This window comes from Amborella trichopoda, chromosome 8 (genome assembly GCF_054954075.1).
Source record: "Amborella trichopoda isolate Santa Cruz 75 chromosome 8, AtrichopodaSantaCruz75HAP2 v2.0, whole genome shotgun sequence".
Taxonomy (NCBI): Eukaryota; Viridiplantae; Streptophyta; class Magnoliopsida; order Amborellales; family Amborellaceae; genus Amborella; species Amborella trichopoda.
In genome coordinates, this window is record NC_142343.1 from 1,914,872 (window position 1) to 2,039,638 (window position 124,767).

Below are 124,767 nucleotides of genomic sequence, written 5' to 3' on the forward strand. Positions count from 1 at the left end.
GCTGAAACTAGATTCAACAACTTCTCCTCAGGGTTTAAAGCTGCATCAAAAAGATGAGGGACCAAGGAAGTCCTAGATGTTTGGCGCTCATTTTCGAAATTTAGTGTTTCAAGAACTATGAGCAAATAAATGTTTTTCTCTCTAACATTGATGTCAAGGGCCATGGTATTTGTCAGTAGTGCCAAATAGGTGAGAATGGTACCAACAATGCTGGAAAACTACCCCTCTGCAGTCCCACTTGGGAAGAAACAAATTACCAAAGGAGAAACATTAGTAAGTGTTTCCTTGGTTCGAGTTTAAAACTTGTATGCAAACAGAAACAGCCTTAAGCTAAAGGAGCTGTATTTCTGGCGCATTCCAATTGTCTAAAATTCCCTTTGAAAGAAAGCACTAAGTTACTTGGTTTTTGCATAATTGAGCTTTCGGATTATTTTGTGCTTCTTAAAAATGATTGAAATTCTACAACTTGTTTGTATCTTCGTCTTCTCATGTGAACACATAGTAGTTAGCTGCATGCCCTGTTCCCCCATACATGTTTCTCTGTTTTCAAGTCATGTCATACCCCTCCACGCTGCTACGACACCATGTCTATCTTGGCAGAAGAGAATATATTCACTTTTTGCATAATCACAACAAAGTAGAATTCTAAAGTACCCAGATCGCTTTGTTCTGATTAGATTCGCTTTAGAGTAGCTGTAAGTCAATAAAATTAAGAATAAGCAATGAGTCAAGGAATAAAAGAAAACTTTGGTATGCTTGATCTAACCGTTGGTTAGATAATAGATGTAAGTTGTAAAGTAAACTCAAGAGAATGATAGTAAGAACATTGGTCTGATTAAAGGTATCCATAAGATTAGATGCATGTTCCTAAATAAGAAGTTCTCTCATGCTGCTTTCCCTATTGGATTTGTAGGTTGAAAGAAGTATCTGGATTCTAGTATATTTGCTGTACTTTTATGAGTGCTATTACTAATATAACCAAGCCAAAGTTACTCTTACTCTTGGTTTTCCCTTAGTCCACAATTTTGATATAAATCATTCTTTTGGCACAGGTAACAAACATGGACTAAGAAGCACGTCATGGATAATGCGGTCAGTTAAAACCTTTGATATAATCACTGAGTGCATTTCAATAGAAAATTAGGGTTTTACTTTCACATGTTTTCAGTTCAACAGTGGATCCGAACTGAACATGAAAACCAGTTTTTTATACAGTTCAGCATTCATCTCCCGCATCATTGCTTGTAGTAATCACCTTGGGATCAGTATACTGCGTCCACTCACTGTTCTATATTTTCCAGAGAGGCTTCTATGTATTTCAAGATATCAAAATCTTGTTTATAAAAATATATGCTTTCCTGGTGCTGTGGGAACAAGTCCAATTGTTACCATCATGGTTTTCTTCATTGTGATGCACGTGTTTGGCGACATTATTCAAGGGAGCAGAGCCTAAGTTCCTTGTATCATATACGTTCCGGGGATTGTGAGAATGTAAAGCCCAGGGAATATGTTTCTTTTGAGTTGCTACTGTGGATTATAGGTGAAGCTTTTGTTTCTTGTGTTGTTGTGGAGCTGCAAAAACCCCTAATATTTGGGGTTCACATGAAGCGGTTTCTCTATGTTGGACTTGATGTATTCTTAGTGTTTCCGAGGCAGGGTTATTTTCGGAATTCAGGTCACTATGTTCAAAATGTGGCTCTTTTGGGATGATCTCTATCAGTATTGTGATATGACAGATGCACCTGAGTATTCAACGGGGATGAGAAGAGACCTGGAGTCTTCCAAGGCAGCTCAATTGAAGAAAAGGGGGTGGATTCTTCTGAAGTGCTTTGGCTCGGTTGTAGAGAGAGAGAGAGAGAGAGAGATTTCTGTAAGAAATTCTGAACTAATATCTGTGTATTTTCTGTAACACTTTCGTGTTTGCTTTTGTTGCTGAACTGTTGAGATGTGTAGGCAACGGGGATCTGGCTTGTTCATGATTTCCTCCGCGGTTTATGTGTCCTTTGTAAATAATAGTGGAGTTTACCTTCTCTCCTTTTTCCCTTTCTTTCCCTCCTTTTTTTGGCATTTATTTGTATTGTGTGTTTGGGTGCATAATGGTTGTCTTCGAAAGATATCAGAGCTGAAAGGCCATTCTCAGCTAGGGTTCAGACCATCAGGTCAGAATCTTGGGTATTGAGGTCTCTGTTTCTTTTGAGATTTTCGTGCTTAATTGCTTAACTACTTGATTAATTACTGTATATTTCATTCATTGGAGGGGGATATTTGGTGTTGATATTTTGCTGGTTTGAGATGCCAACCTAAATTAGTTTAAAAAAAAGAGAGAATTCAAACCTAACCTAAACCTTTCTAGAGAAAAATGGAGGTGGTGTTATATTCTTTTGGCATTTAGATTCCAAATTTCATACCCAGCTCCAAATGGGGGGAAAAAGATTTGGTGTTGGGATTGTATTGCCATTTACCAACCTCAACCATGAAGCAACTTGCACTCCACCTTGGTTGATCCCAAGCTGGCCATGATGGTCCTAAGAGGGTTTTATTAGATCGGTAGACAACATAAATTTTTTAATACATCTATTTTTTGAATCCTCATCTATTGTTATTTGTTCATACTATGAATTTTTCTATAAATGAGAGTATAGTTCTTGATAGAGCAGAATAACATAACATTATTTGTGCAGTTAATATCAAATAGTTGGCATAAGACTCGGATTAAAATGATGGTGATGATGAATTATGAACCATTTTGTATGTGTGTGAGAGAGAGATTGATTGGGTGTTGGTGTGGTGTCCGGTGTTTAGCCAGACCCTGCATGAGCTTTTTGTATTTTACCATATTGGAAATAAAGTGCAATCTATTTTTTTAAAATTGAAATTAATACTTTTCTTTTTCCAGATTTTTTAAGGACGCGGTTTTGATTATCAATTTGTTAAGACTTTTAAGTCGAAAAAATATTTCTCTAACATGAGATTTGGAAAGAGTATGCAGTTAATTCTTTCATTTAAAGTGCTTATTATAGTGTACTTTATAGGAGGCATTCATATTCTCAATCCCTGGGGCAAAATAGATGCTCAGGACTACTTTCTAAAATTTTACAATCCATTATAACATCACCGGATAGGCATTTAGAAAGGTTTTGAACACTTATATTTGACTCTCCCAAAGGAGAATCAAATCTTTTGGCTTCTGTGTTGTTTTTTGGTTATGGAAAAATTTTATATAAGTAAGGTGTAGGGGTGGCACTGGACTCGGACCCCGGGCCTGATTTATACTTGCTGGGTATACCTGACACAGGTCTGGGTATGGGTCCAAGTTTTGGACCTGCGGGTTGGGACCGGGTCCAATAAAGGATATCCGGATAGTTTTAGGTCTGGGTACGAATCCTACTATACGTGACCATACGAGTATCCGGACCCTAATTTTTAGTTTACCCAAAGACCAATGTCCCAACCCTAGAATCATTTCAATACTTTTTGTCTTTCCCTAATTCCCCAATTGGCTAAATCCCATCGCCATCCTTTCTTGGAGACATAACTTCTCTCAAATCGCCCACCCCTCGAACTTTAGTTCTCTGTGTTATTCACCATTGTAGGCAAGAAAAAAGGACCCTCAAAGTGAGGGTGGCAATAGATCCGACCAGACTCGAGACCCGATGGGTATAGGTATGGGTCCAACTTTTGGACCCGACGGGTTGGGTTTGGGTTCAAACCTGAACTTGAATACATTTGGGTCTAGGTCTAGCTGGACCCGACTCATTGCCACCCCTAGTAAGGTGTAAAAATCCTCTATAAGAGGTGTTCAAATGTTATCATCTCAACCCCGAGACGTGTGGATATGAAAAAAGAAAGAATTTTAAGTCCTAAAAATATTGCATCTTGTAACATGTTATCTAGATTGGCTATTTTCAAGATTTTCAAGTATTTATAGATCTGATCGATTTATATTTTTTAAAAAAATTAAAATTTATAAATTAGAGATAAAAATAGATGTTCAATCTATTACGAGTTTCCGACATCGGAACCACATCCTAGAGCAAATTTTGGATGTGCACTTTACTTATACGCTGTAAGAAGGGTGCCTTGTACAAATCTCACTCTTTTATTTCTAATCCCGTGCTAGAATTTCTGTGGTGAAAGCAAGTTGTTTACCTGAAGTTTAGAAAAGTTTGTCGGAAAGAGAGATCGTTTGTTTAGCTGGTACGATGAGTGTAAAAAAAGGGCAAAAAAAAAACACATTTCAAAAAGAAAAATAGAAAAACAGGAGAATTAGGAAAATTAGTAAAAATCTAGATTAATTAGGAAAATAGAACACATGCCAATACTAGAAAAGAAATAGAAATGGAGACGCATGCCTCTCCATGTGGTACTAAAATTTAGGGTTGGGGTTTGGGGGAAGCTTGGTGCTAAAATTTAAGTTTATGGATTGCGGGGAGGGTGGATAGAGGGAGGGAGATTAGATGCAATGCACCTTTTAGTTTAAGAGTTTGTAACATGTCAATATATATCGTTAGGAAGATGCTACAAAACGCTTAGCTAAAGAATATGTCTTTTTTTTTTTTCCAAGTAAAAGTGTAAAATTAGGTGAAATAGGGCAAAAAAATAAATAATATTCCATTTTTTTGTTCTCATCTACCGATATTCCTCATCAAATCTTCAATGTGAGACTAAAATCCACTACTTTCGCTTGCAATATTATTAAAAACTTTAGAAAAACCACATTAAAACTTACATTATTTTGTCCTAAAGCCGTGTATCACGGATACTTTTTAAATCACAAATTTTGAGGATGTAAGAATAATCTCAATAGAAAATTTCCCAAATAAACTCTCTGTGTATTAGAAAAAACCAATGCCTCAAGATTGAATAGATACGGTCCAATTTTTTAAGGGCTATTGATCTAAGTGTCACAAAGCTCAAAATTCATTTTTTTTTACTTTTGCAAATAATCATCTAGTAATTCTTATATGGTTCCCAAAATTTCACATTAAATTTCATAAGTAGGCATTTTGAGCAAAGTAAGAGATGCACATTATGCTCCCACAAGAGCATAGTATGGGTGGTCAAAACTCAATTAGGACCATGTCTAGTACTTAAATTTGGGATGTAATCTCTTCAGCCCAAAGACTAACAGGCCTATTAAAAAGTTTTCACGTTGGTCTCACTCAAAATATACTCAAAATATTGATTATGCACCATTTTATTTTTGAAGGGTGAGATTGAAGTGTCCAAAACATCAAAATCTATCTTTTATTTTTTCCTTTTAAATTATCATCTAGTGATTTTTAGATGAATCCCAAATTTTAGAATAACCTCCCAATTAGTTCTTTTATATAAGAAAGTAAGTGTACAATACGTTCCTGTAAGAGCACTAAATACTCTTCCATCCAAATCTTTCTATACGGGAATACCCTTTCTACCCCTTATCTCAGCCTAGAGCGGAGAATTTTTCAGATCGAGTTCAGATTCAATCCATTTCAGATTCAAATCTAATCGGATCTAAAATATTTGGATCTAAATCTAAATCTAAAACTATCCATAAGATCTGGATCCGGAACCGGATCCTAATTAATTGCATTCTTTGGCTAATCTCGCTATCATCAGCAAAAAATTCGGGTCTTCAAAGCCCATATAGTTAGTTTTGCGAGTTGGATTTCAACAGTCCAACACCGATTTAAAGGTTATTGTGCGGACTTCGAAAATCCAAATCCGCTTTAGAAGCCCAACTCACAAAAAAAGACCCGGGAAAAGAAACATAGTGTCTATTTTTCTCATCCCTAATCCTTAAATCAATTTCTATATCACTAGGTCAAACTAAAAATAAGTTTCACGGCATCAAACAACTGAAAATAAGGTCTACTGCATCAAACCAAACATAAGGTTTCGTCAAGACACTTCCACTTCCTCCACTGGGCATCAACACCTATTGAGAGAAGAGATGGATGTTTCAACAAGAATCATAAAAAATTAAAATAAAAAATAAAAAAAAAATTCGCAAAACAACTAACAAAAACAACCGTTGCATGAAAAAACTCCACACATAAAAACTCATCAAAAGAGCGTGAAAATCTAGAAGATCTTCAACAATAATAATAAATAAACAAAAATAATAACAAAAAAATGAGAGAGATACGTTGATTTTGGCAGATTTTACAGCTTCTTCAGAGGTCCCTTTGTTAAGCCATTAAAATGCTCGAATTTGAGCAAGAAAACAAAAAAATAAATTTAGGGTTTTTATAGGGGATTCGAAGAGCTTCAATCAAAGTAAAAAATCAAAAAAAAAGAAAAAAATAGAGACGAAATCTAGTTTTCTTTTGCTCACAAGAACCCTAGAGAGGAAACCAGAGATCAGAGATAAAGATGAGAGAGATACAGATACAGATCTGAGTCACAGTCGCAGAGAGAAGAACCGAGAAAAACGCAAAGATTAGAGAGAAAGATGAGAGAGATGGTTTCAATAGAGAGTGCAAAATGGGTTTACCGTTTAGAGAGAAGAACCTAGAGAGAAACCCCAATTACCTAACTTATTATTTCTACCTAGAGAGAAGCGATGGATTCGGAGGAGCGATGGATTTGAACGTTGAGGATTACGTTTTCGTAAGGTGGATTAGGTCTTCAAAGTTAAAAAATAGTATATATATCATAATATAAATTAAAAAATATATTATATATTATTTTAATAACCGGATTAGATCCATCCGTACTTTGATCCAAATAGTATTCCAATCTGAGATATGGATCCAAGACAATTTTCAATCCATATCATAGATCCATATCCAAATCCGAATAAGATCCAAAATTCGGATTTCGGATTAGGCCGAGGGAGCACGCTGCACAGTTACTCCCTTGGGTAAAAAGCAGGCTTTTGATCTGAATTTGAGATCCATTTAGACCCACCAGAGTATTTTCCAAAAAATAAAAGACTTAAAGAAAGAAGAAGAAGAGGACCTTGAGTTTTAGAACTAATCATCAAAAATTTGGATTGTCTTCTTTCCATCTCAAGAACCAGTTCACCTTGCGAATTTTTTTTTTTTTTTTTCCTTCTTATTTCTTGTTAGTTTTTTAAGATTCGTTGCTAGGTTAAGGATTTAGTTGCCTAAAATTTTGGGTCCTACCATAATCCTAGACAGGGTTTACATTTGAGCAAAGTTATTAAAATCGGATCGAACCGGTGGCCTGATGTGTAGAACTAGGATTTGAACCTTCTCTAGTCTAATGAAAGCCTTAAACTGGGACTTGCACAAAACTAGCCAAAACTAGCATTTGACCGATTGAACCGGTTCGATCAGCCATTTTGCTAGTTCTATTGGACCATCCGGTTTTGCAAAGGTTGAATTCAATTCTATTTTTTTAAATTTTCTTACTGATTTTTTATATGATTTTATTATTTCTTTCCATGTTTTCATTTTGATTATGTGGAAACTTTTTATTGCTTGATATTGTACCAAATAATTGGCATAAAAAAGAAGGGCAAGCTTTCTATGCTTTCCCATGTTGCATAAGAGTTATATACTTTCCCATATCCAACCGTTCATTCTGAATGCACGGCTGAGATGGCCTCAATCACAATGTCATGTCTCTACACTATTTTAATTTTTAATTTTTTATGAAAATTATTTGACCACCAAATTTTGGCTTCCACTTCCCTCTGTAACTTGTAGTTGTAAAAAATATTAAAAATATTCTCAATAAAATAAAATGATTAAAATACCTCTGAATGTTTCAAATGGTATTTACATTCTATCGACAAATCTTTTCGATATTTTTCTGTAGGTGCACCCTATTGAGAAGATGACACCTACAAAATTTCATATTCATACAATTTGTAGAAAAAAAAGAAAAAAATATAATACTTTGAGATGTTGGATCTCGATCAAACAGTAAGTAGTTCCCTTGATCTAAATTGGATTGCTAGATGAGAGGGAAACATATATCTTTTATACTATAGAGAAAGTATAGAAACCTTTCCCACAAAAAAACCTATTTCTTGCTTCTTATTTTTTTTTTATTGAAAATTCAACTGTGTCAAAGTTTTTTCCTTTACTGTGATTTTTTATATCTTTTGTTTTGACATCTCATTGAAATTTGAGTAAGATCTATTTCTTTTGTCGTGACGATTTATTAAATCTTTTCCCATAATTTTTGAACCAAAATTTATTTTGAACATAACGTCTTTCTGTAATATTTATTGAAAATGGAGTAAAATCTATTCCTTTTTATGTTGATGTTTAAAACTTTGGCCAAAAAGCTAATGAGAGTTAGTTAGCATGACTAAAATTTTGATTGGTTTTACCCAATGGTTTAAAAACCGGATCGGTGACCCTGATCGGGCTTTCCAAAAACCGATCCGGATCGGCGAATCGGCGATCCGGATCAGAATCGGGTGAATCGGTCAGAATAAAGCTTCAAAAAAATCCGAAAAAATTATTAAAATTCATTATAAATATTGTTTTTTAGGAATTCAATAAAAAATGAGGGTACTCCATTAAGAATTTTCATGTTTTTGAATGAATATGCGAATATTGATATGTTCTTCCCCTGCATGAACCGCCATTCAACATTTAATTTACATCACACAAAAAGATAAACATAGAATTATCATGGAATAAGTATATCAACATACATGGACTACAATAAAGCATAAAATTAGTAACATACGATCTAAAAATAAAATGATAGACGACGTTGTTGTTCTTCTTGGTCACGCTGGTGCCATTGATTGAATTCGTTTGACAATTCATTGATTCGATCTAAAAACGAATCATCGATATTAGCGGGCGTCTGACTATTTTCAAATCCCTGAGTGTTAGTGTTTTGTTGTGTTCCCAATCCAAAATCCCGAAGCTTGTCATAAATTTTCTAAAAATTCGATCATGGATTAAAAAAAAATTCGATCATGGATTACAAAAAATTCGCTCATGGATTACATAAAATTCGATCATGGATTACATAAAATTCGATCATGGATTACAAAAAAAAAAAAAAACATAAAAAAACAAAAAATTCGATCGTGGATTACAAGAACAGAAAAAAACAATTCGATCATGGATTACAAAAAATTCAATCATGGGTTACAAAAAAAAAAAAAACACAAAAAATTCGATCATGGATTACAAGTAAAAAAAACAAACATTTCGATCATGGATTACAAAAAAGTCGATCATGGATTACAGAAAATTCTGTCATGGATTACAAAAAATTCGAACATGGATTACATAAAATTCGATCATGGATTACAAAAAAGTCGATCATGGATTACAGAAAATTCTATCATGGATTACAAAAAATTCGTTCATGGATTACATAAAATTCGATCATGCATTACAAAAAAAAAAAACAAAAAAAAACAAAAAATTCGATCGTGGATTACAAAAAAAGAAAAAAACAATTACATCATGGATAACAAAAAATTCAATCATAGATTACAAAAAACTCTATCATGGGTTACATAAAAAACAAAAAACAAAAAATTCGATCATGGATTACAAAAAAAAACAAACATTTCGATCATGGATTACAAAACATTCGATCATGGATTACAAAAAATTCTATCATGGGTTACAAAAATAAAAAATAAAAAATAAAATTCGATCATGGATTACAAGAAAAAAAAACAAACATTTTGATCATGGATTACAAAAAATTCGATCATAGATTACAAAAAATTCTATCATGGGCTACAAAAAAAAAAAAAAAAAAAAAAAAAAAAAAAATTTGTTCTTCACAGAGTCGTTTTACATAAGCGATTTTAACTAAAAAATTCACCTCCAAGTGAATAAATTACATCCAATTGACTATATTTTCTGATAAACAACAATATAAGGAATCAAAAACCTAAATTTTTAACACATTATTTCAAATATATCATGAAAACAAAATCAAAAGGCGGAAAAAAAAAAAAAACAGCGGAATTTGGTTCCGCAGACATCTCACTGTTCATATCAAATTTCTTGCTGTAATTGATCAGATTACGTAAAATTGAAAATTTTAAATCATACTAGACACAATAAAGATTAAAAATCCTAATTATTGAACTCATTTTGTTCAAAATATGCCGTGAAATAAATCAAATGGCGGAAAAAAAAAAAAAACCCAAAGTTCTTACCTGTTTTTGTGAACCGAAGCCTTCAATCTCCAAAAAACTCTGTTTTTCTCAACGATTATCACAAATTAGTAACAAAAGCTTTTGATTCACAACTTTAAGATCAATATGCCTACAAATTTTGAAAGATTCATGCCCTATTTGGCATGAAATTTCAGAAATGGCGGAAACCCTAAACCCCGAATTTTTCTTGATCAAAAAACAACCAATTTTTCCACCATTTAATCCTTGAAAAAGCTGAATAAAGCTGTTTACAGCCTGCAAAACAGATCACATGCTGAAAAAAACAAAAAAAATGATCAAAAAATGACAAATTTGAAAAAATCCGTGAAGAACACTGTGCAACCCGTGTTCTTCACGGACTCGCCGATTCCGCACAGTGAATCGGCGAGTCACTGTGCGGAAACGTCCGGTTCTCTCTAGAACCGGATGATTCCCGGTTTTTGAACCGATCCGGTACCTTTTTCGTGAATTTCGAGTCGAACCGGGCGAGTCCGGTTCGACTCGGCGATTTTTAAACGCTGGTTTTACCTATCGTATTCAACTAACATTGGGAATGCCAAAGTCTTTTATGAGCATCTTATTGGGAAGATTACGCGTTATAGTTTGCGTTATTACAAAACTATTGAATAATTTCTGTTATTATCTATATGCCCGTTTTTTATGTTATAATAAAAAAAATTTTAAAAATAAATTTTACTTTTTTTCGTTTGTTCAACTACCGAATTCAATGGATTTTTCAACAACCAAAAGTCCTTTGCGTATTCTCTCTATGTGGACTAATCAATATTTTTTAAATTCAATTTTTGAACAATCGAATTCTCTCTACAGTTGTATTTTCCCGTTAAACTCATCCCAATATTTATCCATTCTCTCTCTATACTTTACATTGGGTGAAATTTTTAAAAATAAAATTTTACCTTTTTTCGTTTGTTCAACAACCGAATTCAATGGATTTTTCAACTACCAAAAGTCCTTTGCGTATTCTCTTTATGAGGACCAATCAATTTTTATAAAATTTAATTTTTGAACAATCAAATTCTTTGTGCAACTGTATTTTCCCTTTAAACTCATCCCTATATTTATTCATTCTCTCTCTATACTTTACATTGGGTGGGTTTAAACTCTTCTCTATGTGTTGTCCATTATATGTAAAGAGAAAATGCATAAACATAGGAAGTAGTTTAAACCCACCCAATGTAATGTGCAGAGAGAGAAAAACATAAGGAAGAGTTCAAAGGGAAAAGATGGGTAAAGTGTGGGTGAAGAAGGGTATAGAGAGATTGCGGATGCTCTAACTAAAAGGGATCTCGCTTACTTCTAGTAACAAAAGAAAGTTTGTAAGACCTCGCCACTGTAAATTTGTCCTATCAATATATATATATATGTTTTGTCTGTCACATCTCAGAAATAACAGTATTGTAAATTCTTGGGGTGTGACACTTCTCGTATTATTTTTAGGGAAAACATCTCATTATCCCTTATTTTTAATCATCTTATGAGACTAAAGAATTGAAAATATTATTTGTAAGCAAAATGTTGTCATCTTTTCTATCTTACAATCACTGAATCCTTTGACCATAAATTTTTTACCCAAACAAGCATTTAAATGACACCCTCTTCAAACTCCATTTCTCTCTCTTCATTTCTCATTGAGTTTACCACTCAAAGTGTTTAGCTTGAGCTCGAACACGAGCACACTTTCGTATGTGTGAGAGAGAGATGGAGTTTGAGTTTTAGAGAGAAAGATGGAGTTTTGAGAGAGAGAGACGATGATGTGAGAGTAGGAGACGGAGTTTGGGTTTTAGAGTGAGATGAATTTTTGAGAGAGAGAAGCGATGATGTGAGAGATAGATGGAACTTTAGAGAGAGTGGTAGAGTCATTTCATAAGTTGTTGAGGTCACTAATACATGGTCAAAAGGATTTAGGGGTTATAAGATAGAAAAGATAGAGTCTTCTTTCTTACAAGTAATATTTTCAATTATTGGGTTTAATGAGATATAGAAGTTAAAAATAGGGGATAATAAGATATTTTTCCTTGTTTGTAATAATGTTTTTTTTTTTTAAGTACTTATGGAAATTTCGAATCTTGGTCAAAAGAAAAACAAGAAGGGTATAGAGAGAGAATTAAGTTATTCAAAAATTGAATTTAAAAAATTTTGATTAATCTATAGAGAGAGAATATGCAAAGGACCTACCAAACAGAAAAAAAATTTGGTTTTTTGAAGAACCGAAAAATTAAAATTTTAGGTTTCTGAATAACCGAAAATTTTGAATTTTCGGTTTTTCAAAAGGAAAAATCGGCCTTTGGGTTATTGCAACCGAAAATCCATTCAATTCAGTTGTTCAACAACTGAAAAAGGGTAAAATTATATTTATTAAATTTTTTTTGTTATGACATGAAAAAAATGGACAAATAAGCAATAATAGAAACTATTCGGTAGTTTCGTAATAACGCAAACTATAATGGATATATACGTAATTTTTCACTGGTTTTACGTAGGGCCAGAAGCAGTTCAACCGGCCTAATTTGTAAACTGGTTGATTCAACCATTCTAACTGGACAAGTTCCGGGAGGCCAACAAATTATTGAAAAAAAAAAAAAATATGAAAAACATATAAAGAATGATTAAAACAAAACACATCCAAATGAAGTTGAAAATTAATGAAAAATGGATTTTAAAAATAAGTATTAATGACCAAATATTAAAATATATTACAAATCAAATTCCTTATTTTTTAGATTTTATAGACATGTTTTTGAATTTTTATTTTTAAAGTACCAACCAATCACCAAAACCGCCGGAAACTGGAACTGACAAGCAATCAGTTCTGATCTAACCGAGCGGTTACCAATTAGATCGGGCCATTTTTAAAACAATAGTTTTACGTAATGTATTTCTATTTTTATCTTGATAAACTAAATCATCATGTGATCATTTGTTTTTAGCAAAAATTAAAAATAAAAATAAAACCCATACTAAAGGATCTCCCAGCCCTTTGATCTAAATATGTGGCAACTATAGATCTTGATCAGATGGTTTATAGTTAAAATTTCTTCTTTACATCTTATGGGCATATTAGCAGCGGTATTTTAATCATTTTAATGTCGGAAATATTTTTTTGATTTTTTTTATGTGTGCCCTGGTGAGAGGATATGCCTAAATTTGACGTTCATATGAGTTGTAAAGAAAATAAAGCATAAAATAGTAGTTCCGACCATCCATTAAGATCAAACGGCTCAAAGAAGGGGTGCATATATAAGGTTCCGCTAACACAGGGAAAGGATCTCCTTCAAAGAAACACTCTTTAGACTATAGTATATGTTTCCAGGGTGCTTATGCTATGCTCCACCTGGATGGCTGGTCCCACGCCGGTCATGCTGGTCCCACGCCGGTTCATAAATCTTGATGCAATGTTATAAATTCGTGCTAGGGTATTTCCATGTCTGATTGATGGTGTGGTTCTTGATAAAGCAGAAAGGCAGAATAATGATGGTTGTGTTGGCTTGGCTGCAAGCACTAATTATTTGCCGCATCTATTTCATGGATTCTAATGCAACGTTATCTGCATGCTAGGTGTTTTTTGATCTAATTGAAGATATGTCTCTTGATAGAGTGGAATAGCATGACCTGATTCATGCAACCAACTCGAAATAGGTGAAAAAAGGCTAAAACCACACTCGAAATAGTTAGAAAAATGCTAAAACCCCAAATCGTTAAAAAAAAACTGGGGTATAGCTTAGATGATGATCATGTTGCTATGCTCCCCGAAGAGCAATATCCTACACCTACTCTCTTCAACAAAAATACCTTATTGGGAGACTTTTTACTTTGAAAATTTGAGAACCACTAGAGAATGAGTATTATTTTCAATAGATAAAATTTGAATTATAAATTTTGTACCGATAGCTCTTAGAAATTTTTTAAATTTACAGCTTTCAAATTCTTAGATCTCACCCTAAAAAAAAAATTGACATTCTATGTTCTATTTTGATACATTAACTTTTGAGTGCATAGAGAGTCCAATTTGGACCTTTTTTTTTTGTTGAGAAATGTTATTTAAGGAAAACATTTATACATTTATATAAAGTTGAGGTTCTAAACAATGAATTTAGAGCGCACCTAAAAAATTCACTAAAAGAGGTTGCTTTGAAACCCAAATATCCTCAAATTGATCACCTCGACCTCAAGATGCATAGATATGAGAAAAAATAGACTTCAAGTTTTGGAAATAGTGCTTATTGTAATCCATTTTTGGATCGTCCATTTTCAAGTTTTCATAAATATGCTCAATGGACACTTCTTTTGAAGCTTTAAATTTTATAATTAAAAATAAAAATATATTTTAAGGCTGTCACACAGATTTCCAGTATTGAAACCACAAATTGCACCCATTAGTTAAAGAGATCAGGTAATGAAAATGTGTAGTCCAAGAATTACTCTTAGATTGGTTTTTTAGCAAGGAAATAAACAGACAAGTGTGTTCGAATGGGAGCATAAATTCTTAGAAAAATAACAGAAACCTATCAAAAGGAGACTTATTAAACAACCCACCCCCAGCAAAGTCTTTTTAACAATTTTTACCCTAAATTAAACTTTTCTAGCAAATACCTCCCAATCTAAAAAGTCATATATATATATATACATGTGTGTGTGTGGAAAATACTACGCAACGCCTGTAGGCGAAAATAAACAGTGATTTCACCTACTTCCATCACTGTCCAAAGTTCATCGCATGGTCACGATTGTTCGTCAGTGTTTTATTTGTTATTTTTTATTTACAAATCGGAATGACTTGAAATTTTGAGCGTGTATTCATTAAAAATAGAGAAATCTTCAAAAAATATAAAAAAATATTTTACATGAAAACAATTGATCAAAATACTCCCTAAACTTTTTGGGGTACTTTGGTTAATTTGTTTTTTCATGGATAATTTTTTTTTATATATTTTTATTAGATACACCTCAGTAAGATGTACATACGCTCTAAATTTCAGGTCATTTCGATTTATAAAAAAATAATGAAAAATTAAATACTACCAGACAATCGTGACCGTGCGATAAAACTTGGACGATGATGAGAGTAGGCGAAATCACTATTCACTTTTGCTTAAAGGCGTTAGGAAGACTTTATATATATATATATATATATATATATATATATATATATATATATATATATATATATATATATATATATATATATATATATTTATTTATTTATTTATTTATTTAATTCTTTTTTTTTTTTGACGAAAATGGCCGGACATGCCCCTATTTTGAGTTGAACCGTCACCTTTTTGTGCCGGATCACATGCTTTTGCGAAGCCCAAAGTGTCGAACTGCCTCCATTTTATGCCAGATCGCATGCTTTCTAGAGGGTAAAATTATAAAAAAAAAACCAAAAAACACACTTTCTATGCAATTTACCCCCAACCTAACATTTTTTTCCTCAAAACAAACTGTATGTAAATACCCCCAAGGGAAAAAATTCAATTTTTATAAACATAAATGTCATTCTTGTACATAAAAATCATTTGGGCTAGATTTGACGTTGACTTTCAAACCCCAGTAGCACATTGTCAGCATGCACCATCGCATTGTCGGATCCATAATTTCATAAACATAAGTGCTGGACAAAGACAACTACCAGACCGAATTTAAGTACTCCCGGACTGCCATTTACATAGTATCGGAGCCCTGGAATCTAATAACATATGCTGCCGAACCAACCTTTGCAACTGCCGGATCGCTGTAACTCTAGAATTTTTATTGCCAGATCGCACTTACACAGTGTTGGAGCCATGTAACTCCAGAAGTATTTACTGTCGGACCGCCCTTTGCAACTTCTGCAGCCCTGTGACTTGAGAAGTTTTATTGCTGAACCACATTTATACAGTGCCGGAGCACTGTGACTCCAAATTGTTCTAGTATTGAGCCCTACTTACACAGTCGGGAGCCCTATTTTGGTGGGATAGAGGAGAGAAAAGTTAGGTTGGGGATAAGTTTTAGAGAAACTATATACTCTTAGGGGTTTTTGTAACTTTTGCTTTTATCTATTTTTGAATGGGGGAATTTGGAAAATTAGATTTAGAGTAAAAAGTGCTGAAAAAAAACTTGATTGGAGGCGTTATTAAGATATATGATTTTGAGAGATTTTTGTAATTTTTTCTTTTGGCATATTTAGACCTAGAGTTTACCCCTCCACTTACTTTCCTTGAAACCATTCTTTCCCTTTTTTTTTTTTTTGAAGTTAAATCTGTGACCTGGTTTTAGTCTTCTTTAGCGTCTTCTCAGTCCCCTTCAACCTCTTCCTCTTGGTTAGAGAGAGAAGCTCCAAAGCTCTCTCCTCTTGGTTAGAGAGAGAAGCTCCAAAGCTTGCTGTAACTTCATCTGAAAACCTCTTCCAAAGCTTGCTGTAACTTCATCTGAAAACATCTTCCTCTTCGTTAGGGAGAGAAGCTCCAAGGTTGCTCCTCTTGGTTAGAGAGAGAAGCTCCAAAGCTTGCCATAACTTCATCTGAAGTAACAGAGAGAGAGGTGGAGAATGGGATCTCTCTCTTCGGTCCTTCCTGACAATGTGATGATCAAGATCCTGGCACCATTGCCGGCGGAAGCCTTATACAGGCTGAAGATGGTGTCATCATCGTGGGAGGAGCTTATATCCTCCTCATTTTTTGGCCGAATCCATTCCCTCACCCTCCATTCGCCTGTGGCTCTGTTTGTTCCCTATAGCCGTGCTTCAATCCCTGATAAACTTGCTTCTCACATGTACTTGGTATGCGATGTCGATTTCGCCGATCCTTTCAGCTACAGAATCGCAGAATTTCAGCCAGAAAAAAACTCACGGATATCCTCAAGCAATGGAATCCTGTGCTACCATTACTGCAATACCGCCGACTTTGTCCTCGGGAACCCTCTACTTCGAAAAAAAATGGCCACTATACCAGATCCTATTGCAGGTCCTATTGCTGGTCTATCTCAATTGTCTAATGTTTTTGGGTTCCACTTCGACCCCTCGGAATTTCAAGATCTTGGCATGTTTCTCGGAATTTCAAGATCTTGGCATGTTTCTATAGCATAAGATACGCTTCGTTCGCTTCTATGGTTTTGTTCAATTCGACGACGTGGAGTTGGAGAACACTTCGAAAGCAGCCACCTGTTCGGTGTGTTAGAGGAATGAAGAGTATCGGCTCAACCTGCTGTATACTTTCAGTTTCAGGTAATGGTTTATAAAAGCGGATCGATGACCCGGATCGGGCATTCAAAAAAACGATTTGGATCGACGAATCGTCAATTCGGATCGGAAATCGGGTGATTCGATCATAATAAAGCTTCAAAAAAATTCGAAAAAATTATTAAAATTCATTATAAATATTGTTTTTTAAGAATTCAATAAGAAATGAGGGTAATCCATTAAAAATTTTCATGTTTTTGCATGAATATACGAATATTGATATGTTCTTTTCCTGCATGAATTACTATTCAGCATTTAATTTACACCACACAAAAGGATAAACATAGAATTATCATGGAATAAGTATATCAACATACATGGACAACAATAAAGCATAAAATTAGTAATATACGATCTAAAAATAAAATGATAGACGACGTTGTTGTTCTTCTTGGTTACGCTGGTGCCATTGATTGAATTCGTTTGACAATTCATTGATTCGATCTAAAAACGAATCATCGATATTAGCAGGCGTCTGACTATTCCCAAATCCCTGAGTGTTAGTATTTTGTTGTATTCTCAATTCAAAATCCCCGAAGCTTGTCTATCCTTCATGCTCACCTGCGTTGTCGTGCTCATCCCTACACTGTTGCTGTTGGGACTCGATATGTGAATAATATGGCTGGGATAGGGTGGCCTCAGAATCATCATCTCCCTCATTTTCTCTTAGACCCCCTTCCCACTCTCCCTCATTAGGTGCAATATAATCGACATCTCCGACGAATTGTGGATATGTTGGCTGGCTGCTTCCTCTTTCATGCTGCTCATCACTTTCTTCAAGATCTTCATCACCGATTCAAGGAACGCTCTCTTGTGCAACACTGGCTCCTCCTCTTCTACTACCCATTGGTCTGCTGTATCTGTGACAAATATTGTGTCTAAGTCTATTGGCCCATGGTCTTCAAGCTTCCTTCTTATTTGTCGCTCTCGGAGGTTTAAATTATAATGAACGTAGATTAGTTTATGAAGCTTCTCAGAAGCGAGTCGATTCCTCTTAGTAGTGTGCAACCATTGGAACGTACTCCAGTTGCGCTCACAGCCAATAACAGAACATGTCTGGAAGAGCACCTTGATTGCTATCCTCTTTAGGTGAGGTGCATCAGTACCATATATCTCCCATCATTCAGCTGGATTAAAATGCAAAAAACATTGTAAGGGTAAAAACAATTCACAAGATTAAATATATGAATGAACAAAATATTAGCGAGGGGATAACCTGGATCCATCGAGAATTCCTGACAAGTCTAGTTCCGAAGGATCCTATAGCATCCCTATACATAGCAAGCTAAAACAAATATATTACATTTTAGTGCATTATTCCTCACAAATATAACAACTCAATGAAGTTCTTACCCAAACATTAAATAATACCTTTTGTATTGCTGCTACTTGGTTTCGATGGCTTCTCTCCAACCTTGCAATAATGTATCTGACCCCTTCCATAATCTTGTGGGGATGTTCAGGTGTCAAATAGAAAAATTTTGGGTTGAAGTAGTAACCTACAAAATATATAGGTAGAAAAATGTCATTTACAATTTCATAAAAAAATGATTTAAAATAAAACATTGTAATTATATAAATATATATTTATCAACATAATGAATTGGACGTCAAAATTTGGTGTTTCACCTCCTTTCTATAATCACGATCACTTTACTGGCAAAATTACACTTCTCCCCAATAGCTGATTTCGCCTCCTCAATACCTTTATAAAGGATACCCATGGTAGCTTTCTTGTCAGCATCCACCATTCTTAACACTGTGACCAAAGGGGCAGTGGCCTCTACAACACTGGAACATCGAGACCAGAACCGCCTATTTGAGACTATGTTGTCCACTTTTATACCGGTACTGGACTTCGTGAGGCGATCATTTAACCACTCTTCACAGGTAAACAATCTCTTTAATGCGCCTTTAGATTCTCGAATGGAGTCCACAGCTAAGTAATCGATCGCAAAGCGGGTTATGGCAGGCCTGATTATCTCTTTTTTCTTAGAGTGTTCTCTAAACAGAAATAAAATTTTAGAGTGGTTGTATATAAATCTCGACACCAACCTTCCTTCCTCTAGAGTCTCCGTCACAATTTTGATCTCACCGATCTCCTCTAACATAAGATCGATGCTGTGTGCAGCATACGGGGTCCATACTAGATGCTTCCTCTTATCCATCAACTTGCTGTCCGTAGAAACACATGCACGCGCATTGTCCATAATAAATTGGGCTACATGCTTATCTCCTACCTCCTCCACTATCTGATCATATAGTTGTACGTAGAAGTTTACATCCTTTTTCGTCCCTGATACGTCTTTGCTAGACAAAAAAGCTGTACCTTTTGGGGAATAGGCAAAGAAGTTTAAAAACTCCTTTTTGCTAACTTTATTCAACCAACCATCACTCATGAGAGTAATGCCTGTCCTTGGCCAACTCTGTTTATATTATTCAGGGAATCCCTTTATCGTAGAACCATTTACCAACATATCTCCCCAACCTGTTTCTTGTACCTTTAACCATACCTTTTAAGGTCATCTGTTGTGACTTAGGCTTTGAGAGAAATGAGTCTTTAATACTATGACCTGCAATACTGGCACTCCTAGGTAACCTAGAAACAATTTCTTCAACATCTGATTCTTCTTGATACATATTGCTACCAACCCCTCCATACATATTTGAGTTGGGCCCACTATACATGCTCGAGCTGGGCCCGCCATGCATATCTGAGCTAGGCCCACCATGCATGTCTGAACTAGACCCACCGGGTATTCTAAACCCACGTTCCCTCTGATATTGTTCATGTAAACTCAATCTTGTGGCCATGTCCAGCTCATTATTATATTGCTCTTCTGTATCATTCCTGCTTGATGGCGTATATAAACTAGTTATCTCCTCATTCATCCTATGTTTGGCAATTTTTTTACCTTTGTTAGCATTAAGAATTGCTGCCATCTGTTTTTTTACATTACTAGGGACACTAGTGCATGTAGAAACTTCTCCCTTAACCCCTGTCAAGTGTTGCTTGAACCTATGTACCCCACTACTTATCACTCTTTGACAGTAATTACAAATAATTTTATCTTTTTTGTTGGGATCAAGTCTAACCCCATGTTGCCATGTAGGGTCTTCTGTAGATCTTGACATGATTCAACTGTTTTAAGATGTAAAAAGTATAAAATTAACCTGACAGTTCAACAAGAAAAATAATCACCATGTGTAGTGATAATATGTTGGGGTAGTTCATGTAATCATATTTGCTGTTATTTGTTATTGCAAAATACCTCTATTGACAATAATATTTTCGTACATATCAATTACAAACATTCAGGATAATATAATACAAAATGCAAGCTCCAAACATGGCTACAACTCAATTATCAAGAACATATATTTTTTGCATTAAAAAATTAATAATAAAAATAATTCTTCACAGAGCCAGCTAACATCAGTCATTCCAACTAAAAAATGCATTAACAATAGATAAAAAAAATACAATTTTGCATTAAAAATATAATAACATGCATTTTTTTGCATAAATAATCTATCAACATACAATGTTTTCAACAAAAACTTTAACAATAAAAATTTAAATTATGGTTTAATACCTCATGATAATTAAAACCTTGTCACGATTTTCACATCTTTTCAGAAAATAATCATTTTTCAAAAAATTCGATCATGGAAAAAAAAAAAAAAAAAAAAAGTACAGCAAACTCAAATAATAAAAATTAAAAATTGGGTTTAATACATCATGATAATCAAAACACTATCACGATTTTCACATCTTTTCGAAAAATCATCATTTTTCAAAAAATTCGATCATGGATAAAAAGAAATAAAAAAAAAGTTATAGCAAATTTTCAAAAAATGCGATCATGGATTACAAAAAAAATTCGATCATGGATTAAAAAAAAAAATTAACAAATTTTCAAAAAATTCGATCATGGATTAAAAAAAAAAATCACAAATTTTCAAAAAATTCAATCATGGATTACAAAAAAAAATTCAATCATGGATTAAAAAAAAAAATCACAAATTTTCAAAAATTCAATCATGGATTACAAAAAATTCGATCATGGATTACAAAAAATTCGATCATGGATTACAAAAAATTCGATCATGAATTACATAAAATGCGATCATGGATTACAAAAAAAAAAAAACAAAAAAAAACAAAAAATTTGATCGTGGATTACAAAAAAAGAAAAAAACAATTCGATCATGGATTACAAAAAATTCAATCATGGATTACAAAAAACTCTATCATGGGTTACAAAAAAAACAAAAAGCAAAAAATTTGATCATGGATTACAAAAAAAAAAAACAAACATTTCGATCATGGATTACAAAAAAAAAAAAAACATTTCGATAATGGATTACAAAACATTCGATCATGGATTACAAAAAATTCTATCATGGGTTACAAAAAAAAAACAAAAAAAACAAAAAATTCGATCATGGATTACAAGAAAAAAAAACAAACATTTCGATCATGGATTACAAAAAATTCGATCATGGATTACAAAACATTCTATCATGGGTTACAAAAAAAAAAAAAAAACAAAGAATTCAATCATTGATTACAAAAAAAAAAAAAAAACAATTCGATCATGGATTACAAAAAAATCGATCAAGTATTAAAAAAAATTCGATCATGGATTACAAAAAAAAAAAAAAAAAAAAAAAATTCTGCTCTTCACAGAGCCATCTTACATAAGCCATTTTAACTAAAAAATCCACCTCTAAGCGAATAAATTACATCCAATTGAGTACATTTTCTGATAAACAACAATATAAGGAATCAAAACCCTAAATTTTGAACACATTATTTTTAATATATCATGAACAAAAAATCAAAAGGCGGAAAAAAAAAAAAACAGCAGAAATTTGGTTCCACAGACATCTTTGTGTTCATCTAAAAATTTATGCTGTAATTGACCAAATTATATAAAATTGAATATGTTAAATCATAATAGACACAATAAAGATTAAAAACTCTACAAATTGAACTCATTATCTTGAAAATATGTAGTGAAATTAATCATATGGCGGAAAAAAAAAAAACCCAAACTTCTTACCTGGTTTTGTGAACCGGAGCATTCCATCTCGAAAAAACTCTGTTTTTCTCAACGATTATCACAAATTAGTAACAAAAGGTTTTGATGAACAACTTTACGATCAAAATGCTTACAAATTTTGAAAGATTCGTGCCCTATTTGGCATGAAACACAAGGAAAGGCGGAAACCCTAAAAATGCAAGTTTCGTGATAAAAAACACAAAATTTCTCGACCATTTAATCCTTGTAAAAGCTGAATAAAGCTGTTTAAAGCCTGCAAATTAGATCACATGCCAAAAAAAAGAAAGAAAATGATAAAAAAATGACAAATTTCGAAGAATCCCATGAAGAACACTGTGCAGCCCATGTTCTTTACGGGACTCGCCAATTCTGTATAGTGAATCGGCGAGTCACTGTGCAGAATCGTCTGGTTTTCTCTAGAACCGGACAATTCCCGATTTTTTTAGCGGTTCGAGCCGTCTATGGTGATTCCCTAGTCGAACCGGGCGAGTTCGGTTCGACTCGACATTTTTTTAAACACTGCTTTAAGGGGAAACCGGATTGAGCCTTCACACGCTGAACATGGAGGATGAAGAATGGGAAAATATTTCTCTTCCGAGCAACTCTTTTATGATCGAAGCATTGGATGGCCGGCTTGCGATTGCGGAGATAAGCAAAGATTTTCAAGCAGTAATTTGGGTTCTTGGTGAAGAGAAGACGTGCTTGGAAATGATGATTTGAAGCCCTTGAAGCTCAAGGTACGCTATTTGATTCCACCAATTGGTTTAAAAAACGGATCGGTGACCCGGATCGGGCACCCAAAAAACCGATCCGGATCGGCGATCCAAATCGAGAATCGGGTGAATCGGTTAGAATAAAGCTTAAAAAAAATCCGAAAAAATTATTAAAATTCATTATAAATATTGTTCTTTAAGAATTCAATAAGAAATGAGGGTACTCCATTAAGAATTTTCATGTTTTTGAATGAATATGCGAATATTGATATGTTCTTTCCCTGCATGAACCGCCATTCAGCATTTAATTTACAAAAGAATAAACATATAATTATCATGGAATAAGTATATCAACATACATGGACTACAATAAGCATAAAATTAGTAACATACGATCTAAAAATAAAATGATAGACGACGTTGTTGTTCTTCTTGGTCACGCTGGTGCCATTGATTGAATTCGTTTGACAATTCATTGATTCGATCTAAAAACGAAACATCGATATTAGCAGGCATCTGACTATTCCCAAATCCCTGAGTGTTAGTGTTTTGTTGTGTTCCCAATCCAAAATCCCCGAAGCTTGTCCATCATTCATGCTCACCTGCACTGTCGTGCTCATCCCTACACTGTTGTTGTTGGGACTCAATATGTGAATAGTATGGTTGGGTGGCCTTAGAATCATCATCTCTCTCATTTTCTCTTAGACCCCCTTCCCACTCTCCCTCATTAGGTGCAATATCACCGACATCTTCGACGAATTGTGGATACGTTGGCTGGCTGCTTCCTCTTTCATGCTGCTCATCACTTTCTTCAAGATCTTCATCACGGATAGCCTCAATGAACACTCTCTTGTGCAACACTGGCTCCTCCTCTTCTACTATCCATTGGTCTGCTGTGTCTGTGACAAATATTGTGTCTAAGTCTATCGGCCCATAGTCTTCAAGCTTCCTTCTTATTTGTCGCTCTCGGAGGTTTAAATTATAATGAACATAGACTAGTTTATGAAGCTTCTCAGAAGCGAGTCGATTCCTCCTAGTAGTGTGCAACCATTGGAACGTACTCCAATTGCGCTCACAGCCAGTAGCAGAACATGTCTGGGAGAGCACCTTGATTGCTATCCTCTTTAGGTGAGGTGCATCAGTACCATATATCTCCCATCATTCAGCTGGATTAAAATGTAAAAAGCATTGTAAGGGCAAAAACAATTCATAAGACTAAATATATGAATGAACAAAATATTAGCGAGGGGATAACCTGGATCCATCGAGAATTCCTGACAAATCTAGTTCCGAAGGATCCTATAACATCCTTATACATAGCAAGCTAAAACAAATATATTTCGTTTTAGTGCATTATTCCTCACAAATATAACAATTCAATGAAGTTCTTGCCCAAACATTAAATAATACCTCTTATATTGCTGCTACTTGGTTTCGATGGCTTCTCTCCAACATTGCAATTTATGTATCTGACCCCTTCCATAATCTTGTGGGGTTATTCATGTGTCAAATAAAAAAATTTTGGGTTGAAGCAGTAACCGACAAAATATATAGGTAGAAAAATGTCATTTACAATTTTATAAAAAAATGATTTAAAATGAAACATTGTAATGATATAAATATATATTTACCAGCATAATGAATTGGACGTCCAAATTTGGTGTTCCACCTCCTTTCTATAATCTCGATCACTTTGCTAGCAAAATTACACTTCTCCCCAATAGCTTATTTCACCCTCTCAATACCTTCATAAAGGATACCCATGGTAGCTTTCTTGTCAGCATCCACCATTCTTAACACCGTGACCAAAGGGGCAGTGACCTCTACAACATTGGAACACCGAGACCAGAACCGCCTATTTGAGACTATGTTGTCCACTTTTATACCGGTAGGCGGCCATTTAACAGATCATCATCTTAATTATCAGGGTAGGTTTTTGAAGTACCAGTCCATGCTCCTGTCTTATAGACAGAGTGGATGAATACAGAGAGGATGAATACAGATAATTTTCATGGCTTTTACTAAACAATTTTTCCTATCTTAATCTATTTCTCTCTTTTCTGAGACTCCCTTCTCTACCTCTGTAGTAGTACGCTACTGTAGATGGCTGTGTAAACTTAATCTCTACCCACCCTTCCCTCTTATTCTCTCTTTTTTCTCGGTGAGCATCTCGGCCCTAAGCTTTGAGGTAACAGAAGAAGCTTTCACTTCACAAGCAAACGGGGACAGGCCAACTTTCTTATTTTCCCAACCTTCCCCAGCAGCTTCACTTAATGGTCGTCTGTCTCACCTTCGAGAGGTCTGGGGAACAAATATGAAGATCGAAAGGCAATACTCACTGCATAGGAACAGTTGGTACATAGCTCATGGTTCGCACAATGTAAACTTCGTTGAAAACTCCATCGTCCACCTGGTGTTTCTTGCCTTACCCTCACACCTACCGGAGCTTTCCTTTCTTGCTCTGAGCCAGGATATTTGGTCTTTTGCAGTAACCCCAGTCTTTTGTAGTACCCCCAGTCTTTTGTAGTACCCCCAAGTCTAATTTGTAATGTTTTCATTTGTTCTTGTATGAGCACATGTTTTCATTTGTTCTTGTATGAGCACCCAACTTGTGGGCTGCCGTTTTTGTAGATATAGCTTTTGTAATTCTCCACTTTAGTTATATAGATCAACATATTCCTCAAAAAAGACATACAAGGGCCTCTTGCAAGAATACATCTCATATTGAGACATTTTGGAATGTTTTTTATATCACTTTTTTATGATCAAAGAGTTCAATGTGCTGCTGATTTTATATCAGTGTCACACACAGTCAAATAACTGGTCATGGAGTTGCAGGTAGATTACTGATTCAGTTTCAAGGAGTCTCTAAAGAGATCGGTTCTTTTTGAGAAGTTCTTATTTGGACTTCATGTATTTTTTAGCATTTAGATGTGTTTGGTGATTGAAGAGCATATATAAAGAGCAACAACTGGTTTACTCAGGAGTGAATTACGGTTTTGTGAGGCTCAAGAGACTTGGAGTTGTTTGAAGTGATCAACTCTGGTTTCTATCATCCAATAGAGAAATTGGAAACTGTATTCTTTGAGAATTGTTTTGTATGACGTTCCAGGATGCCAGATTCATAAATGAATCTGCTTGAAGCCGTCACTTCTGATTTCAAAGTCAATTATACAACCTACGGGTTCATTAGCATTTGTTTCCAATAAAAATTTGACTTTTATTTACTATCTGGAACGGTTTCACACGATAAAACATTGAAAGTCTGAGAGTTATTGGACTCATAGAATAGCCTCAATTTTCCAAAAGTTTCAGGTGATAAGGTTGGAAGTTTCAGGTAATTAGGGCTGGGTTTGGGTCTGATTCTTGAGCTAGAGAACAAGAAGAATCATCATAGAGATGCAAGATCGAGGCCTCACCCGATCAATTATCTTTGCAATCCCTGATGTGGCCCTGGAATGTGTCATGATCTATCTGGACGATCCTCGAGATAGAAGCGCTGTGTCTCTGGTTTGTAAAAGATGGCACTATATCGATTATTTGACTCGAAAGCTACTCCATTAGTCCTTCTCATCTAAAGAACAGGTTCCCTCGGCTTGAGTCCCTGAAACTTAAAGCAAAGGCTTGAGCTTCGATGTTCAATCTGATACCGGAGGAGTGGGGAGGTTCTGCAGGGCCATGGATCAGTGAAATCTCTGAGACTGTTAACCGCTTAAAGTCTCTCCATTTTCGTCGCATGGTTGTGACTGATAAGGATCTTGCTATTCTTGTTCGAGGGCGTGGCCATATGCTTAATGTTTTCTCAAGCTAGACAAGTGCTCGGGGTTTTCTACCAATGACCTTTTACATGTTACCTGGAATCGCAGGTGCTTATTCTCTCAACTGTTGCACACTGGTTCTAGAACTTTTCTTACTGGATGGACATTTGCTTATCTTTAATAGTCAATTATGTGTTGCTCCCATACTTAGTATGAAGAATGGGATCTCTATGATGTTATCAGCTTTTGAATCATGGAGTTTTTATTTGGCAAATTAGAGAAATGAGTATGGGATCCTCTTTTTTTGTTGTTGTTGGGCTTGTGCATTTTCTATGCCTAAAAGTGGGAAGAGTTGGAGGGGGAGTCTTCTTTGGAAAAAATTGAAGAAATGCTTTTTGCCTTGCCTGAAATTTTGTTTGATCGGTTAGAATGGGATATCATTTTGGCAGTCTCATATAATTGAAGATTACTTGGCATCCTTTTTTTTCTTACTGACTCTGTTGCTTAGAAACACCTGAGTCTGGTTTTTTGTCTAATACCATGCAAAAAAACGCCTTCTGCCCATCTATAACCCAGAAGAATAATATTCACAAAATTCCCTAATTCTGAAATTCTAATATTTCTCAGAATTCTAGTGTTCAACTCTTCGCTGCTTTTTTTTTCCCCTGTTTTGAAACATTACTAGTTAGTTTTCAAATATGTTCTTCACTGTTCTGGAAGAAGGTTGCTTATCATTAGGCAGACTTTAGACTTCTTTTATCCACTTTTCATGGTTTTAGAATAAATTCTTTCAATCGGTGCATCTATGCATCCGCACACCACTACTTCCGCAGTTATACTTCCATTAATACATTCAACTATGAGTATAAATGTGCAGTTGTGACTAAAGAATATGTGACATAGTATGCATTGATGTGGGGAGAAGTAATTTGGAAACATAGTGATATTTTGATATGCATTTGAATATGGACAGATGTATATCTCTATAATAATCTACATGTATAAGTATAGAAAGTAGTGATACATTACATGTACATACCTAGATACAAATATCTACATTTGCATATGCCTGTTAATTTTAGCTATATGTCATGCGCATAACTTGTTTGAGGTAGAGCTTGATCATGCAGAGTTTGTTAAGGTCTCAGTGACTGATGTAATTATTTATGCCACTGTGTCACAAATCATTCAAATGGTGCGTTGGATTCCTTGTTTATCAATCCTGTTTGAATGGCGAATGGTGTCACAAGTGGAGCCGCAGTTGTTAAACAAGGAACCCAAAGCACATATCTTGTTAGGCTTCCAATGACCATGAGATTTGTGTCACAAGTGGAGCTGCTCTTCATCCCCACTTGAATGTGTGTCTTCAAACCACCTTGGTTATTAATTGAGGTCTTCACTAATCTATTATAATTGATCTATATAAATTTTTGCCCAGTGCTAGTTCATTTACTTTATGTTATCTTTACAAATGCTTTTCTAAGCCATGGAAATTCCATGAGGTTTCTCTAACCTCCATCTTGATTGGTCTTCTGACCAGATCCTCTGATGGTCTACCATCTCTGCATGAAGAAAGTCTGTTACCCCTTGGGCCATGATTACATCATATTCCTCTCAATTTTTATAATGTTATGCTGTGCTGTTTGATCACTTTGACATCACTTCATTTTCAGTTCTTACACTAATTTTTGGGTAGTTATCATCCGTGAAGATTTATAAAAGTTTTGGGCTGTTTGCTCTGAATTTGTTGTATTGTCTCATCATGCCATTTACTTTGACTGAAGATGGGAAATTTAATGACTGTGGTGGACTTGAATTCTATCCTGTATTTTTTCAGATCTAGGCCCGTTTGGATAGGAGGAAATTAGGAATCTTAGATATTTGAAATCCAAAGAAATCTATGGATTTTCAATATAAGGATTTTTCTCATGGATTCCTCAAATCTCTTGTTTGGATAAACTATACAAAATTCATGGATTCCTTGCAATCATTTCCATGTCCATTGTTTAGTAACAAAACTTGATACAGTATCTCTCTCAAAAAGTTTAATATACTTTCTCTCTCTAAAACTCAAAATTTGGGATAGTGTGTCTATAAAAATTTTGAGATAGTTTCTCTCTTTAAAATTTGATATGGTTTCTCTCTCTAAAATTTAATATACTTTCTATCCAAAACTTAAAATTTAAAATTGTTTCTTTAAAAATTTTGAAATAGTTTCTCTCTCTAAAATTTTTAGGTGCTTTCTCTCTCTAAAATTTAATATAGTTTCTCTTTCTAAACTTTTAAGATGCTCGCTCTGTAAAACTTAAAACTCGAGATCGTTCCCCTCTTCAATAATTTTGGTATAGTTTCTCTATCTATACATTTTTAAGTAGTTTCTCTCTAAAATATGACAGTTTTTTTTTCAAATTTTAAGATACTTTCTTTCTCTAAAAGTTAAAATTTGAGATAATTTCATTCAAAAAAATTATGCGATAGTTTCTCTTTCTAAGGTTTTTTATGAACTTTCTCTCTCTAAAATTTGATATAGTTACTCTCTTAAATTTTAAGATGCTTTCTCTCTCTAAAACTTCAAGTTTGAGATAGTTTATCTCTTTAAAATTTGATACAGTGCCTCTCTAAAATTTGATATACTTTCTCTCTCTAAAGTTTAAATTTTGAGATATTCTCTCTCCAAAACTTAAATTTTGAGAGTTTCTCTCTCTAAAAATTTCATGTACTTTCTCCATCTAAAATTTGATATAGTTTATCTTTCTAAAATTTTAAGATACTTTCTCTCTCTAAAACATAAATTTTGCGATAGTTTCTCTCTTCAAAATTTTTGAGATAGTTTCTTTCTCTAAAAATTTTTAGGTAGTTTCTCTCTCTAAAATTTGACATAATTTCTATCTCTAAAATTTTAATATCTTTTCTCTCTAACACTCAAAATTTGATATAGTTTATCTCTAAAACTCAAAAGTCGATATAGTTTCTCGCTAAAAAACTTGAGATATTTCTCTATCTAATTTTTTTCGGCAGTTTCTCTTTTTAAAATTTATAATAGTTTCTCGCGCAAAGTTTAAAAATACTTTTTCTCCCTACAACTTTAAAAATACTTTTTCTCTCTAAAATTTAAGATTTTATATGGTTTCTCTCTCTAAAACTTTTGAGATAGTTTCTATGTCTAAAATTTTTTGGTACTCTCTCCAAAATTTGATATAGTTTCTCTCCCTAAAAATTAAAATTTGAGATTGTTTCTATCTAAATTTTTTGAAATAGTCTCTCTCTAAAAATTTGAGATAGTTTTTTTCTATAAAATATGATAGTTTTTCTAAAACTTAAAATTTGAGATAGTTTCTCTCTGAGATAGATTATCTCTCTAAAAATTTTTAGTATTTTCTCTCTCTAAATTTTTTAACATACTTTTCTCTAAAACTTAAAATTTGAGATAGTTTCTCTCTCTAAAAATTTTGAGATAGTTTCTCTCTTTTAAAAAAAATGAGGTACTTTCTCTCTCTAAAATTTTCATACCTACAAAATGTTCCCTATGTTTGGGGTTGAGGGAGCCAATGAGTGAAATCTATGGGCTTTGGAAATTAAAAAAAGGTGTTGGTATGGAAATAAAATCGTGAAAAAGTAAGTCTTATTTATATGATTTTCATTTTCTTAATTTTAAGTATCCTAGTCATTAACCAATCCAAACGGCGGATTTTTGCAATATCCAAGATCTTAGAAATCCATGTACCCGAACAGGCCCTACATACTTTGTTTTTAGAAGAAAGCTCTTTTGAGGAGGAGGATGGTGAATCGCTTCATGAGCTTGCTTTAAATAATATTGTTCTAGAAGTTTTAAATTTTTATGCAACAGAGGTGAAAAAAATAAACATTGAAGACCTTGAGCTGTTAGCTAGGAATTGTAGCAATTTAATTTCTTTGAAGATAAGCGACTGTGAAATCTTGGACCTAGTTGGTGTGTTTCGAAGAGCAAACGCGTTAGAAGAATTTGGGGGAGGTTATGTCAGTGAGCCATTGCCAGGAGAGGTGAATAAATATGAAAACTTGTACTTTCTGCCAAGGTTAGCCCGCCATGGTCTTAGCTACATGAGTGAAAACGAGATGCCTATGATTTTCCCTTTTGCTGCTTCACTCAAGAAGCTAGACTTGCAGTACACATTACTAAACACCGAGGATCATGTCCAGCTGATTCGGCGCTGCCCCAATCTTGAAGTTCTTGAGGTAGTGTTCCAGTAAAGATTTTCTCATTATAATTTTTTGAGCGAAAAGTTTTCTGTAATCCAGTGGGATGCGGAAAACTTTGTCCTTCGGGTCATTATATGAAATGATGGACGAATTTAAGATAGTGGGACCTACCATTGGATGTCATGTCTCGTTCTAGTGGATCCCAATATTTCGCCATTATCGTCTGTCATTTCATTGAATGCTAATGATCTATGGATTTCCATGGGCCATTCAACCCTCAATTCCCAAATTTTAGTTTTCTTGAAGAGAGGAACTTTACTTATTTGCTCCTTCATTTTGCCGGTGAGGAATGTGATAAGTGACAGACGACTAGAGGTTGTTGCTCAACATTGTAAAACATTATGCAGGCTTTGAATTGAGCCTGGGGATGATGAGCAGGGCTGGGAGGATGAACAGGGAATGGTTTCTCGGAGAGGAGTATCTGCCCTAGCTGAAGGTTGCGCCGAACTAGAATATCTGGCTGTGTATGTATCTGATATTGCTAATGCAGCTTTGAATCGGTTGCCACTTTTTGGACAAAGCTCTGTGACTTTCGCGTGCTTTTACTTGAAAGAGAAGAAAGAATAACTGATTTACCTCTCGACAATGGGGTTCGAGCTCTATTAAGAGGCTGCCAGAAACTAAGAAGTTTTGCTTTCTATGCTGGGATTTTGGAATTCTCAAGAGGCTGCCCCGTTCTTCAGAAATTGGAGCTACGACATTGTTGTTTCAGTGAAAGTGCATTGGCTGAGGCAATTATAAATTTAGCATCTCTTAGATATCTATGGGTGCAGGGCTATAGAACATCGCCAACTGGTAGGGCTCTTTTAAGGATGACTCTTCCATTTTGGAACATAGAGATCATTCCTCCGACGATTGAGAATGGTATGCCTGATGAAGTTGGGGATTTTGAGCTGCCAGCTCAGATTCTAGCGTATTATTCACTGGCTGGAAGAAGAGATGATCATCATGGAACAGTCATTCCTTTATCCCCATTATCCTCATGATCTCATAGGTGCATGCCCGCTTTTTCTCATTGTTTAACTGCGTTGAACATTCTTCCATGGCGAAGTATAATATGCTCTTAATGGACTTAGGAAAGTGTACTCCATTGGGGTCAGCACTGCCTATAAAATGTGCAGAGATGGAGATAGACTGGAACTCTGGGACAATATTGTTTAAGAGGGTTTTGCTGTCTCTCCGTGACCATTCATCAGTTCGTCCAGTTGTGATGAACACATTTGACCATGGTTTTCTATAGTTCCATAATAACATATTATTCCTTTGATACGTTTGCCCCATTGCTTATGCTTTATATGGTACTCCCTTGCTTTCATTACGTATCTGTGCTTCTAGGCGTTACATGCTAAGGTTTCTTTCTGTTCTGCTTCTGTAACCTTTGATTGACGGACTGCTCAACCAGCCTATCTTGGTGCAGGGTTTGTTGTTAAAGATAGCAAATTTTTTTTTTTTTTTTAATGAAGTTAACAGTAACATTAACAAAAAGAAAAGTACAAGTGTTTGGGGGTAGCTAACCCTTACACAAAAATGGGTGCTACCCAGCCCCCCACAGGCGGGGAGTTTCCTTTACAGATAAAAACCCAAAAATTACAACCCAAAATTACCAAAGGCAACAAGAGAGAGAAAACTCGTGACAACCGAGAGTTGGCTAAGCAAAAAAGAAAGGGTTTATAACTACACCTTTTTAACAAAAAGAGAATAAAGCAAGAGAAGGGACAGCAACGAGCTTAAGAGGGTCCCTGGTTGTCCAAAAGATCTGCTTCATCATTGGCCAAAAGATCTACGAGAGCATTGCACGTCCTGAATGTATGCATCCATGAGATGCTGATATCCCTGCATAAGCATTCTATTTCATCAAAAATGGGCAGGAGGTACCAAGGTGGTGTAGACTTTCTGGAAACCCAGGCAATAATGTTGTTTGAGTCCCCTTCAACAATCGGGTTAGATCCCCATGACAGGTCAAAGTGCTTGATCCCAATCAGAAGTGCCTTGGCTTCGGCTTGTTGGGAGTCTGTTGAGCTCAGTGGTTCAGCAAACCTGAAGAGGATTTTCCTTTGGTAGTCTCTGAACCCCCCCCCCCCCCCCCGCCCTAGATGGCCCAGGGTTGCCCCTTAAGCACCCTTCGAAGTTCAGTTTGATGACTCCTCTTGGAGGTGGTTGCCAATTGCTTGGTTTAACTGGTTTCTTGGGCTTATGAAAAAAGAATATTCTCCCAATGGCTAAGATAGGAGTTTGAGGGTATTCTGGCAAACACTTTTGGATGGTCGCCCAAAATATAGTCATAGTCTTGATCTTGTGAAAAAGGGCAGTCAGCAGTTGGTGATGTCCCTGGAAGATCTTGTGGTTCCTTTCATTCCATATTACCCATATGCAAGCAGCACTGGCAGCCTCCCAGAGGATTTTACCTGCTTTAGGCCAAGGCATGGCGAAGTCTGTGGACAGTAGAGAGGGCACCAATGGTGGACTAGCCCATTGAAAGCCAAATAGGCATAGAAGTCTCCGCCCTAGGTGTCTCGCCTGCTCGCAAAGAAGGAAAAAATGGGCGTTGGTCTCCTCCTCTCTTAGGCACAAAATGCACCTGTTAGGGATTGAGATACCCCTCTATTGCAATTGGTCCACAGTTAATGCTCTCTGTGAGCGAGCTATCCAGTTAAAGGTCTGAACCCTTGGGGGTGCTATGGAGGACCAAGCTTTGACAACTAGCGAGGGAAGGTTGAAAGGCCAGGTAGGAGATTGGATGAGTCTTTTGTAGAATGAGGCAATTGTGAAGCAACCAGAGGGGGATAGCGTCCACAACAAAGAGTCACTTCCACTTAAAGGACTATAGGTTTCATGGAGGGCTGCTAAAAGTTGGTTAAAAGATAGAATTTCAGCGTCAGAGAGGTTCCTCCTAAAGGATGGAGTCCACGCTCTTCGCCCTCCTATTTGGACCATTTCTTCCACTACTGTTGAGTGCGGGTGTGAAGCTAAGGAATAAAGGGAGGGATATAAATCTTTGAGGGAGGAATAGCCAAACCAAAGATCAGACCAAATTTAACTTTGGACTCTTCTCTGGCATAAACTCTAATGAAGTTCTTGAAATGGGCTAGGGATTGAGCAATGGAATTCCATACTCCTAACACAATATCTTCGTCTCATTTGCACCCAGGAGGAGTCACTGATTTTGTATTTGTGACGAATGACTTGAGCCCAGAGGGCATCTGGTTGTGGGTAGCTTTTTGGCATAGCATTATAGCTAAATTATAACTTTGATGATGATAGAGATTTCTTAATGAGTATAAATCTCTTTTTGTGATAGATCTTTCTTAAGAAAATGTAATTCTTAGTTTCATTTTGTGGGTAGCTTTTTATCTGGAAAGGTTCAAGTCAAGACGTGGTTGATTTGTTGTGTACAATATTTGAAATATCCACCAGAATTCAAGAAACTAAAAAATATTCAAATCTTGCATACCAGAGGCAACTGAGCTGAAACTAGATTCAACTTCTCCTCAGGGTTTAAAGATACATCAAAAAGATGAGGGACCGTCCTTGGTCCTAGATGTGTGGAGCTCATATCCTAAATTTCGTGTTTCAAAAACTATGAGCAAATAAATGTTTTTCTCTCTAACATTGATGTCAAGGGCCATGGTATTTGTCAGTAGTGCCAAGTAGGTGAGAATGGCACAAACAATGCTGGAAAACTACCCCTCTGCAGTCCCACTTGGGAAGAAAAAAAATTACCCAAGGAGAAACATGAGTTAAGTGTTTCCTTGGTTTGAGTTTAAAACTTGTATGCAAACAAAAACAGCCTTTGTATTTTTTGGTCCATTCCAATTGTCTAAAATTCCCTTTGAAAGAAAGCACTGAGGTATTAGGTTTCTGCAGAATTGAGCTCTTGTATTGTTTTGTGCTTCTTAGAAATGATTGAAATTCTACAACTTGTTTGCATCTTCGTCTTCTCACGTGAACACATACTAGTCAGCTGCATGCCCTGTTCCCCCATACATGTTTTCTCTGTTTTCAAGTCCTGTCATTCCCCTCCTTGCCGCTACGACACCATGTCTATCTTGGCAGAAGAGAATATATTCACTTTTTGCATAATCACTACAAAGTAGAATTCTAAAGTGCTCAGACCGCTTTGTTCTGATTAGATTCACTTTAGAGTAGCTGTAAGTCAATAAAATTAAGAATAAGCAATGAGTCAAAGAATAAAAAAAACCTTTGATATGCTTGATCTACCCGTTGGTTGGATAATATATGTAAGTTGTAAAGTAAACTCAAGAGAGTGATAGTAAGAATATTGGTCTGATTGAAGGTACCCATAAGATTAGATGCATGTTCCTGAATAAGAAGTTTGATCATGCTGCTTTCCTTATTGGATTTGTAGGTTGAAAGAAGTATCTGGATTCAAGTATATTTGCTGTACTTTTATCAGTTCTATACCAATATAGCCAAGCCAAAGTTACTCTTACTCTAGGTTTTCCCTTTATCCACCAATTTTGATTTAAATCCTTCTTTTGGTAGGTAACAAACATGGACTAAGAAGCATATCATGGATAATGGGATCAGTTAAAACCTTTGGAATAATCACTGATTGCATTTCAATAGAAAATTAGGGTTTTACTTTCACATGTTTTCAATTCAACAGTGGACCCGAACTGAACATCAAAACCAGCTATTGATACAGTTCAGCATTCATCTCCCACATCATTAAGCTTGTAGTAATCACCTTGGGATCAGTATAATGGGTCCACTCACTGTCCTATATTTTCCAGCAAGGCTTTTACGTATTTCAAGATGTTAAAATCTTGTGTATAAAAATATATACTTTCCTGGTGTTTGTGGCAACAAGTCCAATTGTTACCATCATGGTTTTCTTAATTGTGATGCATGTACTTGGCGATATTATTCAAGGGGGACAGAGCCTAAGTTCCTTGTATCATATACATTCCAGGGATTGTGAGAATGTAAAAAGCCCAGGGAATATGTTTCTTTTGAGTAGCTACTGTGGATTATAGGTGAAGCTTTTGTTTCTTGTGTTCTTGTGGAGCTGCAAAAACTCCTAATATTTGGGGTTCACATGGAGCAGTTTGTCTATGTTGGACTTGATGTATTCTTAGTGTTTCCGAGGCAGGGGTATTTTGGGAATTCAGGCCACTACATTCAAAATGTGGCTGTTTTGGGATGATCTGTATCAGAGTTGTGAAATGGCAGATGCACCTAAGTATTCAAGGGGGATGAGAGTGCCTGGAGTCTCCCAAGGAGGCTCAATTGAAGAAAAGGAAGTGGATTCTTCTAAAGTGCTTTCGCTCGGTTGTAGAGAGAGACAGATTTCTGTAAGAAATTCTGAACTAATATCTGTGTATTTTCTGTAATAATTTTCTGTTTGCTTTTGTTGCTGAACTATTGATATGTGTAGGCAAGGGGGATCTGGCTTGTTCATGATTTCCCCTGGTTTAACGTGTCCTTTGTAAATAATAGAGGAGTTTACCTTCTCTCCTTTTTCCTTTTTCTTTCCCTTCTATTTTTCGGTATTTATTTATATTTTGTGTGTTTGGGTGCGTAATGGTCGTCTTTGAAAGTGATCAGAGTTGAAAGGCCATTCCCAGCGAGGTTTCAGACCATCAGGTCGGAATCTTGGGTATTGAGATTTCTGTTTCTTTTAGTTAAATAGGTGGCAACTATAGATGTTGAATTTGAATTTTTTTTGTCTACAAGTCATATGGGCATGTTAGGAGAGGTATTTTGGTCGTTTTATTGTGTAAGAAATGTTTTTTCATTTCTTTTTTTAGGTGAACACTTGTGAAGAGGATATGCCCAAATTTGATGTCCATATCAGATGTAAAGAAAATTAAAAAGAAAAAAAGTAGTTAGACGTGACGTGTGATTGGATGCTATTCCGGCCATCCATTAAGATCAAACGGCTTGAAGAAGGGTTGCACATATAAGGTTCTGCTTACACATAGAAAGGGTTTTCATTAAAGAAATATTGTTTACAATAGGAAAAAATTTATATAAGTGCGAGCCTCTAAACAATCAAATTAAGGTTCACTTCAGAAATTTCATTTGAAGAGGTTGTTTTGATGCCCAAATGTCCTCAAATCGATCATCTCGACATCAAGATGCCTGGACATGAAAAAACAATGGATTTCAAGTTTTGAAGATAGTGCATCTTGTAATGCATTTTTTGACCGTCAATTTTCAAGATTTTCAAGTTTTATAGATCAGATCTATACTGTTTTTGAAGCTTTAAATTTTATAATAGAGAAGAAAAATATATTTTAAAGTTATCACAAAGATTTATAGTATTGAGACTACATTTCGCAACACTATTTGAAGGTGCACTTTACTTTGATTGTTTAGAGCCTCGGCTTTATACAAACAGCATCCTTTATAGTATATATATTTATAAAGTGTTTATGCTATGCTCCAGCAGGATGACTTATCCCAAGCCTGGAAAAAAGAGGAGGGTTGTGTTAGAATGGCAACAAGCATAATTTTTTGCTTCATTGTGTTAGGTTGGAAGAAGGCATAAATTTTTTTTTCCCATATCTAATTTGTGGATCCTGCAATGTTATATGCTCATTATAGGATGTTCTTTGGTATGGCTCTTGATGTAGCGGATGATGGAATATTGTTTTTTTTTTTTTAACGTGAAATTGTATAATATGGTTCATACAACCAACCCCAATTAGTTAGGATAAGGCTAGGACCTCAAATAGTTGGATAAGGTATGGCTTGGATGATTATTTTTACTTCGAAATTTTGGAAACCACTAAAGAATTAGTATTATTTTGAAAAGAAAAAATTTGAATTTTGAATTTTCTAATACTTAGTTCTCACCTTTTATTTTCAAAAGAGAAAATTTGAAGTTTAAGTTTTCAAACTTGAAGATCTCACCCTCAAAAAATTGGACATTAGCTTTTGAATGCATAGAAGAGTCCAATTTGATTTTTTTGGAGAATGGTCTTTAAGTTAAAGAGATTACATATCAAAAAGTTATAGTCCAAGAATTACTCTTAGATTGGTTTTTTAGGAAGGAAGTAAATAGACGGTATGCTCTAATGGGAGCATAAAATCTTTTGGCCTATTCAAACGTAGAGTTTACCCTATCTATGTCTAGTAATAGAAAACATTCCGTTCTCCTCGCCTTCCTTGCAACCATTCTTTCCCTTCTTCTTCCTTCTCTTCTTCTTCTTCTATTTATTTATTTATTTATTTTCTTCTAAGTTTAATGGTTGGGAAAGGGCTCTTTTTGGAAAAGGTTTCTATACTTTCTTACTATAAAAGATATGTACTTCCCTCATCCAGCCATCCAATTTAAATCAAGTGCGTTAGACCGTTTGATCTAGGTTCGACACCACAAAGTATTTCATTTTTAATTTTTCTACCAATTATATGAATATGAAATTTGGTATATACTATCATCTTAATTGGGTGTACCAAAAAAAATACTAAAAATATATTTTTGATAAAATACAATGATTAAAAAGGGGTGTGGTTTCTATAAGGTTGCAACTTTAAGTAATCCAATTAAGGCATACCTCCAAATTTTATCATGACATGTAATTTTGGTGTAAAAAATTCTTAGAATTATCTAAAAATCTATTTTTATATCTAATTATAAAATTTTAAACTCTAAAATGGTTAAAATCAAGTAGATCCATCTGAAAATCTTGAAAATGGACGGTCTAGATAATGTGTTGCAAAATGTACTATTTTTGGGACTCATCTTTTCCTTTTCATATTTATACATCTTGATCTTGAGATGATCTATTTGAGGGTTTTTTAATATTAAAACAACATTTTTCAATAGATTTTTGAGGTGCATCTGTAATTCTACATTTTAAGGTTGTAACCTTATATAAACATTTTCCATCTAATAATTTGATTTGAATAGGGAAACTAGTGTAATTTTTGAGCAAATAGGAGTAACATTTTGAGAATTAAAAGAAAAAAGAAAAAAGAAAAAAAAGAATAGACTTTGGGTCTCTGAACACTTAGATCTAATCATCCAAAAATTGGATTGTCCTTTTTTGATCTCAAGAGTTTTTCAGGCACATTATGAAGGCGTATTATTTTTCTTATTATTTTATTGAGATTAGTCCCTAGGCATAGGATTTCATGTCTACCAAAATCCTAGATGGAATTTACACCCGGGGGAGCACATACCCAGCTGGAGGATTTAATCTTTTGGCTAAAAATAAGGCGTAATATACCCTTCGGAACAGATGTTGCCGATAAATCATTTGACCTATCAACATAATCAATTTAATAATATCTCCTGTCCTATCGATCATGATAAACTTAAATTATGTGTGAATCAAATTATCAGTTGACAATTTATGTGAATCAAAACTAAAACCCATGTCAAAATAAACTAGTGATTAAAAGAACGCTCGGTCGACACGAAATTGGTAGTTCGATCCAAGAATCAGTCACGAAATTGGTAGTTTGATCCAAAAATCAGTCACCCCGTTCCAGTTCTATATATATATCACGCCGATTTTAGAAAAGAGCCGACAACAATTTTTTACAATAAAGCGATGATCCCGACTGCCGATTCACAAATCTTGATTGGTTTTGGCCGATTCAATGTTTTTTCACGTGCTTTTTCATTGGTTCACTGTTTTTTTTCACAGTAAAATAGAGATTCGGAATGCCGATTCATTGATCCGGACTAGTTTTTAAGGAGCCCGATTCAGGTCACTAATCTGTTTTTTTAAATCACTAAAATAAACCATGGTCCACATGAAAAATTAACTAGAAAATATGAGTTTTAAACAAGGGCAACCTTTCAGCACGCTACTTGGTACATAAAACTTACACATGCCACTCCTCTCCCCGATATTAATAAATGGTTGGGATAGCTTAATATAACGTCATAAATGGGTCTTTATCTATATGATCTTGATTAGACAACTCAAAATATTTTATATTTATTTTTTTATAAAATTTATTAATATGAAATTTGGGTTGTGGCATAATCTTTTACAAGAACCTAAATAAACATAAAATAATATTTTTGACAAAACAAAAATTAAAGGGATATTTAGAATTTTTATTATAAATTTTTTATTATTATTTTTGATATGTCTTAAAAAAAACACACTTTAAATTTTATATCCATGTGATTTATAAAAGAGAAATGATCCTATTGGACCTTCTCCCACCTATAAGATTGAAGTTATCATATATAGGATTGAAGTTATCCTAATTCCCTCTCCCACTTGAAGTAAGAAACTAGTGCAATATCATGATTGAAGTTATCCTAATTCCTAAACGAGTCATTCAGATAGGATGATTAGTACAGTCATTGTATATTCCCAAAAAAGGGTGAGGTTTGTATAGATAAAGGGTGAGGTTTGTATAGATCCGACACTCTAAACAATCAAAGCCCACCTTCAAATAGTTTTGAAAAATGTTGTTTCATTACTAAAAATCTATCGTTGTAATCGTATTAAAATATATTTTTATTTTTAATTATAACATTTAAAGCTGTAAAAATAGCGTATATTGAGCATATCTATAAAAATCTTGAAAATTAACGGTCCAAAATGTGTTGCAAAATGCACTATTTCCAAAACTTGAAATCCATTTTTTTTTTTCCATGTTCATGCATCTTGATATGGAGATGGTCAATTTGAGGATATTTGGGCATCATAACAACCTCTTCTAGTAAAATTTTTGAGGTGGGCTCAAATTTGATTGTTTAGAGCATCGACTCTACCTAAAGTTTTTCCTTCCAAAAAAGGTTTCCCTTTGAATAAATAAAACGTTGGACAAATATGTTTAGTAGAGGAAAATTTTCCTAGAATTTAGGGCTGTCTCATCAATTTTTTTTGAAGACCACACTTTCTATGCAAATACCCCCACTTTTTTTCTCTCAATTTTTTTCCCAAAACAAACTTTTTATGGAAATACCCCAAGGAAAAAATTCATTTTTAGACTGAAATACCCTTCCAATGTACAAAAAATATTTTGGCAAAAATATTTTAGCACATTGCCGGAGCGCATCACATTGCCAGAGCGCCCAAGTGCCAGACTACCCTAAGACAACTACCAAACCGAAATTGAGTACTACCACACTGCCCCGACCCGAACATCATCACATTGCCATAGCGCCCAAGTGCCGGACCACCCTAAGACAACTACTAAACCGAAATTGAGTACTACCACACTGCCCTGACCCTGATATCATCACATTGCCATAGCGCCCAAGTGTCGGACCACCCTAAGACAACTACCAAACCGAAATTGATTACTACCACACTGCCCCGACCCTGACATCCAGTAACACATCTAAGACTGCCTTTACATGGTGCCGGAGCTGTGGTATCCAGTAATACATCTACTATCCGACTGCCTTTGCAACCGAATTGTACTTCGCGGGAGCCCTATTACTGGATGACACTTTACACAATACCAGTGTCCGCCTTTGCAACAGAACCGTACTTTGACAGACCTTTATTGCTGGATGGCACTTTACACAATGTCGGAGCCCTACTGCCGGACCATACTTTACACATTACCAAAGCCCTAACTACACTTACATAGTGTCAAAGCTTCTATTTTAGTGGGATAGAGGAGCGAGAGTCGTGGGTAAGGTAGAAGTAAAAGAGAGTAGTTTACTTTTTTTTTTTTTCTTTAATTTGGTGGGGATAGAGGAGAAAGAGGCGTGGGTAAAGTAAAAAGTAAGAGAAAGTAGTTTAGACATTTTATTTTATTTTTTATTTGATTGGGGTATTTGCATAGAAGTGTATTTTGAGAAAAAATATGCGAAAAAAACTTACGTTGGGTAAATTGCATAGAAAGTGTGTGATCTTAGGTTTGTTTTAATGTAATTTTTTTTTTTTTTTTTTCACCACTAATCTAGGGCTCCCTCATCACTTTCCCTATTTTTTCCACCACTTTGGATTATCTTTCGGGCAAGCTTTCTAAGTTTTCCCTGACGCATAGAAGTTCTATCCTGGTCCATTCGGAATGGAGGGCTAAGATTGCTCCAATCATGTCTCTATACTATTTTATTTTTAATTTTTTTTATTAAACTATTTTTACGCCAAATTTTGGACGTCCATTCCTCTATTAAACTTGTACTAGCAAAAAATATAAAAAAAAATATTTTCAATAAAATAAAATGACCAAAATACTTTTGAAAGTTTTAAGGGATATTTTGGTCTATATTTTATCGAAAAATTATTTTTAATATTTTTTATAGGTGTGCCCCCAATGAAAAAATGACACGGACCAAATTTTTTATTCATAAATTTGTATAAAAAAAAACTAAAAATAAAATACTTTAGAATGTCAGATTTAAGATCAAACAGTAAGTGGCCGTCTTGATCAAAATTAGACGGCTGGATGTAGGGGGATAAAAAAGGGGAAGCATAGAAAGCTTTCCCTTAATCACCACGTTGGATTATCTGCAACTAGAGAGAGAAACTCTGCGTCTTTTAAGCCTTCTTCAACCTCTCCCACATCTGGTTAGAGAGAGAAGTTCCAAGCCCTTCATCAGAGAAGCTCCAAAGTTTGATAAGATGATAATGCGATCTCAGTTCTTCCTCTTTGGTAGAGAGGCTCTAAAGCTTAATGAGATGATAATGGGTTCTCAGTTAGAGAGAGAGGTGGATCATGGGATCTCTCTCATCGGTAATTACCAACGATGTGATGATCAAGATACTGGCACTGTTGCCCGCAGAAGCCTTATACAGGCTGAAGATGGTGTCATGGTCGTGGGAGGTCCATGTTTTTTGGACGAACACATTCCTGCTCCAACCCCTCGCTGCCTTCAAAGCATCTGGCTCTCTTCATCCCTCATAACCATGATCTCATGTACTTCGCCTGCGATCTCGACTTTGTTGACCCTTTCACTTACAGAAACACAAACTTTGAGCCAAAAAGGAACTCAGAAATTTCCTCGAGCAACGGCATTGTGTGCTGCCATAGAAACGCCCATGCCACCCACTTTGTACTTGGAAACCCTTTACTCCCAAGAACAATGGCCACTATACCAGATCCTACTCCAGGTCCTTGTTATCCATCTATAGCTTTTGGGTTCCACTTCAACCCCATTACTCGAAATTGAAATTTCGATGGGCTTTTCCAACCTTCGAAGAGAATCATCCTTGATTTTCAAACCACCCGAAGAGTTTTGGATGTTCGAATGTTCGGTGTGGAGTTGGAAAATATTTCCAAATCCTCCTATTCGTTGTGGTTGTGTTGGCAGAATAGAGAGTACCGGCTCCGCCTTCTATTTAATTTCTTTGCCGGAAGGAGAATTGAGGCTTCAGGCCCTATACATGGAGATTGAAGAATGGGAAATTATTACTCTTCCGAGCAATTCCTGTATTCTCCAGGAGCCGGCTTGCCATTACAGAGGTAAAAAGAGATCTTCGAGCACAGGTTTGGGTTCTGAATGAAGAGAAGAAGTGGGTGGAAGCGATCAAAGTTGATTTGAAGCCATCACCTCTCATTCTGCCATATCTGATACCGCCACTCTTGGCAGCCGACACGTTGATTGCGAACTCGCTCAATACAATTATCATGATCGGTATAAAGAGCGGGATCGTAAAAGTTGTATCAGACTGCAATGGTAAATATCAGGGAAGGTTTTTGAAGTATCAACCCACTCTTCTCTCTTGCAGGCAGAGAGGATGAAAACACATATGATTTTTTTTAGGCTTTTACTGAACTATTTTTCTCTGTCTCAAGGTTTATTCGTCTAAATATGAGTTAGGGCAGTCCAGATTCCATATCTCTTCAATGGCTTTTTTTTTTTTTTTTTTTTAATACAGAAGCAGAATGGTGAGGACCGTGCCGCGGATCTGAAAAAAACTTTCGAGGATGATGATGATGTGCAATCAATTTATATTTATTTGCTGATTTTGTGATTTTCTTCACTATTTATATTAATGGTTCTCTTTTTACACTCCACACATGGTTCTTTTCAACCAATATTCTCTTGCTCTCATTCCATATATATCTCTAGCTAATAAAGATAAAATTAAATTTTATTTTTTCATAATTTAAGTAGCTCTGTCTAACTACATTTCCTCTACATTCTTGACTCCTCTCTCATGAATATATTTGATCTCCTGCATAGTCTGCCATCTTAGTAAAGAAAGGAAATAATTATATATCATCTTATACATTTAAATATGAAAAAATGTAGATTAATGGTGGATCCCTATTTAATCACATCAAAATTTTAAAGCAATGGTTGATCATGGATACATGATGATGATTCAATTATTTTGGATAATCTAGTATCCCTAGGGGTTTTAATGGTGGGACCATTTAATGCAAGGCCCTGACCACACTCCAAAGTGTGGTCATGGTCAAGTGCACTGTTCGAACTACTAGATGAGATGTGTAGGTTATTTCTTATATTATTTAAAATTTTCAAAATAAATCTCCCTTTCTCTTGGAACATATACCATCTTTTTTTTTTTCTTGTTTTTTTTTTTTTTTTGCGAATTTTTCCTTTGTATTGGCTATGTGCTGCACTTTATTTTATCACTAGTAAATAGTAAAACAATGTTCATAAAAATCAATATTAAGGTTTTTTGCGACTTTTTCCTTTTTATTGGCTATAGGCTGCACTTTATGTTTTCACTAGTAAATAGTAAAACAATATTCATAAAAATCAATATTAAGGTTTGGATTGGTCGGGGCTTCAACCGATTATAATTATGTAATTTTGAACAACGAGCTTAGAATCTCCTTTAGCCTCTAGATGTTAAATATAGTGATTGGGATTGTGTTATTAGTCGGGCTCAAAGTCAAAAAGAAAATTTGATTCGAAACAAGGAGCTTGAATTCTCCTTTCATCGGTAGATGTTAAATGGAGAGACTAATACTATGCTATTAGTTAGGCTCAAAGTTAAAATAAAAATAAATTAACCTTCTTCGTACCAATTATGCGGTGCTTAAATAAATGTTTTAAGAGGCACAATGAGTTAAAAGATTGTTGGGGTAAGTCACTAGTCTTGGTATGAGGGTATCTCAAAAGTTTTAACTAAATTGCTCACATTTTCTGGAGCCTAACAACCATGTATTTAATTTTGTTTTGCTTCCATATGCATTGTGGTAGAATTGGTGTGCAAACGAAAAGAAGCCAAACAACAAATATTATGATTTCCCTTCATCAAAGCAAATACATAAAACATTTTATAAAATTTCCATTTACTCTCTTGGGTAGAACTCAATTTAGGAGAACATTTAGGATAGGAAATTATGGGAATGTAACCTATAAAATAACCTCAAAAAGTAAGAAGTGTAAATTGTAATTTAATATCAATGTTATCAAGTTCGCTCCTCTTCGGCCGAAGTCTTTCGATTTTCCTCCTAGACCAAAATCCAAAGAAACCCGGTACAGCCGCTTAAGTTAGCTTCGGGCTGCATCGGCTCAAACTCTGGCCTTTTCGGCCCAACAAAGAAATTTTTTTATTTTTTATTTTTTAATATTTTCATATATAAATATATGTTTTTTCAATGTTAGAAAATTTAAAAAATGTCTCAAATCTTCCACTAAATTGGTTGAAGCGCTGAGTTGCTTCATTATTTTTATGACTAAACTGACGAAGGCTTCAATGCAAATCTTCTCTGCCCAACACACTCGGTGAAAATAATGTCTCAAGAATGAATTGAGACTATCCAATTTTTTGAGGGTGAGATTCAAGTGTTAGAATCAGCGTTTAAAAAATCGCCGAGTCGAACCGGACTCGCCCGGTTCGACTCGGAATTCACGAAAAAGGTACCGGATCGGTTCAAAAAACCGGGAATCGTCCGGTTCTAGAGAGAACCGGACGATTCCGCACAGTGACTCGCCGATTCACTGTGCGGAATCGGCGAGTCCGTGAAGAACACGGGTTGCACAGTGTTCTTCATGGATTTTTTCAAATTTGTCATTTTTTTATCATTTTTTTTGTTTTTTTCGGCATGTGATCTGTTTTGCAGGCTGTAAACAGCTTTATTCAGCTTTTTCAAGGATTAAATGGTGGAAAAATTGGTTGTTTTTGGATCAAGAAAAATTCGGGGTTTAGGGTTTCCGCCATTTCTGAACTTTCATGCCAAATAGGGCATGAATCTTTCAAAATTTGTAGGCATATTGATCTTAAAGCTGTGAATCAAAAGCTTTTGTTACTAATTTGTGATAATCGTTGAGAAAAACAGAGTTTTTTGGAGATTGAAGGCTTCGGTTCACAAAAACAGGTAAGAACTTTGGGTTTTTTTTCTTTTTCCGCCATTTGATTTATTTCACGGCATATTTTGAACAAAATGAGTTCAATAATTAGGGTTTTTAATCTTTATTGTGTCTAGTATGATTTAAAATTTTCAATTTTACGTAATCTGATCAATTACAGCAAGAAATTTGATATGAACAGTGAGATGTCTGCGGAACCAAATTCCGCTGTTTTTTTTTTTTTTTTTCCGCCTTTTGATTTTGTTTTCATGATATATTTGAAATAATGTGTTACAAATTTAGGTTTTTGATTCCTTATATTGTTGTTTATCAGAAAATATAGTCAATTGGATGTAATTTATTCACTTGGAGGTGAATTTTTGAGTTAAAATCGCTTAGGTAAAACGACTCTGTGAAGAACAAATTTTTTTTTTTTTTTTTTTTTTTTTTGTGTAGCCCATGATAGAATTTTTTGTAATCTATGATCGAATTTTTTGTAATCCATGATCAAAATGTTTGTTTTTTTTTCTTGTAATCCATGCTCGAATTTTATTTTTTATTTTTTATTTTTGTAACCCATGATAGAATTTTTTGTAATCCATGATCGAATGTTTTGTAATCCATGATCGAAATGTTTGTTTTTTTTTGTAATCCATGATCGATTTTTTTGTTTTTTGTTTTTTATGTAACCCATGATAGAGTTTTTTGTAATCTATGATTGAATTTTTTGTTATCCATGATGTACTTGTTTTTTTCTTTTTTTGTAATCCAAGTTCGAATTTTTTGTTTTTTTTTGTTTTTTTTTTTTGTAATGCATGATCGAATTTTATGTAATCCATGAACGAATTTTTTGTAATCCATGATAGAATTTTCTGTAATCCATGATCGACTTTTTTGTAATCCATGATCGAATTTTATGTAATCCATGATCGAATTTTTTGTAATCCATGATAGAATTTTCTGTAATCCATGATCGACTTTTTTGTAATCCATGATCGAAATGTTTGTTTTTTTTACTTGTAATCCATGATCGAATTTTTTGTGTTTTTTTTTTTTTTGTAACCCATGATTGAATTTTTTGTAATCCATGATCGAATTGTTTTTTTCTGTTCTTGTAATCCACGTTCGAATTTTTTGTTTTTTTATGTTTTTTTTTTTTTTTTGTAATCCATGATCGAATTTTATGTAATCCATGATCGAATTTTATGTAATCCATGAGCGAATTTTATGTAATCCATGATCGAATTTTTTGTAATCCATGATCGAATTTTTAGAAAATTTATGATTTTTTTTTTTTAATCCATGATCGAACTTTTTGAAAATTTGTTATTTTTTTTTTTTAATCTATGATCGAATTTTTTGAAAATTTGCTGTACTTTTTTTTTTTATTTCTTTTTATCCATGATCGAATTTTTTGAAAAATGATGATTTTTCGAAAAGATGTGAAAATCGTGATAAAGTTTTGATTATCATGATGTATTAAACATTTAAACCCAATTTTTAATTTTTATTGTTTGAGTTTGCTGTAAATTTTTTTTTTTTTTTTTCAAGATCGAATTTTTTGAAAATTGATGATTTTCCGAAAAGATGTGAAAATCGTGACAAGGTTTTAATTATCATGAGGTATTAAACCATATTTTAAATTTTTATTGTTAAAGTTTTTGTTGAAAAAATTGTATGTTGATGGATTATTTATGCAAAAAAATGTATGTTATTATATTTTCAATACAAAACTGTATTTTTTTTATCTGTTGTTCATGAATTTTTTAGTTGGAAATTTGGAATGACTGATGTTAGCCGGCTCTTTGAAGAATTGTTTTTATTATTAATTTTTTAATGCAAAAAATGTATGTTTTTGATAATTGAGTTGTAGCCATGTTTGGAGCTTGCATTTTGTATTATTCTAAATGTTTGTAATTGATATGTACAAAAATATTATTGTCCTTTTGCAATAACAAATAACAACGAATATGACTACATGAACTACCGCAACATATTATCACTACATATGGTGATTATTTTTCTTTTTGAACTGTCAGGTTAATTTAAACTTTTTACATCTTAATTTAGATCGTATGTTACTAATTTTATGCTTTATTGTAGTCCATGTATGTTGATATACTTATTCCATGATAATTCTATGTTTATCCTTTTGTGTGATGTAAATTAAATGTTGAATGGCGGTTCATGCAGGGGAAGAACATATCAATATTCGCATATTCATTCAAAAACATGAAAATTCTTAATGGAGTACCCTCATTTTTTATTGAATTCCTAAAAAACAATATTTATAATGAATTTTAATAATTTTTTCGGATTTTTTTGAAGCTTTATTCTGACCGATTCACCCGATTTCGATCCGGATCGCCGATTCGCCGATCCGGATCGCCGATTCGCCGATCCGGATAGGTTTTTGAAAAGCCCGATCCGGGTCACCGATCCGGTTTTTAAACCTTTGGTTCAGCGTTTAAAAAATCGCCGACTCGCCCGGTTCGACTCGGAATTCACGAAAAAGGTACCGGATCGGTTAAAAAACCGGGAATCGTCCGGTTCTAGAGAGAACCGGACGATTCCGCACAGTGACTCGCCGATTCACTGTGCGGAATCGGCGAGTCCGTGAAGAACACGGGTTGCACAGTGTTCTTCACGGATTTTTTCAAATTTGTCATTTTTTTATCATTTTTTTTGTTTTTTTCGGCATGTGATCTGTTTTTCAGGCTGTAAACAGCTTTATTCAGATTTTTCAAGGATTAAATGGTGGAAAAATTGGTTGTTTTTTTATCAAGAAAAATTCGGGGTTTAGGGTTTCCGCCATTTCTGAAATTTCATGGCAAATAGGGCATGAATCTTTCAAAATTTGTAGGCATATTGATCTTACAGCTGTGAATCAAAAGATTTTGTTACTAATTTGTGATAATCGTTGAGAAAAACAGAGTTTTTTGGATATTGAAGGCTTCAGTTCACAAAAACAGGTAAGAACTTTGAGTTTTTTTTTTTTTCCGCCATTTGATTTATTTCACGGCATATTTTGAACAAAATGAGTTCAATAATTAGGGTTTTTAATCTTTATTGTGTCTAGTATGATTTAAAATTTTCAATTTTACGTAATCTGATCAATTACAGCAAGAAATTTGATATGAACAGTGAGATGCCTGCGGAACCAAATTCCGCTGTTTTTTTTTTTTTTTTCGGCCTTTTGATTTTGTTTTCATGATATATTTGAAATAATGTGTTACAAATTTAGGTTTTTGATTCCTTATATTGTTGTTTATCAGAAAATATAGTCAATTGGATGTAATTTATTCACTTGGAGGTGAATTTTTGAGTTAAAATCGCTTATGTAAAACGACTCTGTGAAGAACAATTTTTTTTTTTTTTTGTGTGTAGCCCATGATAGAATTTTTTGTAATCTATGATCGAATTTTTTGTAATCCATGATCAAAATGTTTGTTTTTTTTTCTTGTAATCCATGCTCGAATTTTATTTTTTATTTTTTATTTTTGTAACCCATGATAGAATTTTTTGTAATCCATGATCGAATGTTTTGTAATCCATGATCGAAATGTTTGTTTTTTTTTGTAATCCATGATCGAATTTTTTGTTTTTTGTTTTTTGTTTTTTATGTAACCCATGATAGAGTTTTTTGTAATCAATGATTGAATTTTTTGTTATCCATGATGTAATTGTTTTTTTCTTTTTTTGTAATCCACGATCGAATTTTTTGTTTTTTTTTTTTGTAATGCATGATCGAATTTTATGTAATCCATGAACGAATTTTTTGTAATCCATGATAGAATTTTCTGTAATCCATGATCGACTTTTTTGTAATCCATGATCGAATTTTATGTAATCCATGATCGAATTTTTTGTAATCCATGATAGAATTTTCTGTAATCCATGATCGAGTTTTTTGTAATCCATGATCGAAATGTTTGTGTTTTTTACTTGTAATCCATGATCGAATTTTTTGTGTTTTTTTTTTTTTTGTAACCCATGATTGAATTTTTTGTAATATGATCGAATTGTTTTTTTCTGTTCTTGTAATCCACGATCGAATTTTTTGTTTTTTTATGTTTTTTTTTTTTTTGTAATCCATGATCGAATTTTATGTAATCCATGATCGAATTTTATGTAATCCATGAGCGAATTTTTTGTAATCCATGATCGAATTTTTTGTAATCCATGATCGAATTTTTAGAAAGTTTATGATTTTTTTTTTTTAATCCATGATCGAACTTTTTAAAAATTTGTTAATTTTTTTTTTTAATCTATGATCGAATTTTTTGAAAATTTGCTGTACTTTTTTTTTTTATTTCTTTTTATCCATGATCGAATTTTTTGAAAAATGATGATTTTTCGAAAAGATGTGAAAATCATGATAAAGTTTTGATTATCATGATGTATTAAACATTTAAACCCAATTTTTAATTTTTATTGTTTGAGTTTGCTGTAAATTTTTTTTTTTTTTTTCCATGATCGAATTTTTTGAAAAATGATGATTTTCCGAAAAGATGTGAAAATCGTGACAAGGTTTTAATTATCATGAGGTATTAAACCATATTTTAAATTTTTATTGTTAAAGTTTTTGTTGAAAAAATTGTATGTTGATGGATTATTTATGCAAAAAAATGCATGTTATTATATTTTCAATACAAAACTGTATTTTTTTTATCTGTTGTTCATGGATTTTTTAGTTGGAATGACTGATGTTAGCCGGCTCTTTGAAGAATTGTTTTTATTATTAATTTTTTAATGCAAAAAATGTATGTTCTTGATAATTGAGTTGTAGCCATGTTTGGAGCTTGCATTTTGTATTATTCTAAATGTTTGTAATTGATATGTACAAAAATATTATTGTCCTTTTGCAATAACAAATAACAACGAACATGACTACATGAACTACCGCAACATATTATCATTACATATGGTGATTATTTTTCTTTTTGAACTGTCAGGTTAATTTAAACTTTTTACATCTTAATTTAGATCGTATATTACTAATTTTATGCTTTATTGTAGTCCATGTATGCTGATATACTTATTCCATGATAATTCTATGTTTATCCTTTTGTGTGATGTAAATTAAATGTTGAATGGCGGTTCATGCAGGGGAAGAACATATCAATATTCGCATATTCATTCAAAAACATGAAAATTCTTAATGGAGTACCCTCATTTTTTATTGAATTCCTAAAAAACAATATTTATAATGAATTTTAATAATTTTTTCGGATTTTTTTGAAGCTTTATTCTGACCGATTCACCCGATTTCGATCGGGATCGCCGATTCGCCGATCCGGATCGGTTTTTGAAAAGCCCGATTCGAGTCACCGATCCGGTTTTTAAACCATTGCTTTGGTTAGAATCAATGGTTTAAAAAACGGATCGGTGACCCGGATCGGGCTTCAAAAAAACCGATCCGGATCGCCGATTCGCCGATCCGGATCGAGAATCGGGTGAATCGGTCAGAATAAATCTTAAAAAAAATTCGAAAAAATTATTAAAATTCATTATAAATATTGTTTTTTAGGAATTGAATAAAAAATGAGGGTACTCCATTAAAAATTTTCATGTTTTTGAATGAATATGCGAATATTGATATGTTATTTCCCTGCATGAACCGCCATTCAACATTTAATTTACAGTATTTTGTGCTCATCCATACACTGTTGCTGTTGGGACTCGATATGTGAATAATATGGCTGGGATAGGGTGGCCTCAGAATCATCATCTCTCTCATTTTCTCTTTGAATAATATGGATTAAAAAAAAAAAAAACAAATTTTCAAAAAAATCGATCATGGATTAAAAAAAAAATCACAAAATTTCAAAAAATTCTATCATGGATTACAAAAAAAAATTCGATCATGGATTAAAAAAAAAAATCACAAATTTTCAAAAAATTCAATCATGGATTACATAAAATTCGATCATGGATTACATAAAATTCGATCATGGATTACAAAAAAAAACAAACAAAAAAAAACAAAAAATTCAATCGTGGATTACAAAAAAAGAAAAAAACAGTTCGATCATGGATTACAAAAAATTCAATCATGGATTACAAAAAACTCTATCATGGGTTACAAAAAAAGCAAAAAACAAAAAATTCAATCATGGATTACAAAAAAAAAAACAAACACTTCGATCATGGATTACAAAAAAAAAACAAACATTTCGATCATGTATTACAAAAACATTCGATCATGGATTACAAAAAATTCTATCATGGGTTACAAAAAAAAAAAAAAAAACAAAAAAATCGATCATGGATTACAAGAAAAGAAAACAAAAATTTCGATCATGGATTACAAAAAATTCTATTATGGGTTACAAAAAATCAAAAAATTCGATCATGGATTACAAAAAAACAAAAACAATTCGATCATGGATTACAAAAAAATCGATCAAGTATTACAAAAAAATCTATCATGGATTACAACAAAAAAAAAAAAAAATCCGTACAGGACTCGCCGATTCACTGTTCGGACTCGCCGATTCCTTACAGTGAATCGGCGATTCACTGTACAGAATCGTCCGGTTCTCTCTAGAACCGGACGATTTCCGATTTTTTAGGCGATCCTGTCCCCTTTTCACGATTTCCGAGTCGAACCGGGCGAGTCCGATTCGACTCGGTGTTTTTTAAAACACTGTTTAGAATACTTGAAATTCAAAATTTATCTTTTGAGAAGGTAGTTTATATAAGGTTGCAACTTTATAATGAAGAGCTACAGATGCACCTCAAAAATCCGTCGAAAAATGTAGTTTTAATATTGAAAGACCATTTGATTGATCATCTTGACATCGATATGTATGATCATGAAAGATAAAAAGATTTTAAGTTTTAAAAATAGTGTATTTTACAACATATTATCTACACCGTCCATTTTCAAGATTTTAATATGCTTATAGATCTACTTGATTTTAACCATTTTTAAAATTTAAAATTTTATAATTAGATATAAAAATAGATTTTGAGATAATCCTAAAAATATTTTATAGCAAAACTATATACCATGATAAAATTTGAAGACACACCTTATCTCTACCGCTACGATGCATCCGTATGCCAACTTTACCCTTTGAAAAATAATCAAAACCTCCATGATTGGTCCGTATGCCAACGGTATCATTTGAAAAATAATCAAAATCCCTAGGATTGGTCATCTCGACATCGAGATGTATGTCTATGAAAAATAAAAAGATTTTAAATCTTATAATTACAACATATTATCTACACCGTCCAAATAGGCTTTATGCGGGAGGGAGTGGATGGACTCACAAGATCCTTAGGGAGTAGATGAACAATATATGCTCCCGGGCAAGAAAAGATTTCGTCCTCCCTCTCTCTACTGGTATGGAGTCTGACACTGAAGCCTCTCTCCTCTCTCTCTCTAAAATGGTATGAGCACATCGGGTGCAACATCTATGTACAGTGGCCGCAGTTCTCCTCTATCTGAAGCACGGTTTCTCTTTCTCTCTCAAACTAAAGCCCTGTAAGCAGACCTCTTTCTCCATCTAAAACACATTCTCTCTCTAAAGCACTGGGAGAAAGAATGGCGGAAAAGCCCATTTACAAAGATCCACAGCAAGCAATAGAAGAGAGAGTGAAAGATCTATTGTTACGGATGACCATTGCTGAGAAAGTGGGGCAGATGACCCAGATCGAACGCTCAGTAGTCACCCTCGACGCCATGAAGAACCAATTCATTGGTACTATTTACCCACCTCTCTCTCTCTCTCTCTCTCTAATTCCATTTGTAGGTGGGATTACTTCTTTCTTCTAAATTTGGTGTGGGTTCTCAGCACTAAATGCATAATGCCATGAAGTTCGGCTGAATTTAGTTTTTGGTTTTGTTTTACTCTGGTTATTTCTTAGGTCTAAATTTGCTTAAAACATCAGTTATTAATGGTTTCACCTTAATTTCAGTTGTTTTTTCCTTTACTTGCTTGAAATCGAGGTTGAATTTTAATTTCATTGCCAATTCCATCGACAATCCAAATCATTGGCGGAATTCGGGCTGGGTTTTGATTTTGATGATTATAGTTTGGACAAGTTTGATGTTTGAAATTAACGTGAACTTCAGCCAATCAAGCACATTTGGATTTTGATCCAGTTTTCTTTGAATTATGTCTATTGTTCATATGAAATCTTGGATTTTGGGTCATTGTTTTCGGAAAGTTTTACTGGTATCTGAAAAATATTTTGAATGTTAATGAAAACTAAACTGAGATTCTGAACCGTTTCTTATGTTTGAGTATTGCCTTCCAATTGATATTTCATGTTGGGAACAAGTTGAATGAGGCATACGGTTTTTTTTTTTTTTTTCCCTTTTTGTATTTATTTATATTTCTTATTTTTAAATGAAGAATATTTGGACTATTTCTCTATCTATTTTGGCTCTGATTTTTAGCTTTTATTTTTCTTAGCAGTAATTCTGGATTGAAATTTGAAAAAATAGTTCCTTTCTCCACTCTATAAATCATTTTTATTTTCTTTCAGTTTTTTAACTGTCTGGTTTTCCAGTTCCTTAACTGGGAATGTTTCCTGAAATATTGACAATGGTTCTGATTGACCACTATCTGAGCCCTAATTGGAATTTTTTTTACCAAATTTCATTTCAAATTGGTTTAGGTTTGATTCAATTTTCTAAATAAATTGGGAATTGCTAACTGATCTACCCAACCTTTTTGGGAATCTTGGACTATGAGTTTGTGCTTTAAACAATAAAGACATAAGACTTACCTGATTTTGCCAATCGTATAGAAAATGATTCTCCCTTTATATATATATATAATATGTGCTAGGTTTTTTAGTTGGGTACTACTAACTGATCTATTCTTGATGTCACTGAAACCCTTTTGAAATATTGGACTGAGTTTTGGAGAACCTCTTGTAATTTGGAAGGGAGCATTCTTAATGCTGGAGGCAGTACCCCAAGATCAGGGGCCTCAGCTGAAGAATGGGCAGACATGGTAGATGGTTTCCAAAGATGGGCACTTGAATCTCGGCTCTCCATACCGGTCCTCTATGGTACTGATGCGGTCCATGGCCATAATAACTGTTATGGAGCCACCATCTTTCCCCATAACATTGGCCTTGGAGCCACAAGGTCCCTCATCCCTCTCTCTCTCTCTCTCTCTCTCTCTATCTCTCTTTCTCTCTTTCTGCCGTTGTTGTTGTTGTTAGTGGAAAGCTCCATCATAGATTGATCTTTACCATTATGGTACTTTATCAAACGTAAATATGAGATCAATTACTAGAATTTAGAAAGAAGCAACCTTAGGATATCTTTGATATAATATTCTAGGGGTCTTTACATTAATTTGAGTTTTGAAGTAAATGTTTGTTGTTCGTAATGACCCTTTTCCAACAAATTAATATAAATGCTCTACTTTTCGAGCAACAAATAGGGGCATTAAGATTCGATTTCTTGGGGGAATGGAAATTGTCGTCATTGCCAATGAAGAATACCTTTATATACAATTCATAAGAAACAAAATAAGGAAAATATGTATCATTCAGGGTTATGGATAAAAAGAACGAGGCTCTCTGATGCTTTTCTTTGAGTTCTTTCTTAGGATATATGTTTCTCCTTTTTGAGATGCTACCTTGTAAGCTCATCATTTCCTTGTCTTATATTTCTTTTGATTGGTAATATATTTGATTTTGTTGCTCATTGAGAGGGACATACCGAGACTGCTTTGAGTTTCACAGTCTTCTTCTCCTCCCTTATAACTTTGCTGTAATGTTAGTGGGTTTATTTATGGTGTTATTGCAGAGATCCAAATCTAGTTCAAAAAATTGGGGAAGCAACTGCCATTGAAGTTCGTGCTACAGGGATCCCCTATACATTTGCTCCATGTGTTGCTGTATGTGCCTATTAGCCCTTGATACTCATGACCTAACGTTTTCTAATATGAGACCTTGCACATTTGTTGTTGGCTGCAAAACTAAAAAGATAATCTATGACAATAATCATCAAGATGACCCCTTTGACTGGAGGGGCACAAAGGAAAGTGGTATTTTAGTACACTTTACCTCTTGGTATGCCCAAGAAAAACATATCTTGTTCGGACATGCAAAAGCAAGCAACTCTTCATTCGTGGGACCTCACTTCTATGTTTCAAAAGCTTGCTTATGTTTACCTAGGAACATCTCTTTAGTTTTTGATGAGTACCTGGAGAGGTTCCTCTCTCTTTCTCTCTCTTCCCGGTATTGACTCAGCCAGATCTGCCCGTGTGTGCATTCACGCTTGCATGCTTGTTTGGGCGATCCTGTGTGAGAGTTTTTGTTTTGGGGATGGTTCAGGTTAACGATTGGAATAAGTGCATCAACTTTTTGGAGGAGAGATGCATTAAAGTAATATAGAGTTCCATAATTATTTTTGTGTTAAATAGATTCTAGAGTTCCATAATTATTTTTGTGTTAAATAGATTCTACAGTTCCATAATTATTTTTGTGTTAAATAGATTCTAGCTATTTTTTTGCCCCCCTGGTCATATTTTGAGCCCAAAATTTATCATAATGCAACCTTGATTGGAGCAGGTTTCCAGAGATCCAAGATGGGGAAGATGCTATGAGAGTTACAGTGAAGACACTGAAACAGTGAGGAAGATGACCACCATTGTTCAAGGGTTGCAAGGATCACCACCCCAAAGCCACCCTAAAGGCTATCCTTTTCTTGCAAGCAGGTGAACCAAGAGCCCATTCTTCTTGTTGTTTTCCTATTATAGCTGCAATCGATATTTCTTCATAATTCTATGCTATTTTTTTCTTCGATTTGAAAAATATAGGTGAAGGATCTTCCTTTTATCTTTTTGATGTTCTTTATCTAAATGTATTATACATTCATTACTGATAGTAAACAAAAGTATGGAGAAGCTTTTATTTGATGATGAAGACAAACTTCCTTGATCTTTTTGGATGAAAGAGTATATTCCACTAAAATTTCCAGCTCTGCTATAGAATTTTCAAAAGTTTTTGGATGAAAAGCACATTATTGCTCTAATTCTTGACTCTTAGGCAATGTTCCTTTTTTAAAACTATTCATTGTTTTCTTTATATGGAGAGTAGTAATTTGGCATCCTTCTCAAAATTGATAGTTTTTCTTAAGAAATATTTTATCTTTACCAATGTCTTAAAAAACGGTCCGTCTGGGCGGCCTAGACCAAAAATCCGCATGCCTATACCCAGGCAGCCCTACACGGGCGGATGTACCTGGGTGGGCGCCTAGGCAAGCACCCAGGGCCGTAAGGCCTTTTTTGTTTTTTAAAATCGCCGGGTCATTTTGACCCCCAAGGTTGTATAAAAACATTATGGGGGTTTATTTTTAACCCCAAAGTGAAAAAAAAAAAAAAAAAACCTCAATATATGAAAACCCTCCAAGTGAAAAAAACTACAGGGCGCCCGCCTAGGCGCTCACCTGGGCATTGGGTGCCAAGAAGGCCGCCTAGCTTTTTTTGAAACCTTGATCTTTACTTCTTTTCCATTTTTTTGTGGTTTACTGAGTTTAATATTATCCTAAGTGGTTGATTGTTCTTTATTAAAAGTGTGGTTCTCATAGATACCATCAAAACCAGAAATTTAAATCTGTAAAATCAATTGATTGCAGAAAAAATGTGATCGCTTGCATGAAGCATTTTATAGGGGATGGAGGGACAAAAGGAGGAATCAATGAAGGCAACACCGTAGGAAGCTTTGATGAGCTTCACAGTGTTCACTTGAAGCCTTTTCTAGATTGCCTGGATCAGGGGGTCTGCACTGCAATGGCCTCTTATTCAAGCTGGAACTCCATGATGCTGCATTCTCACCATTTTCTCCTCACCCAAGTTCTGAAACATCAATTGGGTTTCAAGGTAAACTTTCCACTTATCATGGATTCCATTGAATGCTAAAGTACGGTGTTTGACACAGATACAAGTCTCATAAACTCCAAGTACAATTCTTGATGTGTAAGCTTCTAACATATTGATATGTGTGTACTGATGGTTGCAACTTGATGTGTAAGCTTCTAACATATTTTACCTTTCAAATATAAAAAGAAGTTAATTTATGGGATCTTCAGGGTCATAGAACAAGTTCTCACCTTCAATTTACCACTCCTGAAATGGTTAAAGAAATTGAGCTGTTTTGTTTCAGGGCTTTGTGATCTCGGATTGGGAAGGTATTGACAGGTTATGTCAACCTCAAGGCTCAGACTATCGCTTCTGCATATCAGCATCCATAAATGCTGGAATAGATATGGTTGGTGCCAAACAACTTCACTCTCTCTCTCTCTCTCTCTCTCTCTTTCTCTCTCTCTCTCTCTCTCTCTCACACACACACACACACACACACAACTCCTTTAACTTCTGCTTTCAGGTTATGGTGCCGCATGATTTCCAGAAATTCATAGGCGACTTGACATTTCTAGTGGAATCAGGGGAGATTTCGATGACCAGAATTGATGATGCAGTAGAGAGAATTCTTCGGGTTAAATTTGTTGGAGGACTATTTGAGCACCCCTTTACAGATAGATCCCTGCTAAATTTAGTGGGATGCAAGGTTTGATAATCAAAACTGTTCTTAGTTATTATATTTTGGGAAAGTATATAACGAGACGATTTACCTTTGGTATAAGGTGGTCACAATTAATCTTGACCATTGGATGTAAAATTGGGTGGGCTGCATTTATTTCATTGACCAGGCTCAAAGTTCAAAATAAATTTTTTAGAACTTTGTGACACCCAAACTATCGAAGTTCACATCGGATGATTGTAAGTAATTGTGACGTCCCTATACCAAAGGTAAATGGTCTCATTGTATACAATCCCTTATATTTTAATGGTCTCATTGTATAAGAATGAAGATGACCATCTTTATTAGCATTTGAAGAAGCATGTTAACCTGCTCTAGAAAATTTGTAATTTCAATCAGAGATGAATAATGGCCTCTGTGGTCTTGAACATAGGGGTATAACTCTGTTATTTCTCTACTGATTTGTGTGTTTGTATCTCCTGCTTTTATGATAACTTGTGCATATTGTCTAGTGTTCGTCACATATTCTTGACTCCCTTGTATGCTTTTTCACTGATAGTAGATAAGCTTTTTCTTTTTTTTTGATGAGACCAATAATTGATGTCTGAGTTATTGATTTTTACACAGATGCATAGAGAATTGGCCCGAGAAGCTGTTAGAAAATCTCTTGTTCTTCTGAAGAATGGGAAGAACCCAAATAAGCCTTTTCTTCCTCTCTCTAAGAACGGTGGAAGAATTTTAGTTGGTGGTGAACATGCTCACAATCTCGGGTATCAATGCGGAGGATGGACTATCACATGGTATGGAATTGGCGGCCAAATTACACAAGGTATTCATTAGAAAATGCAGGACTTTTTTTTTTTCTTTTTTGAGAGAGAGATTTCTCTCTGAATATACCAATGCCAATTCAAATGCAGGGACCACCATCTTGGAAGCCATTAAAGCAGCAGTTGGGATGAACACAGCGGTAATATATGAAGAGAACCCAACTGAAACCTCATTCAAAACCCAAGAGTTCTCATCAGCAATTGTGGTCGTAGGTGAGAAACCCTATGCGGAATTCTTGGGTGATGACCCGAAGCTTGAACTCTCACCCAAAGCTATAGAAACGATAGAGCTCGTGTGTTCAAAAGTCCCCACGCTTGTGATTCTTTTATCAGGTAGGCCTCTCATCGTGGAGCCATTAATCGAGAAAATGGAGGCTTTTGTAGCTGCCTGGTTGCCTGGTAGTGAGGGTGCTGGAGTTGCTGATGTCATATTTGGAGGTTATGAGTTTCATGGCTGCTTGCCAAGAACATGGTTCAAGAGAGTGGATCAACTTCCCATGAATGTGGGGGACTCAAATTATGATCCTTTATTTCCCTTTGGGTTTGGGCTCAAAATGAATCTGAAAAACCAATAGTTGATATTGGGGTATGACAAGCAATAATCATCTCTCTCTCTCTCTCTCTCTCTCTCTGTTTTTGTCTATCTATGTGTACATTTGGTCTCAAAATGAAAAAGTGTACTTGATGTTGGGTTGCGACAAACCGTGCAATGCACGGGCAAAGTCTCTCTCTCTCTCATATGGGCAATGTCTCTTTCTCTCTGCAGGTCTGTGTGTGCAATGAATGTGCAATCTCTCTCTCTCTGCAGGTCTGTGTGTGCAATGAATGGGCAATCTCTCTCTCTCTGCAGTTCTGTGTGTGCAATGAATGGGCAATTTTTTTCTCTCTCTGCACGTCTGTATGCTATGAATGGCCAATTTCTCTCTCTCTCTCTCTCTCTCCCCCCCCTCCGCAATGCACGGGAAAGTCACTTTCACAGCTTCCACATCTCTTACTTTCTCTCTCCCTTTCTCTCTCTCAAACACACACTACGATCCTTTTTTTTTTTTGGCTTGTGATTGTACTGAATTTACCTAAAAACGTAATAACCAAGGTTGGGTGCCAAGAAATGCACTGACAGTCTCTGCGTATGTGTGTGTTGTTTGGGTGGGAGACGTACATGAAGGTTCTTTTTACTGAAATACTGGTTTGAAGAATTCTGTATCCTTCTATATGATAATAATTTATCTGTTAATGAGTGTAATCATGCTGCATAACTAACAATATAGAAACACGGCTCCTTTACTTAACCGATTGTTGCTTCCAAATGTTACATAAATGCCACAAGGAGAGATTTCCTCTGAGAGAGAGTTTCCGAGCAGCTGCTAGTGCAGAGAGAGAGAGGGAGGGAGAGTTTCTCAGAGAGGTTTCAGAGCAACTGTCAGAGTAGAGAGAGAGAGAGAGAGAGAGAGAGTTCCTCATAGATTTTGGCACCTGTGAGTGTGGGGAGAGAGGTCCCTCTTTTTTGTTGGGAGTTGTGGGGGTGGGTTCAGCACACCTGCCAGTGTTATCATATATAATATAGGAAATGTGTCTTCATATTAGCAAAAAAATGACTGTTACCATATTCTATGCAGGAAAAGTAGTGATTTTTGACCGAGGAAAGCAGAGTTTTGAGTTTTACTAATCCAAAAGAAAGGGAAGAAGCCTCTCTATCTCTATCTCTCTCTCTCTTTCTCTGTGTGTGTGGAAATCATATTATATGTAAGTTTATCGGAAAGTGGTCACTCAGAAGTGCAAAAGCAGAGAGCTTATCGACAGGAAAGAAACAAAAGTATTTCTCGGAAGCATTAAAACCCTCAATCTCTGCTTCTTCGCGTTCTATGTAGTCGTATGTCACCTAGCAGCGCTCATTTACAGTGGCCTCTCTCTCTTTCTCTCTCTCTCTCTCCACTCTCATTCCTAAACAGAAGTGGTGTCTCTCACTCTAAACTGCAACAGAATGTCTACTGCAGCCATGTACAGGGACCCCAATCAACCGATAGAAGAGAGGGTGAAAGATCTCATGGCACGCATGACTCTAACAGAGAAAGCAGCTCAGATGGCCCAGATCGAACGGTCAGTAGCCACTTCTGAAGCCATCAAGCACCTATCCATAGGTACAGATATATCCACCTTCCCAGAAGTTCATGGATGGATTTCTTATTTTAGTTTTATATTCACTCTCTTATCTTTTATATATGGTGAATGTTTGAAACGGAGATTATAAATGGAAATTAGCAATCGATGTCTGTGCGTGTGTATGTATAAAATACTATATAAACACATGGGCTTATGTTGTAGCATAAGCCCACTTATTTGTGTGTGGGGTTTGTGATTCTTGCATTAAGATTTTTTTCCGGGACTCGTGTAATGCAAAAGGAAGCATTCTTAGTACACCTGGACCCAGTGTCTCAGCTCAAGAATGGGTGGAAATGGTGGACGGTTTCCAGAGATTCGCACTCGAATCACGACTCTCCATACCCATAATCTATGGCACTGATGCTGTTCATGGCCACAACAACTGCTATGGAGCAGCTATCTTTCCCCATAACATTGGCCTTGGGGCCACAAGGTCAGTTTTTCTCACACCATTCCGCCCTTATTCCAATGTAATGTATCTTTTCATCAATAGTTTTTCCATGATCAATTTCAACTTTATTTGTACAATGTTTAACTTCTTAATGGAACAAAGAAGAGCATAGAGCATATGCACAAGTAGAGAGTACATTTATACGCAGTATTGTATTGTTAACAAGTGTGAGTTTGTATATAACCATACATGATACAATTAACATCTTCAAAAAATAAAAAACAATACAATATGCCCATGACAATGTCAAATATTGCATATGAGCACCAAATAAACAAATATCATCATCGGCAAAGCCTTTTTCCAACTAGTTGGAGTCAGCTACATGATGGTCCGTCATTCTGCTCTATCAAAGGCCATATACTCAGTGAGGCCATAAGTCTCTATATCGTTTCTCACTACTTCCAACCATGTCCTCTTGGGCCTACCAAATAATCAAATTTGACAAATATAAATGTCTTATTAAAAGTTTATCTATGCACATCATGTCCTTGATATGCCCCCTCAGAATCAACAAGTATAGGGAACAACTTGTCTATATCTCTGCTTGGTGAGCCATTCTGTAAAAATGTCTGCCACCTGTTCATTGGTCTCTTTGTCTTCAATTTTCTCTCTCACAAAGTGTTGATCTATATTATTACGTTTGTTCTTTCCACGAAATACTGGATTCACGAAAAATGGCTATTATACTTTTGCCACTCTCTTTTGTATTTTCTACACCAGGATACCAAGTTGTTCCCCATTAAAACACAATACACATGACTGATTTTCTGGTACTTGGGTCCCAGTTGAGTTTGTGTTTGAAAAGGCTATAATCCTTATGGAATTCATATCCGTAGGGTCAATTTCAAATCAAAGCAGCCATTATTTGTAGAGGCCCCTAATGTTCCTCAATGTCCTCTGGTAGCCTGTAAATGATCCCTTCTTGGATTATGAATGTATTTACTTACCTGATAAACTGCATAAGATATATCAGGTCTTGTAAAAATAGGTTACTCTGAAGATAAACTCTATTTCTGTATTCTTCTGGATTTGAAATAAGTTCCTCAAAACGTTCATTATCTCACAATCTTCTATTCAAAACTGCAGGTGTAAGGGGTGGCTTTGCATCTAACATTCTTGTCCCTTTTAAAATGTCCAAAGCATATTTGTGCTGCCTAAGTACCATCATGTATTTCTTCATTTCAACTTCTGTGCCTAGGAAATATTTTAAATCCCTAGACCCTACATGTGGAATGCACCAAAAGGAACTTCTTTAATATAATTCACCTCTGAGCTACCCACAAGTATAATATCATCGACATAACTTAGTAGAATGGTGATATTTGTTCCATGATGCTGTATAAACAAAGAGTGGTCCACTTGAGTTATCTGAAATCCATACTCTTTACTACCTTACAAAAGCTATTGAATGATGCTTCGGTGCCTGCTTTAAACCGTATACTTCTTTTAGGTCCCCATGTAGAAATGCATTTTTAACATCCATCTGCAAAATTTGCCAATCATGTGTTAATGCAAGGGATAAAATAATTCTAACAAGAAAACTTGATGTCGATAGAAAGAGAGTCGTACTCGATGGAAAGAGAGTCGTACCTTTGTATTGGATGCCAGGTTTGCACTGATTTTCTGAGTTAATTTTTATCCCCAACATCCATGGACTGTGTTAATTTTGATCACCAACATTCATGGACTGTGAGATACTAGATTTGATCATTCTTGAGTGTCAAGGGACATGCCGGGCTCTTGCTCATTAGTCTCTACTTCTTGATGCACAAATGCCATTCTTGATATATCTTTCTTGGGCTGCTCAATTTCTTTCTTCTTTGACAGAGTATCATCTCTGTCACAGCTTTCATGGGTTGTACTTTGATCTTCCTCAAATGAGCAACTTCTACTAGCTACTAGTTCATCATGTAACAAGCTCAAACGACATTTGTTAGCAGTAGTACATGAGGAAGAACCAATTTTAGGTTCTTCAGTCGCAACCTGAGTGTCTCCTCATTCAAGTTTTGTAAGTTTTGGAGGATAGTACATTTATGTCTCATCAAAGGTCACATTTAGTGAACACAAAATTTTCGTGGTTCTTCGGTAATAACTATGATATCCTTTGAGCATATGCTGTACCCCATGAATATGCACATTTAAGTTTTCGGCGTCAATTTATTTATTTGACTTCCGTCCATCTGAATATAGCAGTGGCATCCAAAAACTCATAGCATGCTATAAGCCAGTGTCTTCCATGAAAAATGAAGTATGACGACATTCTACCAGCATTCATGGAAGCCAACCGATTAAAACATGCACCACAATGTGAAATGTTCACTCCATGTTGATTTCAGTACACTATTAGCATGTATCATCCATGGGGCTTCCTCTCGATATGTCTATGCTTTCTGTTACACTAGTTTGTTATTTGTTTGAGGACAGGAAAACCGTTGCTTAATTCAGCTGTTGGAAAGGAAGTCTCTAAATTTATCAGGCGTATTCTCCCCTCCTCCATTACCTCAGAATCGAGTAATCCAGCATGGGAAATTTTACTAAAACAAAGGATCGAAATCCGACAAAGACATCAAAAACATCATATTTTTGCTTTAACAAGATCCATGTGAATCTATTATAATGATTAATGAATAAAAAATAGTATTTAGAATGAGATTTAGATTCCATAGAAGGGTCCCAAACATCATAATGTATTTTTTTTTTGGTAACTATTGTATTGATTGAAGAAGGAGATACAAGGATCAACAAGAGGACCCACAGGCCAGGCCTCTCGGCAAAAAGTGGGCTAACCCAAAAGGGCCCTATACAAAAAATGGGTAGGGCGTATAAAATTGCCCATTACATAGGATGTTCAAAAAAACCAGAAAGTCCAAATTAAGATAAATACGAAAAGTGCCAAAAAGTCCTGAAGCAGTTTAAGCATCCACTGCGCTCGCTCCAGCCCCTTCCTTGGCTAGATGGTCCTCCAGGTCATTTGATTCCCGCCAAGTATGCATCCATAAGACAACTGTATCCCTACAAATGTACATAATCTTGTCATAAATCGAAGTAAGGTACCATGGGGGAGGCGTGTTCCCAGACGCCCAAATGATTATGTTTTTGGCATCTCCTTCAACCAACAAGGGTTGTCGCCATGCAGGGTCAAACAACTTAAGTCCAACAAGAAGAGCCATGGATTCAGCCAACTGAGAGTCGGCGTGGCCTATATTCTTGGAAAATGAGGCCAAGATATTGCCTTGGTGATCTCTAAAGACCCCACCCACCTCTGTTGAATCAGGATTACCGAGGGAGCACCCATCAAAATTGAGTTTCGTGAGGCCAGGTGGAGGAGGTGACCGGTTGTTTGCACGAGGGCTCTGTGGGGGTTGAAAGAGGAGGACTTCTTTCCAATTTTGAAAGAATATCACGGCCGGGATGCCTTTGAAAGCCCTTGTGATTGGAGGCCCAGAAAATGACAAGTGGCCAAAGTTTTGTGGAAGAGAGCTGAAGCTTCACTCTTGGCTCCTCAGAAAATTCTTGAATTTCGTTCAGTCCAGATCATCCAAATCTTTGCTGCTATGGAGGCCTTTCCATAACAACCTGCCCACCTTAGGCTATGGAGAGTCCAACGAAAGTTTGAAGAGCTCTGGGAGGTAGGCGGGTGTGACCCAGGTGAGGCCAAAAAGGCAACGTAGTTGACTCCAAAGGCTATGGGCAAGTTCAAAGTGTAAAAAGAGGCGAGGGTTGCTCTCTTCATCACTGAGGCACATGACACAAAGGTTGGGGGATGGGAATACCCCTCCGTTGGAGTTGGTCGGCAGTGGGAGCTTGTTCTGAACGTGTTATCCAATTGAAGGCTTGCACCTTTGGTGGGGCTATAGACGGCCACACATTGGATACATCAGATTTTTCTTGATCAAAGCTTCATGTTGCAGTAAGAGGCTTCATGTTGCAATAAGAGAGGGGTAAGTTCATTGAAACCAGGTGTTGGTGATCTAGGCATGCCCGTTGCGGCGAATGTGTCATATTCTTCACCTAGTTCTCCAAGCAGGTAGAGTACATTATCATTGCTAATGTCATGAGCATTGACAGCTAGTTAATCACAAAGTCTTTCACTTTATTATGGTGCTCAATAATAGAAGAGTTCTCTCTCACACTGCTGGTGTTGTCTGCAAATATGCGTCAAGCTTCCCTTAGATGATTGAGCGTAAAACTCATGAAGGATATCCCACAATTCTATGACCAACAAACACCTCTTATTTGATATGTCTTGGGAAAGAGTGGAACTTATTCAGCCTGATGATAATCTATGGCAACATGACTCCTTCTCAATGAGTTTTGAGGGGAAGATAAGGTTCTGTTGACATATCCCACCAACCTTAACCCATGCAAAATTTAGGGGTGGCAATGGGTCGGGTATGGGTCAGGCAGGTCCAGCTATAACTGGACATGGACCCGGACCCGAACCCCTAACCCGATAGTTCTAAATTAAATATACTCAGACCCGTACCCGACAGGCAACTAAGGACCCAAGACCTAGACCCGTACCCGACACTAGCCAATAACAGAGTTAGAAATAGGCTGTGTGTCATTGTCTCAAACACCCCAATGCCCCTATATTTATAGATCTCACCCTACTTAATTCTTCCTACTCCCATTGATGTGGGACTGATAAACCACAGCCTCTCTCCTTCTACTTTGTACATACTTCTATTTTGTACATACTTCTTTCCTTCTTGGAAAAGACCACATTTGCATGTGGACAATGCCTGCCGTATGCCCTTCTTGGAAAGGTCCACTCACCACATGGATTTACTTTTTGTTCAAGGCCTGCCTTCCCCTTCCCTTGCTTAAAAGGATTCCCCATACAAATCACGTATACCCTTCTTGGAAAGATCCATCCTTTATTGTTGGTTTAAATTATTGAGTGGTAGGTGGGAGGGGTTAGAGAGAGAGAGAGACTTGAAAATAATCCCACATCCAAAGATTTAGAAAGGTAATATGAGGGGGTATCCTATAAAAATGAAGGGTGGGTTCCTAAACATGTGGGAAGCTGCGGTCCCGGGTCGGGTATGGGGCAGGTCCACCAGTACCTGACCCGTACCAGAAAATATTCGGATCCAATATATGGGATTTGGACCCTACCCGTGGGTCCAAGGTTTGGACCCATACCCCGACCCATGTCGGGTATACCCAACGGATATGGGTCGGGTTTGGGTCCATTGCCAGCCCTAGTAAAATTCAAATATTTTCACTCTTCCAGATTATGAGGTTGGTAGAGTCCAATTTAACAAAGGCCACATATAAGAGCATGTTAGGAGTCAAAGGAAAATTTGTAAATGAGGATGTCATATTTGTGGTAGCGAAAGGAGGTGAGGAATACTAGTTTTTTTCTTTTTTGTCCCGTAATTGGGGTTTGAATTCAAATTCGTCTTTGAATTTAAATTGGGGTCTAAGGCAAAAGGAGGAGAGGAATCTTACGAAGTAATGGATCGTCCAAAGCTGAATCTACAATTGATCGTCCAAGCCAACCTAATTCATCTTGGACATATTTATTTTTAACCAATGTTTTGAGACCCGGATTGGCTAGGTGAACCGGCTATCAAGTCTGGACTGGTGAATTGCCAATCCAGATCAGTGAATCAAACCGATTCTCCAGTGTGAATCAGTTTCTAGGAAAAAAAAAAGAAAAAAAGGAAAAAAAAAATGTTATATGTGGGGATTGGGGGGCCCAGCCAGTATGGATCGCCTGGTTCCCTGATGGAACTGAGGGAGTCCAAAGAAACTAGATCGATTCGAGGTTTCGACAAGGAACCAGGTCGGCTTGGACTGATTCCTGATATAGATCGGCAATTCCCCATTAGGATTGTGAGTTTTTAAAACAATGCTCTTAACAATATAATATGCCTATGGCAATATGAATATTTTATGAGTACAAAATAAACAAATATGGGAAAAATAAATGTCTTATTTACAAGCTTGGACTGATTCCTGATATAGATCGGCAATTCCCCATCAGGATTGTGAGTTTTTAAAACAATGCTCTTAACAATATAATATGCCTATGGAAATATGAATATTTTATGAGTACAAAATAAACAAATATGGCAAAATTAAATGTCGTATTTACAAGTCTGTCCTGGCATACAAATCTTAATTCCTACTACATCCTGAGAAGTCTAGTTGTGGTAGGGGTGGCTGCGGTTGTATGAGTACTAGTTTTTACTTGTTGTAGCAGTGTAGTAATAGTACTACTACTAGTCATAGTAGTCACAGTAATAGTTGTTGTTAATGGAGTATTGTACTAGTAGTAGGGGTTGTTGCTGTTTTTTTCTTTTTTTTTTGTTGCAGTGGGCTAGTGGTAGTGCAGGTAGTAGTTATTGCTGTTGTTGTTTCTTTCAGTTCTAGTAGACTAGTAGCTCATGTTTCTTTCTGTCGTAGTAAAAGCACAAGCAGCAAGAGCAGTAGTAGTAGTTGTTCTAGTGGAAGCAATAGAGTCGTCGTCGTAGTAATAGTAGTAGCAGTGCCAGTAGCAGCAGCGGTAATTATTCTATTACAATAGATATTATAATAATTTAATGGGTAAATTGGTTTTACGCAGAAACCCGTTGTCACTAAATTGCCAGCCCATAAATGGGTCACATAGTAAATATGCAATAGATTGAAGGCTCTAAAAGAGCGCCATATGGTGTGACTTTATCGGAGTTGTCCTATTTACACAGGCTACAAGATTATCTGATTCATTCAATAAATAGCATAAGGACCATTTATAAGGAAAAAAAAACATCAAGATATTTTATCAATAATTGTGCTGCTAAATGTACAAGGCAAAGTCCATATATGAGAACCAGTTAAACTGTGAATCAATTTTTAGAAATAAAGCTGACAGTTACAGTGTCCTGGCAAGCGATTGGATTTTGTTTTTGTTTTTTAAAAGGAGTTTAATTTAAACTCTTGATCTGTTAAACTCTACTCTTTTTTATTGAAACTTGTGATCAACTTTTGTTGTTATTTTGCTTTAACTTCTTTTTTTATGTCTTTAACTCACATTTACCAAAACAAAAAGAAAAAGAAAGAAAAACTTAACATATATATGCATCTTTTGAAACACTGATGTCTTGAGTTACTTTGATATTAAGTGTTTTGAGTATGGACTGGCTCCTGACTGGATCCTTTTCTGTAGTCAAAATTCCTTTCCCAATGGCATTCCATCACTCAAAACTAACTCAGTTACCAAAGCAGGTTACTTATGAGGGCCTCATTTTTTCTAGCTAAAACTGATAAATGTCTTATTATTGCTCTCAATCAAAAGGGTTATAATAGTATTCTCCATTAATGAGTTTCTCTCTGGGTTTATTGTAGAGACCCAGATTTAGCTCGGAGAATTGGGGAAGCAACTGCAACTGAACTTCGTGCCACAGGGATCCACTTTACATTTGCTCCATGTGTTGATGTACGTGCTGATCTCCCCCTTATGGTTTGATAATAATGTAAACTAATTTCGTATTGTTGAAAAGAACGGAAACCAGGATGAAATAGAAAATGAATTTTGTAATCACTACAGTAACATCATTTGTTCCTATATGATCCAGAGAGAACACACACACAAACACCCACACTCTCTATCTCTCTCTCTTTATGTGTGTGTGTGTATATACATGTATATATACACACACAGACATTGCCAGGTTTACTATGGTGCTTCTCTATATCTTAGGGGGGGTTGCTCTAATTACTTATTTAGTTGTCATTAGCCAAATACAATGAGTAGAATTGCCCAGTTATATGTGACATGAAGAAGCTCACGATGCTTTTCATTAAATTTATTTATAGTTTTCATAATCAATGTTTTCTGTATGTTGGATGTCCACTATATTGTGAGGCCCCTGTTTATAGTTTTAGATGGAGACTTGACATAATTTAACCTTAATTGATATAGGTTTGCAGAGATCCAAAATGGGGAAGATGCTATGAGAGTTATGGTGAAGACACAGAAATAGTGAGTAGCTTGACCAGCATAGTCTGGGGCTTGCAAGGATCACCAGCCCCTGATCACACTAAGGGCCACCCTTATATTGCTGGAAGGTGTAATAAAACCAATCATTGTTATTTAATTTGCTTTCTTTTCCTATTTCACCTGAAACTAAAATCTTCTCCGCAATGCCATCGGACCTTTCTTATGAATTGAAATATGGGCGATTGAGATCTCTCTCTCTTTGTACTGCTGTTAGTTGAAGGCATTTAAAATGCCCACAATGTGTACAAAACCTTACAGGACTACCTTTCATTGTTCTATTAGTTGGGACCTTTCTCTTTTGAACTATGGGTGATTGAGGATTGAGTGGGGCTTTGGCTTGAGTGGTTAATGTATTGAGGATTGCACCACTAGTTCCCAAGTTTGAATCCTTCTGCTGAACCATCCAAAAAAGATTAGAGAACAAAAAAAAAAAAAAAAAAAAATTTATTTATTTGAAGTGCTATTAGCTGAAGACCTTAGAAAATGATCACCTCATCTACATCACAATACAAGACTACCTAAGTATTTTCAAATAATGACGAACCCCCTTGATTTACTCGACTCCACTTACAAAATTTGCTTATATCACAATTCCACTTCCAAAAAAAAAAAAGGAAAAAGAAAAAGAATGAGAAAATGAAGGATGAAGATGGATTGATCATTCTTCAATAATTATTACTCCTGAAGCATCAGAAAATGATCACCTCGTCTACATCACAATTCAAGATTACCTCAGTATCTTCAAATAATGACTAACCCCTTGATTTACTCGACTCTACTTACAAAATTTTCTTATATCACCATACCACTTCCAAAAAAAAGGAAAAAGAAAGAGTAAGTGAAGATGAAGAAGGATTGATCATTCTTCAATAATCATTACTCCAGAAGCATCTTTTGGAGAGAATTTGTAGTAGTGTTGCTGCTCTGCAGCTTGTTCATTAATGTTTTTTGTAGTCTTCTTTGAGAACTTATTGTATGTGAAGCTTTCACATATGGAAAGCATGTGAAGGCTGATCATCCCTCTGTTGATCTAAAAATTTGTACTGTTAGTTAAGCTGTAACCAGGGTTACCTCGACCTTATCAATCAAGGTTGATGGGTGGTGGAGATCAATCACCTTTGTTTTTTTTGAATGAGAGAGCTTCTCATAGAATACACTACTTCTACATTTTTGTCTATTTTTAGGATCTTAGGAAACTGGATATAAAATTCATGGATACAACTGATTGCAGGAAAAATGTCATTGCTTGCATGAAACATTTTGTTGGAAATGGAGGCTCAGAAGGAGTCAATGAGGGAAACACAGTGTTAAGCATTGAAGAACTAAAGAGTGTTCATATGAAACCTTTCATAGACTGCCTTGATCGTGGGATTTGCACAGTCATGGCCTCTTATACATGCTGGAACTCTGTGAAGATGCATTCTAACCATTTTCTCCTCACCCAAGTTCTCAAAGAGCAATTGGGTTTCAAGGTAAATGCAACTGTCATTTTTTATGAAAGATCTTAAGGGTCTTTCATTTACTTATATTTCATCCTCTCTTTTACAACAATGCTCTTCACGTATTTAGGAAGGGTCCTCATTGGGGGGACTCAAGAGAACGATCATTATGCCTTTGGGTTTACTTTGTTTTATAATTTATTACAGGGGTTCTTGATCTCAGACTGGGAAGGTATAGATGAGCTTTGTGAGCCTTATGGCTCAGACTACCGCTTATGCATTAAGACATCAATCAATGCTGGGATAGACATGGTTGGTGCGAATTTCAGATCTGTTTATCTCTCTCTCTCTCTCTCTCTCTCTTTATATATATATATATATATATATATATATATATATAAGAAAACTCTTAAAAATACCTATAAGCGAAATTGAAGAGTGTTTCGCCCCACTACGGACATGCTATGTCCATCGCGGTTTTGCCTTAAAAACCGCCACGGATCTACCGGAGCCATGGCGTTGCCTATGTTTTTTTGAGTAAAAAAATACCGCAACGGACCTACTATATCTGTTGTTGTCTTTTAATCCATGTCGTCCGAAAAAATCGGGTGGCGCTGAGCCTATGGGTGAAAATACTATTCATATTTGCCCATAGGCGTTGCGTAGTGGCTTCCATATATATATATATATATATATATATATATATATATATATATATATATATATATATATATATATATATATATATATATATATATATATATATATATATATATTCATGCAACGATTGCATAGTAATATAATGCAACAACCTTCATCAACCTTGTTAGGGCCATTTTTTTTATCCAAATTTTGAAATATACATTCTTCTCACTCTAATGAACAATCACAAAAAAAAAAAAAAAAAAAAAAAAAAAAATGGAGCCTAGAAAGTAATTTTTTAGCCCAATTAACATAGTATGTCAATTTTGATAAGATGCTTAGATCTAGGTCTTAGAAGGATTTTTTCTTTTCCAATTTTTTTAGATGGCTTTATTATCGTTAGATGAACAATGTTAAAAAAAGAAAAAATGATTTTGAGTTTGTAAAGACTAAGATTTTCAAATTCGCCAAATGAATGGTCTAGATTCGTTGTTGGAGGGGACTCATTTTGACCATATCTAAGGTTCAAATTGAACTCTTTTTTTTTGGGGATTGATTATTGAGATGAAGAGTGTGTGTGCAAAATTTTGGGTCATACAAATACTACAAACATGGTTTTCTATAAGTGTGGTTGCATCATACTATGATACAACCGTTGCATGAAATCACTGCCCATATATATATATATAGGAAAAAGATAGAGTCAGCCAGGCTGCTTATGACAATCTTAGCCGACGACCTAGATTGAATCTAGTCGATCTGATGGTCACAACCTCATTTCGTATTTTAATTTTAATTTTTTTCATACATAGTCAAATCACTTGAAATTTTAGACTCTTTTCATCAAGGCGCACCTAATAAAAATATTAAAAATAATTTATAAATATAAATTGACCAAAATACCCTTGAAAAGTTTCGGGGGTATTTTGGTTGATTTATTTTTTGCATATTGTTTTTTTATATTTTTATTAGATTTTCGTATTTTTAAAGAATAGATGCTCAAAGTTTAAGTAATTAACATTTGTAGAAAAAAAATTAAAATTAAAATACGAAATGAGGTCGTGACCATTGAATCGAGCTCAGATTCAATCTGGGTCGTTGGCTGAGGTTGTTATATAAGCAGCCTGGCTGACTCTATCTTTTTCTATATATATGTATGGGATAATCTAAACTTCACCTTCAAATTACAAAGGTTCGAGATAGAGAGAGTTGTGAAGGGCAGATTTATTAATTTTTAGTCTATTTTTTAAAAAAAGTTACTTTTGTGGGGCAATTTTGTAAATATTACTACAAGACAAAGGGTACTTTTGTCATCTCCATAAAGGGTAAAGTTGAAATTTTAACTAAAAGACAAGGGCACTTTCACTTTACAAATAAAGTTCCAGGACACTAACTTCCAAAATGCTATTGTACTTTTGTGAAAATTTCAAATTTGCCCTTGCTTGATGGAAAAGTTACCAATTTAAATAATTATTTAATAAAAAAATATTGATTGTTTTGATAAAATACACCGATCACAACCCCTTCTAACTTGAACCTTTGTATTTTGAGGGGTTGTTAACTCTAGACAAACCCTATATATATATATATATATATATATATATATATATATATATATATATATATATATATAGGAAAAGCCCTCCCAACGCCTATAGGTGAAAATAAACAGTGATTTTGCCTACTCTCATCATCATCAAAAGTTCATCGCATGGTCAAGATTGTCCGATAGTACTTCATTTTTTATTTTTTTTCCTACAATTCGGAATGATCTGAAATTTGAAGCGTGTGTACAACTTAGTGAGGCACACTTAATAAAAATATTAAAAAAAATAATTCACAAAAAAATTGACCAAAATGCCCTTGAAACATTTCGGGGTATTTTGGTCAATTTATTTCATGTAAAATATTTTTTTGATATTTTTCATGGATTCGCCTATTTTTTATGAACACACGTTCCAAATTTTAGATTATTCCGATTTGTAGAAAAAAATGAAAAATGAAACACTACTGGACATCCGTGACCGAACGATGAACTTTGGACGGTGATGAGGATAGGCGAAATCACTGTTCAGTTTTTGTCTATAGGCGTTTTGTAATATCTTCTATATATATATATATATATATGGAAAATATTGAGATTAACCCACTAGCTCATATGAACATATGAGCCCAATGGTCCAGATTGAATTTGGGCCAATCTGACGGTCACGGTTTCATTTCGTGTTTTAATTTTAATTGTTTTTCTACAAATCCAAATAACTTGAAATTTTAGAGTTCCAATCTTCTCATCAAAGCGCATCTAATAAAAATATTTAAAAAATAATTTGCAAAAACTATATTGACCAAATACCCCCGAATATTTTCAGGGGTATTTTGGTTAATTTATTTCTTGCAAATTATTTTTTTGATATTTTTATTAGATTCTTCTATTTTGAAGAACGCATGTCTAAAATTTCAAGTTATTTGAATTTGTAGAAAAAAACTTAAAATTCAAATACTAAATGAGGTCGTGACCTTCAGATCGGTCCAGATTCAATCTGGGCCATTAGGCTCATATGTTTATATTAGCTAGTGGGCTAATCTCAGCATTTTTCCATATATATATATATATATAACCTTCAAACACCTTTATTGAGACATTTGAGTCTATGCAGGTTATGGTGCCCTTTAGGTATCAAAAATTCATAGAAGATTTAGTTTCTCTAGTGGAATCTGGGGAGATTCTAATGGCTAGAATCGATGATGCAGTTGAGAGGATTCTCAAGGTCAAATTTTTAACTGAACTTTTTGAACATCCATTCATAGATAGATCCTTATTGGATAAAGTTGGATGTAAGGTGAGTTATTCACAACTATTTTGGAACTCAGTTGTCACTAATTCAATGTTTTTTTCTTTAGTGGTTTCATGTTGTTTTTTATATTGGGTCGACACCATGTAGTGTCGACCCAGTACAACACTAGTTAGAAGGTATGAGTTAGCTCAAGTGGAAGGATCGAAAAGGGCAGGGGTAAGCCCAAAAGGTTGTGGTTGGAAGTAGTTCGAAAAGATATGGAGACTTATGGCCTCATTGAGTGTATGGCGTTGAATAGAGCAGAATGACGGATCATGATTCATGTAGTTGACCCTAATTAATTGGAAAAAGGCTATGATGATGGTGGTCTTTTTAGAAGACGACAGCATGCTGTATTGGCATGATTTAGTTACTACTCTCATCTGTTTTGAGAGAGAGAGAGAGAGGTGAAAATACAGCACTTTTCCTTGTAATTCCACTTTCGATCCTTATGTTTCTTGGTTGATGTAGACGATGTTATTATTCTGTGCTACTTATTATGTTCAACTTCACAAATAATACGCATATGATGTCTTGGCAACTAATGTGTAAACAGATGCATCGAGATTTGGCTCGAGAAGCTGTTAGAAAATCTCTTGTTCTCTTGAAGAATGGTAAGGACCCAAGTAAACCATTTCTTCCTCTCTCTAAGAGCAATGGAAGACTCCTAGTTGCAGGTAAACATGTCAATGATCTTGGGTATCAGTGTGGAGGGTGGACAATCACAAAATATGGGAGCAGTGGCCAAATTACAGATGGTATGTGCCCTACTGTGCACATTTTAGAAAGAGATACATTATTGAGTTCATTTGTCTTATATGTCTCTATGGACCTTGTAAATAAAATCATTTGATCCTGATGTTTTGTATGATCTTGGGTTTTCTTTCATTTAGGTTCTTAGTAACCATGTGGTGTTTTTTATTTGACAAAAATGCATTTGTAAGCCCTAGAGAGAGTGATGGAAGACAGTCTTATGGGCATTACAGCAGTGCTTAGTCTTATCCAGTGATATTAAAAATTGCCAAGCTGACTCAGAATCACTTGAGACAGCTTGGGACCAGTACCCTTCTGGAAAGACTTGGCCAAAAATCGGGCAAAGTCTCTTGAGCCTAGGGTCCCTCTTGTTGGTTTTCCAGAAAATTGGCTGACTTGTTCCTTAGCTCAGATTCTTTAACCAACTTGAGCTCAGGACCCTAGTGAGTCGAACCTGAGAGAGAGAGAGAAAGAGAGTCTAGTCTCTTACAATACATTACATTCAAAATTTACCATCTTGGAAGCCATTATAGCAGTAAAGGGGGATAACATGGAGGTAATATTCGAAGCAAACCCAACTCAAAGCACATTCCAAACACTAAAATTCACATCAGCAATTGTGGTTGTTGGCGAGGAGCCTTACGCTGAATGTGGAGGTGACAACCAAAAGCTCGAGCTCACAACCGACACCATAGAAATGATAGAGTTTGTGTGTTCAAGGGTCCCAACACTGCTAATTCTTATATCAGGTAGGCCTCTCATTGTGGAGCCATTACTGGAGAGCGTGGAAGCTTTAGTAGCTGCATGGTTGCCTGGTAGTGAGGGTGGTGGAGTTGCTGATGTAATATTTGGAGATTATGAGTTTCATGGCTGCTTGCCTAGAACATGGTTCAAGAGAGTGGATCAACTTCCCATGAATGTGAGGAACTCAAATTATGATCCTTTGTTTCCCATTGGGTTTGGGCTCAAAATGAATATGAAAAAAAAGTAGTTGATGTTGAGTTATAAAAAACAATAATCTCTCTCTCTCTCTCTCTCTCTCTCTCTCTGGTCAGTGTTCTGTGTGTATGTGTGTGTTTGTATGTGTTTGGTCTAACATGACAAGCTGCAGTTAATTTTGGGTTGCATCAATCCATCCAGTGCATGGGCAAAGTCTCTCTCTCTCTCTCTCTCTCTCTCTCTCTCTCTCTCTCTCTGCACTTGTGTGTGGGGCCTGGGGTTAACTTCAGCAGGTAAGAATGAAATAAGAATTCCATTCATACCTACCACTCAAGAAAGGTTAATCATCAAAAGTCATGCTACATTTTGACTGAAAGAACCTTCATGTAGGAGAATCCCAACTTCAGTAAAGTGAAAGAAGATCCCCTATAGTTATCAAATGCCACCACTGACCCTCCTCTCTCTCTCTCTCTCTCATCAGTCATTGAGTACTCTCTCAGTGACACACAAATCACACATACATAATCATTGAATTGCGGATATTACTTAATGGCTACATTTGCAGACCATGATTATGAAGACAAAAAGCCATTGAATTGAGACAATGGAAAATGCCAAAAAAATCTTATTCTTGCAGGACTTTACTATCCATATACTCCCTCTGGCAAAACTTACTCTATGGATAGCTTCTTTATTTCAAATTTTGGGGACGTGATCTCTAGAATTTGTCAAATGACCTCAAACTAATAATAATAATAATAATAAACTCTCTCTCTCTCTTTGTCCAAAAAAATATATCATCCCAAAATTGCATTGGAAAGATCTAATTTTTGGAGGGAATGATCTAGATGTTTATGAGCTCAAAATCCTTTTTTTTTTTATTTAAAAATAATCATCCAGCCATAATTAGCTGGATCCCTAAACTTCAGATAAAAAAAGTTACCCCAAGTTAGTGTTTTTCCCTAGGGATGTATAATATGCTGCAGAGGGAGCAAAGTATACGCGTTCATGGAAAATAGGTTAGGTCAAATGTGAAAGCAATATATTAATTAAAGAAATCAAGGACTTAAGAGTTAATAACAAAAGTCTAAGCCTTCCATTTGGGGCCTAATGTCCTTTTATCAAGTAGAAGGTCATTGTCATGCTTTTTGAAGTTTCAATTCTCCATCAATGATCCTCATAATTTTTGAACATGTATATTGCCTTTATATAAAGCTGAGCTTGCATTGTCCTCCTAAAGCATGAAGGACAAAAAGCACTGGATTTCATTTGGCCCTTCTCTCTCTCTCTCTCTCTCTCTCTCTCTCTCTCATGTAGAAAGCTAAAGATCTAGATCCCCAGCCTCTCTCTCTCTAGTTATGTGCCCTTATCATGAATGACTTTTCTTCTCTCTCTACAAACTACTTCATAAGGGAAAATGATATCACTATCCACATGGTTGATACCTATGTTCAATCCGAGCCCATCGAGTTTGTCAGAGATCCGGGTGGGTTTGTACAAGTTATAATACTAGAATGTAGGAACTCGCCTGCCAGTTGCTATGAGACCGACCACACACGCCTTGACGAGTCCAAATAACTCGGGCGAGTCCACTAGCATATCACATTGACCAGGAGCCAAGTGACGGTATCCCTAAATTCGTGCCATTTGAGGTATGAATGCGCCTACCATCTTACGATAGGATCAAATTAAAGGAATAAAGTTAGAAAGAAAGTGCATTCCTATGCAACTTGCAAAGAGGGCCACAAAAAAGTGGCAAGTTGTAGCTTTTTCTAAAGCCAATAGTAACTATTTTCCCTTTAATAGGTTCCCTTTTCCCAAGTTTACAGGAAAGAATATACATTTTTTCTCTCATGGATTTCTTTCTTGGGTTCTCTCTCTCTCATCTAAGAAAAATAGAAAGAAGGAAAGGAAAAACCATTATCTCTCTCTCATGGTTTTTTTTTTTCATACATTCTCTCTCATGGATTTCTTTCTTGGGTTCTCTCTCTCATCTAAGTAAAATAGAAAGTATCAAACAAAAAACCATTTTCTCTCTCATTGGTTTTCTTTTCCCATTTTTTATTTTCTCTCCCTCTCTTTATGTTGCCTTTTCTGGTTCTTTTCAAAGTGCATGGGCCACATCACATGCAAGTGACATAGGTGGGCACTACTCTTCACAATAAATGAAAATATATAATAATTTGTTTTCATATATATAGAGAGAGAGAGAGGAGAGAGAATAATTGTTTATTCCATTCAGCAATTGTGGACCATTGGGTTAGATGCTGCATTGGAAAACAATGTGTCCATGTTCAATTCAAAGGACCCCAAATAACAATTAGTGCCCTGCACTGGTGGCCCTTATAGGATATCCACATAGGATTAGTACGGTGAATCTAGCAGGGAAGAAAGCAATTATTGGTGCCCCACCATGAAACACAGAAGAGAGAGAGATAGATCAATGGCTATGATATTCTGCAATTGCTCTCAAAACATCAAAATAACCAACCAACCACCCACATATACAGATAAACATATGTGAGAGAGAGAGAGACCCTCCCATTCATACAGACACATACCTACATGAGAGAGAGAGAGAGAGAGAGAGAGAGGGAGACCATTTTTATAGTTGGCCAGAGCTTAAAGTGGTACTCTGCAATATGCTAGGACGAGCACCTTCTCAAGGATCAGAATGGAGATTTTGTGCAGATGCCAACCAAATCATTTCTACAAGAGGAAGCCAAGGTGATTTTCTAGAGAGAGAAAGCAACATCTTTGCTTTCCCTCTCTCTCTCTCTCAAACCAATATAGGGAAATCCTCCCACTTCAACCAATTTTCTAAACATCCAGAGGAATCGAATGTCATGATCAAAGCGTTGAAAGGAACACTGCTTTTGAGAGAGAGAGAGAGAGAGAGAGGAATTCAAGCATTTGAATTATGCTAGAGAGAGAGAGAGAGAGAGAGAGAGAGAGAGAGTCGGTGAAAGACAAAGGAATTCAAGCATTTGAATTATGCTCCAAGGAAGTTATGCTTTTTTGCTGGAAAAGAGAGATGATTCCATGAAAGCTTTTCTTCAAAGAACAGAATCTACAATGGTCTAAAGACCCCAAAAAGAATCAGCATTCAATTACTTACGAGGAAGACTGTAAATAATGAGAAGCAATCACAATCATGGGTCAAGTTAAGGAAACAAAGGAGCTTTCTCTTTGCTAATTAAAGAAACAAAAATTAAATGAGTATAGCAAGGCCCCCATGCGAACAGGGAAAGCAGTCATGGACCTAGCTTAAATATTACAATAATAATAACAGTAATAATAATAATAATAATAACAATTCGGATTAAGGAGGCCAAATAATTTGCAATTATTAACTTTAGGAATTGAGTTTGGGCTTAAGTGGTTAGCAGTTGACTTTAGCAATGCTACGTCTCAAATTCGATTCCTACCCCCGCCCTGCCCCTTCAAAATAAAAAAATAAAAAAAAGCAAAAAAAACTTTATATAGAGAACCCTCAGATGCAAATTTGTCAATTTGACCGGTATTCAATGCTGCCGAGAGAGAGATGATTGCCTCTATGACTGGATGAAAGATTATCAGTCCCCACTTTGCGTGCGTGTGTGCGCACATGGGTATGTGTGTGTGTGAGAGAGAGAGGCTTCCCTCCATTACAAGAAAGAAAAACTCTGCCCGACCTTCCCTCTCTCTCTTCTTGTTTGGTGAAGCCACCATTTGAAGCAACTTAAAGATATACTGTATAATTCAGTAAAATTATGCAATAAGAAGACAATCATGCCCATAAGAGATGTCTCTCACTAAAAAACAGATACTATAAATTCATTGAATGCAAATAGACCAAGACATGAAAGGAAGAAAGAGAACCAGAGAGCCTGAAACTCTGAAATGCAAAAAAAGAAGGATAAATAAAACATATATATCTCAATTTACAACACATACCTCAGAAGAGTATCTGAGGATGGAAATTACCATAAAATTCATGCTTCTATCTTCTTTTGTACACTATATAAACTTGGAAGCTTCCCCTTTCAAATACACAAGCACTGGACTTCTGCAACTTCAGCGACTACCAGTTCATGCGGTAGCAACTTGAAGCTTGGTAACAAACTCGAAACACAAACACCAAACCAGAAGCACCTTTTGATAAAACCCAACTCAACCCATATCCTAGAATTGGACAAATTTGATAAAATCCCAGAGAGAGAGAGAGAGAGGGGCTAACGAAAAAACAGATATGGAGAGAGGTGAATTCATTGACACCATGAATAGCATAGCTATGAGTTTTTTTTTTTTTTTTTTGGGGGGGAGGGAGGAGGGTGGCAGGGTGGGAATCAGAGATAGAGAGATGAATTCATTGATGAACAACATAGAAATGAGAGAGAGTGAGAGAGTATCAGCAATAGTTGTGAAGGTTGTAGGCCTGAAGCCGATACATCAAATGCTGTGTCCCCATATCAGATTCGTGGAGCTTTTCCTCATAAGGACTAATTGTCCGAGGCGGTGAAATGTACATAGTAGCCTTAGCTTGAGGGACTGATGAGATGAAGGAACCAACTTCTTCACTGGTCTGGTTTGGACTGAAAAAACTATTGAAATTTTGGGTTTTAATTGGATCACTAGAAGTACTGAGCTGAGTATTAAAGGCCTGAGATTGAATATTAGGGGAAGGAGGAGAAGGGGATCTCTTCTCCGATAAATTGGCAGTTGTTATATCGTGTATGCTCGATCTTCTCTTGTCTTTGCTTCCTGAGCTGAGTCTTATGAAGTATTTTTGGGCATGACTTGCTACCTGAGTAGCTGTTCTTGATTGAACAAAGTTTCTCGATATGTTTCTCCAGTCACCTTTGCCATGTTTCTTGAGACCCAAGAGGAAGAGCCTGCAGTTGGTGATAATGAAGTGGGTCATGGTGTAGAGAGAGAGAGAGAGAGTCATGAAGGTCAATCACAGAAATGAGTAATAGAATCCAATTGAAGGAAAAAAAAAACGCACACGCACAGCCACACACCCAGCCATGGACTGATCCTCTGCCAAGATTCAACAATAGAGAGAGAGAGATGAGTCATGAACCGGCTGTTGGACGCGAAAATGAGTCATGGACACACTCAAAAAGAAAAAGAAACACACACACACATATGAGCGATGGAACAACCCATGAGTTGCCAGATTAAGCTCAAAGCCTAATATTACCAAGCCAACCTCTCTTTAAACATGTTATAACTGGTAAAACTAAGAGGAAAATAGAGTAGTTAAAGGAATTAATTATCAGTAAACAAATGTCATATATATTTTTCGAACTAACAGAAAGCTGCATATGGTATATACACACATACTGTGCCCAAGAAAAATACACAGATGGAAAGTGCTCTCTCTCTCTCTCTCTCTCTCTCACAAATACACATACACACACAGATTTCAATACAAACACTAGTTCATCTAATTTAAAGGAAAGTCTCTATCCACAAAGCAAATAAAGGAAAACAGCACGAACTATGGTCATCCTAAATAACCCAACAAACAAGAGAGTCATATAAGAAATTGGGAGAAGGAAATTCAGAGGGCCTAGAGTAGAAACCTGTGCTCATCTTCAGACCAAGGGACCCCTTTCTTCCTTTCATGATCAGGTGGCTTCGCCGAGGCCCTCCTAGAGCCGTTCTTGAGGCCATCCACTGACTGAGAATCACCTGAAAACCAATCCAATCGAAACCCAGAGGAATTATAACTTGGAAGCTCGATCCAACCAGCTTCGATTCGACTGATATCATCTACCAATTGCTTATAATGTCCCATAAGATCACTGATTGTTTTTCCGGGTATGATTTTAGCTATCATGTGCCATCGATCTGGGGTCTCTTTGTCATATAAGGCCAAGGCCTTCTCGAACAATTTGTTCTCTTCAAGGGTCCAGATTGAGCTTGGAAAATAGGGGGCAGAAGAGTGGAATTCCATCTCCCACTTCATCTCTCTCTCTCTCTCCCTCCCCCCTCTGTCTGTCTGTCTCTATCTCTCTCTCTCTGAAGAATAAGTTACTCTGTTTTTCTCTCTTGTGGAAGAATTTCAGCACATGCACACACTATCTGCAACTCTCTCTCTCTCTCTCTCTCTCTCTCTCTCTCTCTGTGGAAGGAGTTGAGCACTGAGTGAAGACCACAGCCTCTATGCACCAGAAGCAATTTCAGGTATCTATGGGAACAAAAAAAAACAAACCACGAAATCACTTGATCAACTCCGAAATCTCTCTCTCTAAAGAAACCCAACTAATACAAGAGAAAGACTGCATCACACCATTTATAAGTAGGCCAACCTGAACCAGGCAAAAGAAAGTAGAGAGAGAAACTGAAACTTCAACGATTGAATTGATTGAATTGACTTGGAACAGCTGATTAAGTAAGATATTTTGAATGCAAAAAAACAAAGTTCTAGAGAGAGAGTAGCCAAAACAGAGAGCAAGAGGCCAATGGGTTACAACATGAAAAACAGAGGCCAATATGAAAATGCATTTAGAGAGAGAAAGAACAATTCAGATGCCAAGAATTTTCCTTTCGGCAAAGCTACTATGTGCAGAGAATCTATAAAAAGGAAGAACCTCCTACAATTTAAGAAATGCTTGGCCATGAACCAGCCATTTTATACACAGTAACAAAATCTCGAACCCCCTTTAGTATCTGAAGATACCCAAGAAATTTTTAGAGAGAGAAAATGGTTTTCCATTTAAAAAGCATCAAAATTCTCTGCAAAAAGAACCCAATTCAAAAAATTCAAGAGCCCACCTCAAAAAGAGCAAGCCCAACCATGAGAAAATGAGTGCAAGACTAAGGAAATGATCAATTAGATTCTTGGGGTCATTCTTATACTAAAATCTAGAGAGAGAAAGAGAGAAAAATGTTACCTTTTTGTGGGATCCAAAGGAAAGAAGAAGGATCTGCGCTTCGAAGGAAAGTGGTGGCCGAGTATTGGGCGTGCGGTGTAGTGGACACTCAAAAAAAGGGGCCCTTGCATAACGATTCATATCTGTAGAGAGAGAAAGTGTGAAAACCTCAAAGGAGAGAGAGTGTGTGTGTAAAAACTTAAAAGCAAATGTGGGTTTTGTTTTTTCTGTCTGTCATTCTGCAAGAGGAGAGAGAAAGTCATATTTGAGCGTGTAGAGAGAGAGCAGAAACTAAAAAAAGCAGCTGTATTTTTTTTCAATCTCTGTCTTTCTGCTAGTCTAGTTGTGCTGCTGGGGCTGGCATGACCTCCACTAACGTTCTCGGCCACGCCTTTCTCTCTCTAACAACTCCCTCCTTCTCTCTCTAACTATTCACTTAGACCCTTTCTCTCTGCAACTGTAGCAAGTCGGATCAGTCGTCCCCCATGGGCCCGCATGATGTGACCAACTGCTCACCTCTCCCAACATACACCTAACTTCTCTCTCTCTCCCCTAAACTCTCTCCGCCTCTCTCTCTTAACTGCTCTCTCTCTTAACTGCTTCTCTCACTACAAGCCCTCTCTCTCTTAACTGCTTCTCTCACTACAAGCCCTCTCTCTCTTAACCGCTTCTCTCACTACAAGCTCTCTCTCTCTCTGAACTGCTTCTCTCACTCAACCGTCTCTCTCTCTCACTTAAAACCCTTTTATTAAATTCTTCACCGCTCTCTTTTCCACTCATATAACGCTAGAGAAAACACAAGTATACAAAGAGATCATTTACTATTGAAAAATGGTTTGATAGAGTACCAGCCGTAAGTAAACCCTCACCTTTAACTCAGTTAAAATTGTAAATCATCTCCACTTGAACATTATAGTTCTGAAAAAAATTAAGATTTTAAACTCTAAAAAATAATTATATTTTAAAAAATAATTATATTTTAAATATCTGTTTTAGTTCTATTATTATCGATACTTTTTGTTATTACGGATATGTTTTTTTTAGACTTCAAAACAATTTTTTTTTAAAAAAATGAAATTACCAATTGAAAAAAGATGAAACTGCCAATTATAGGTTTTTCAAATACCGAAATCGAGCCAACTTCGGTTTCCAAATAACCTAAATTTTTTTTCTCTCTTCTAAGTCTTCTGCATATGCTATCTCTACCTCCCACTACATTACACGGGTAAAAATGGTTTTTTTTTTTAACTCTTTCTTCCCCCTTCAACCACGGTCTTTTTTTTGGGGTAAGAATTTTTTTGGAACTCTATCTACATTACATGGGTAAAAAAAAAAAAAGAACACGCGTAAAAGTGGTTTTTTTTTTAACTCTCTCTTTTCCCTTCAACCTGGTCTTTTTTTTGGGGTAAGAATTTTTTTGGAACTCTCTCTACATTATATGGGTAAAAAAATAAAAAATTGACTGAGGAATTAGGCCAAGGATATTTGCCAGGGATATTCTCGTAGCTTGAATTGACAAGAGATCTCTTCTTGAAGGTAGGGCATCATGGCTAGGTCATCAGCTTTCCATGCTAATCTAAACTGTTGTTCCCCTAATTTTATTAGACATCAAAGAGGTAGATAGAAAAAATGCCACAAGAGAGATAGAGAGAGAATACGTCACAAGATTTTTTCTAATCTTCTAATCTCATGATCCTTGATGTTTCTCCTAAAGGGATCAAACTAGTTGTTCCCCTAATTTTATCAAATAAGCATGACTGTAGAGAGGTAGAGAGAATATGCCACAATAAAGGTAGAGAGAGTACGCCACAAGATTTTTTCTGATCTTCTAATCTCATAATCCCTGCGATTTTGCCGAAATTTAGGGGCTCAAACTAGATGTTCCCCTTTGATTTTATCGGATAACTATGACTTCAGAGAGGCAGAGAGAATACGTCACAAGATAGAAAAAACGTTTTTCATTTAAAATTTTTTATTCTTCAAAAATGGAAAATTTTAAATTTTTGGTTTTCAAAAACCGAAATTGAAAAAAAATTGTTCTGAAGTCCAAACAATGACATATAAATAATAACATAAAGTATTTGGTATTTTGGTAATAAGGAAAACTAAAACGGATACTTACATAATTTTCCTTTTAATAATTGTCTAAATCATCCATTTCACCCCTAATAATAAGTGTTCAAAGATCCACAAGATTTGTACGACTTTTGCATCCGGATTTATTGTGAGTGTTGGAAATTCATTTTAAAGCCATCATGGATGTTTATGCCGCCGAAAGTGGTTTCCATATGAGGATTTGAGGTGAGACTTTATTTGCTTTTCATAAACTCTAGGCCTTATTGAAACTTTATCCATTATTTTTAGTACATTTGATTTCAAATCGGCTGGTTGAAAGTGCATTTTTGGCTAGCCTCTAAGTTTAAATCTTTTTCTAAAACTTTGTGCACAACCGAACCGTCCAATTCGACATCTAATGCTTAGGAGCAACTGTGACCATGTTTTAACAAAGATAAATGGTCTCATAGTATACAATCCCTAAAAGAAAAGTCTCTATACTTCGCAGCCGTATGTATTTTTTTTACATCTCCCATCTCCCAGCCATCCCATCGATATAGGTAGCTGAGGTGGCCTCATTTACAATATCATACTTATACAATGTTTTTTTCCTTTTTTTTTTAAGAAACATTTTGATATCAAATTTAGGGTGTCCACTCCTCTCTTAAACTCTAACCAACAAAAATATATTCTCAATAAAATAAAATGTTCAAAGTACCCCTAAAAGTTTTAGGAGTATTTGGTTATTTAAAATTTTTAAAAATATTTTTAATAATTTTTAAGTGTAACCTATTGAAATGATGACAATTGCCAAATTTCATATTCATATAAATTATATAAAAAAGAATATTTCAAGTGGTTAGTAGCTCACTTGTGACATTTCGGAAGTATAGAAAGTTTTACCTTAACTTTAATGTCTTGACACAAATTTGTCGTTTTGTCGTTTAGAGGACAAAAGAGAGGTTTTGGTAAGAGCAAAATAATAATAATAATAATAATAATAATATAAAAAATAAATTGCACACCCCTAGCTTAGTGAACTCCAAGAAATCAAAAACCTCAAAACCCTTTGGAACTCTGGCATAGTCACCTTATTGGACCTAAAACTTAGACTTCAAACCCACCTAATGCCTCAAATTAGTCATCCTCACACTCCTAAACGTAAGAACCATAGTAAAGAACCCTTACACAATTCCAACACTTAAAACCTTGAAAGCCAACATCCTAAAATCCTAACTTTACATATCCCTCAAAAGTACCCAAATTGGATCGAACTTGATTTCAAATTGTAGAGAAGGTTGTACGTTTTTCAACAATCCAAGAATCACTCAAATTTGATGTATTATTTGTGAAAGAAATACTTATGTGATCTTTTATCAGGGAATACATTTATTTTTATTTTTATTTTTATTTTTATTTTTATTTTTATTTTTATTTTATTTTTCACCCCTTTCTTTTGGCAAAAGATCACTTGCAGGTAGTTTTTATTATAACAAGATAAATTTCAAAATAAATTCAACATAACAATAAAACCAAGATCTTAACAACTTGATGTCATTGAAACAATTATGCACTATACTTGAGAATAAAAGATAATATTGCAAGAAACAAAAAGAATAGTGCCGAAAATTACCTCAACCAGGCTTATTACACCTCACACCGAATCACCACCATCCGATGGCGCGGGATCAATAGTCTAGCTTCAATCTCGAATCGGGAAAGCAAATTTCGGCCAAGCCACACCAATGGAACATGAACCCCTTTGATCATAAACTCAAACCCTATGTGAATTCTCTTGGCAACCTAGTTTGAGAGAGATAAATTCTCCTTCTTTCTTTTTTTGCTAAACCCTAAAAAGCCGTAAATCCATATTTAGAGAGATCGGAGAGAAGAAATCCATAACCTAAACCTTTAGGTTCTTTCACAATGTGAGAGAGAGATTAAAGATGAGAGAGTGGGATATGAGAGAGAAATATGAGAATTAGGTATAAGAGATAAGGTGTATAGATTTTTGGGTATAGACAATCTATTTTTATAGGCTTTGAATAAGATTATGGTTTCTTAGGGTTTTCTTTAGCTTGCTTCTTCTTGTGAGATTGAACATAAACCGTCGATCAAGGGTGACTTGTGGGATGAGAGATATGAGCCATCCATTCCATAGACGGGCCATCAACATTATGGAATGTACATCAACCATTATCCCATTTTCTAAATTATTTTTCCATCAATATATTTAAATAAAATAAAATCATGCATTTTATAAAATTGCACGATCTATGTCACATATTCCATAAGGATATCATGCATTCTATAAAATTGCACGATCCATGTCACATATTCTATAAGGATATGTCAAATAATATCAAGTAGATAAATACTACCAAATATAAATAAGATAAAATCCATATCAATACAAATTGATCATATCTCTTTAAAACAAACTTGCTACAAAATAGATAAAGCTATTATCAATATATATCCATTTCAAGATTTGACCACATGTCATAAATCAAACTAACATTCTCTTAAAAGCAAACAAGAGAATCCAAAGAGGGTGGGGCGTGCCACCCTTTTGTGGCACATGTGGCCCCCACCCACATCCCACATGGTGGGCCCATGTGCACTATGGGCACCCATGGAATATTATAAAAAATATTATTTTTAAAATTAAATAAAACAATTTAAAATATATATTTGAATTTTTTTAACTTTGTAAGAACAATAACTGTGTTTTTATAAGTCCAAAAATCACAAATAAAATATTGAGATATTCATAAAAATTCAAATAATAAAACTAAAATCATTTTAATAATAAAATGAACACAATTAAATTAATATGATGGGAAAAAGATCCATATGGTTTAGGAATCAATAATCATGGGGCACTTCACCTTCAACTGTGGACTACAGACCACACTTGCTTTATCAGACTGACCCAGTGTTTCTCATGGCCCATAGTTCAAGCAGGGGTTTATTAGCGGGTCACCAAAGTCCGGCCGATGAGCCAAAGGATCGCAATCTCATTCTGTGGATTTCAGATCCTCCCCTAGAGACGAGTCAAGGTCACCTAGACCTGATGCGACCACAACTCTATGGCGCATAGGGGTATCTCTCGCACATGCATACGCTTCACCCTAAAAGGTGGATATCTGGCGTTCCCGAACGATCTATCGATATGCACGCTATGTGATGGAACATGGATGAGGTTTTAGCCCCCGTCTTAATAGGCCACCATCACATACAAAGGTCACACAGTCCATTGGCTCACTCATATGGGAATATTCTTCGACTTCATCAAGGACTAACCCATTAGAACCCTTTTCGGTTTGTTCTTTATGCCCAGGTAACATGGATTTTTCCAACCGACTGGCCTAGATCGTCAAGCATAGTCCGATATCTGCAAACATTATTTGCTTAGTACGGTCCACGAGGGACCACACTCCTACTGAGTTCATGTTTCACTATATCATTCCATTTTACAAGCACTCATAAGGCCTCTAAAGGCCACATAAACCTAACAGTTTGGAAGTTTTGATCTAAACAAATTCATTAACTGAAATTTTATTTTGGTCTCCCTATTTGTGTTAAAAAATGGATACAATGCACTGCAAGTTCTGTTAGGGTGCACTGCAAATTTTGAACTCTGATAAGATGCACGCATGTTTTGTTAGGACGCGGCACCCACTTTTGCCTAGAATGTGTTCCCTGTTAAGCATAAATCCACCCTCTACCTGGCCCTAAATACACTTGGGAAACCCTAAAATTCTTCAAAGACCCATTTCCAAGCTTAAAACACCCTAGGGACCACATTATACCCATGAACCCTAGTCTACCAGAGTGACTCATCTTATGTTTGAGATCAGGCTGAGAGGTCGAAGTACCAATCGCCTTGAAATCGGGCATAAACAATGGGAGTATATATTCACTACCTCTGTGAATGATCTCTCTTATAGCTTGTGCTTGATTAGTCTATAATCACTTATTTTTAGTTTGTAGTGTACAATAATTTTTCAAATTCATCTTAATGGAAGACTTCTCAGATATAGTTTTTATTTTGTAGTATTATTAAGCTTTCTTAGTCCTTAGTGTTATTTTTTGTTTAACAAGGATAGTTTCAAATTGCCATTTATGTATTGGAACATTTTGGAGTTTCATTGCCATAATCTCTTGATTGTTTGTGTGATAAATCTCAACTGGTGAATTGGTAATTAGACATCGAGCACTCCTTCTTCTTGTATGGGTGTATTATATGCTCATTTTAGATTATTCAATTTGTTCTATTGTTTTGATATTCACTTTATTGGCATCACAATTAGTGGGATAATTTTTTTCCATTTTTCCAATGATTACTTTCACTCCATTTCGAAAGGGTGCTAAAGTTTGGGAACATTTTGGCAAGTAGAGAAGCATCATCAGTTTGTGCTTACCAATTTTGGGTTTTTAATGAGGTTTTGGTGTTTGTTGTATGTTAATAACGTTTGGATTGCAGTTCTTTAACTGATGTAAAAATGTCATCATCATCATCATCATCATCAAAATCTTTTTTCAACTAGTTGCAATTGGGTACACAAATTTTGGCCCGTCATTCTGCTCTACTAAAAGTCATACCCTCAGTGAAGCTGTAAGTCTCTATATCTTTTCTCACTACTTGTAACTGATGTAAAAATGTAATGTCTAGGAATTCAAGACACATAAATGACTATATATTATAGGGTATAATGTAGTGCTAGATTTGTATATCATGAGTATTTACTAGCCTAATCATGTTTAGAAAAGATCTTCTACAATAATTGTCTTTATTAGCCTAATTATCTTTATTCTCAAATTAGTTATCAATTATTGTTTATATAGTCGGCAACGACACCTGCAACCTCAGCAATGGATGTTAGCTATGACTATGGAGAGCATGAAGTGAAAGAAAGACCTATGTGATCTTTTACCAGGGAATACATTTTTTTTTGTTCTTTTTTATTCACCCCTTTCTTTTGGCAAAAGATCACTTACATGTGATCTTTATTATAACAAGATAAATTTCAAAATAAAATCACCATAACAATAAAACGAAGATCTTAACAACTTGATGCCATTGAAACAACAATGCACTATGCTTGAGAATAAAAGATAAGATTGCAATAAACAAAAGGAAGAGTGACGGAGATTACTTCAACCGAGTTTATTACACCCCACGCCTAGTCACCACCATCCGATGACGCAGGATTAACGGTCTAACTTCAATCTCGAATCGAAAAAGCAAATTTCGGCCAAGCCACACCAATGGAACATGAACCTTTTTATCACAAACTCAAGCCCTAAGTGAATTCTCTTGGCAACCTAGTTTGAGAGAAATGGATTCTCTTTTCGCTAAACCCTAAAACCCTTAGCCATAAATCCATATTTGAGAGATAGGAGAGAATAACTCCATAACCTAACCCCTTAGGTTCTTTCACAATGTGGAAGAGAGAGATCAAACATGAGAGAGATAAACTTTCTTAAGAGAGAGATAGAAATATAAGGTGTAGAGATTTTTTGATAGAGACAATCTATTTTTATAAGCTTTGAATAAGATTAGGGTTTCTTATGGCTTTCTTTGACTTGCTTCTTCTTGTGAGATTGAATATAGACCGTCGATCAAGGGTGACTTGTGGGGTGAGAGATCTGAGCCATTAAATAAATTAAATCTAATCAATATATTATACATACCATAAAATAACACAAGTCTACTCAATCTTTTCACAAAATCTTTCAAAGATATATCAAGTCAATATTTAGCCAATATCTTTCAACCATATGGCCATATGCCATAACACCAAAAAATAGGAAAGAGAATAAGGGTGGGGCGTGACACCCAAGGGAGGCACTCATGGGCCCCACTTTTTAAAAATATAGCAGGCCCATGTGCACAATGGGTCCCCATGATATTTTTATATATTTAAAATTAATAAAAAGATTTTAGAATATTATTTGAATATTTAAACAATTGTAAAATCAATATATTTAATTTTATAAATCCAAAAATTATAAATAAAATATCCAGGGACTTATAGAAATTCAAATAATAATATTAAAATATTTTTCATCATAAAACAAAAATAATTAAATTAATTTGATGGGAAAAGAATCCATATGGTTTAGGAATTAACAATCATGGGGCACTCCACCTTCAACTGTGGATTACAAACCACACTTGTTTTATCAGACCGACTCAATGTTTTTCATGACCCACAGTCCAAGCAGGGGCTCCTTAGCGGGTCACCAAAGTCTGGCCGATGAGCCAAGGGATCGCAATCCCAATCTGTGGATTTTAGGTCCTCCCTAGAGACGAGTCAAAGTCACCTAGACCTGATGCCACCATAACTCCTATGGTGCATAGGGGTATCTCTCGCATATGCATACGCTTCACCCTCAAATGTGTATTTCTGGCTCTCCCGAACGATATATCGATATGCATGCTGTGTGATGACACATGGATGAGGCTTTAGCCATCGTCTCTGTAAGCCACCATCACACGCAAGGGTCACATAGTCCCTCAACTCACTCATATGGGCATATTCTCCGACCTCATCAAGGGCTAACCCATTAGAACCCTTCTCGGTTTGTTATTTATGCGCAGGTAACATGGGTTTTTCCCAAGCGACTGGTCTAGATCGTCAAGCACAGTCCGGTATCTGTAAATATCGTTTGCTTAGTATGACCCACGAGGGACCACACTCCCACTGAGTTCATGTTCCACTCTATCATTTCATTTTAAAAGCTTTCATAAGGCCTTTAAAGGCCACATGAACCCAACATGAAGTTGTTAGTAAGTGACGACATCTATTCTTTCGTGGTTGTTGTTTCCTCTGCTAAGAATGAGACTGAGAAATGCTTGAAGCATGTGGAGCAGATGTGTATGCAAGGGCCTCATAAAGGCTTCTCGCCTCTTTCAATATGACTCAAAAGGCTGTAATGTTTTTATTTCTGAAGCCCAAGTTTCACCGAGTTTCTTGGATTACGAGTTGAAGTCCAACCATTAATGTTTTTTACTTTTTTTTTTTTTGTTTACAGGTCAAAAGCCCGGAAAAAAGAGGAGGGTTGTGTTAAGTGGGTCAAAACTTTGGTGACAATTTTTTTTGGTTTAAGGATGAGACAATATATGTGGAAGTTTCATTTTCATGAGAATTATGCTTGGATTAGTGGAAATCCATATTGAAGCAGAGGTGAACAAGCTAAAAATGGCAAATTTCATAAGAGAAGTTAAATATCTAAGGTGGCTGAACAATGTTGTGCCGGGCAAGAAGAAGAATGGGCAGATCCGGGTTTGCATCAATCCATATTTTTATACGATGTTAACTACATTAGCAATTGGAATCTTTACTTAACCAAATTATTGAAGTATTTTGAAATTGATGGTCTATGTATGTGATGGAGGAGTGCTTTGATAATTGGCCGTAAAATGCAATTATCCTTTCTATATATTTGATATGAACCGTTCATTTGTTTGACCTACTGAGGATGGCCTGTGTTTCAAAAATATTCTTCATTGAATACATATCGGCCTCATATCAACTAAAAAATGAGCGAATAGTTACTACTGGCTTATTTACAGGTCTCCACTTTTTCAGACTTCCAAGTTCAATCAAACATAAGTTCTTAGAATTCCATAAAATTTCAAAAAAGTTATCGAGCACAATAATTGCCGGGTTCATAATGGTAATATTCCAATTCCTTGTAAAGAAGAACCTCAAGTTTCTAAGGAACTTCTACCTTTTAGTTATCAAACAAGCCCTAATAATTCTCGTGTTTCCAAATATACCCAATTGTTGGTATCTACTAATTGGATAAATGCTCTTCATAAGTTTGATAACAATTTTACTGAATCCAATATTTTCTTGATATTCAATATAAATATTAAAATATTTTTTTGTGTCTTTTTTGTTTATGTTGTTTTTTTATGAAATTCCATCCTTTTAAAATTGGAAACTAATCTAACTCCTTTTTTGATATATTTAAAAAATTTACAATTTTTTAAGCGATTATTTAGTGTTATCATTCTTATAAGCTGCTTTTATCTTTTTCAAAATATCTAATTTATCGAAATTTACAATTTCCATTAACACTCCAACAAAAAAACTATGCTTGCACAACAATGTTTTGAAACCCGGCGGGCCCCACAAACTCAGTCTTGGTCAGAGATGAGTTACTCAGGCAAGTTTGAGAGTGATGTATAGGAAAAATTCCCTTAAAACTAAAAAATAAAAATAAAAATAAAAAAGAAAAATCAAGCTAAGCCAAAAACAAAACAAAAGGTCTAAATAAGCAGAAAAAAAGGCATAAAACAAAGATTTGGAAAAAGTTGATATACCGTTGGAATCTACAAAAATATGATTGTTAAAAACATCCAATAGAACATCTATATATTGATTCCACCATTTAAATATAAATTTTTGTGATTTTTTAGTTTTTTAATCAACCCCAGGTGTACTTGAGCACTCGACTCAAGACACCCAACCTGATTAACTCCGCCAAGTTTGTTGAATAGTGAACATTGATTCTACAATCTTCCCTTTCCATTATTTTTAGATAAGGTTGGCAATGGGTCAGGTGAGCCGGCCCAGTCTAGTTAGCTCATCCCTAAAAAACTAGGGTCTAAGCCACTAAATGTGGCCCGAAGGCCAAGCCATGGGCCATGACAGGGTTGGCCTAGCCATGCTCCTTTTTAATATACTTTTTTTGCTCTTTAAGAACATTAGGCCCAGAGCCTAGGCCAAAGCCAGGGCTAGGGCCACTTCGACCCAGTCTGTGCTTGGGCCAACCCTATAAGGAGGCCTGCCGGGCTAGGGCTAGGGCAGGCCCGGTCCATTGCCAGCTCTAATATCAGGTACTACGGGTAATAAAAATTTGAAATAAAAAATATACTTTAATCTTTTCCTATTATTTTTAAAATGTATCTATATACTTGTGATGCATAGCACAAACTGTAAATATAACCACAACACCGCACATATCATGTGAAACATCTAGAAATGGTTTGTATAGGGTCGCGGCCCAGTTTCCCCCTAAACCTCCTTCATAATTTTTTTTTCTTTTTCATTAGGCTTATCTAATAATTATTAGGTCTCACTTAAATCCCCACCCTATAAACCATAATTTAAATTTAAATTTAAATTTATTTATTTTTAATATTTTTTAAGATCATCCATTCGAATCCATCCATACCCAATACACATCACCGATCCAGCAATCTTACACGAATTTGTGAGTGAACAATCTATCCCATTAATCTGGGTTTTAAAACACCGGCACACAACTTGCCCAAAATTAGCGATGATTCTTGCAGCGTTGGTCTCTCCCTCTCTCTCTCTCCCCCCAAAAATCAGTCCAAAATAACAAGAAAATTTGTTTCATGAAGGCTGAACCGCATTTCTATATATGTGATCAAAAAAGGGTAAAGCATCAATATTAAAATACATTTCCTTAAAACACACGTTTCTCTCCCTGTTGTCAGATTTTTAAATGAGAACGTATCTAAAGAGACAATTTATACAATCCCTTATTAAATTATATTGGTGTGTGCCAGATTGAATTTATTTTCGTAAGTGAAGCCAGTCGAGCACAATTTGTACAGTATTGGCGCATTGGTAAAACAAAGTTGGTCCACCACCAGTGTTGCAACCACAATTTAGGAATGGAACTCGGCCATTGGCCGAGCCCAAGTAGTTGAGTTCTGAGTTAGTTGGCATCAATTGGGCAGGGGCTCACAAGGACAAAAAGTGTTAAAAAAAATAAAAAATACAAAATATCAAAATAAATATGAAAAATATGTGTAAAGTAAAATTAAATAAAGTAAAAAAATGAATTTTGAAAAACTCCATTTGTGGCCAGGGGTATTTTAAAAGTAATCCACAAAGAACATAAAATATAAAAACAAATACTCATGGCTCAAGCACTTTCCAATTTTTGCCAAAACGATAGAAAAAGACATATAACACATAAATTCCTTTTTTTATATTTTTTAAATTTTCCCGAGGTACTCAAGCGAGTTCAGGTTGGCTCGCCTGAGCAATTGAACATTGTCCAGCATAATGTGCACCAGTCTTGCACATTATGCGGGACCTGTTTGATTTTTTTTTAGATAAAAACTTTAGGATGAAGTTTCTAGAAGTGCCTTACAAAAACAAAATAAAGCTTTACCTCAAATCCTCGTCCAGAAAGCATTTTTGGCATCAGAAAAATTCAACACCGAGAATAAAATTTGAAACTAAAAAATAGTATAGATTTCACAGATATGTGAACACTTATTGTTAAGGATAAATGAACGGTCTAGATAATTTTTTACAATATAAACCATTTTTACAGCTTAAAAATCCTAAATTTTTTACAATCATAATATTGAAGTCAAGATGATCAAGTTTAAGTTTTTCCAATACTTGAAATTGCAATTTACAATTGAGGTGAGGTTTTACTTATTTTGATATGTAGCCCTATCAAACCATTTTCCAAAATTTCTCCGGGGTATTTTCGTTTTAAGAAATCTTCATTTTTTACTTGAGTGATAATTGCAAAAATAAAGAATTTTGGAGTTAGGGGTGTGATTTAGATAGTATGGACAAGGGATTGTATACAATAAGACCACCTACCTTTGGTATTAAGAGGTCACAATTATTTATAATCATCGGATGTGATATCTTATCTGATAGCTTGAGTGTGTCACAAAGTTCGAAAAATTTTCTTTTAAACTTGAAACTCTCATTTTTATTTTTATTTTCATAAGGGCCTCTATCACACCCCAAGAATTTACAATACTGTTATTTCTGAGATGTGACAGACAAAACATATATACATCTATTGATAGGATAAATTTACAGTGGCGAGGTCTTACAAAGTAAATAAAGAAAGCTAGTACAACAACAGTATTTTCCAAGGTTGATCTTGACTAGCACTCAAAATGAATCCGCAGTTATCCTAAAAAAATGTTTACCATAGTTTGATGAGTTTGGCTACTCAGTAAGTGATCATCATAATCCTAAAAATAATCATGATTGAAAGATATCAATATTTTCCAAAATGAGATCTATTAACAGAAATGCATCAACAGTTTCACTTTCAATAAATGTATAATTAAGTATAATCCGAGTAATTGAAATGCTTATAACACTTTTAACGGCAGTACATAATTCAAAGGATTTCACAAAATACCCTACTGGCGTCCCAAGTAGGTCACCTATATACCCCATCAGCGTCTTGATGGGTCCACTTAATCCCTATCGGCGTCCCAGATAGGTCCACTTAATCCCTGCAGGTCCACTTATACGTCACCAGCGTACCGGATGAGTCCACTTAATCCCTACCGACGTCCCAGATAGGTCCACTTATACCTCACCGGCGAACCGGATGAGTCCACTTGCATACTTAAATTATTTCTAAATCTCTTTAAACATTCGAAAGCAGCAATATCATTTACTCAACATATCACTGAAATCATTAATATGAATTTTACTTAAACCATTAATAACAGTCACTCTCTATAACATTTCAAAAATAACCAATCAAATATTTTGGGCTCAAATTTAGAAAGGTAGCAGTTTGTAAAGGCATTCTAGCATAATTGCCAATTTAATATGTATAGAAAAACTCTTATAAAAATTCAAGAATACGGAATTATCACAATTTATGGAATATCAATTCACAAATAAACATTTTACAACAATACTATAATCAATTGCAAAAATGTCAATTTTTAAATAATAAGGCAGTCATTTGCACATGAAGTTTACAATGTCTAAATATTCAAAACAGTATAAAGAAATATCACAATTTTACTAAAAGCAGAAATATCACATTTATTTCTAACAATAGACAAGAAAAATAAATAAATTTATTTTTCTAATTTCCAGCATTCAAAATTTCTAACATAGATAAAATATCACAATTTTTATTAAAAAGATTATTTTTCAAGATAATGAGATCACGTGCGCATAAAATTTATCGCGCCTAAAATTCATGATAATAAGCAAAAATAATTATTTCATTTTATTTTTTAAAAAAATGGATTATTTTTTGAGACAATGAGGTCACTTACACATAAAACTGATAAAATAAAGATCCTGGACGAAAATATCACTATTTATTAGAAATAGACTATTTTTCAGGAAGACGATGTCACTTACACATAAAACTGATAAAATAAAGATCCTAGACGAAAATATTACTATTTATTAGAAATAGACTATTTTTCAGGAAAACGATGTCACTTACCCACAAATGTTTGAGAGGGAGCTTCCGATAAAAAATTCGGTTCGAGAGAGGAGTTCACTGTGTTTCGACTAGAGAGAGAGAGAGATCTCAAAATTTTTTAGGGTGGGAGTGCTCACATCCCCTATTTAAATTCTTATAACGTATTATTATAATATTTTATTACGCTCTACCTCATCCCTGAGGTGTCGCGTTAAGCGTCTGTTTTCAGCATACGAAGACCACGTCCGCTAAAGGACGTTGCCAGCTGCAAGCAGCAACTGCAAAGGCTGCAAACAAAAGCAGCAGCAAAAGTTTTAAACCAAGTAAAAGTTTTTGAAAATAGTGATGGTCCCCAAGGACCATCATACTCAAACAGACCATCACCTATTTAAAAGCATCTTTTCTCCCTTTTTTTTTTTTTTTTTTTGAAATTTTAGGATTGTTACAGCCTCGCCCTTCTCGTTCTTTCATCATTTTCTCCATCTTACTCTATTCTAACCAGTATTCGCAAAATCAAATCGGAACGGTTAACCAAACACGGGCCCGAAAACAGTTTAACTAGCTTAACCGGTAAACAGGCCAATTCAACCGTTCTAATTGGGCAAGTCCCGAGCATTCAAAAAAGTGTTGAAAAAATAAAAAATATACAAAAAAAAATCTACAAAAACATGAAAAGCATATAAAGAATGTTTAAAACAAAATACATTCAAATAAAGTTGAAATTTAATGGAAAAAACAATAGATTTTAACGAATCGATTTTTGAATTAAAATGAGTATTAATGACAAAAAAAATTTTAATCTTTATCATAATGTAAAAAATATTAAAAAAAAAACATTGTAAACCAAATTCCTTATTTTTTAGAATTTATATACATGTTTTTTTATTATTATCTTTTAAATACCTGTGGATCACCAAAACTGCCCAAAAAAAAATTTTTTTTTTCTAACCTGGAAAACTGTTTTTTCTTTTCTCTAACCAGAAAATTAGCGGTTAGATAACAATCATTCTAACTCTATTTTCTCTCTCAACAATACAAGTTCTTTTCATTCAAAAAACAATACAAGTTCTCTCTCTCTCTCTCTCTGGTATTTTATAAGTCCTGTACAATACAAGTTCTCTCTCTCTCTTCCTCACTCTCTCTCTCTCATAATTTTCTCTCTCATCTCTCACTTCTCACTCTACTTTTCACACGCACACCCCATCCACAATACCATCACTTGTAGAGTTTCAAACTTTTATGGCAAGGGCACATATACTCTGTTCCTCTCTCGTCTTTACTTCATTCCCTTTTTTAACTCTCTTTATTTGATCGCTCTTTTTTTCCTTCTCTCTATTTTCCTTTTTTATTCTCTTTTAATCCCTTTGATTTTTGAGAAAATCTCCAGAGAGAGCTTTAGAGAGAGATAGTGTTTGTGGCTTCTTCTTCTTCTTGGGTTCTACTTGTAATTGTAATTAATGAATTCTCTTCCTCTTTGCGCTTGGTTTACGCCGGAAAAGTAGTCGGAATTTGTTAAGTTCAAAAGAAGAAAGTGGTCGGAATTTGTTAGTTCAGAGCTTAGTTTTTGCCAGAGAAGTGGTGGGAATTTCTTGGTCCAAAGCTTAATTTTTGCTGGAAATGTGGTCCGAATTTATTGGTTCAGTGGCCGGATTTTGGTGCTTGAGGTCTTGATTAAGCTTCTGGTAAAAACTCAGGATTTCTGTTCTAGTAATTTTTTTAATAGTTTTCTTGGGATTTTTGTTGGGTTTTGAACTTTAAAGTGGGAATTATGGGGTATGAAGTAATTTATTTTCTTCATTTTTGGATATTTAGTGTTTTGGAACAATGTGTTTTGGAAATTTGATACAGTTTCCTTGTTTGTTATTGTTTCAATATTTTTCTCAGTTTATTTGGCTTTATTCTTTTGTCGGTGGTTTATTTATTTATTTATTTATTTATTTATTTATTTGAATGGATATTGATCATTTAATTGGTTGGTTAAAAAATGCCCATTAAATACTTAAAATTGGGTAATATATCCTATTTTCTTATTTTTTTAAGGCACCCAATCGCTTCTTTTTTTCAGCCTCTGTCTTTCTTTTTCTTTTTTGCTCTTTTTTAAAAAAAGGTATTCTACTTTTCAGACCTACAAAATTCTCAGTTTCTTCCATTTCAGTCTTTGAGCTTTTTGTTTTTATGTTTTATTTTATTTGTTGATTTATCTGTGCTCCTATGGTGAAAATATTTGCTGCACTGGAGCATATTGTGCATTTGCTCCATCTAGTAAAACTCATGCTAAAAAATTTTTTTGGATATCAAATTTGTGCGTGTAGCCTCTAGAACCGTATAATCAACATCAAAAATAAATAAAAATAAATAGGATTGTCCATGTCCTTAAAAAAAAAAAAAACATATTTCTAGGTGTTCAAGAACTTAAAATCTAAATTTCTTTTATTTTCTTGAAAATAATCATCTATTTAGATGGATTCCAAATTTTTGGATTAAAAACAAAAAAGAAAATCCCAAGTTACTGTTTTTCCCGAGGGATTTGTTGTACAGTATGTTCCTCATGCTAAGCATTCGGAGTGGGTATTCCTTCCATGTATATTGCATCAATTTCTCGTGTCTTTGGAAGCGAAAATCTGTATTTCTTAAAGTACTTTTTGGGGCATTTAGTTTTATTTAGCCTTCAATTGTCTGAGCTGAGATACCCCTTTTGTAGGGATTTTAAGATTATTTTATGTGTTTTAACCCATAAAACTCTTTTTTTCCCTCTTTTTCTTCTCTCTTTTCCCTATTTCTTTTTCATTAGATGATATTTTTCTTTTCTTTTCTTTTTTTTCCTTTTTCTTTTTCAGTTTCGTTCATATCAGTCAATAGTAGGGGCCCATCTTAGTATATTTTCCTTGTTCATTCCTTTCTTCTTAGAATGACCCACTCAAACAGTAGTGTATCTAACTGCATGCATATTTCAATTACTCTTCTATTTCATGTCACTGAATTTGATTTTTCAATTTTTGAACATTTTTTAGCATTCAATTATGTTCTAATTTTCATAGATTAATCCTTTCTATATCATGTGGTTTTACCTGGCTTTTTAAGCTTTTGTCCTTCCAAACTGTACTATCTCAGTGGCAACATTCAATATTGGTAAAAATTGTGGACAGACCATTGAATTGATCGCCCTTCCTCAGCCTCTAATTCCATGTCTCTGTCTTGACTTCAGTCAGGACTTGTATGTATCTGAATTTGCTTTCTACAACTTGATGCAGTGTTCCGGGACTTATCGAGTCCACTCAACTTGCTCCAGTGTGCCGGGACTCATCGAGTCCACTGGATATGCAGCAGCAAGGCATAGTTCACTGCTCTTTGCCTTTTCATGTTTGGTTTTGTGGTTTATGAGGCATGGAGCTCATTGAATTTTGTATACATGTGCATTTATATATATTTTTCTTTTATTTCTGAATCTAAAGACAGGCTCGGTCCCAATTTAGATTAGCAATCCAGATCAGGAATTGCTGGGTTGTGAAATATTGTTCTCTGTACATACATATTTATGTATGTCTCGTTCCTCAAGAGATTCAAGCCCAAGATATATAATTATGAATATGTATGATCTTTTTTTCTTTTTTCTTTTTTTTTAATGCATGTTATACAAATCAAACATAAGACTTGCATTCTGATGTCTTTCTTCCAGGTTCTTTCTCCACACAAAGAGCAGTTTAAAGACCTTGTGTAAGTAACTCCTAAAAACTTGCTCATTTTTGGCATGCATAATATGTCTTCAATGGCATGGTGTGGATTGATTCTGATGAATCTCATGTTAAAGTGCTTTAATTACAACTAACCATAAAAACATATTGATTCTAGAATTGAAGGTGAAAGACCAGAGAATAAGTTCAATTGCACAGCAATCATGAGTGATCCTGCTATCTACACCCAAGATGGAACAGTGGATCATACTGGGAAACCTGCAATCAAGGCCAAAACAGGAACTTGGAGAGCCTGCCCCTTCATCCTTGGTACAATTTATTAGCTAAAATATGAGGCTTTCACAGGCAACTAGTCACTTCTGATTATTCAAATTTCCATATGCACTAAGTCCATCTGGAGGTATTCTGGTCTAAAATAAGAGAGTATTCATATGTAATGTGTCATTTTTACAAACTTGCTTATTGTAAAGGAAAAGGTTTATATAAAGGGTGAGGACCTAAACAATCAAATTAAGTCTCACCTCAAATATTCACTAGAAAAGGTTGCTTCAATGTCAAAAAAACCCTCAAATCGATTATCTCGGCTACAAGATATCTAGACATGAAAAAAAAAGGATTTCAAGTATGGGAAATAGTGCATCTTGTAATGCATTATCTGGGCTACCAATTTTCAATATTTTCAAGTGTTTATAGATCTTTTCGATCTACACTATTTTTTAAGATTTAAATGATGTAATTAGAGACGAAAATAAATTTCAAGCCATCGCTAATATTTCAGAAATTTGGAAATTTTCCTAATTTCCAAATTATTTAAAAATAGAAAAGTAAAGAAATATGGAAATTTTCCTAGTCAATCGGTTATATATTATTATCTAAAATACCGAATTTGTCATGTAAGTTTAGGCTTGAGTATTAGGATTTGTGTTCCTTCTCAGGCAACGAGGGCTGCGAAAGACTGGCTTACTATGGAATGAGTACCAATTTGGTGAATTACATGAAATATCGTCTACATCAATCAAATGCTGTCGCTGCCAATAATGTCACGAACTGGACGGGAACATGCTATATCATGCCACTACTTGGAGCATTTGTGGCCGATGCTTTCTTGGGTCGATATAGGGTCATTGCGGTCTTCTCTGCTATTTATGTTGTTGTAAGCATCGCTAGTGCATGCTTTTGTGAAGTACTTGATTTACTCAAACATACTACCCACAAACACATGTGCATGCATGTATGTCCATGTTCATCTATGCATATTTGTATGTACATATGTATGTATGTGTGTATGCATGTAGTTGGAGCATTTGTGGCCGATGCTTTCTGGGGTCGATATAGGGTTATTGTGGTCTTCTCTGCTATTTATGTTGTTGTAAGCTGATTAGTTCATGCTTTTGTGAAAGTACTTGATGCTCTAACATACTATCCGCAAACACATGTGCATGCATGTGTATGTCCATGTTCATCTATGTATATTCATATGTACATATGTAGGTATGCATGTAGTCTTATGTATGTTGCAAGTATATGTTTTTCTTATCTACCCAAAAAAAAAAAGCATATGTTTTTATTTATTCTTCAAACGTTGCTAGCTCAGATGCCTTAGTTTGTCAAAAGAGTTGATGGACAGAACTTGCCAAAAAAGTATAAAGAAAGACTCACATCAAAGCTGTTTATGTATTAATAAAAACAGAAACACAAGATGAAAACAATAGAGAACATGCTCCTAAAACCCTGTTATTTATTGGGGCCATCGTGTACATCTGTAAGTAAAAAAGAAGGGAAATACATATTTATGCTGAATTCATGATATATCACCATACCCATTGAAGTTATCATCTGGTTTCATAATGGGTAGCAGGGGATGACCTTACTGACTCTATCAGCATCAGTTGGAGGGTTGAGGCCTACTTGCCACGATAACCAATGCCACGCAAACGATGGACAAGTTGCAGTGTTCTTCATGTCTCTGTACCTCATTGCCTTAGGAACCGGGGGCATCAAACCATGTGTCTTGTCTTTTGGGGCTGACCAATTCGATGATGCTGATGAGTACGAGAAGAAGAAGAAAAGCTCTTTTTTCAATTGGTTCTATCTCTCTATCAATATAGGGGCTCTCATTGCTTCCTCTCTCTTGGTTTGGATCCAAGAGAATATAGGTTGGGGTTGGGGTTTCGGGATACCAACTGTGGCCATGGCAATCGCCATCATCTCTTTCTTGGCAGGAACTCGGTTGTATAGGAACCAGAAGCCTGGAGGGAGCCCCTTAACTCGTATTGCTCAAGTGCTTGTTGCTTCCATAAGGAAGTCCAGAGTCCTGGTGCCGTCTGATAAGTCTCTACTTTATGAGACAGCTGAAGAGGAGTCAGCCATTCCAGGGAGCCGGAAGCTGGAATCCACCGATGAATTCACGTAAATCTTGCTATTTAATTGCTCATTCCAGTAATCTTTAGACTCATAAATACATAGCCATTAGATGGAGCAGAGATCTGATACATTTAGATTATTAGATGTAAGTTACTTGAGAGTTTGGATGGGAAATTGTATGGTTTGACTTTGATCCATGCCTAAACATCCACTAGCGCACATCAGGCTTCATAAATGTATTTCTTCCTAAAACAAAGCTCCATGGCCTTGGTGCACTCTGAGCATTGTATATTTGACACCTAGTATTGAAGCACTGAAAGAACACTGTAACCCAGTGGACGGGGACTTGCCCGAGTCCACTCTGACTCGACCAAGTTACTCGGTCAACTTTTACTGTACACCCATGTGTATCGAAAACAAGACCTGATGCAAAGTGGCATCCCTTGAGCGCATCAGACCCGCCAACATGCCATTTAATGTTTGATGTTAAAAAAAAAAGGAGCTGATATAATATATACTACACTGTTTGTCTTTATCTTTATTTTTTTAAGTTGGGCTAGACTCGTACGAGTTAATCGGACACGCCCGAGTAACTCACCTTGGCCAAGGTTTGAGTAACTTGAACGAGTCGATTGTTGTTACACTGCTGTAACCCTTTCTGGAATGAGCCGCATCCCCTCTCTCTCTCTCCAGCCTCCAATCTAGAAAAACAACAACAACAAAAAAGACACTCCAACTTATCTTACCTAACTTCTCCTGCCTAAATCTCAACAATGTCAATGTGTTCCTTTAATTGCAGATTCTTTGACAAAGCAGCTGTGGAGACCGAGGCCGACAAAATAAAGACCCACCCAGATCCATGGAAGCTTTGCTCTGTAACTCAAGTTGAGGAATGGAAATCCATAATCCGAATCCTTCCCATTTGGGCAACTGGCATCATCTTCGCAACAGTTTACAGTCAAATGTCCACCATGTTTATTCTTCAAGGCGACAAGATGGACCGTCGTGTGGGCTCATTCAAAATCCCAGCTGCTGCTCTCTCACTTGTCGACACCCTTAGCGTTATATTCTGGGTTCCAGTCTATGACCGCCTCATTGTGCCTATGGCCCGTCGCTTCACAGGCCATGACCGAGGCTTCACCCAACTACAACGCATAGGCATAGGCCTTGTTATATCGATTATCGCCATTGCCACGGTTGCCGTAGTGGAGATCAAGAGGCTCGAGCAAGTTCGTATCCATGACGATTATGATCTTGATAGCATCCCCATGAGCATATTTTGGCAATTGCCTCAATATTTCATTATTGGGGCAGCTGAGGTTTTCACAGTTATTGGGCACCTTGAATTCTTCTATGATCAGGCCCCTGATGCAATGAGGAGCATGTGCAATGCTCTCGCTCTCACTATATCTGCTCTCGGCAGCTACTCGAGCACTTTGCTCGTGATCATTGTGACCCATATCACAACTACGAATGGCAAGCCTGGATGGATCCCTGATAACTTGAATTACGGCCATATCGACTACTTGTTTTGGCTTTTGGCCATTCTTAGCCTGATAAACTTTGTGGTTTATCTCTTTATAGCAAACTGGTACAAGTACAAGAGGCCAACCGGGAACTGCAAATAAGTGGTTGGATGAATGAAGTTTCTTTAGAAGTATTGATAGTATTGGTAGTTCGCTTTCCGAGCTTCTTTCGATATGTGTGTATAAATTAGGATTATGGGGTAGTTAGCTGGGTGTGAAATGCCACAGTTTTTTGGACTTACAGGAAGCTGTATAGCATATACACACGCAATATGCATAACATAGTACACACAGATAAAAATACTCTCTCTCTCTCTCTCTCTCTCTCTCTCTCAGTTTTTGAATTAACAGGAAGCTGTACAGTATACACACAAACAATATGCATCAAGAAAGTATACACAGATAAGAATACTCTCTCTCTCTCTCTCTCAATTCAACATACTAGTTCATGAACTCTGACATAGGAAATTTCTCTCTCTCCAGAGCAATTTAAAGCATGATAGCAAGAAGTACGATCACCAAAACTAACAAGAGAGCAATTAAAGGAAAAAAAAAAAGAAGAAGTGGGTGACTGTATTCAGAGGGTCTAGAGTGAGAAACCTGTGCTCATTCAGACCAAGGGTTCTTCCTCTCCTGATTGTGTGGCGTCACAAAGACCATCTGAGAGCCGTTCTTCAGGCCGTCCAACACTTGAGAATCACCCGAAAAGCAATCCATTCAAAAACCAGAGGAGTTATAAATTGGAAGATTAATTTAACCAGCTTTGATTCGTCTAATATCATTGACCAATTGCTTATAATGTCTAAGAATCTCATTGACTGTATTTAAGGGATCATTCCAAGCAATCATGTGGCATCAATGTGGGTCGCTCTGTTGCAGAAGGCCATCGCGTTCCATCGCGTTCTCAAACAATTTTTTCTCTAAGGATCCCGATTGAACTTGAGCTTGGGAGATAGGTGGGGGAAGAGTGGAATTGCATATCTCACTCTCTCTCTTAAGAATTGGGCACTCTGTTTTCTGTTTTCTCTCTTGTGGATGAATTCCAGCACAATCTCTCTGTAAGGAGTGGAGCACTGCTTGACGACCACATACAAAATTCACAGCCTCTGTGCACCAGAAGCAATTCCAGGCATCTACTGAAACAAGAAACAAAACCCGCAAAGTCACTAGACCCAGTCTAAAACTTCCCTCTCTGCCAACCTCCCTCTCTCACACAAAAAAAAAAACCCATTAATGCAAGGGAAAAAGTTTTTATAAGGTTGCAAACTTAAAATTCAGAATTAAAGATGCACCTAAAAAAATCCATAGAAAAAGTCGTTTTTGATGATGAAAAACCTTTTAATTCATCATCTTGACATCGAGATTTATGAATATTAAAAAATTAAAAAAATTAAAAAAATAATATATTTTTTGACACATTATCTAAACTTTCAATTTTTAAAATTTTCACATCTTTATAGATCTAATTGATTTTTTTAATTTAAATTTTTATTATTAAATATATAAATAGATTTTAAAATAATCTTAAAAAAAAATTAAAAAAAATTTGATTGTATCCCCCCGTTTTTGTGACTCAATTATTAAAAGACCCCAAGTTTAAAAACCTTTCGTACTGCTAGCCTTATAGAGAGAGGAAAGAACCATTTTGCTTGGGAGAGAGATGAGAAACAGACGTCATTCTCCTTTTTGAGAGAGGCAAAGAGAAGCTATTGAGAGAAGGGCATTAAAATGAAAGAGAAAAAAAAAGTGTTTATTTGTTTTTGGGTTGAGGGGTTTGGAAGATACAGAAGAATGGGATTTTATGTAATTATAAAGGTTTTAAAATTTTAGTTTTTTTAAAAGAAAATTTAAAAAATTAGAGATATAGAGAAAATTTTTCAATATTTTATACCAAAATCATATGTTATAATAAAAATTGAAGGTGCACCTTGATTAGATTGTTTAAATTGCAACCTTATAAAAACCACACCCTAATAAAATTGCAACCTTATAGGAACCACCCCCTAATAAAATTGCAACCTTATGAGAACCACACCCTAATGCAAGAGAGTGATTGACATCTCACCGGTTATAAGTAGCCATGCTGAACCAAGCCCAAAAGAAAGTAGAGAAAAAGAGTGAAACTCAAATGATTGAAGGATGTAGTTTTTATAAGGCCAAAGCCCTATGAAAACAAAATAAAGCCTCACCTCGAATCTTCGTTTGGAAAGCATTTTAACGGCAAAAATCTTTACAATGGCTCTAAAATCAATTTTCAACACCAATAAAAAAATTTGAACCTCAATAAATGATACTTGAAGATCTTTGAAGATTTATTTTTTATGGCAAAATGGAATATTTTGTTACAATATACATTATTTTTAGATCTTAAAATTCAAATTTCACCATAATGTTCAATGATGGATGTAAAGGTCTTCCAATACTTAGATTACAATTTTTGAAGAATTATGAGGCGAGGCTTCATATGTTTTTATCCGGCTGCAACCCTATTAAACCATTTTCCATTATTGAATTGACTTAGAAAATGGTTTTGCTGAGAAAGTGGATCTATACCTTATGAGGCGAGGCTTCATATGTTTTTATCCGACTGCAACCCTATTAAACCATTTTCCATTATTGAATTGACTTAGAAAGTGGTTTTGACTTAGAAAGTGGATTTATACCTTTTGATTGGGAAAATGATAGTGCTAGAGAGAGTGCATAGTGCTACAAGAAAAGATTGAATTTGGAATGAACATATATAAAAAAAACTTAGATGTCGCTTCAATAGGTGATAAGATGAGGGAAAATAGACCTAAGTGGGTTAACTATATGCAATGTTGCAATGTAAATTCTAATATAAGAAAACATAAAATCTTGACTTAGAATTCTAACGAAGAAAAAAATATACACAAGGTTACAACCTTATAATATCCAAACACGATACTAAAAAGCAACTAAAAAGGAGTATTTCAATGTTAAGAACCTTAGAATTGCTCATCTCGATCTCGATATGTATAAAAAAAAAAAAGAATCTCGAGTTTTAAAAATAGTGCATATAAACCTATCGTATTTGCATTATTTAAAAAAGTGTAAATTTTATAATTAGTGTTGAACATAAAATTTAATGGCATCAGAAAGTTTAGGGATTGTATACAATGAGACTATTTACCTTTCATATAAGGTAGTCACAATTTTTTATAATCATTTGATGTGAAATTTGATACCTTAGATGTGTCACAAAGTTCGATAAAATTTATTTAGAAGTTTGAGCTTGGTTAATGGAATAATTGCAGCCACCCAATTTTACATTCAGTAGACGGGATTACTGTGACCACCTTGTATCAAAGATAAATGTCCTCATTCTATTCTATCTCTAGAGTTTATGACATCAATACCACATCATGAGTGCATGATTTAGAGGTGTGCCTTACTTGTATAGTATAAGGTAGACACCTTGTACAATTCCTGGCCTTCAATAAATTCATGGTGTCATTGATTTTATAAAGGGAAAATATTTAAGAAAAATTACAAAAAACCCCAAAATACACTATCTATGCAACTTACCTCCATCCAAACCTTTTATCTCATTTTTTTCCCAAAAGTGTACTTTCCATGCAAATATACCCCTAACCAAACAAAAATCTTTTTTTTTAACGAAAATGCCCTTCCCGTACAAAATTCCCCTTTTTTTTTACGAAAATGCGCTCCGACAGTCTCAAAAGCACTCCGACAATTCATGCCTAGAACCATAGCGCTCTGGTAGTTGCATAGGGCGCTCCGGCACTGAAGACACAACGCTCCGGCAGTAGCATAAGGCACTTTGGCAGTACACATTATGGAGACAATGCGCTCCGGCAGTCTCAAAGGGCGCTCTGGCAATATATGCTTTGGAGCCACAACGCTCTGGCAATTGCATGGGGCGCTCCGGCACTCGAGAGACATCGCTCTGGCACTCGAGACACATGTGCTCCGACAGTGCATGTCTTGGAGACGACAACACTCCAGCATTTGCAAAACGTGCTCTGACAGTGCTTGTTCTGGAGATGAGGCGCCCCGGCATTTGAATAGGGCTCCCGGCAATACTTGTCCTAGAGTCACAGCGCTCCGGCAGTATCCAAGGGCTCTCCAGCATTATATGTTCTAGATAGTATGCTCCGGTAGTTGCATATTGCACTTCGATAATGTGCTACTTGGGTCCGATAGTCAGCGCCAATTGATTTTTTTGTACGGGAAGAGCATTTCATAAAAAAAAAAAAGAACTTTTTTGGTTGGGGGTATTTGCATAGAAAGTATACTTTTGAGAAAAAAGTGAAAAAAAATGTTTGGATGGGGTAAGTTGTATAAATAGTATATTTTGAGGGGGCAGTGTTTGTAATTTTTCCCAAAATTTATATAGATACGAGGCCCTAAACAATCAAATTAGAGCGATCCTCAAAACTTTCATTATAAGAGGTTGTTTTCATAGACATAAGAAAAAAATAGATTTTAAGTTTTAGAAATAATACAACAGTTAATTTTCAAGATTTTCGAGTTCTTATAGATTTGCTCAATTTGCACAAATTTTGAAGCTTTAAATTTTATAGTTAGAGATGGAAAATATATTATAAAGCTCTTACAAATATTTTCGGTATTGAAACCACAACTCTCGATACTATTTGAAGGTGCGTTTTATTTTGATTATTTAAAGCCACCACTCAATACAAACGAAACCCAAAAAAAAAAAAAAAAAAAAAAAGAAAAAAAAAAAAAAAAGGCCACGTCAAGACAATACTGGGCTGGTCCATTTGTACAAGGGGAATGACGGCTGAGTCCCAACATCTTCCGCTGCTTTATCGTTTTCTTCTTCGTCATTCACATCATCAGTTAGGGTTTTCAGTTCCAGAAAGCTTAGAATGGACAATTGGATTCGTATTGTATTGCGAAGGCCCTTCAGCAAAAGACCTGCCCCATTTGGTTTCTAGGGTTTCATGGTTTTGCAGTATTAGCAAAGATATTGATTGCTAAACAAATTATTCGACTAGCAGTAGATAACAACAAGAAAACATCTGTGATGTGTATTTTTCTGCTGTGGCTTTGGTCCTTAAGTGGAGTTTTTTTTTTATTTTTGCAAGAAGTTTAGTGAAAATCTGAGTGAATTATTGATCAACCCGTGGTCAGGGTTGAAGTAAATATCTGAGCCTGTTCAATCCCTTTTCTTTGTTAGATAGCTTAATGCTCATGCACTTTGGTTCATCTGTAATTATCACAATGTTCCCAATATGTAGGAACCAATATTATGCAGCAAATCATCTTTATATTCTAGGATTTGATGGCCCAATTATGGCCCCACAATCCATTATAGCCATATGTTCAACCCAGGTTATGAAGATTAAATAGAAAAACATAATGGCATGCCAGATATATGCTTAGTGTTTTTAAATTTTGTGTAATGTATATTTTATGGGTTCTTCTTATATGCTATGATGGTACTAATCTTTGTTTCCTTCTTGACTTGTGTTTTGATTTAATGATACCCATGTTATTTATATATCAACATATAGAATTTGTGTAACTTTGATGCATTTTGCCACTCATTTGCTACATGAATCTAGGGGTCAGCCAGATTTCATACAACGGCGTTCCAGGCCATTGCCATGGCACCATTTTTGTGGACGGTCCAGATTTGTGCCCCCTATCGAGAGGTAGAGACATGAAGATGAAGTTATAGCTGAAAGAGTTCTTCGGTGGGGTGCTAGGTATCTTCGATCGAGGATTTGATGAATCTTAAAATGTAATCAATTTACCTTGCATTATGCTTGAATTTATTCGATATCTCATTATTTCTTTTTTACTTGCAGCATATACAAGAGAGGCTTACAAGCAGCACCCCTTTGTTTTCCATCCAAGCCTTCATTACAATAGGTTTGAGGGCTTTCTTTAAATTAAATCTCCTATGGATTTATCATGAGAAGCATGTGTTATCTATGGGCAATCCTCCCCATTGATTCCCTGGGGGCTGCTTTATCATGAGAAAGTAAATGGTCCCTCTACTATAACAGATGGAAAGCTCAAAATAGTGCCTGCTTTATAAAAGGTATAAAAGCTTAAAATGAAGCTCATTCTCATAATTCAAAGAGATTGGTACCTGATCTAAAACAGGCGTAGAAGCTTAAAATGGAATTCATTCTCATAATTCAAAAAGATTAACTCTGACAAGGGTGCATCTTTCATTTCTTATTTTGTTTCATGACACTTAGTTCATCATCTTTTTTGTGCTCTCCTACTTCTGAACATACCTGCTTTTATGCGTTCTGGTTCTCCGCCTTTGTATTGTGATGACTATGGTGCTAGATGACTCTTGAAACAACAAATGCATTGTGGCCATTTTTCAAACATCTGTCATCAAATGGGATATCTAGGCCGATGCGTCAACTCCAGATCTTGCTCATCACTATATGGTCACAGTTTTGAGAACTAGACTATCAGGCGATATGGTCAAATTGTGTTAGTTTTTCAAATATATTTACCAATCTATATCAGTGTGAAGGCTGATATATAGGTTTTGATATTTTAAAAAGAAAACTGCATTGTATCCAAAATAGATCCTGTTATACCAATATATCTTAGAAATATATTCCACAATATCCATTTATAGTTCTGATCATGTTCATTTCTTTGGAAATAAAGTGAATAATAATACAAATAGTACTCCCTCGATATCCATTATAAAGCTCTACCATATTTGATACTTCTGAAATATCACCCATTGTACTTTTTTTTTTAGGTAACAATTATGCTTCCAGATTTCATATCCAATATATCGGTTGATACTGACAGTATTGGTCTTGGGCCCCACCTAGAAAGGGTATTTATGACCTTTTTTTAACCTTATTGTGACAAAATTATTTATATGCAGAAATTATTAGGAAATAATGACCGAAAGAGAACAAATACAATGGCACCTAGAACCTTGCATAAATATTAAGGGAAGCGGAAAACATTCTTGAATTTCTTGGTTCAGATCAATCAGTTATTGTTCATCTAATCTCTTTCCTCAGGATGTCAAGCTTGAAAAAGAACTCAGGGCCACAAACGATAGCACTGGAGGTAAAAGCTTACTCTAATGTCTCCAATCATTTGAATTTCATTGTTTCCATGTCTCAAATCATTTGGAGCTTTAGACTTTTAGGATCTGAAGTAAGTTTATGAGCAAAAAAAGATTAAACTTTGGACTGTCAAGGTCTGAAGTAGGGGAATTTGGGAAAGAATTAGAAATTTGAAAAAAAAAAATTTGTATGAACATAAAATCATACTTTTTGGGGAATTATTAAATAACAGTAATTTAGAGGAAATTAGCATAAATTTCTCTGAATTTATTAAGCAGTTAAGATCCTTCCTGCATGAGAAGGCGGATATGTTTTGGCTTGATAGAATAGTATTACATTAAACTCTAAAATCTTTCCTACCTGGTTATTGTTATTTTGTCTTTAAACTCCTTCTTTACCAAACATGAGCTTGTTCTATACATGAAACTATATGATTAAATCCAATCCGCGCACACTGGTTTATGTGAATAAGGATGAATCCCTCTTTCCGAATTTTTTTTTTTTTCAGATTAGACTCTACACTTGGTTTGCTTCTTTGAAGTCAAGTGCTTAAGCTGCAGAAGGTTGAAGACTGTTACATTTAGCAGATAGCACTGCTGGACCATTTGGTGATGCTGATGTGTGAAGGAGGCTTTAAAGTTCTTCAATTCGAGTTTATCACTTGACACACTCTCTTCAATCTTATGTTATGTGATCTCTTGGAAAAATAAATTTTTTCAGACCTCATCCTCTCCAAAATAAGTGTATCTTTTCTTGAAGGAAATTTTTTTGGTGTATTTTTATTCAAGTGCGGTCTCCTTATGGAATCCATCTTAGAGAAGGATTTTGATTCTAAAATTTCACGAGTCGATGATCTAGACTATGGCGATCATGAATCTGATAAAAAAGAAGGGGAAACCTTAAAAATAAATAAATTTAAAAGAATTAACATGAATGGTCAAAAAATGTTCTAAAAACAAAGTCTAAAATCATCTATTTTTTAAATAAAAAAATTCAGATTCAATATCATGGTGATTGAGATAATTGACATTTTAAATCAATGTTATCAAGATCAAACCGGACACCGAATTGGTGAGGGATCTGGTCCAGTCAAAACCGTTTCGGTCACCAATTGAACCACTAGTATCGGATTTTTAAAATAAAAAAAAATAGAGATGATAGTTTAAAAACACAATATATTGTAAAAAGGATATACCACTTTGTTTAACCAGTTTGATTGGTCAAAATTGACTGGCCCACCTCTCAAAATTAGTCAAATATTGGTTTTGATTGGTTTTTTACCGTGCTTGATTTTTGTTTTGGACCAGACTGGCCAAGGCACTGGTTGGCATCTCACTTGTCGGATCAGGCGGTTTGGTTTGGATGTGATAGTTATGCTTCAAATCATAGTTATCAATATTGGACTTGACCAGCTGGTCCAACCAGTTGGGCTGTTGACCGGTGCCTTGGTGGGTGTGGTTCAAAGCAAAAATCAGGTTTAGTAGAAAGCCGGTCAAAACCAATGTTTGACGAATTTTAACTAGTTGGACCAATCAATTTTGACCAGTTCGATCGGCTTAACAAAGTAGGATAATTTTTTAATATATTTTATATTTTAAACTATTGTTTTTATTTGTTTTTTATTTGTCTAAAATCCTTTTCAATTGATTCAACCAATGGTCAGACCGATTTTAACTAGACCAGATCCCCCACTAGTTCGATGGCCGGTTCGATCTTGATAACATTATTTTAAAGTTTAAGTCAAAATCCATTTAAGGTGGATTTCGGAAAGTGATCATACTTGAATAAGGTGAGTAAACTGACACATGAAAACCACCTCCTTTCTCAAATTTGTCATGTTTTGGTTCTATCATTCAATATTGAAGGCAATAAGCCAAAAAATTTCAGACATCTTCTTGTGGATTAACAATTATTGCTAAAATATTTTCGCCCATAAATAGGACATTCACAAGGTTACTATCTCAATGTGGGAGAATAATATGAAAAAACCAGTATAGACTGCTTTGGGTGGACCAATGATTTAAAACGGCCCATCCTATTTGGGAATCAGTCCAGTTGTTTTGGGCTTTAAATCAATGGGATGGAGTATGCATACTAGAGTAATAAGGTGGGATGAGCAAACCGTCAAAAGATACTGAGTTTCCAATGGAGTGTTAGTACTATTGTGACCAAAATTTTTGATAAATCGTTCCATTTCAATGTCCCCAAATGACGCTCTATTCCCGAATTAATTTCTCAATTAGGATGGATCTACCCCAGGATATCATGAAACTATAGTGTACATGTTTAAATTTAAACCAAAATTTGAATTTACCAATCATCTTGTCGTGAAACTTTTGGTAAATGGTTCGTTTCAGGCTTAGTTAAACTCTTATGTCATATGTCTGATTGCCAGGTGCCCTCGGTCTAGCAAATCGCTCATAATGTGGAATCAACTTGGTAGGTATGTCCTCAAACTGAGCCAAACCTAGTTTGGGCATGTTCAAGCTTGGGTTGCATTGGCAAGGCACCAGCTCATCCTTGGCTAGAGCTTGACCACCTTGCTTGAGCTTCGCTTGATTAATTAGAAGGGAAGCTTGAGTTTGGTTTAGCTTGACTTACTTAAGTGAGGCCATAGATTAGCAAACCCGAGCCAAGAACAAGTGAAGTATAAAACTTGACCACCTTGCTTGAGCTTGGCTTGATTAAATGGAAGGTAAGCTTGAGTTTGGTTTAGCTTGACTTGCTTACTTAAGTGAGGCCATAGATGAGCAAACCCGAGCCAAGAACAAGTGAAGTATAAAAACATAAATAGTACTGTATAAAAAATATTTAAACTATATAATATAATATCTTGAGTCTTGAATTTAGGTGAGGTCATTATATAGAATATTCATTTCTACATTCTTTTATATATTGTTTACATAGTAAATTAAACAAAGTCATGCCTAGTTTGACTTTGCTGGAATTTTATTTAGCATGCTTGTCTAGGCTTGGTTTGTCTAGCTGAAAAATATTGCTCAAGTTTGGCTTGGGCGAAACATAAGCTCATGGTGAATGTCAAATTGTTTATCTAAATTTGGATGAGGAATCCTAGATGCGTTCTCTCTGATATGGACATAAACTGAAAGTCAACTTCAGTATGGGGAAAATGGGAAAACATGGATTGTCAAATTACAAAAGCAAAATAACTTTGAAACTGAAAACGGATAAATGAGAGATGAAGAGAAAATACAAGAAATCAAGGAAGACAATGAAAAACTTATGGTACCATGTCATAGGCTCGACTCCAAATCTGGGGCCTGGATTAGAGCCTTTTCCTATTTGAATAGAGTTTAATGGAATCTTACAATTGAATTGAATGATGGATTGAAAGGCTTGCAGGATTTTTGCTCAAAGATTGGAAGGGAAAAGGCTAAGACCTTAGCGTTTTGATCAAGGATTGTCATCTTGGATCAGGGGTCTTAAGGGTTTTCACTTGACTTGGGTTTTGAAGGTCTTACTTTAGGTCTCTTGAATATTTTGGTCATGTGAATGGTTTTAGGAATTAGAGTTTAGTATGTTAGGTTTCTAGAACTCTTAAGGACTTGAAGTTGAAAATTGTTAGAAATTGTCCAAGGGTCCAAAAGTCAGATAATTCTCTCAAAATGTGGTACATATAGGCAAAATAATTTGAAAAAGCATTATTGAACCACCTGAAACATCTGGGGAAACCAGATGTAACCGCACCACATTATGTAGTATTGTTATGGAATCCTAGCCATCCGATTACTTGAAATCTTCTCATGAGGTACTTTATCAAATATTGAAGCGAATTGGGACCTGATTGATGGATATTGAAAGGAAATTTTGCCAAAATTACTTAAACCCATCAAAAACTGTTATTTGGACTTCGAACAAAATATTAGAACTGCAAATCACTTGAAAATTGGAAGTAAGGCATCTTATTGGTTTGAAATTCAGCTGAAAATTACCTAATATATTTGATTATACTCAAAATAGAATTATTATAGATTTTTAACTTTTAGATCGAATTTCAAGAGTCAAAATGGTGGGAACTTGCTTCTGGCAGTGTTACATGAGTGTCAATATCTACTACAATTTGGGGTGTCTAGTACTTTGGAACAAAAAGCTAGTGTTTGTCTAACATGTTTATACAAGAAATAGATTTATAGTTTATATAAATAACTGTAGATATTCAGCCAACTGTTATGCTTGACAAAATGAAGTGCCATCCCCATGGATTGCATTTTATGATTTATATACTGAATAACTTTTTGTGTTGTCGGATGGGCATTATGACCTTAGTGTTGAAAGAAGCACGATACTTTAATAAAAAGTGTCAATATGTGCTCAAATGGTGATTATGTTAGCAGACACGTGCAATCAAGTGTTGCCACATGACACCAAGCGAAGGCAAGGTGTCTAGGTGACACTGGCTTCTGGAATCCTCTAGGGACATGTGGGTGCCATGGGCTTTTGCATTGCCATGTCAGCATGTCGCATGGCTTCCACACCACACTATTTAGAGGCAGAGTACAAAGGGTCGACAATTTCGTCTTTGGACAACAATTGGTCTATTGTGGTCTAAGAACAAGATGTTCTTTCCATACTTTATTTCTATTAAGTTGCATAGAGACAATTACCTCAGCTCACAAAAACAGTATCAAGGTTTAACCTAGGGATAAATCCTAAACATTTAGAACAGCAGCAACAGCTAATGAAAGACAAAATCGTATTGAGATGTTTCCTTTCTACTTTGTTGGATGATTTTCTTATTGAAGTAAGGCACTTGAAACATCTCAAGCAGTATTGAAAACTTTATACAATACATATCAATTAGAAACCCTTGCTAATATTCTTCAACTTAAAACTGAGTTGATTAGTCTATAAAGGAGCTCATAATTAATCATATAGTACTTGAATAGCTTCAAATGTGATCATCTGTCAGTTGTTTGCTAAAAACATGTATACTTCCATTTTGCAAGGATGCATACACATTTGAATAGAAAGAAGCTCGTCCCAAGCAAGGGATTTTCTATTTAGATTTGGGGATTACAGTCCCAACCCCAAGTTTGTTTTAAATCTGAAATCCGCTACTATAAAACACCGCTGTTTAATTCATTACATTGTGGGAGAGAAGAAGAAAGAAAATACTTAACAAAAGGAATAAAGTTAGGAGAAGATAGTACATCATGGGTTTTTTGCCATATAACTTGCTCCTCACTTATACTTTCTTATACTTGATGTATTTTTTTCCGTTCCTTACTATGATGCACCTTTGCAATCTATTTTCTTTCTTCTGTCCACTCTGTCCCTTGTTTTTCTCATATTATCTCTTTGTTGGTATTACCCTCACTTATCTCCGTTGTAGATTCCTACAAAGCTCATTTATATTGACTTTTTTGAGGGTCCCTTAGTGGAAAAAATTTCTTGTAGTGGGGTGGTTATTGTAGTAGTGGGCGGATAAAATTCGTTGACATGTTGAAGGACGGTTATTGAAACCTTACAAATGTGCATCCAACTCCTCTAAGCGAGACATGTATCCTCTGAGGGAGTGGGTTATGTGCCCGACCTTTGGAATATTGACAAGTGTCCTTGAGAAGGTGGACTTAGTGCCTAGCGCCCATGTTGGACACTATTTAGTCTTCTGCTGAGAATGTGGAGCTTCATTCAATAGCAGATTTTGCGATGCAGAAAGGTGGCTACAGGCCGGGCCAGCCTTGGCCCTGGCCTGGCTCTTATCCCCATAGGGCCTGCCCAGGCTCGGCCTTGGCCTTGTTAAGGCTAGGCCAAGCAAAGCTGGCACCTGCCCTAGCCCATACCTCGGGCCATAGTTCGTGGCTCAAGCCCCACTTTTTTAAGGCTGGGGCGACGGGACTGGGCGACCGGGCTGGGCAGCCTGGCCAGGCCGCCATTGCCAGCTCTAGGGCGATGTGAAATGTTGTCATCCACTTTCTATTGCAATATCAGCCTGTGCCTGATGCACTGCCAAGTCGCCTGCTTATTGCCAAGCTGTCAATTCAAATGCTGCATTGACCAACATTGAACATTACATACTTTGTCTATGCAAGTCTTTTTCCATAGACTTTATAGAGCGTGTCATGACGCAATTGTGACAATTTTGGCTAGGTATGGTTCACAAAAATGCTAGTGATGAGTCACAAGCCTAAGCCATATTGGAATGAGTTATACCAGGCGCTGACCACACAAGGCATGAGCATAGTATTGATCACTTATGTAAACTTGATCCTTAATTTGGCATTATTATTCCAATTACATTAAGGACATAAATATTTCATCTCTCCGTTGATGAAACACATTGTAAATTTTATACGTGATAGCGGGATGTTGAGGATTTTCCTCTGTTTTATCGGTTAACCTAGGTTTTAATAACCACACAGAGTCAACTATCGAGAAGATCATGTTCTCCTATAGCACATAGTCAGGTAGTTCGAGCAAGATACTAGTGCATCAAATGTCATGCTAACCTAAATCAATTAGTGACTGCAATTACACACTTGCACACACACGCACACACACACACATAGCATGCTATCGACAACATTGCCTGGACACCTTTCCTTTCACTTGGTGTCGCAAGCTGTCATGTGTCTACATGTACAGAACGTGGTGACAAGTAACTGTACGTGTCTGTGGCATCATGAACTCTTGAGTTTATGGCAAACACACGTGTCGTGGATTTTTATATTGCAAAATTCATATTGCCTATGGGGTTGCACCAATGTTCACCTTGTACTCAAGAGGTCTACGGTTCTAATCCTGGCAATTCAAATTGAGCTCTTTTTTTGGTAATATAAATGCATTTATGCTGTAGCAAAAAGCAAGCTTGTGGGGAACACCAATCGTCAGGTGTAAGCATGTTGTAGTCTACCAACCTTCAGTCATAATTATGTATACAAAGTGTGCCAATTTATACTATATATTATTGAGTTATTTAATATATGTAACATATATACTGCAACACATGGGATGTAACTACGTACATACAAGTATAAAAAGTGGTCCATTATACTAGAGCACCCACCATAAGATAGGTGATCGAATATCTATTGTTGTATTACATTAAGCCTACATATTGTACAGATGTATGGGAGAAGTACCAGCTTTTTGACCCCATGTACTAGACAACCCAATACGTACAAGATATTGACACTTGTGTCAGTATCCATGTAATGCTGACTATCAATTATCGGTAGGTTCCAAGAAATACCAAGATGATTAAGGCGCATATCCGATTGCATCACACAATAGATGCATTTGAATCCTTGAATTTCATGCTGAAGCATTTATATGTGTTCATTTGAATCCTTGAAGTGCAATATTAGAAACTTGTTGTGTATGACATGCCTGAATATGTGTCCAAGACATACTTATTAATATGTTTTAGGTTGATACAAACAACACATTTATTAATATCTAGAGTGACACAAAAACCACCCAAGCATTAGCCATTGGTAGCATAGTCAGTGATTGGACATGCTTTTTGTATACTCTTCAAGGTTTTGGTCCAGAATTTAAGTCCTTTAGGACTTCCTATATGACTATGCCCTCATTCCCATTATTCTCTGGGCTTCAATCCTCTCTACTTTCATATGAAGCTCAATTGGTTAAGAAAAATCCTCAAGCTCGTGTCAGCACCTCAGGATCGCATAGAGGTGATTATGGCCGAGACGTTGATGTCATGGAAGCAAAGGCCATATTCAGGATCAACTGGGCATTCTTGGAGCCGACCCATCCCACTGTCAATCTCTGCGTCAACAACCACAAGTGGCTATGCAAACACGTATAACTTGCCAATATTGTGGACGACCTGGTCATGTTGCTAGATATTGTTCTGCCTTAGCCCATGACCTTGGTAACCTGTCAACCGCTGCTCCAACTTATTGATCTTGGGTTCTTGACACAATTACAATTGCTCGTATGAAAGATGACAACTCTCAAGTTCGAGGTATGGTTCCTATTACAATTCTTGCATTGTCTTTATAGGAGATGGTATAGCGCTTCCCATAATTCATATTAAAACTGCTTCTATTTCCACTTCTCTTGCTTCATTACATATTCCCAGTGTTTTACTTCTTCCCAAAATAAAGAAGCAACTCTTATCTATATTTAATTTTCCAAAAGATTTCAAGTGTTCCTTTGAATTCTCTCCTTATGGTTGTGAAGGACCAACAAAGCCAGGAAGGTAATTGCTATTTGGGTGATGGGAGAAGGCATATTTGTACTCCAAGATAAAAGTCCCTTTGTTTTGGCTATGTGCAGTTCTAAAGCTAAAGGAAAACTGTACATTTTGTGGCATGCTTGTCCGGGTCATGCTAGTTACTCTATTGTTCGTGGCTTGGGAAGAAAGTCAGCTCTCCCAAACTTTGTTGTCAATTTGCCTTTTTGCTCCTTGTATTCATCTTGCCAATTAGGCAAAGCTCTCCCAAACTTTGTTGGCGATTTGCCTTTTCGCTCCTTGCATTCATCTTGCCAATGAGGCAATCATTATGAGTTTCTTCTTAATTATTTTGATAAACATTCTCCTCTTGATTGAATTCACAGTGTTATTAGGGCCCAGTGCCAGTTATTTCCTTTACTGATTCTCGCTTTTATGTAATATTTGTAGATTACTATACTTGATACGCTTGGATATAGTTTTTAAAACAAAATTCCGATGAATTTGATTGATTGCATAATTTCCATGCCTTGGTAATTTTCCTGCAAACTTAAGACATTCCATTAGATGGCGCTGGTGAGTTTACTTCTTATGCTTGTAAAGAATATTTAAGTTGTCATGGAATTCTTCATCAAGCACTGCCACATTGATGAAAGTAGTTGATCCCAGATTAACCTGATTTATGCAAGTGGCTTGCCACAATTACTTTTTATCAAGTACTACCCAGTCTTTCAAATATCCTTTGCTAAAGCATTTTAATAGTAAACCTAATTACTCCTTCCTTGATACTTTTGGATGTGTTTGTTTCCCACATATTAGTGCGTACTACAGAAACAGATCATAAAGCTCATGATTGTGGGTTTTTTGGGTTGGTTTAAACCATAAAGGTTGCCAGTGTTATGACTAGGTATCTCATTGTTTCTTTGTCTCTAGCACGCAACCTTTGATGAAACGAGTTTCTATTTTAATGAACATTGCCTAACATCAAACTCAGCAGCTATCTCTCAAAGGAAATAGTTGTGCCTGTATCAATGCCTTTTTGTTTGCAACACGAAGAACATTCTCAAACTTCTGTTTCTCATGGAGAAGTAGATGAGCCAGCTCAGTACTCTCATTTTGAGCAAGAAACTCCCCACTAAGACAGGTGTGATCCACAAGCTCTTTCCTCGTTAAATTTTAACTTCATTCTTCATACTTCATCAAGCTTGGATACTTCTTCCGCAACCATACCTACATCATTGGAGGATCCTACTGTGGTGCTATTGTTGGAGAACCTGCATACACCATAATGTCACTCTTTTTGCTCTCACATCTTCCGAGATTCTTATATTATCATGGTTAGTATGTGGGTACTGTTCATTAAAATATCTCAATTGAAACTGCAAGATTCAAATACTGATAGAAACTGTACCTTGTTATTCTAGGTCATTTAGTATTTGCAAATTTCAACTGAGCTTTCTAAATTCAAGAACCAATCCCCTATGAGGACACTTACTTTGGCACTAGATGGTTAGCATCTGTGAAAGAGGCACTCATGAAGAATTACATGGGTGTTGGTACTGTCGCAACATGAAAGAACGTTGTGGGCTCAAAATGGATGTATAAAGTCAATGTCAAATCAGATGGTTCAATTGAAAGATTAAAATCAAGACTAGTGGCGAAGGGGATTAAATAGGAATATGGTCTTGACTATGATGAAACCTTTAGAACAGTTAACGTACCCCCTATTTGATGCATCTTGGATATTTGCTTCCAGATTTTAGTTGGAAGCTTCACCAACTTGATTTGAAAATGCCTTTCTTCATGGTGAACAAAAGGAGGAAGTATACATGCTGCATCCTAGAGGATTCGAGGATCCTTTATATACCGTTATACATGCAAACTGAAGAAATCAATTTACGGGGTCGAGCAAGCTCACTGTTTAGCAAACATTGGTTGATTGGCTTTCTACCAAATCCAATTTCTACAACAGACCGGCTAAGGCACCAATTGGTGGTCAGACCAGCCCGTCAAGTTTAACCTATGGTATGGTTGTTGTTTCTCTTGTGTTTGAGTTATTCGTTTTTGTGTTGGGTGCATTTGTTTTGGTTTGGTTACCGAGGAAATTGGAAAGGAGAAATAGGTGGCCATAATGCGCTTGTACAAAACAAGAAGACAAGATAAGAGACACTGCAAGAGGCAGGAGAAAATCATCTTCCGAGCCCTATTGCCATTATATGGGGAGGCAGGGTAAAATGAGAGGAAATTTAGGGATAGTGTGTAAGAGGAAATTGATTTCATAGTGTCCTATAAAAGAATTAGAAAACTACTTTACTTGTATATCCCTTAAATTTCATTGTTTGGTCATGGGAGAGAGACATTTAGGACATTACCAACCCGACCACACTCCCACCCCCCATTTTTCTTTTTTTTTCCCCAAAAAAACGAAACGTTCACCTGGATGCTCAGATTTTCAAGAATAAAATCTAATGGGTGAAATATCCGATGTCTCAAAATAAAGGGATTATATGCTATGAGACTATATTTCTATGCACAAGGTCATTTTCATCTTTAGCCATTAAAACTTTGAAAAACAAAAATTTGAACTTTGAGCGACAATCACAATCACTCGATTTGACATCTACCAATCAGTGGTGAATATGACTGTACGAAAAATAAACATGTCGTATTGTATAATTTTCCTAGAATAAATATTGGGGACATCTTTTCTGTTAAAACCCTAACTGTTTTTTAATATACTAGGTTTATCTGTTGAGGCCCTAGCCAATCCGAACCTTAATATTGGTTTTTATGAACTTTGTTTGAGTGTTTCTAGTGAGAATGTGAGGTGCATAGCCTGTAGCCAATAAAAATGAAAATTTGCAAGTTATCTTTTCATGTCCCAAAAAAAAAATTTCAGCTGTTTGAAATTTTCCAAGTTTTAAATGAATGAATGATATATATCTTTTTAAGCATCTCATTTGAACTTGCTTTTTATATCATGTCATTAACACTTGTCCAAACCTATTTTAAAGGAGTACTGTAGAGAATAGGACTTCCTAACATCTCAGTATGTCTTCAATCTATACATCATGTGGCCTTATATGTATGGATAAATCTCTCTGAAAGAACTTAGGAATGGAAAATTGTTTTTCATCATCCTCCGAGCCTTATTTCAACCATTCGGGGTTAGTAGATACAAAATTATTAACATACTAAATAAATCTCAGTGGATTAGGTGGATTAGGTGGATTAGGAAGAGTGGATTGACAGAGCTATTTGATATATGAAAAAGTATATTTGAATTGATCTAAATTAGCTACAGGATATTTTGTTAGGAAAGAGCCATTTGTGGAGTGTAATGAAAGAGCCATTAGCATACATGAAGACGAACAATTTAAATTTAAAACACAAAATCATGTGAAGAAAATCAATTTAAATTTAAAATACAAATCAGCAATGGGTGCAGTTGGCGTACGGTTGGCATCTGTAGGTTTAGAGGTAAGATGCACCTTCAATGGTATATAATTTTGATGTAAAATGTTCTTAGGATTATCTGAAAATCTATTTTTATATCTAATTATAAAATTTTAAATTTTAAAAATGGATAAAATCAAATAGATCTATAAACATATGAAATCTTGAAAATGGACGGTGTAGATAATATGTTGTAAAATGTATTATTTTTTAGACTTAAAATATTTTTATTCTTCATGGTCATACATCTCGATGTCGAGATGACCAATCGAAGGGTTTTTCAATATTAAAGCTACCTTTTCCGATGGATTTTTGAGGTGCATCCGTAGTTCTGCATTATAAGGTTGCATCCTTATGTAAACTTTTTCCTAACAAATATAGAGGAATGGGAAAGGATATGGCTCAAAGGGAGGGTTTCTATGTTTATAATGAAAAGCTAGCCAATACAACCTATGTAAAGACGTAAGGGCATACCCTAAAACTAATATTTTTGATAAAAAAAACCTTGAGACAAATATAATTTAGCAGA

The 124,767-nt window shown here is 35.4% G+C and overlaps 6 protein-coding genes and 2 long non-coding RNA genes across 101 annotated transcripts in view; 6 read left to right on the forward strand and 2 right to left on the reverse strand.

The window, feature by feature from the left end:
* COI1 (RNI-like superfamily protein) overlaps positions 1-2,030 on the forward strand; it is a 9,061-nt gene extending 7,031 nt beyond the window's left edge. Inside the window, exons 4-5 of one of the 3 annotated variants that reach the window (XM_088873249.1) lie at positions 1,053-1,092; positions 1,216-2,030. The gene's annotated coding sequence lies outside the window, so the exon portion shown is untranslated. Of the gene's footprint in view, positions 1-1,052 lie in introns of all 3 variants that reach the window. The other 2 variants (XM_011626426.3, XM_006848052.4) reach the window with 2 other exon arrangements.
* Positions 2,031-26,755: 24,725 nt separating this feature from the next.
* On the forward strand, positions 26,756-32,812 carry LOC105420947 (coronatine-insensitive protein 1). Its single transcript, XM_088873828.1, is given in 5 exon segments — positions 26,756-26,917; positions 27,223-27,302; positions 30,536-31,099; positions 31,406-31,602; positions 31,605-32,812. Coding segments are annotated over 5 exon segments (1,503 nt in total). The 3' UTR covers positions 32,105-32,812.
* A 20,830-nt stretch (positions 32,813-53,642) lies between these two features.
* Positions 53,643-60,329, forward strand: LOC18437851 (uncharacterized). 4 transcript variants are annotated; one of them, XM_006848050.4, is made up of 9 exons: positions 53,643-53,993; positions 55,189-55,393; positions 56,063-56,153; positions 56,830-56,975; positions 57,896-58,139; positions 58,423-58,527; positions 58,645-58,827; positions 59,428-59,629; positions 59,718-60,329. In XM_006848050.4, exons 1-9 carry the CDS (start codon positions 53,837-53,839, stop codon positions 60,200-60,202), a joined length of 1,818 nt encoding a protein of 605 aa, XP_006848113.1. In that variant the 5' UTR covers positions 53,643-53,836; the 3' UTR covers positions 60,203-60,329. The 4 variants fall into 4 exon arrangements, with proteins under 4 accessions (XP_006848113.1, XP_088729376.1, XP_020525097.1 ...); XM_088873250.1 differs by lacking the exon at positions 56,063-56,153; XM_020669438.2 differs by lacking the exon at positions 55,189-55,393.
* A 14-nt stretch (positions 60,330-60,343) lies between these two features.
* On the forward strand, positions 60,344-77,043 carry LOC18437850 (uncharacterized). Of its 8 annotated transcripts, none has more exons than XM_088873251.1 (9): positions 60,344-60,435; positions 61,622-61,765; positions 62,028-62,220; positions 69,580-69,670; positions 70,157-70,302; positions 71,466-71,706; positions 71,881-71,985; positions 74,973-75,155; positions 75,706-76,004. In XM_088873251.1, exons 1-9 carry the CDS (start codon positions 60,411-60,413, stop codon positions 76,000-76,002), a joined length of 1,425 nt encoding a protein of 474 aa, XP_088729377.1. In that variant the 5' UTR covers positions 60,344-60,410; the 3' UTR covers positions 76,003-76,004. The 8 variants fall into 8 exon arrangements, with proteins under 8 accessions (XP_088729377.1, XP_088729379.1, XP_088729380.1 ...); XM_088873253.1 differs by having other exon boundaries at positions 74,973-75,083; XM_088873252.1 differs by lacking the exon at positions 60,344-60,435 and adding an exon at positions 61,244-61,497.
* Positions 77,044-80,632: 3,589 nt separating this feature from the next.
* Positions 80,633-83,866, reverse strand: LOC18437849 (transcription factor DIVARICATA). Of its 2 annotated transcripts, none has more exons than XM_020669687.2 (3): positions 83,726-83,866; positions 82,412-83,019; positions 80,633-81,715 (listed from the first exon to the last, which is right to left on the reverse strand). In XM_020669687.2, the coding sequence occupies exons 2-3, from the start codon at positions 82,795-82,797 to the stop codon at positions 81,232-81,234; spliced, it is 870 nt and encodes a 289-aa protein (XP_020525346.2). In that variant the 5' UTR covers positions 82,798-83,019; positions 83,726-83,866; the 3' UTR covers positions 80,633-81,231. The 2 variants fall into 2 exon arrangements, with proteins under 2 accessions (XP_020525346.2, XP_020525347.1); XM_020669688.2 differs by lacking the exon at positions 83,726-83,866 and adding an exon at positions 83,607-83,698.
* A 15,134-nt stretch (positions 83,867-99,000) lies between these two features.
* LOC18437848 (protein NRT1/ PTR FAMILY 8.1) lies at positions 99,001-105,855 on the forward strand. 40 transcript variants are annotated; one of them, XM_088873264.1, is made up of 8 exons: positions 99,019-99,654; positions 101,224-101,303; positions 101,425-101,561; positions 101,649-101,686; positions 101,822-101,973; positions 102,600-102,817; positions 103,523-104,073; positions 104,828-105,855. In XM_088873264.1, the coding sequence occupies exons 3-8, from the start codon at positions 101,508-101,510 to the stop codon at positions 105,654-105,656; spliced, it is 1,842 nt and encodes a 613-aa protein (XP_088729390.1). In that variant the 5' UTR covers positions 99,019-99,654; positions 101,224-101,303; positions 101,425-101,507; the 3' UTR covers positions 105,657-105,855. The 40 variants fall into 40 exon arrangements, with proteins under 40 accessions (XP_088729402.1, XP_088729390.1, XP_088729396.1 ...); XM_088873261.1 differs by having other exon boundaries at positions 99,059-99,654; positions 103,520-104,073; XM_088873277.1 differs by having other exon boundaries at positions 99,107-99,654; positions 101,425-101,509.
* Positions 103,320-107,595, reverse strand: LOC148780697 (uncharacterized). The gene is made up of 2 exons (XR_016060318.1): positions 106,155-107,595; positions 103,320-104,050 (listed from the first exon to the last, which is right to left on the reverse strand). It is a non-coding gene; the product is annotated as an uncharacterized LOC148780697 (long non-coding RNA).
* Positions 107,596-110,329: 2,734 nt separating this feature from the next.
* Positions 110,330-121,299, forward strand: LOC110007596 (uncharacterized). Of its 42 annotated transcripts, none has more exons than XR_016060276.1 (9): positions 110,383-110,700; positions 111,128-111,271; positions 111,374-111,609; positions 112,300-112,380; positions 112,574-112,622; positions 113,130-113,273; positions 115,017-115,064; positions 120,124-120,572; positions 120,887-121,299. It is a non-coding gene; the product is annotated as an uncharacterized LOC110007596 (long non-coding RNA). The 42 variants fall into 42 exon arrangements; XR_016060282.1 differs by having other exon boundaries at positions 120,223-120,572; positions 120,791-121,299; XR_016060279.1 differs by having other exon boundaries at positions 120,223-120,572.
* Positions 121,300-124,767: the final 3,468 nt, after the last annotated feature.

Bases quoted from the DNA above. Each gene is read 5' to 3' on its own strand.
- LOC18437851 (XM_006848050.4), top strand. From the start codon at position 53,837: ATGGCGGAAAAGCCCATTTACAAAGATCCACAGCAAGCAATAGAAGAG. The intron at 53,994-55,188 runs GTACTATTTACC...GTAATTTGGAAG, and splicing joins CATGAAGAACCAATTCATTG to GGAGCATTCTTAATGCTGGA. The intron at 56,976-57,895 runs GTGAACCAAGAG...AATTGATTGCAG, and splicing joins TATCCTTTTCTTGCAAGCAG to AAAAAATGTGATCGCTTGCA.
- LOC18437850 (XM_088873258.1), top strand. From the start codon at position 61,609: ATGTCTACTGCAGCCATGTACAGGGACCCCAATCAACCGATAGAAGAG. The intron at 61,766-62,027 runs GTACAGATATAT...GTAATGCAAAAG, and splicing joins CATCAAGCACCTATCCATAG to GAAGCATTCTTAGTACACCT. The intron at 71,707-71,880 runs GTAAATGCAACT...AATTTATTACAG, and splicing joins AAGAGCAATTGGGTTTCAAG to GGGTTCTTGATCTCAGACTG.
- LOC18437849 (XM_020669687.2), bottom strand. From the start codon at position 82,797: ATGAAGTGGGAGATGGAATTCCACTCTTCTGCCCCCTATTTTCCAAGC. The intron at 81,716-82,411 runs GTTTCTACTCTA...CACCAACTGCAG, and splicing joins TGGTCTGAAGATGAGCACAG to GCTCTTCCTCTTGGGTCTCA.
- LOC18437848 (XM_020669525.2), top strand. From the start codon at position 101,218: ATGCAGTGTTCCGGGACTTATCGAGTCCACTCAACTTGCTCCAGTGTG. The intron at 101,304-101,424 runs GCATAGTTCACT...CTGAATCTAAAG, and splicing joins ACTGGATATGCAGCAGCAAG to ACAGGCTCGGTCCCAATTTA. The intron at 101,974-102,599 runs GTACAATTTATT...GTTCCTTCTCAG, and splicing joins AGCCTGCCCCTTCATCCTTG to GCAACGAGGGCTGCGAAAGA.